This window comes from Nicotiana tomentosiformis, chromosome 11, assembly GCF_000390325.3.
Source record: "Nicotiana tomentosiformis chromosome 11, ASM39032v3, whole genome shotgun sequence".
Classification (NCBI taxonomy): domain Eukaryota; kingdom Viridiplantae; phylum Streptophyta; class Magnoliopsida; order Solanales; family Solanaceae; genus Nicotiana; species Nicotiana tomentosiformis.
The window spans coordinates 99,395,957-99,540,135 of record NC_090822.1 but is presented as its reverse complement, the minus strand read 5'-3'; positions in this window follow the sequence as shown (position 1 = coordinate 99,540,135).

Here is a 144,179-nt window from a genome sequence, read left to right as displayed (position 1 = left end):
GACCAAGAAGAAGGTGTTTCTCTTCCACAGTCCCCAGTTCATGGGAATTTGGGGCAAAATTATGCTGCCTTTTCTGAAGATCCACAAAAGAGGAGGAACGTTATTCTTTCGGTCTCTACCGGATGCAACTTGCTATCCCAGCCGGTAGAGATTGATAATTATCTGAAGCCTTTGGCTTCAGAAAAATACTGGGAAATAATTCAGGCACTCTCGGGAGAGTGCTTGTTGGACAATGCCATGTACAACGCCGCAACGGTACGTCCTTATCTTCCTTCATTACTTATTCTACTTTTGTATGAATGTATTCTAAGTTTTACTTCTTCTTGTCTTGTAGGCCAATTTTCTTGCTTTTGAGAGCCTTCAAAGGTTGATTCGTGAAAAGGAAGAACTTACTTCTGAGCAGAATCAGCTTTTGGCGGAACGAGACCAAACTATTCTCCGTCTCTCGGAACTGCAAACAAAAGCTACTGAGGTCGTTGTTTTGAAGGCTCGTTTGCATCAAAGTGAGTAAGAAGTGGTAACCCTTAGCCAAGAAATTGGGCCGCTGAGGGTTATATTTGATGAAGCCAAGGCCAAATGGGCTGAAGTCCAAGACGTCGTTCTTCCTGTAACCAAGCGTGAGGTTGCTGCTGCGGAAAAGGTAACCAACATAAAAGCAGCCTTGAACTCCAAAATCGAAGAGCTTGCTGGTGTGGGGAGAAACACGCCCAACTAGAAGAGAAGTACAGGAAACCTATCGAGCATAACAGGCTCTTTAGTTCAATTGTTCGTGACCTTGACGTCAGCCTCAAGTCTGCTAGGTCCGCCCGGCAAAGCCTTTCTACCGAGGTTCCCCAACTCAAAGAAGAACTTAAGCGCCGAGCGGCTTCCCTCGTTGTTGAAAAAACTTATGCCATGTACAACATGAGGAGAAAAACCTTGGAAGAGATCAAAGCTGGTATCATTGATTTTGATGCCGAAATTGATAAGACCGGAGAGCTTGAGTTGGCTGCTAAAAATGGACTCTCGGCGCAGTGTGATGCTCCTGGTTCTTCTGGTTGTGGTTCCGAATTTTTGGGAACTGAAGAGGGATTAGAAGGCGATGATGTTGAAAATCAAACTGGGGAAAATGTCGAGCCATCGGTGGACTCACCTACATTACCCGAGAATGGGGACACTTCTCTTCCCCTGGTTCGAGAGGCGCTGCAATTTAGCTTTTCTTTTCTTTTTCCCATTGTGTATTTTTACCATTTTGGAATATTCTTGTAAATAAAGACATATTTTTTGCTCAAGTATCGTTTGAGTCTTACTTTCATTTGAATATCCATGCAAGTTTTTAACCTTCGCACTTGCTTAAGAATTCTGCGCATATTTTTCTGTTCGCGCTTTACTATGTGTAGTCTCGGATGCCTTCTCCTTGAAGCATTTTGATTCTGAGTATTATCCCTTTTACGTGAGGGTTTCTATAAGTATTTGCGAAAGTTTACTTTTTGCGTCATTTTCATATGCAACTTCGGGTGTATTTTTACCCGATGGCTTTTTAGATTTCGGGCATAGATTTTTCCAGAACCAACCCTTTAACGTGAAGATTTTTATAAGAGAGGGTCCTCTTATGTTTACGGTGCTCTTGAAGAGGACGTCTCCTATTCATTACGACATTAATATTTGAAGTACTTGTTTTAACTTTCAAATGACAAAGTTTGCTCATCGTTCAGACAAGAAACAAGATAAAGAGCAAAATGATTTCATTTTATTCCTTCTATTTGTAAAAAATACATAAGCATTTTGCTATGTAAAAAATAAATTGACATTACTTGTGGATATATTGTACAACTTATTTCTACGGGGTTGGTTGCGCAGTCTCCGATCCCGATAATGCGTTTAGTTTCCGGATTTTCGTTCCCTGGTCTGCGTGGTAGTCATTGTTGTCGTATCCTCGTATCATTCCCCCTAGTGTTTGAATGCGAAGAGTGCGAATTGGAACACAGGAAGTCTTGTATCTTCAAAGATTCCACTAATGAATTGCTAGATAATCCTCAACTTGGAAACAAAACTTTACTTCCCCTCAGGAATTTATGCTATCGAGCGAAGGAATATCTAACAGCCCTCTAGTTGTTTGTGCTCGGGAACGGTTGGGTAACCTTTGTTCGGTAGCAAACTTAACTTCCTAGTGGGAATTTGCTATCGAACCAAAGATTATCTAACTGTCCCCGAGTGGAAGCTTGTTTGTTTGCCTTGTTATCAAAGGTCTTATTGTCGATGTCTTCGTAGTATGCTTTATGTTGTTGCCTCATTAAAAACCTAGCCAGAAAAACCCAATTGGGACAAAAAACTGAAAGAAGGGAAAAAGCGCAGCACATACTTTCCACTTAGTTAACGTTCATCAACAATAATATCTTTTGAGGTGTGCCACGTTCCAATTGCTAGGCAACTTGTCTCCATTCTGGTTCTCCAACTCGTATGAACCTTTCCCAGTGATAGCTGAAATCTGGTTGGGACCTTCCCACGTTGGACTTAGATTTCCTGCGTTGCGCTCCCGGGTATTTTGGGTTACTTTCCTCAGAACCAAGTCTCCTACTTTGAAATAACGGAAGTTGGCTCTTCGATTATAATATCACCCCATTCTATGCTTTTGAGCTACCATTCTTACATGCGCCAAGTCCCTGTGTTCTTCGAGCAGTTCCAAGTTGATTATCATTACTTCATTGTTCGATTCTTCATCTTCTCGAAAGTATCTCAAAGTGGGTTCACCAAATTCCACCGAGATTAAGGTCTCAGCACCGTACACAAGGGAAAAATGAGTTTCTCATGTACTCGATTTGGCCATTGTTCGGTAGGCCCATAGGACTCCAGGCAATTCTTTGGGCCATTTGCCTTTTGCTGCTTCCAAACTTTTCTTGAGGTTTTGAATAATCACTTTGTTTGTTGACTCCCCTTGACCGTTTATGCTTGGATAATAAGGAGAAGGTGTGATCCTCTTTATCTTCAAATATTCGAGGAATTTTATAACTTTTGCACCGATAAATTATGGCCAATTGTCGGATGCTATCTCTTTTGGTATTCCGATCCTGCAAATTATGTTTTCCCACAGAAAATCTACCACTTCGCGTTCTCTGATCTTCTGATAAGGACCTACCTATGCCCATTTAGAAAAATAGTCAGTGAAAATTAAAAGAAATCTTGCCTTTCCGGGAGCTAGTTGCAGCGTTCTGACGATGTATATCCCCCATTTCATGAACGTCCATAGGGACAGAACTAAATGTAAAGGTTCTGTCGGTTGATGTACTAATGGTGCGTAGCGTTGGCACTTATCACATTTTCGTATAAAGTCCTTAGCGTCTTGTTCCATGTGATGCTAGTAATATCCTGCTAGTACCAACTTTAGCACCAAAGAATCTGCGCCTGAGTGATTGCCGCATATCCCTTCGTGGACTTCCCTCATGACATAATTAGCTTCTGACGCTCCTAAGCACTGGGCCAACTGGCCTTGGAAGGATTTTCTATACAATTAGCCTCTCTTGAACCTATATTGTGCAGCTTTGGTGCATAATGCTCATGATGCTTTGGGGTCTTTAGGCAATTTCCCATGCTCGAGATAGTTAATAATTTCATTTCTCTAGTCCCACACCAGACTATTCAAATTTACCTCATAGTAACCATCCATATCCAGGACCGAGCTCATCAGTTGTACTACCGTCCTGGATTCCGATCCTTTTATTTCCGTCGATGATCCTAAGTTTGCTAATGCATCCGCTTCGACGTTATCCTCCCTCGGGATGTGAGTGATTGACCACTCTTGGAATCGCACCAAAAGAGCCTTGACCTTTACCACGTATTGTTGCATACATTCTTCTTTGGTATATAAGATCTGGTAGACCTGATTTACCACCAGCTGCGAGTCATATTTAATTTCAATAACCTCGAAATCAAGTCCCCGGGCCAATTCGAGCCCTGCAATCAAAGCTTCATACTCTGCTTTATTGTTAGTTAAAGGGATCGTTCTGATGGCTTGCCTTAGGGTTTCCCCCAAAAGGCGTGATTAAGACTATTCCGAGTCCAGACCCCTTTACGTTGGAAGATCCGTCCGTAGATAAGGTCCAGACCCCCGTTGTCGATTTTGACACATTACTGCCTCCTTGGTTGCTAGAGGTAGTAATCCTGGATTGAAATCAGCCACGAAGTCATCCAAGATTTGCGACTTAATTACAGTCCTTGGTTTATATTCTATGTCGAACTCACTCATTTTGACGGCCCATTATGGAGGATGTTCCGCAAAGGAAAAGTAGTCACCACGGCTATCGGGTGACATTGGAAGTAGGGCCTAAACTTTCGAGCGGTGACTACGAGAGCTAAGGCTAATTTTTCCAAATTTGGGTAGCGATTTTCTGCTCCCGCTAAAACTTTGCTAACGTAATAAATGGGAAATTGCGTACCTTCGTCCTTCCAGACTAAAACCGCATTTACCACAACTTCTGAAACTGCGAGGTAGACTAGCAGTGTTTCACCTTCTTTTGGTTTTGAGAGCAATGAGAGGGTTCCATAAGTACTTCTTCAGATCCCTCAGAGCCTGCTGGCACTCAGGTGTCCATTCGAAATTCTTCTTCTTTTTGAGCAGAATGAAGAAGCAATGACATTTTTTCGATGAACGGGAAATGAACATGCTCAAAGCTACTAATCTTCCTGTGAGCCTTTGGACTTCCTTTACGTTTGACAATTGATCCGGGATACCCTCTATGACCTTGATTTTATCGGGGTTTACCTCAATTCCCCTTTGTGAGACCAGAAATCCCAGAAATTTACCATAACTGACCATGAACGCGCACTTCTCGGGATTAAGTTTCATGTTATGCTTCCATAAGATGTCAAATGTTTCTTGCAAATGTTTAAGATGGTCAATTGCATTCAAAGACTTAACGAACATATCGTCTATATAAATTTTCATAGTCTTTCTATTTGCTTTTCGAACATCTTATTTACGAGTCGTTGATAAGTGGCTCCAGCGATTTTCAACCCGAAGGGCATTACATTGTAATAATATGTTCCGAAATTCGTTATGAACGAAGTTTTTTCTTGATCTTCCAGGTTCATCTTGATTTGGTTGTACCCGGAATAAGCATCAAGGAAACTCATCAACTCGTGCGTGACCGTGGCATCAATCATTTGATCGATATTTGGCAGTGAGAACGAGTCTTTCGGGTGCCCCTTATTAAGGTCTTTATAGTCTACACACATGCAAAATTTATTGTTCTTCTTAGGAACTACTACTACAATGGCTAGTCAGTCCGGATATCTTACCTCTCGGACCGAACCGATTTTAAACAAGCGAGTTACCTCTTCTTCGACGAATTTATTCCTGGCCTTGGCAATAGGACGTTTCTTATGCCTTACCGGAGGTATGTTGGGATCCAAACTCAGCTTGTGCATGGCTATTTCCTTCGGGATACCTGTCATATCGTTGTGCGGCTATGCAAAACAATCAGCATTAAATTTATGGAATTCAATAAAACCAGACCTGAGTTTCGAGTGCAGTCATGTCCCCAAATGGAATTTTCTTTCTAGGAATTCCTTGAATAGTGCAACTTGCTCCAGTTCCCTCGCCGTGGACTTCGTTGCGTCCATCTCTTCTAGAACTTGGAAATATCTTGGCACCTGATATTATTCTAATAACTCTGTTTCCGGGCTAACTCCTTCTAGTTCGCGAATAGGTGCTGGTTCCTGTAATTGCAATGCCATGCGATCCTTCACTTTGCTACTGGAAACTAAGATTGCATTCATCTTCCTTGCTGCCGGTTGATCACCTCTTATCTGCTTGATTCCTTCGGGATTGAAAACTTCAAAAAATTGGTTATATGTTGATGGTACAACTTTCATCTCATATAACCATGGCCTTCCCAGGATAATGTTATATCCCATGTCACCATCTACTACTTCGAAGAGAGTTGTTTTCGTTACTCCTTCAGCATTTGTGAGCAGCAAAATATTTCCCCGGGTCATCACACTTGCAAGGTTGAATCCAGCGATGAGCTTTGTTGCCGGAGTCTGCATCCTCCTCCGTGAAAGTGATATCGTCTTCCCGGAGTCATTTACTATAAGTTATCGATACTTTCGTCTTCTTCGTTGCCGAAAAGGTGACCCCGTTAATCTCAGTCCCCTCGAAGATCATATTGATCGTTTGGCGTATGGGTTCTTCTCCTGCTTTCGGAAGTTCTGTATTGTCTATGTTACGACCATAATTGTTCTTAGCTCGGTCAGTCAAGAATTCTCTGAGGTGACCATTCTTCAATAATGTTGCCACCTCCTCTCGGAGGTGTCGCCATTCCCCTGTCCGGTGACCGTTCGTCCCATGGTTCTTGCACCATAAGTTGGGATCCCTCTAGCTGGAATCTGATCTCATAGGTCTCGGGAGTAGCGCCTCTTTAATGTTTCTTATGGCTGACACCAGTTCCACTATGTTGGCATTGAAGTTGTATTCCGATAACTTGGGATAAGAAGGATCCCGAGACCCCGTCGTCTCTTTATCCTGGAGTGATTTGTTGTTTCGACCACGATCGGTTCCTCTGTCCCCTCAAAATCAGTCTGTCTACGTCGTAGTCATCCTTTGACTTTTCTCTACTCTTCTCCCGTCCTTTGGCCGATGATGTAGAATCGGCCTGGTCATACTCGATCCCTATCTTTGACTCGTACCGATTGTGAACATCTGCCCAAGTTGTTGCTTGAAACTCAAGCAGGCTCTCTTTCAGCTTCCGAGAAGCGTCTGAGCTTCTCGTGTTTAATCATTTGGTGAATGCTTCAGCTACCCATTCATCCGGGTTAGCCGAGAGCAACATTCTTTCTTTCTAGAATCGAGTAACGAACTCTCGTAATATTTCAAATTCTCCCTATGCGATCCTGAATATATTGTCCTTCTTAGATTGCACTTTTCTGGACCCGGCATGAGCCTTGATGAAAGAATCCGTGAGCATCTCAAAGGAATCTATGGAATGCTCGGGTAATAATGAATACCACATTAGGGCTCCCCTCGTGAGAGTTTCCCTAAATTTCGTTAGTAGCACAAATTCAATTTTTTGATGAGCTAGATCATTTCCTTTTACCGCCATTGTGTAGGTGGTAATATGCTCATGTGGGTCTGAAGGCCATTCATACTTTGGGATTTCAGGCATCTTGAACCGTTTCGGGATTAGTTATGGTGTCACACTCAGTTTTTACGGTAATTGAATATACTTCTTCGAGTCTGGGCCTTTAAATACAGGTGGCGCGCCCGGGATTTGGTCCATGCAGGCATTTACTTCCCTCATGAATCGTAAAAGTTCATTCTTGAACGGATCATTCTCGTTGTTGAGACCAAATTTGCTCTCCCCAGCCATGTCGGAGCTAACCTCGCCCCTGGGAATGTTGTTATTGATTCTCTGTGTTGTTTAGTTTGCGGGAACTCTGGGAAGAATTGGATCTCGTCTGTTTGCATTATTCGAAGCCCCCGACAACCCCTCCTTCAGTTCCGTCATAACCCGATCCTGCCGCGTGAGATGGCCTAGAATGATTGCCTGTTGCTCTTGCAGGATCCTCACCGCATCCACGACATGCTCCTCGTCAACATCATCAAGAGTTTTCTCTCAAACCTATCGAGGGTTCTACGTGTCGACCACCGATGTGGCGTCATGTCCCTCAGTGCGGGTGTCACTGATTGAATCCTCGAAATGAGGATGATCCCCTCGAATTTTTGAGTTGTACGTGTTATTAACAGTATTATCTACCATTTTTTGTGATTTGTTTTCTAAGACAAAAATAATCAAATTGCGTTAGTAAAAAAGATAAGGATCAATTTAATAACACGGTTGTCTAGGCCCCACGGTGGGCGCCAACCTGTTTACCCGTAAAATGGTACAGTTGAATTTATACATGGTTTCTATATAAGTGAACTAATTTAATCCTGAAGTAATTCAATAATTGAAGAAATGTATAATACTTAGCCTGAAAATGTGGACGAAACAGCAGAGATAACAATTCCGAGAACACAGTTTCCGGGCACATTAATGATGAGATCAAAAGGCAAGAAAATAAGATTGTATTAAGCTTTATATAGAATGTAATATAAGTTTTTCCAGAAAATTCATGTCCCCTACAATGATGACTGAGCTTACTATTTATAGCTATGTCTGTGGAAGGAGGTCCTAGGATCGTGTCCTCCTTTAATGTCAATTATGAGGGTCATTGATGAAGACGTAACGATGGACATAAATACCAAATTCTCTGTAACGGACCGTCCCTATTAAATTAAACCAGGCGCAGAGCATCTAACATACCTTTATGAACGTTATCCTTTCCGGTGACAAGTGGAATGACTGCGTTCGGTTAGGTCATTCCTATCTTGGGTTCCATGTGTCCTCCCTTTAGACAACCACGTGTCATATCATATTTGACCTTATACACCAACCATATTTGGTTTGGTTTGGTTTTAACTAAAAAAAGTCAAAGCGAAACCAAACTAACCCGATATTATATGTATAGAAGTTTTAAATATATTTAATACGTACAAATATTTATGGTAGTATAGTTTATAAATATTTCTTAAGCTTTTTCATATTTTTATCTTTTAACCTATTATTTCAAGCTTGGACTTATAATTTTTGGATGCTCCAATAAGTTTTATAGTCCATAAATGTTAGTAACTCAAATAAATCCTAAACCAAAATCAAATCAATACTAATGCTAATAAAAGACATTCAATTCAATTGTACTATGAATGAAAATAGTGTTGGATATCTATTTTTTAGTTTTTCCATGGTTTTGGATAAAATGTATAACTTATTTTTCTTTTAGTGGTTAGTCAAGTAAATATTAGTACTTATTAGTCATAATTTTAAATTATATTTGTTTTCATTATGGGTTATTAATAATATTTAATTTATGCGATTTTATTATCTTTATTGTTGAATATTTTAGTACAATGTCATGACTCATCTCATATTTATGTTATTTTATTGAAAAATATCTTATATAGTTATGTATTACTAGGATTAAAGAAATATTTGGAGCACAAAATTTACGTTTTGTGCTATGAAGACTTTATGAAAAAAAACCCGAAAATTCGAGAAAAACCGAGATTAAAAAACCCGACTTTTACTGGTTTGATTTCTTATTTAGATTTAATAACCCGATACAATTGGTTTGATTTGATAATTAGAAAATTCGAACCAACCCGACCCATGTACACCCTTAGTTCAAACTATTTTCCTAATATTTTCTACTGAATTCTTGGAAAGCTTATGAAAAGGGGACCTACCAATCAAGAATGCACTTAGATTCTACTCATTTAAAAAATAAGTAATTTTAGCATTCCTTGTATCCGGGGTGCGATCTAACTGTTAATACGAAAAATCATTAGAGACTAGTATTAAACTCCAAAGAAACAAAACACGTTTTAAGACCTTCTTCACATTTGAGTTATTGTTTACTGGTAGAGTTACTTGTTATTTATGTTAATGAGGATAACAAATACTGGATAGAATAGTGAGAGGTCCGCGTAAACTGGCCCCATTATTTTAAAAAATAATTTTTGCTTCCCCTTGCGTTTAACATGGGTGGGTAGGGTGTGGAGAGTAACGTAACTTCTTTCGAAACAAAATCAGAAGGTGCCCAAATTAAGAAACAGAAATTGAAATGAAAAGGAAAAGGGTTGATGCTACAGATGTCACGTCTGTTTACGTTTGTGTATTATTTTTCCTAATAGATTTTTTTTTTTTGACAAGTAGAATTTCCAAAGACGGATTAAAATTTCCGATTAGGATAGGTATAGGTCTGTACTATTTTATAAAGCAAAGAAGAACGTGACAATTTGCAAGAAGCATTTACTAAAAGGACGAAGACAAGGTTTCAATCAAAGAAATTGGTCCAAAGCTCTTTAAATATGACATGAAGGAAAAACTACTTCTTTGAAGAAAAGGTAATTAAGAGGCATCTCTTATTAATTAGTTAGTATAATAATTGATTGTTTGACCACAGGTACAGATGGAAGTGATAAATAGTATATTTATAGTTTGTTACAGGAAGGACAGTTCATTTAATCAACTTAAATATCAACACTTGCACCTAGTATATTTTATCACATTAGAGTTGAAGTAGGGATTAAGTTGCATCACTAAACTGCAGTATTTCAATCCTATCAAAGGTAAGAAGGTATCATTTTTCTCCCTTCTTTTTCTTGCAATTCAGAAGTCCAGCCCCAACCCTTGAATATTATGTAAAAATAAGAAGAGAAAAAAAAAGTGATATTAGAGCTCAAGTTCATCTCAAAGAAGTAAATCCGTATCACAAGTGGTGGGAAATTTTTAGGATAAATTATATATATTAAAAATCATATATATATATATATATATATATATATATATATATATATCGTATGCTGTCAATATTAGGGCGGAGTTATAGAAGCATCTCTATGTGTTCGGTCGAACTCATTAGCTTCCACTTAAACGGTATGTTTGTATTAGAATTTTTATTAGATATGTACAAATATTAAATCTAGAGTCCAGTTATTAATAATTAAAATCATCGTTATAAAATTCAGAACCCAAAAATTTGAAATCATAGTTCTACCTTTGGTTAATATCATACTTTAGTAAAAGTAGATAATCAATTTTAAAGTGGAGATGACATTAATTCTTTTATAGTAAGCTTTTGGTAAAAATTAAATAAAAAGATGACAAAAGTTACTCGTAAGAATTTGCGTCATGAACACCAATGACTTCATGTAAAGTGTACTATTTGGCCAATAATGTTTTGAAACCTAGACTTCACTGTCATTTTCCTTTGGTACGTCTTCCAAAAGATGACCAAAATTTTTATTATCCTCTGCTGATGGGATAATATATACCACACGTAATACTTTAGTTTGAGGACAAAATAGTGGGGAGGAATATGGAAATATAGAAAAATCCAAGTAGGTCGATGATCTTAAAGTTTTGTAATGCCAAGTGTGCCACCCCTTTAATTAATTCAGCATCAACGTCGCAATTATTGTCTTCATTTGCATCAAAATATCTCATTAATTGAACACCACTTTTTCCTAACATACTATTATATTATTTCCTTGATAATATTTTAAATGATTTTTCAAATTACATTAATAGTGCAATAAATATTTTATGTAATCGGCGTCATTTAACCTATTATAATAGATTACTAATTATTTATTTCAAATTATCAATCAATGTTATTAAATATAATTACTTATAATCATCTTTTAATAAACTGATTGTATAAATATATGTTTACACCTCCATATATAGAACTTAAACTCTTTAAAAAATGAATAAGATCATTGATTGAAAAGGATGATTTATATATTAATTTTCATGTATGTAGCACAAAAGCCTAGCAGTTCTTATTTTAGATGGCCATAATGGGCACAAGAACTTTGTTTTCTTTCTTGTTTTCTCTTCTTTCTTCTTTCTTTTCACTTTCACCTCGTACCTCTTTTTATCTTTCTTTTCTTCCTTCTTATATTTCCTCCTTAGAATTTTTAACTACTTTGTCAACATCAGCCGGCCGAACATGAGTCTTTCACTATCCTTTTTTTTTCCTTTTCTTCTTTTTTCTTGTGGGCATGTCAAACTTATAAGTTCTTGATTTGATTGGAGTTTAATATTTACTGCCAGAAATTGAAACAGACATGGATTTTAATTCCTACTCCTAGTAGTAGAAGTCACTATTGTTATTTCGCGTCAACTCATACATTTTTGTAGAGGTGGATCTAACATGTAATATATAAATTCACGTGAACTTAATAATTTTTGTTCATTATCTTTTATCTGAAATAAGAAATTTATTAAATATTTATAATATTTAACTAGATATAAATCTAATTAATTGTATATTAACATGAATTCACCGTAATTAGAATTTATAGACTTCAAATTCTAAATTCACCTTCGCATGTCGTTGGCTTGCTTGTTCCACCAACGAAGCAAGTACAAAAAATAAAAATCAAAACCTTATAACCTGAAGCCTTGGTCCTTTTCTAGGCTTGAGCTTTCTTAACCAATGCATCTAATAAAAATATTATTTGGATATAAAAGACATAAGTAAGAAGTAATATGCGTTAAGATCAAACCTCTCTTAGAATAATTGAATATCCACACTTACTGATACTTAGGATAAAATCTAAGAGCCACTTGTACTAGACTATAGCATCTCTTTAGGAACTTTCATTTCTAGAAAAACGAATTCGCAATTGATGTTTACCCCAAATAAATGAATATTTTTATTGTTTCCTTTATGTGATGCAATTACTATTTAGAAACCAAAAAAATGAATATTTTTTCAAATACATATTAATACTTTAAATAACTAATTAACAATTGTGACTTAAAGAATTTTATGTAATTTTAATATATAAATTTTATTTTAACTTTTCTAACGTAGTTATGGCTAATTAATTTATATTCCCCTTAATTAGTGTAAACACTAGTGTAATGGAAGTAGGACTGTTCAAAATCGAACCGTAATCGTTAATCGAATCGTAAAAGTAATTTAATGGCTTATTGGTATCGGGTTATCGGATTAACGGTTGGTGAGTGAATTGAAATTTTATAATTAACGGTTTATCGGTTCGGGGCGAGTTACTTAATTTTCTTATCGGATAAACCGTTAACCCGTTAAGAATTATTATATTTATATTTTTACCCATTATGCTGAAGCTAAATTGTATTCAGAATTTATGTTAACTGAACTTCTATTATTCGTTAAGGATCCTCAATTTGTATTTTAGCTTGTTTATTGTAAAAGAATTAAAGAAGAAGAAACTATCATTAACAATAAGAGCTTCATTAGCATAATGGAGTGTGATTGTGATTGGATCGCCTATCTATTGTTTAATGTCTTGCTGATTTATGTAATTTTTATTGTCTATTTGATTTGGCCGATAAATCGCCTAATAATCGTTAATCCTATACCAATTCATCAAATATCTTATCGAATGACTAACGGATTATTACATTTACAAGCCGATAATCAATAAGTTTGAACCATAAAATTTAAATATTCGTCCAATCCGGCCGCAGCCCTAAATGGAAGACGAGTAACAATCATATGGCCCATCCAATTGCCTAAACGTGAAAGGTGTAGACGTTGCAAAGCTTATTTACCCCCACAAAAAGCACAGTGCGTGTCACACCATGGGATGTTCTCCAAGCTAATCCATCCAAACATTAATCTAAAACTTTTGCAAAATGGTCAAAAATATCATAGTTAAAGTGGACCCCAAGAAAATTCGTGAAGTCAAGATATGAATAACACAGAGAGGCCCACCAAAAGGTTTAGCATTATTAATCACGTAAGTTGCTTTTGCACGTATCTAATCTCCTTTTGAAAGTGATGCGTTGGACCATAATTTACACTTAAAAAAAGAAAAAGAGAAATACTAGCAATTAGCATTGTCCCTCCCAAAACAGATGAGTTCACTGTTCACTGAGGCTGAGGTTCAAATTCCAGTTCGGTATGCATTCCTTTTTCTTTTTTTTCTCTTGTTTCTTCCTATCCACTTTTTTAGTATTTTTTATGATCCATAATATTTGATTATTTTCAGATATCAAGAAAATATTAATTTTTTTTTCCAAAATTGTCCTTGAATTAAAGAGTCTAGGAGTATTTAATTTGTTATCTTTCCAATGAACAAATTAAGGTTAATATGATCAATATCATTGTTAATTAATGCTAAAAGGTGGATTCCTTAATATGTATGAAAACAAAAAAAAAATCAATGAAAATGCACCGAAGGAAGTATTAATTTATAATTTGAGTCATATAAACTTACAGATTGTCTAGAAGAAAACTCTCTTTCCATATATTAAAAGAAAAAATTAATTAGTCACGCCTTTTACAACTTTTCTTTTTAATTAATTGGTTAACAAATTTAAAAGTCAATTATAAGTATGTAATTTTCTCTAGCAAATACGAACTAGTAACTGTAGCGGTGGCACGTCGATGGAGTCGGGTAAGGGCCTTTGAAGAAGAGGACGTTGGGTCAGGAATCCGGATTGAGGAAGCTTACCCAGTTGCTAGCTAACTATTATCTTTAATTAGAAGTTTTAGTTTTCATTTGATTGAAACTTAGGGTCCACCAAACTGTATAGAGAATCGTATTCTCTATCAGTTCCCACACAACACACACAAAGAGATAAGTAAATGACACAGGAGAGTTTTACGTGGAAAACTCCCAGTTCACGGGATTAAAAACCACGACCTACACTCGTAAGATTTCAACTTCACTAACCGAACAACTTTAGATTACAACCTATTGTAACCTAGGAATTAAACTCTTAATTCCTCACTCACTTGCAATAACTCTATTACAAACCCCTTTGTAATAACTCTATTACAAAGCTCACAACTCGACTAACTCTAACCAAAACACAAACACAAGGTTTATGATTTTACAATTGGTTTCCTACACAATACTTCTAGCTAAGCTAAGTAGGAATTACATGTAAATCACTCTAACAAAGGTGCAACATAACTAGGGACATATAATAACACAATAATAGAAACTAGTCCTTTGATGTGTTATTCTTTGTTCTTGAAGCCTGGAAGTCACTTGCAAGATGGCAACACACTTGAGATGAAACTTGATTAATTCTCACATGTACAAGTGCTTGTTTTCTTCATTGCTTCATTTTAATAATATCCAAGTGATGTAACTTGGATGATGCAAGCAATATCCGGTACAAGGCATGGCCTAGAAGGTGGTTGCTGCATTGGTCACACTGTTGCGTGTGTGCAGAGGAACAGTTGCAGCAACTTTACAACTGTGAACAATTGACTGGTACAATCAGCAAGGGAACTAATGTCCATCTGTTCCCTGTGTCGTCTCTTTGACTATGATTATTGGAACTTGTGCCCGACTTGAGACTTGTTGTTCTTGAGCACTTTGAGGATGTATAACAGGTTCCCTATCTGGTTCTTATCATTAAGTTTGTTAGATCATCAAAACATAATAGGGTACATAGCCTATCAATTTCCCTCTTTTCGATGATGACAAACTTGTAATTGAAGTTTTCCCTAAGAACCAGAGTACCATACATATTTCATGTATTCCCCCTAAACTTGTTCCTCCTGAAATAATCTTTCCCCTTGTGGCATCATAAAAAGATCAGTTACAAATAATAAGCAAAAAGAAGTCTAGCATGGTTAACTCATGCCACATGTGTGCACACAGACATGACTAAGAACAAAGCATAAGAGCAAAGCATGCATAGGAAAATGACGTAAAATTCATTAATTGGAAAATAAAAGGGAGTAGAATTAGTGTATCATTTGTTACATAACAATCCACAAAATGAAACAACGGAAAAAGTATGGGTCACTAAACACATCAAAACAAAAGGGCCACGTAACGACCCAGCCCGTCGTTTCGGGAGTAATAGCCCCGATCCCCTAGTTACTGCTTCTCCCATATCTTTTTCTGCTATTGTGACTTACCGGGAGGTTTCGTTTTAGTTTTTGGAGTAATTTGGGACACTTAGTCCCTAAACGAAAGCTTAAGTCTTAGGATTTTAATTATAGTCAGAACTGTGTGAAGACGACTCTAAAATGGAGTTTCGTCGGTTTCGTTAGCTCCGTTAGATAATTTTAGACTTAGGAGCGTATCCTAATTGTGTTTTGGAGGTCCGTAGCTTATTTAGGCTTGAAATGGCAAAAATTAAATTTTTGGAGATTTGGACCGGTAGTGAAAATTTTGATATCGGTGTCGGATTACGATTCTAAAAGTTGGAGTAGGTAATGTTTAATATTACTTGTATGAAAAATTTGGGGTCAATCGGACGTGGTTTGGTTGGTTTCGGCATCGGTTGTCGAATTTGGAAGTTTCAAGTTCTTTAAGTTTAAATCGGAGGATGAATTGTGATTTTAGCGTTGTTTGGTGTGGTTTAAAGGCTCGACTAAGTTTGTACGGTATTTTAGGACTTGTTGGTATGTTTGGTTCAGGTCCCGGGGGGCCTCGGGTGAGTTTCGGATGGTTATCGGATCATTTTTTGACTTGGAAGATTTTTCTGGTGCTGGTCCTGTTGTAATCGCACATGCGTAAAGCTTCCCACAGGTGCGAGCCCGTGGGTACGAGCAAATTAGCGCAGAAGCGGATTTGGGCAGCCTGAGCTAGGATGACAGGTGCGCAGAGAATTTCCGCAGGCGCGCACGCACATGTGCGGACCTTTATCGCAGTTGCGGAGGCAGGGGTAAGTGATTTGCGCAGATGCGCACATTTTCCGCACAAGCGCACCCACAGGTGCGTGCCTAGGCTCCGCAGGTGCGGAAATACCTGGGCAGTGGTTAAAATCGAAGGGCTTCGCGATTTTTGTCTTTTTGGACTTTGCAAACTCGATTTAGGGCGATTTTTGAGAGTATTTTCGAGAGATTTCTTGAGGTAAGTCCCTTGTGCTTATTTTGATCAATAATCTTGCTTCCCCATTTATTTTTCCACCTAGTTAGTGTGTATTTAAGGTGAAATTTGGGAGTTTGAGATTAGGGATTTGGAAAGCTTGAATTGTAGATTGGAAGGACCATTTGGTGTCGGATTTTAGTAAATTTGATATGGTTAGACTCGTGAGTGAATGGACTTTCGAATTTTTGTGCCTTTTACCTGATTCCGAGACGTGGGCCCAGGTCGACTTTTTAAGGCGAATTTCGGAATTTTTGTTAATGTATTGATTTAATTAATTAGATGAGTCTATTATGGTTGTATTTATGATATATAATTGATTTTGGCTAGATTTGGTCCATTTTGAGCCGGATATTCGTGGGAAAGGCATTCTTACCGATTGATTGAGCTTGGTTCAAGGTAAGTGGCTTATCTAACCTTGTGTGGGGGAGAGGGGAGGGGGGAGAGTCCCCGTAAGATTTGTACTGTTTTTGATATATGAGTGTCATGTACGTAAGGTGACGAGTACGACACAGGCTAATTGTGTAAAAACCCGATTTTCTACTAAGAAATAACCTGATTTCTTTCTTATTTGAGTTTCATCTGCATGTGCAGTATCCTGCTAGATTATAATAGTATGCTTACTTGCCTTAACCATTTACTTGAACTATGTGCAACATGTTTAGTAAATTTACCTGTCTTTCCTTAACTGGTACTTAGGTTGAACTGTAGAATTTTGTGCCGTAACTATTGAATTCTATTATTTTCGCTGCATATTTACTTTGGGACTACGGAACGGTATTATGGGAGATCCCCCTGTACTGCATATTTACTTTGGGACTACGGAACGGTATTCCGGGAGATCCTCCTGTACTGCATATTTACTTTGGGACTAGTGAACGATATTCCTGGAGATCCACCTGTACTGCATATTTACTTTGGGACTACAGAACGGTATTCTGGGAGATTTTCCTGTACCGCACATTTATGTTTGGGACTACGAGACGATATCTAGGGAGATCCCCCTTTGTGTTTCTGTGTACTGAGCTGTTACCTTATATGATTTCATTGTTGTTAAATTTCAGCCTTTATTTTATTGCGGTATTACACTCTATCTTGTTTTATTATATATTTACCAGTAGGGCCCTGACCTGACCTCGTCACTACTAGACCGAGGTTAGGCTTGGCACTTACTGGGTACCGATTATGGTGTACTCATGCTACTCTCTGCACATGTTTTTCGTGTGCAGATCCAGGAACTTCTTATCAGCCACACTATCAGTGAGTCGGGCTAGCTTTGGAGACTTCAAGGTATATCTGCCGCGTCCGCAGACCTCGGAGTCCCCTTCTACTCTTCCTCATGTCCATTATCTTCTATATTTTTCCTTTGTTAAACTCTGATGTATAGAGACACTAGATTCGCCTTATATAGTTTGTGATTCACGATATTTCGCGTTTTGGGATTATTGTGTATTTTTGAATAGTTGGTTAAATTTATATTTTTGTTTTATTATTTCACAAAATGTTAGGCTTAACTAGTTGTAGAGACTATGTGTCGTCACAACTTCACACGGAGGGAAAATTGGGTCATGACAAGTTGGTATCAGAGCTCTAGGTTCGTAGGTATTGTGAGTCACCAGTCGGTTTATTAGAGTCTCGCGGTTCGGTACGGAGACGTTTGTACTTATCTTCGGGAGGCTATGGAACTGTTAGAAAAAATTCAGTACTTTGATTCCTTATCATGTGAAAATTGTTGACTTCAAAAATTCTAAACTTCTGTATTCTATTCTCTCACAGATGGTGAGGACACGTACAAGCGGATCTGATGACCAGGCACCCGCGCCCCCTACTAGAGCCGCAAGAGGCCGAGGCCAGGGTAGAGGCCGAGGACGTCCCCAAGGTGCATCCAGAGCACCCGCACGAGCTGCTACAGAGGAGCCCCCAGTAGCTACAGCTGGAAGGCAGACACCTGAGGTATCTGTTTTTGCACCAGCCCTCCAGGAGACTCTAGACCAGTTTCTGAGCATGTTCAGCACCTTAGATCAGGCTGGATTGATTCCACTTGCTCCTGCCATATCTCAGGTCGGGGGAGGAGCACAGACTCTTGTCGCCGATACTCCAGAGCAGTGGGTTCAGGCCGACCATATTCCAGAGATTGTACCAATGCAGCCGGTAGCTCCAGCTCAGCTCGAGGTTAGGGCAGCAACTTCTGAGGTGGAGTAGCTCAAACTTGAGAGGTACAAGAAGTACCACCCACCTACCTTTAGCGGATTGGCTACAGATGATGCTTAGGGTTTTCTGGAGGAGTGTCATCGTATTCTCCGCACTATGGGCGTAGCAGATACGAGTGGGGTTTCTTTTACTACATTACAGCTTAGAGGAGCATCCTATCAGAGGTGGCGTGCTTATGAACTGAGTAGTCCGGATGAGGCAGTTTCGCTTACATGGACTTAGTTCTCGGACATGTTTTGAGAGAATATGTCCTTCAAAGTCTCAGGGACTCATGGCGCGCGGAGTTTGAGTAGCTGCGCCAGGGATCTATTATTGTGTCAGAGTATGTAGTCTGTTTCAGTGATTTGGCCCAACATGCACCAGCCTTGGTTGCCACAGTTCGAGAGAGAGCTCGACGGTTTATTAAGGGACTCCACCCCACCATCCGGATTAGTATGGCCAGGGAGTTAGAGATGGATATTTCTTATCAGCAAGTTGTGAGTATTGCCAGGAGATTGGAGGGCATGCTTGCCCAGGATAGAGAGGAGAGGGAGGCCAAGAGGTCTCGAGAGACTGGTTATTATTCTGGAGCTCGTGTCCCAGCAGCTCGCCATGGTAGGGGTTATGTGAGTCACCCCGTTCATTCAGCTCTTCCAGCCGCCAGTGGTGTTCTAGCTCCTTCTAGGCCCCAGGAGCCTTATTATGCACCGCCAGTATCTAGTGTGCCTCCTGCATGGGGTGTTCCTAGCAGCCAGTCCGGCAGACCTGGCCCGAGCCAGTCAAAGCAGCCACTCCTTCCCAGAGCTTGCTTTGAGTGTGGAGACACTTGCCATATGGTAAGGGATTGCCCCAGATTTAGGAGGGGTGCACCTTCACAGACTTCTCAGCGACATCGTGCTTCACCAGGTCCTCAGTCTATGATTACAGCACCAACTGCTACCCCACTTGCTCCAGCCAGTCCGAGGTGGGGGTCGGGGAGGTAGAGGTCACCCTATAGGGGGAGGTCAGGCCATATATTATGCCCTTCCTGCTCGTACAGAGGCAGTCACTTCTTATTCTATCATTACAAGTATCGTCTCGGTCTGTCATAGAGATGCGTCGGTATTATTTGACCCAGGCTCTACATATTCTTATGTGTCCTCTTATTTTGCCCCGTATTTGGGCGTATCTCGGGATTCTTTGAGTTCCCATGTTTACGTGTCTACCCCTGTAGGAGATTCTCTTATTGTGGACCGCATATATCGGTCGTGTTTGATTGCTCTTAGTGGTTTTGAGACTAGAGCTGATTTATTATTGCTCGGGATGGTGGACTTTGATATTATTTTGGGCATGGATTGGTTGTCTCCCATTATGCTATTCTTGTTTGTCACGCTAAGACCGTGACGCTGGCTATGCCAGGATTTCCGCGATTAGAGTGGAGAGGTACCTTAGAGTATACTCCCAGCAAAGTTATTTCATTTCTTAAAGCTCAACGAATGGTTGAGAAGGGGTGTGACGCATATCTAGCTTATGTGAGAGATGTCAGTATTGGTACCCCTACAGTTGAGTCAGTTCCAGTAGTGAGGGACTTTCCAGATGTGTTCCCAGCTAATCTTCCAGGCATGCCGCCCGACAGAGATATTGATTTTGGCATTGATTTGTTGCCGGACACTCAACCCATCTCTATTCCTCCATATTGTATGGCTCCTCCTGAAGTGAAGGAGTTGAAGGAGCAGTTACAGGAGTTGCTTGATAAGGGCTCCATTCGGCCAAGTATGTTACATTGCGGTGCTCCTGTCTTATTTGTGATGAAGAAGGATGGTTCTATGCGGATGTATATTGATTACCGTCAGTTGAACAAAGTCACAGTGAAGAACATGTATCCATTGCCTCGTATTGATGACTTATTTGATCAATTACAGGGTGCCAGAGTATTTCCCAAGATTGACTTACGTTCAGGTTATCATCAGTTGAAGATTCGGGAGCTAGATATCTCGAAGACTGCTTTCAGGACCAGATATGGTCACTATGAGTTTCTTGTTATGTCTTTTGGGCTGACCAATGCCCCAACAGCTTTTATGCATTTGATGCACAGTGTGTTCCGGCCTTATCTTGATTCATTCGTCATTGTGTTTATTGACGACATTCTGGTGTACTCCCAAAGTCGGGAGGATCATGAGCAACACCTGAGGACTGCACTTCAGACCTTGAGAGAAAAGAAGTTATATGCAAAATTTTCAAAGTATGAGTTTTGGCTAGACTCAGTGGCATTCTTGGGTCATATAGTATCGAGTGATGGGATCCAGGTGGATCCGAAGAAGATTGAAGCAGTGAAGAGTTGGCCCAGACCGGCCTGAGCTATAGAGATCCGGAGTTTTCTTGGTTTGGCGGGATATTACCATCGCTTTGTAGAAGGATTCTCATCTATTGCAGCACCTATGACCAGGCAGACCCAGAAGGGTGCTCCGTTCAGGTGGACAGAGAAATGTGAGGAGAGCTTTCATAAGCTCAAGACAGCTCTGACTACGGCCCCATTATTGGTATTTCCTACAGGTTCGGGGTCTTATACTGTATATTGTGATGCATCGCGGATTGGTCTCGACGCGGTGTTGATGCAGGATAGTAGGGTGATTGCCTACGCGTCCAGACAGTTGAAGGTGCATGAAAAGAACTACCTGTCCACGACCTTGAGTTAACAGCTATTGTTCATGCCTTGAAGATTTGGCAGCATTATTTGTACGGTGTTCCTTGTGAGATTTACACCGATCACCGGAGTTTGCAGCATCTGTTCAAGTAGAAGGATCTTAATTTGCGTCAAAGGAGGTGGTTGGAGCTACTTAAGGATTATGATATCACTATTTTGTACAACCCTTTGAAGGCCAATGTGGTGGCCGATGCTTTGAGTCGCCGGGCAGAGAGTTTGGGGAGCTTAGCATATCTACTAGCAGCAGAGAGGCCCATGGCGTTGGATGTTCAGGACTTAGCCAGCCAATTTGTGAGATTAGATATTTCTGAGCCGAGTCGAGTATTGGCTTGTGTGGTCTCTCAGTCTTCTCTTTATGATCGTATGAGGGAGCGTCAGTATGATGACTCCCCATCTGCTTGTCCTTAAGGACACGATCCAACATGGTGATGCTAAGGAGGCCACTATTGGAGATGATGGTGCATTGAGGATTCAGGGCATGCTATGTGTGCCCAATGTAGATGGTTTGCGTGAGTTGATTCGTCATGAGGCTCACAGTTCGCGGTACTCTATTCATCTGGGTGCCGCAAAGATGTATCAGGACTTGTGGCAGCATTACTGGTGGAAGAGGATGAAGAAGGACATAGTAGATTATGTGGCTCGATGTCTAAATTGTCAGCAGGTGAAGTATGATCATCAGCGGCCAGGTGGGTTGCTTCAGAAGTTGGAGATTCCGGGATGGAAATGGGAGCGGATCACTATGGTTTTCATTGTTGGACTCCCATGGACTCAGCGGAGGTTTGATGCAGTTTAGGTGATTGTGGATAGGCTGACAAAGTCGGCTCATTTCATTCCTATGATGACTACCTATTCTTCCGAGCAGCTAGCTCGAATCTACCTCTGTGAGATCGTCAGGCTTCATGGCGTACCGATATCTGTCATCTCTGACCGGGGTACGTAGTTTACATCATGGTTCTGAAGAGCTGTACAACATGAGTTGGGTACTCGGGTTGAGTTAAGCACAACATTTCACCCTCAGACGGACGGGCAGTCCGAGTGCACTATTAAGATATTAGAGGATATGCTCCGTGCGTGTGTGATATATTATAAGGGTGCTTGGGACCAGTTCTTGCCATTTGCGGAGTTTGCTTACAACAACAGTTATCAGTCCAGCATTCAGATGGCACCGTATGAGGCCCTATATGGTAGGCGGTGTCGGTCCCCAGTGGGTTGGTTCGAGCCCGGCGAGGCCAGATTATTGGTACGGACTTGGTTCAGGATGCCTTGGAAAAGGCTAAGGTGATTCAGGATAGACTTCGCATAGCCCAGTCCAGACAGAAGAGTTACGCGGATCGAAAGGTTCGCGATGTGGCATTCATGGTTGGAGGGCGAGTCTTGCTCCAGGTTTCGCCTATGAATGGCGTTATGAGGTTTGGAAAGAAGGGCAAGCTGATCTCAAGGTTCATTGGTCCATTTGAGGTGTTGCGGCGATTTGGGAAGGTTGGTTATGAGCTTGCCTTACCTCCAGTTTAGCAGGAGTTCATCCGGTATTCCATGTTTCTATGATCCCGAAGTATCATAACAATCCGTCTCATGTGTTGGATTTCAGCTCAGTCCAGTTGGACAAGGATCTATCTTTTGTTGAGGAGCTAGTGGCTATTTTAGACAGGCAGGTCAGAAAGCTAAGATCAAAGAACATTGCTTTCGTGAAGGTTCAGTGGAGGGAGCAGCCGATCGAGTAGGCGACTTGGGAGACCGAGCAGGATATGCGCAGCCATTATCCTCATCTTTTCACCACTTCAGGTATGTCTCTATGCTCATTCGAGGACGAACGATTGTTTTAAGAGAGGGAGGATGTAACGACCCGGCCCGTCGTTTTGAGAGTAATAGCCTCGATCCCCTAGTTACTACTTCTCCCATATCTTTTTCTGCTATTGTGACTTGCCGAGAGGTTTCATTTTGGTTTTTGGAGTAATAGCTAGATTTGGGCCATTCGGAGCCGGATATTCGTGGGAAAGGCATTCTTACCAATTGATTGAGCTTGGTTCGAGGTAAGTGGCTTGTCTAACCTTATGTTGGGGAACTCCCCGTAAGATTTGTATTGTTTTTGATATATGAGCGTCGTGTACGTGAGGTGACGAGTATGTACACGGGCTAATTATGTAAAAACCCTATTTTCTACTAAGAAATAACCTGATTTCTTTCTTATTTGAGTTTCATCAGCATGTGTAGTATCGTTTTAGTTTAGAATAGCATGCCTACTTGCTTTAACCATTTACTTGAACTACGTGCAACATGTTTAGTGAATTTACCTGTCTTTCCTTAACTGGTACTTAGGTTGAACTGTAGAATTTTGTGTCGTAACTATTGAATTCTACTGTTTTCTCTGCATATTTACTTTGGGACTACGGAACGGTATTCCGGGAGATCCCCCTGTTGGGACTACGGAACGGTATTTCGGGAGATCCTCATGTACTGCACATTTACTTTGGGACTATGGAACAGTATTCCAAGAGATCCCCCTGTACTGCATATTTACTTTGGGACTACAGAACGGTATTCCGGGAGATCCCCCTCTACTGCACATTTACGTTTGGGACTACGAGATGGTATCTCGGGAGATTCCCCTTTGTGTTTCTATGTACTGAGCTGTTACCTTCTATGATTTCATTGTTGTTAAATTTCAGACTTTATTTTATTGCGGTATTATACTCTATCTTGTTTTATTATATATTTACCAGTAGGGCCCTGACTTGACCTCATCACTACTTGACCGAGGTTAGGCTTGGCACTTACTGGGTACCGATTGTGGTGTACTCACGCTACTCTCTGCACATGTTTTTCTTGTGCAGATCCAGGTACTCCTTATCTGCCACACTATCAGTGAGTCGGGCCAGCTTTGAAGACTTCAAGGTATATCTGCTGCGTCCGCAGACCTCAGAGTCCCCTTTTACTCTTTCTCATGTCCATTATCTTCTGTATTTTTCCTTTTTTAGACTCTGATGTATATAGACACTAGATTCTCCTTCTGTAGTTTGTGATTCACGATATTTCGGGTTTTGGGATTGTTGTGTATTTTTGAATAGTTGGTTAAATTTATATTTTTATTTCATTATTCCACAAAATGTTAGGCTTATCTAGTTGTAGAGACTAGCTGCCGTCACAACTTCACACGGAGGGAAAATTAGGTCGTGACAGTCCAAATCAGAGGACAAACAACTTTGAACTAGACACTGGGAAATGGACGATTTTAAGGAGCACTGGAAGGGGGAGGCAGGGATGAAGAGGCAAGAGTTCGAAGGAGAATATCCATTTTGGCATTTGCAGACATTTGCTCGTTGAGCATCCGCTCCTTTAGGTCCTCCACCTGTTTCTTGAGATATGCATTTTCTTTAGACAAATGGGCAACCTCTGTGCCTTGTGCACTGTTGGAACCGGTGCTTCTTGAGCCTAACTAAGCTGTCTCTCAAGAATAATATTTCGTGCCTTCAATTTCCTTATCTCTTCATTGGAAACATTCTGAGCCTCAATCAGCTGAGAGATAGTGAATTGCTGCCGACCCTTCCTTTCTTATCAATGCACTCACACTCTTCTAAGGTGGTCTTGAAGAAGGTTTGCTTGCGACTACCTATTGTAGCTTTTCCCAAAGGGACTTTGAATAAGTTATATCCCTTAGTGAGTAAGACCCCGCAGGTCAACCCATGATTACCATCCTTAAAATCTGCCACTTTTTTCATGTGCTCAATCATGATATCCGGCAAATTGATAGTGGAGTAGGCATCCATTGCTTTCATGAGGAACATGTATGTTCAAGATGTAATGGAACACCTTTCTGCGCGCGGGAGCAAAACCTTGTTCACCATCTCAAACAATAGTTGGTACACTGGAAGGAGGGCCTTCTTGTGTACCCGTTCCCCTTGTTGTACTGCATCATCCTTCAAAATGACGTTTCTGAAGTTTGGAGAACAAGTCCCCTCAATGGATGATATTCCGCCAGTAGGCACTCCTAGAATTGCTCCCAACACAGCCTCATCCATCACAAAGTCAACACCATTCACCTTTAGGTAGATGTTGTCATCTTCTACCGTGAACATGTCTGCATAGAACTTGCACACCTCTGCCTCATACGCCTTAGGGCTGTCATTGGTGAACAAATGTGTCCACTGTTGAAATTCACAGATATTAACCTGGTGGTGCATCCCTGTCAGGTCAAGAATATCAGAAGCAAATGTTTTGCCCCACAACACCTTATGGTTTCTCAGGTTTTCTCTTTCTTCATCATTGGCCACACCCACCTTGGCCTTCTTGGAGGAACGTGGTTCCTCATTGACTCTAGCCTTCCTTTTCACAACTTTGTCACACTTTTCCCCTTCTCTGCGGATTTCTCAAATAATTTCTCAGACACTTTTTTACTAGACTTTTCAGACACCTTCTCACCAGTCTCTTCTACCTTAATATTGCTAACTTCCATTATCTTCACAGATGACTCTTTCCTAGGTCTTGGAACTGTAGGTTTCTTAGAGGACTTACGAATTAAGGAACCAGGTTCCTCATTCACCTCTTCATTAACATTAACAACAAGTACTGGAGGCACTTCTTCCTCATTCACCATCTTTCCCCCTTTCACCAACCTCCTCCTTTTTTTCGCTTCTTTGTTTTTCTTCAGAACAGTTTGAAGGGCCTCCTTCTTTTGCAACCTAGTAGTAGGTCTTTTAAGAGTAGGCACATTTGGAACTTCTTTTCCCCTACGAGCAGCAATGAAGCTTGCTACTTACATATTATCATAGTCATCCTCACTATTTTCCTTTTCAGATAAAGATCTCATTTCAGGGATGACAAAGTTTAATGTCTCAACATCAAAATGAGGAGAGGAAGCAGGATCAGTATTGACCTGGGGCTCTTTTGTAGAGCAGGGAGTTTCATCCCAAGTAAGAGTAGAGGGCTCCTCTTGGGCTGAGGAAACAGGTCCCTCATTTGTTTCCCTAGTAGTACTATCAGGTGCTAGACTTTCAAGAGGAGCAGTTCCCTACTCTCTTCCGGATGACCTTTACCTTCCCCCCCAGAGACCCAATAGTCTCATCAACATCCTCACAACCACCAACCAAAATTCTCTCAGCAGCGATTAACAACATATTCTCAATGGCTTCTTGTTCATTTACCCCCAAAGTAAATTCAGAAGACACGGGAGAAATATTACCTATGGAGTTGGTAACGTTCAAATTGAAGCTTAGAATGGTCACTGCTGAACCATCACTGCTAAGGACCACAGTCTGTTGGGCTTCAACACTCTCTTCAGCTATCATACTGGAAACTTCCTGACTTTTGTTACCATCTACTGTCTCTCCCTATTCCATTTTTCTGGCAAGATAGAAGGCGAGGTCTCAACAACAAACCTTTTAGGGTTTTGAGGCTTGCGACACCGGTGAGAACCAGAACTCGAATGGGTTAGAGAGGAAGTAAGTATGTGGTTGGGGGTCAGGTGTAGGGTTTTGACTTGGTGACAAAAGAGACTCAGACTCTTGGTTCTGTGCATCGTGAGATGGAGACACAGTGGATATTATACTGGAGACATTTGAAGCTTCTAGATTTTCAGACATGGTGAGGATCTACAGTTAAAGCAAGAGAGAAAAAGTGTTTGATTTTGAGAGAGAAAAAGGGAATGTTTGGCTTTGATATGAATAATGATGAAAAAGACTTCGTTTGGATTTATTTAAAGAGGGTGAGGGACCGGTTACAAACGGGTATGAATTTGCTGGGTAGACGGGTCGTTTAGTAACGGGTACGACGTTTGGGTTTTAAAGATGGGAGAAGGAGAAACTGACATTTTAATAACGTGGCACTTTCCCTGACAAGTTTTGTAAATGTGAGCCTCATCCTTTTACCAAAATGCAATACTACTAGCTTCTTATTTGCTCTGTAATTGCCATGCACTTCTACCTTTAACGGTATAGAAATGAGTTAGAACTTGACAAAAAATACTTTTTAGCTGTTTTACTTGTTCATTTCTTTCATAGTCAATCATTGAGGGACCAAGTGCTTATCTTGATTTTATCAACCCCAAAACAAATCGATTCTTTTCAAAGTTCTGTCTTATCAGTACTTTGGTGAAGATATCTGCAATTTAGTCTTCTGTGTTGCAAAACTCCATGCAGATAAGCCCTTTTTCAACATTATCTCTGAGAAAATGTTGTTCCACATCAATGTGCTTTGTTCTCTTATGCCGAACTGGGTTCTTTGCCATGTTGAGAGCACTGGTGTTATCACACAGTAATGGCACACAATGAGAAAATACACCAAAGTCTTCTAGTTGCTGCTTGATCCACAACAATTGAGCACAGCAAGATGCAGCAACCACATACTCAGCTTCTGTAGTTGAAAGGGCCACTGAATTTTTTTTCCTCATACCCCATGAAATGAGACACGATCCCAAAAAATGTGCCATGCCAGAAGTGTTTTCCACCGGATAACCAGCATAATCAGCGTCAGCATACCCAATCAAGTCGTAATTGTCTCCTGAAGGGTAGTAGAGAACCGGGTCCTCTGTTCCTTTGAGATACCTTAGAATTCTCTTAGCGGCCTTCAGATGAGATTCCTTTGGATTAGATTGAAACTTAGCACATAATCCTACAATGAATACGATATCCGGTCTCCTTATTGTGAGATACAAGAGTGACCCAGTGATACCTCTGTACATGGTCTCGTTCATAGGGGAACCAAATTCATCCCTGTCCAGACGAGTGGAAGTGGTAATAGGAGTATCAATGATCTTTGAACTTTCCATCTCAAATATCTTTAGAAGCTCTTTGATGTACTTTTGTTGATTTATCATTGTGCCCTTAGGAGTTTGCTTATCTTGCAGACCCAAGAAGAAATTCAATTTCTCCATCATGCTCATTTCAAACTCACTTCCCAAGAGCTTTGCGAACTCTTCACACAGAGAATCGTTTGTTGCACTAAATATGATGTCGTCAATATAGACTTGCACAATGAGCAGGTTCCTAAACATTTCTTCAAAAATAGGGTGTTGTCGATTTTTCCTCTTGTAAATCTATTTTCTAGGAGGAATTTGGACAACCTTTTATATCATGCACGAGGAGTCTGCTTCAGCCCGTATAAAGCCTTGTCAAGCTTGAATACATGCTCAGGATGCTCATCACATTCAAAGCCAGGTGGTTGTTTGACGAAGACTTCTTCTTTGAGATATCCATTCAGAAATGCACTTTTGACATCCATTTGGAACAATTTGAATTTCATATGAGATGCAAAGGCAATAAGGATTCTGATGGCTTCCATTCGAGCAACCAGAGCAAAAGTTTTATCATAGTTGATCCCTTCCTCTTGATTGTAGCCTTGAACTACTAACCTTGCCTTGTTCCTTGTTGTTTTTCCAAACGCATCAAGTTTGTTTCTGAATACCCACCTAGTTCCTATAACAGTTCTATCAGCAGGTCGAGGAGCCAGGTGACATACGATGTTCCTCTCAAATTGATGGAGTTCATCTTGCATAGCAGTAATCCAGTCATCATCTTTCAATGCTTCCTTGATATTTTTGTGCTACTTTTGAGAGAGAAGACTGAGAAGGCAAATGAGTTTCTTGACTTTAATCTAGTTTGAATCCCTAAGTCAAGAGGATTAATCACATTTTGAAGAGGGTGTGAACTTTTGTGCTTCCAGTTAGACACCTTAATCCAATTGTGAGAGGATCCGGGTTCTTCTGAATGTGATCCATTGTTGACATGAGTCCCGCTTCTCAGCTCAGTATTTGGGGTTCCTTGCATATCATCAACAACTCTATTATCAGCTTCAGTTGTTGTGATTGAGGAACCAGGTTCCTCTACATAAGTAGGAGATACAACTGCACCATCTTCATTTGATTCCTTGACATCACTCATCATGTCAGCCTTTCCATTTGCCATATCAATGACTTTACCAAGAACCGTTGACTGCTCTCTGTCTTGATCAATCTTATTCTGTGAATCTTTCCCACATGGGTGGTGTGATTCATCAAAGATCACATGTATTCTTTCCTCAACATATTGAGTTCTTTTGTTGTAGGCTTTGCTTTGTGATGAATAGCCAAGAAAGATTCCTTCATCACTTTTGGTATCAAATTTTCCAAGTGCTTCTTTACCATTGTTGAGGACAAAACATTTGCAGCCAAATATCCTTAAATGTGTTAGCTTGGGTTTCCTCCCGTTCAGCAGTTCATACGGGGTTTTGTTCAGGAGGGACCTGATCATGCACCTGTTCACCAAGTAGCATGCAGTGTTAACTACTTCTGCCTATAAACTTTTTGCAACTCCACTGTCAATCAGCATTGTCCTTGCCATGTCTTCAAGAGTCCTATTTTTCCTCTCCATAACACTATTTTGTTGAGGTGTTCTTGGAGTTGAAAAATTATTACTTATGCCATTTTCAGCATAGAATTCGTCGAATTTTGCATTATCGAACTCTTTGCCGCGATCAGATCTTATACACATAACATTATGGCTTATTTTTACTTGGATAATCTTCACAAAAGCAGCAAACACTGGAAAAGTTTCATCCTTGGTTCTAAGGAACAAGGTCCATGTGAATCTATAATAGTCGTCCACTATGACAAAAATGTACTTCTTTCCTCCTCTACTTAGCACCTTCATAGGTCCACACAGATCCATATGGAGGAGATCAAGTGGCCTAGAGGTGCTAACTTCTTTTTTGGGCTTGAAGGAGGACCTGACTTGCTTTCCTTTTACACATGCATCACACACCTTGTGATCATTGAAGCTTGACTTAGGCAGGCCACGAACCAGGTGCTTCTTGACCAATTTGTTCAGCAACGTAAACTTGCATGACCCAATCTTCTGTGTCATAGTTCAGCGTCATTATCAATAGCACCCAGACATGTGAGATCCCCATTTTGCAAGGACTCAAAATCAGCAACATAAATATTTTTATATCTTTTTGCCATCAGGACCACTTCACTAGTCACAAGATTTGTGACTGTGCAGATTGTTTACACAAATTCCACTTTTTTCCTTTGTCACAGATTTGGAAAACGCTCAATAGGATATATTTTAAGCCGTTCACATAATACACATATTTAATTGAGTGGGTGAGTTTCTTCCCAATTTTTCTTACTCTCAGAATGTATCTCTTTTTTCCATCTCCAGAGGACACACTCCCTTCTTGCAGGGCTTTGAGTGAAAGGAAATCATCGATGCTTCCAGTCATATACTTGGAGCAGCCACTATCCATATACCATTTTTGGCTGCTTCCTTATCACTGCTTCCTGCATAAGAGAATCAAGGATTAGATTTAGGAACCCAAACAAGTTTGGGTCCCTTGTAGTGAGGAAAAAGGTGAATTAAACTTCTTTTTGTCTAGACAAGCAATACACATTTTTTGACAGAGGGACCAGGTTCCTTAGCAATAGTTACCCTTTCCACAAACATCTTGTTTTTCTGGTGGGACTGAAATCTAGCCTTACAATTTTCCTTAAAGTGTCCAGTGTTGCCACAGTGAATGCAAAGCCAGTTCTCAGGGACAGTAACATACTTGCTATGTGGATTGTAGGGAATCTTTTCCTTTTGGAATCCAACTCCCTCCGTGTTCCCACCCTTGCTTGCATACATGTCAGTAATTGTATCAGAGGACCAGGTCCACTTTAGAGATTTCTCTAGGTCATTTTTAACTCTGTCTAGATCTTCTTGAAGTTGTCTGTTTCTTTCAAGTTTAGCACACAGACTAGATTTCACAGATTTGAGTTCATGTTCAATCTTAATGTGTGCCTCACTTGTAACTTCCTTTCCCTTTTGGATAATCCCAGAACTATTTCCTCTTTTTAATTCCTATATTGTTTATTTTAGGTCCATGACTACTATCAAAAAATTATCTCTCACATTTTCTACGTCTTCAATTTTATTAATCAGAACATTCTTTTCTTTAATTAGATCCCTGATGGTTTCTTTTAGGCCAGCCACTACGATTACCAGATCATCTCTCTCATTTTCTACCTCTCCTAGTTCCACAGTTAAAGTATTTTTATCATTTATAAGACTGTGATAAATATCAATTAAAACATTTGCCAAAGACATAAGCTTTTTTTGTTTAGAGTAAGATTTCAAATTTCTTTGAACGTCTAGAAAGTTTGCCTCATCATCATCATCATATTCATCATCGTTAGATTTTTCCATTAGGGCGAACATAGAGTCATATTGTCACGACCCAAAATCCCAACCTGTCGTGATGATACCTATCTCGATACTAGGCAAGCCGATAATCTCAATAAACCAAAACTTTTCTTTAAGTTTGAAAATATAATATTTAAATACAATACAAACACTCCCCAAAACCTAGTGTCATTGGGTACATGAGCATCTAATATGAATACAAGTCTGGAAAATATAGTTTATAATAGTCTGAGACCCAATACAGTAAACAAGAGATAGATAAGGAGAGATAAGGTCCGCGGAACACAGCAGCTACCCCAAAATCTCCTAAAAATCAACCGCGCGAAAGGATCAACCCCCGCTATGTCCGGGAACACCTGGATCTGCACACGAAGTGCAGGGTGTAGTATGAGTACAACCAACTCAGCAAGTAACAATAATAAATAAGGAACTGAAGATAGTAACGAGCTACACAGTTATGGTTCATTTTCAGTAATTCCAGTAAAGAATAGACATGCGATCAAATCTGGCAGTTTAATGACAAATCAATTTTTTTATACAGTTCCTGTTCATGTAATCCGTATATCAACAATCTTTTAGAGATTTCACAACAATGACAGATAGCAACTAAGTGCAACAACAAATGGAAATCAAGTACAGCCTCTTAGGACAACAATCACTCACTGGGCTCCCAGCCCTCATCACTCACTCTCAATAAGTACCGGCGCTCATTGGGGGTGTACAGACTCCGGAGTGGCTCCTACAGCCCAAGCGCTATAATCTGCACGGACAACTCACGTGCTTCACGGACATCTCATGTGCCATAATATAACTATCTGGATCCGCACGGCCAATTCACGTGCTGCACGGCTAACTCTCGTGCTATAGTATAATATAAGGATCCGCACGGCCAACTCACGTGCTATAGTATAATATAAGAATCTGCACGGCCAACTCACGTGCTGCACGGACAACTCACGTGCTATAGTATCAATATCTCACAATCAGGCCCTCGGCCTCACTCAGTCATAAATCTCTCCAGTCTCTCGGGCTCTTAATAATTATGAAATCAGCCCAAACAACAATGATATGATGTATCAATAATAACAACAGAGAATGAGATAAAATGTGCAAGTAAAAACTGAGACTGAGTACATATAGCATTTAGCAGGAAATTCAACAAGTATGCGACCTCTGTGGGTCCCAACAGTACTATCACATAGCCTAAGCATGATTTCTAACATGATTTACAGTCAAATTTTTATCAACACATAGAGAGCATATAACTAACAATAATTTATTCAACTTTACAGTTTCCTGGGACGGACCAAGTCACGATCCTCTCGGTGCACGCCCACACACCCGTCACCTAGCATGTGCGTCACCTCTAAAATAATCACATGATATCAAAATCCGGGGTTTAATACCCTCAAGACCAGATTTAAAATGGTTACTTACCTCAGAGCGTGAAATTCTTTACTCTGCTATGCCTTTGCCTCGCAAATCGGCCTCTGAATGCCTCGAATCTAGTCACAAATAATTTGTTTAAGTCAATAAAATTTATTGGAATTAACTTCATAAGAAAATACTAATTTTTCATAAATATCCGAATTTTAGTTCAAAAATCGCAAGTGGGGCCCACGTCTTAGAATTCGACAAAAGTTACAAAATCCGAAAGCCCATTCAACCATGAGTCTAACCATACCAACTTTATCAAAATCCGACCCAACTCGACCCTCAAATCTTCAATTTAAACTAAGAGGGTTTTCAAACTTTTCCAACTTAATTTGCCAATTAAATGATAAAAACAACCATGGATTCGGGTAATTTAACCAATATTGAGTTAAGAAAACTTACCCCGTTGTTTTTCTTGAAAAACTCCAAAATATTGCCTCTTCCCGGACTCAAATCCGTCAAAAAAACTGAAAATGGGACGAAGTCCCATTTTCAGAACTTAAACTCTCTGTACAGACCTCTCTTCTTCGTGAAGGCAACAGGTCCCTCACGTTCGCGAAGCACAACTCGACTGCCCACAAATTTAACCCTTCGTGAACGCGACTGTGACCTCGCGAACGCGTAGAACAAGGACCCAGAGGTCCCCAATAGCCTCACTCCTCTTCGCGAACGTGACACCTCTCATGCATTCGGGATGCACACATAGACCATACCTTTGCATTCACGTCCTCCCCTTCGCGGACGCGAAGAACAAAACCACACACTCAGAAAACACTTTTCGCAAACGCGTAAGAGAAAATGAGAAAAATGCAGCAGCAGATATCAACAATCTCACCAAGGCCAAAAATGATCCGTTAACCATCCAAAACTTACCCGAGCCCCTCGGGACCTCAACTAAATATACCAACAAGTCCTAAAACATCATATGGACTTAGTCGAACCCTCAAATCACCTCAAACAATGCTATAACCATGAATTACACCCCAATTCAAGCCTAATGAACTTTGAAATTTCTAATTTCTACAAACGACTCTGTAACCTACCAAATCACGTCCGATTTACCTCAAATTTTGCGCACAAGTCATAAATGACATAACTGAGGCACTCAAATTTTCAGAATCGAATTTCGACCCCGTTATCAAAACGTCAACCCCCAGGTCAAACTTCCCAAATATTCAACTTTCAGCATTTCAAGCCTAATTCCACTACGGACCTCCAAATAATATTTCGAACACGCTCCTAAGACCAAAATTACCATACGGAGCTATTGGAATCATCAAAATTCAAATCCAAGGTCGTTTACACATGGGTCCATATCCGGTCCACTTTTCTAACTTAAATTTTTAATTATAAGACTAAGTATCTCATTTCACTCCGAATTCCTTTCGGACCTGAACCCACTAACCTGGTAAGTCATAAAAAACTATAAAGCATAAATTGAACAGTAAATGGGGTAACTGGGTTATAATACTCAAAACGACCGGGCGGGTCGTTATATTCTCCCCCTCTTAAATAAATGTTCATCCTCGAACGGGTTTAGAGCAATACCTGGGGTCTCAAATAAGTGTGGATATTTGCTCCGCATCTCCTGCTCAATCTCCCAAGTAGCTTCTCCTACTGGCTGGCCTCTCCACTGCACCTTCACTGATTTTATGTTCTTTGACCTCAGCTTTCGAACCTGCCGGTCTAAAATAGCCACCGGCTCCACATCATAAGTCAAATTACCGTCCAATTGTACTGTACTAAAATCCAGAATGTGAGACGGATCCCCGACATACTTTCGGAGCATGGATACATGGAACACTAGATGAACACCTGATAGACTAGTTGGCAAAGCAAGTTCATAAGCCACATCCCCAATTTTCTTAAGTATCTCAAAAGGCCTAATATACCGAGGGCTCAACTTTCCCTTTTTCCCGAACCTCAACACACCCTTCATGGGTGAAATCTTGAGCAGAACCTTCTCCCCAACCATGTGAACAACATCACGAACCTTACTATTGGCATAACTCTTCTGTCTAGACTGTGTCGTGCGAAGCCGTTTCTGAATTACTTTGACCTTCTCTAAAGCATCCTGAGCTAAGTCAGTACCCAATAGTCTAACCTCACCAGGATCAAACCAACCCACCGGAGACCGACACCATCTCCCATATAAAGATTCATACGGAGCCATCTGAATGCTTGACTGGTAGCTATTATTGTAAGCAAACTCGGTGAGTGGCAGAAATTGATCCCAAGAACCCCCAAACCCAATGACACAAGTGCATAGCATATCCTCCAATATCTGAATAGTGCGCTAGGACTGTCCGTCCTTCTGAGGGTGAAATGTTGTACTCAACTGAACTTGTGTGCCCAATTCTCGATGCACTGCCCTCCAAAACTGTGAGGTAAATTACATACCCCGATCTGAAATAATGGACACCGGCACACCGTGTAGGCAAACAATCTCGCGAATATAAATCCCAGCCAACTGCTCCGAAGAATAATTAGTATCGACTGAAATAAAATGCGCATATTAGGTCAACCGATCTACTATCACCCAAACAGCATCAAACTTTCTCAAAGTCTGTGGGAGTCCAACTACGAAGTCCATGGTAATACGTTCCTACTTCCACTCCGAAATTTCAAGTCTCTGTAGCAATCCGCCCGGTCTCTGGTGCTCGTACTTTACCTGCTAATAATTTAAACACCGAGATACAAACCCAACTATATCTTATTTCATCCGCCTCCACCAATAGTGCTGTCTCAAATCCTTATACATCTTCGCGGCACCTGGATGAATAGAGTACCGCGAACTGTGAGCTTCCTAGAGAATCAGCTCACGCAAACCATCTACATTAGGTACACATAGCCTGCCCTGTATCCGTAATACACCGTCATATCCAATAGTGACTTCCTTGGCATCACCGTGCTGAACCGTGTCCTTAAGGGAAAGCAGATGTGGATCATCATATTGGCGCTCTCTGATGCAATCATATAAAGAAGACCGAGAAACCACACAGGCCAAAACTCGTTTCGGCTCGGAAATATCCAATCTAACAAACTGATTAGCCAAGGCTTGAACCTCCAAGGCTAAAGGCCTCTCAACTACCGGTAAATATGCTAAGCTGCCCAAACTCTCTGCCATACGACTCAAGGCATCGGCCACCACATTGGCCTTTCCGGGATGATAGAGAATGGTGATATCATAATCCTTTAGCAACTCCAACCACCTTCGCTACCGTAAGTTAAGATCCTTCTGTTTAAACAAATGTTGTAGACTTCGATGATCGGTATACACCTCACACTGGACAATGTATAAGTAATGCCGCCAAATTTTCAAGGCATGAACAATAGCTGCTAACTTAATATCGTGGACTGGATAATTCTTCTCATGTATCTTTAGCTGTCTGGACGCATAGGTAATCACCCTACCGTCTTGCATCAGCACTGTGCCGAGACCAATACGCAATGTGTCATAATACACAGTATAAGACTCTGAACCTATAGGCAACACCAATACTGGAGCTGTAGTCAAAGCTGTCTTGAGCTTCTGAAAGCTCTCTTCACATTCATTCGACCACCTGAACGGAGCACCTTTCTGGGTCAATTTAGTCATAGGCGATGCAATAAATGAGAAACCCTCCATGAAACGACGATAATAACCGGCCAAGCCGAGAAAACTCCTAATCTCAGTAACTAAGGATGGTTTGGGCCAGTTCTGAACTGCCTCTATTTTCTTCGGATCCACCTTAATACCTTCACTGGACACTATATGTCCCAAGAATACCACCAAACTGAGCCAGAACTCACACTTAGAGAATTTGGCATAAAGTTTCTCATCTCTCAGCCTTTGTAATACAATACCCAGTTTGTTGTGCATGCTCCTCTTGGCTACGTGAGTACACCAGAATATTATCAATGAATACCACGACAAATAAATCAAGATATAGCTGAAATACACTATTCATCAAATGCATAAATGTTGTTGGGGCATTGGTTAGCCCAAAAGACATCACAAGAAATTCATAGTGGCCATAACGTGTCCTGAATGTCGTCTTTAGAATATCCGAATCCCGAATTTTTAATTTGTGATACCCAGACCCCAAATCAATTTTGGAGAACACCCTCGCTCCATGAAGCTGGTCAAATAAATCATCAATACGCGGCAATGGATATTTATTCTTGATTGTAACTTTGTTCAACTTCCTATAATTAATGCACATCCGCATAGTACCATCTTTCTTTTTCACAAATAGAACCGGTACACCCCAAGGTGACACACTAGGCCTAATAAACCCCTTTTCAAGGAGTTCTTGAAGTTGCTTTTTCAATTCTTTTAACTCAGTTGGTGCCATACGATACAGAGGAATAGAAATAGGCTGAGTGCCCTGCACCAAGTCAATACTGAAATCAATATCCCTATCGGATGGCATACCCGGCAGGTCTGTAGGAAATACATCCGGAAAGTCTCGCACGACCGGTACTGAATCAATAATAGGAGCATTTGCATCAACATCTCTCACAAAGGCCAAATATGACAAGCATCTCTTTCCAACCATACGTTGGGCCTTCAAATAAGAAATTACCCTGCTAGGAACAAGATCTAGAGAACCCCTCCATTCAACCTTTGGCAACCCCGGCATCGTCAACGTCACGATTTTTGCTTGATAGTCCAGAATAGCATGACATGGAGACAACCAATCCATACCCAGGATTACATCGAAATCAACCATACTGAGTAATAAGAGATCAACTCTAGTCTCCAGTTCTCCAATAGTTACCACACACGACCGATACACACAATTCACAGTAATAATATCGCCCACCGGTGTAGATACACAAACAGGTGAAACTAAGGAGTCACAGGACATATCTAGATAATGAGCAAAATATGATTATACATATGAATAAGTGGAACCAGGGTCAAATAATATAAAAGCCTCTCTGTGGCACACTGAAACAATACATGTGATCACCATGTCTGAGGCAACAACATCTGTCCTGGCAGGAAAAGCATAGAATCGTGCCTGACTGCCTCTTGATCGGCCTCCCCCTCTTGGGTGACCCCTAGCTGCCTGGCCCCCACCCCGAGATGGCAAGGCGGGTGGTGTAACAGCTGGTGTTGGTGCCGGTGCCATCGGTAGAGAACTCTGCTGTGAAACCCCACTCAACAGTCTAGGACACTCTCTCTTGAAATGACCAAATTATCCGCACTCAAAATAACCCCTCCTCTGATGGAACTGTTGCTCCTGATAACCCGAGGAATGACCTGCAGAAGCCTGTGCGGACGAGGCATGATGAGAACTCTTACGCTAGTAGTACACTGAATGAAGACTGGCCTGAGTGAGCACTGTAAAAACCATGGCTAGCTGATGCACCACGATGAGCTGGATGACCCGTCTGAGCGTGTCTGTAAGAATGACCCCAACCACGGTGAAACTGGCCCCCTGAAGGAACACCGCTGTAATCACCCGGACCACAAGGCCTCTTAGCCTCTCTCTCTCTCGATGTTTCTGGCTACGAACCATCTTTATCTGTCGAGCAATGTCCATTACCTCATCAAAAGTAGCACCAGATACTCTCTCCCTAGTCATAAGTAACCGCAGCTGATATGTGAGGCCATCAATGAACCTCCTAATCCTCTCCCTATCAGTGGGAACCAACCAGACTGCGTGACGAGTCCAACTCAGAAAATCTCATCTCGTACCGCATCACAGACATATCACCCTAGCGAAGCTGCTCAAACTATCTGCGCAGCTCTTCTCTGCGGGACTGAGGTACGAACTTCTCCAAAAAGACCACGGAGAACTGATGCCAAGTAAGGGTGCTACGCCAATAGGCCTGCGCCTCTCGTAAGTCTCCCACCATCTGAGTGTAGACCCAGAAAACTGAAAAGTAGTGAATGAGACCCCACTGGTCTCCAGAATACCCGTTGTCCGAAGCATCCGTTGACACCTATCCAGAAAATCCTGAGCAACCTATGACTCAGTACCGCTAAATGGTGGAGGTAAAAGCCTCTCAAATCTCTCAAGTCTCCTCTGTTCATCATCTGCCATAACAGGAACTATCGGGGCCTGAGCAACTACAACCGGCTGGGCTGGTAGTGCCCCCGGTATCTGAAGTCCCTGTACTACCTGGTCTGGAGTATGGGCAACGGGGGTATGAGTACCTCCCCCAGCCTGAGAAGTGGCAGGTGCGACCTGAGCCGAAACCACCTGAGCAAGACTAGTGCAGGCTGCCAATATCTAGGCCAAAGTCTCCTGAATGCCTGCAATCTCAATGGGCACAACTGGTGCCTGAGCTGATCCCGCCGTCTTAACTATATTTGGAATCTGCTCCTGAGCTAGAACAACTGGTGGTACTACAGGTGCTATCCCAACTGTGGTACGAGCTACACCTCGACCTCTACCTCCGCCCCGGCCTCTACCACGGCCCCGGCCTCTCGCGACCCTAACTGGTGGCACTGCTGGCTGACCGTCCGATCCAGTAGTACGTGTTCTCACCATCTGTGAGAGAATAGAATAGCAGAAATTTAGTTTCCAGAATCAACAAATTCGCACTACAGAATACAAGAAAGTGAAATTTTCCTAAGGGTTCTGTAGTCTCTCGAAGATAAGTACAGACATCTCTGTACCGATCCATAAGACTCTACTAAACCTGCTAATTACTCGTAAGACCTATGTAACCTTGGCTCTGATACCAACTTGTCATGACCCAAAATCCCAACCTGTCGTGATGGCACCTATCTCGATACTAGGCAAGCCGATAATCTCAATAAACCAAAACTTCTCTTTAAGGTTGAATATATAATATTTAAATACAATACAAACACTCCCCAAAATTTGGTGTCACTGAGTACATGAGCATCTAATATGAATACAAGTCTGAAAAATATAGTCTATAATAGTCTGAGACCAATACAGTAAACAAGAGATAGAGAAGGAGAGACAAGGTCTGCGGAACACAGCAACTACCTCAAAATCTCCTGAAAAGCAACCGCGCAAAAGGATCAACACTCGCTATATCCGAGAATACCTCGATCTGCACACGAAGTGCAGGGTGTAGTATGAGTACAACTAACTCAGCAAGTAACAATAATAAATAAGGAACTGAAGATAGTAACGAGCTACACAGTTATGGTTCATTTCAGTAATTCCAGCAAAGAATAGACATGCTATCAAATCTGGCAGTTTAATGACAAAATAATTTTTTATACAGTTCCTGTTCATGTAATCCGTATATCAACAATCTTTCAGAGATTTCACAAAAATAACAGATAGCAACTAAGTGCAACAATAAATGGAAATCAAGTACAGCCTCTTAAGACAACAATCACTCACTGGGCACCCAGCCCTCATCACTCCATGGGCTCCCAACCCTCATCACTCACTCTCAATAGGTACCCGCGCTCATTGGGGGTGTACAGACTCCGGAGGGGCTCCTACATCCCAAGCGCTACAATCTGCACGGACAACTCACGTGCTGCACGGATAACTCATGTGCCATAATATAACGATCTGGATCTGCACGGCCAACTCACGTGCTGCACGGCAAACTCACGTGCTATAGTATAATATAAGGATCCGCACAGCCAACTCACGTGCTATAGTATAATATAAGAATCTACACGGCCAACTCACGTGCTTCACGGACAACTCACGTGCTATAGTATCAATATCTTACAATCAGGCCCTCGGCCTCACTCAGTCATAAATCTCTCCAGTCTCTCGGGCTCTTAATAATCATGAAATCAGCCCAAACAACAATGATATGATGTATCAATAATAACAACAAAGACTGAGATAAAATGTGCAAGTAAAAACTGAGACTGAGTACATATAGCATTTAGCAGGCAATTCAATAAGTACGCGACCTCTGTGGGTTCCAACAGTACTATCACATAGCCTAAGAATGATTTCTAATATGATTTACAGTCAAATTTTTATCAATACATAGAGAGCATATAGCTAACAATAATTTATTCAACTTTACAGTTTTCCGGGACGTACCAAGTCACAATCCTCTCGGTGCACGCCCACACGCCCGTCACCTAGCATGTGCGTCACCTCCAAAATAATCACATGATACCAAAATCCGGGGTTTAATACCCTCAGGACCAGATTTAAAACTGTTACTTACCTCAGAATGTGAAATTCTTTACTCTGCTATGCCTTTGTCTCGCAAATCGGCCTCTGAATGCCTCCAATCTAGTGACAAATAATTCGTTTCAGTCAATAAAATTTATTGGAATTTACTTCATAAGAAAATGCTAATTTTCCATAAAAATCCGAATTTTAGCTCAAACATCGCATGTGAGGCCCACGTCTCGGAACTCGACAAAAGTTATAAAATTCGAAAGTCCGTTCAACCACGAGTCTAACCATACCAATTTTATCAAAATCTGACCCCAACTCGACCCTCAAATCTTCAATTTAAACTAAGAGGGTTTTCAAACCTTTCCAACTTAATTCGCCAATTAAATGATAAAAATAACCATGGATTTGGATAATTTAACCAATATTGAGTTAAGAACACTTACTCCGTTGTTTTCCTTGAAAAACTCCCGAAAATTGCCTCTTCTCGAGCTCAAAACCGTCAAAAAACCCATTTTCAGAACTTAAACTCTCTATCCAGACCTCTCTTCTTCGCGAACGCGACAGGTCCCTCGCGTTCGCGAAGCACAACTCGACTGCCCACAAATTTAACCCTTTGCGAATGCAACTGTGACCTCGCGAATGCGTAGAACAAGGACCCGGGGGTCCCCAATAGCCTCACTCCTCTTCGCGAATGCGACACCTCTCACGCGTTCGCGATGCACACACAGACCATACCTTTGCATTCGCGTCCTCCCCTTCGCGAACGCAAAGAACAAAACCACACACTCAGAAAACACTTTTCGTGAACGCGAGGGCCCACTTGCGAACGCGAAAGAGAAAATCAGAAAAATGGAGCACCAGATATCAACAATCTCACCAAGGCCAAAAATGATCCGTTAACCATCCAAAACTTACCCGAGCCCCTCGGGACCTCAACCAAATATACCAACAAGTCCTAAAATATCATACGGACTTAGTCGAACCCTCAAATCACCTCAAACAACGCTACCATGAATTACACCCCAATTCAAGCCTAATGAACTTTGAAATTTTTAATTTATACAAACGACTCTGTAACCTACCAAATCACGTCCGATTTACCTCAAATTTTGCGCATAAGTCATAAATGACATAACGGAGGCACTCAAATTTTCAGAATCGGATTTCGACCCCGCTATCAAAAAGTCAACCCCCCGGTCAAACTTTTCAAATATTCAACTTTCGGCATTTCAAGCCTAATTCCACTATGGACCTCCAAATAATATTTTGGACACGCTTCTAAGCCCAAAATTACCATATGGAGCTATTGAAATTATCAAAATTCAAATCCAATATCGTTTACACATAGGTCCATATCCGGGTTTACTTTTCTAACTTAAATTTTCAATTATAAGACTAAGTGTCTCATTTCACTCCGAATTCCTTCCGGACCCGAACCCACTAACCCGGTAAGTCATAAAATAACTATAAAGCATAAATTGAGCAGTAAATGGGGGAACGGGGTTATAATACTCAAAACGATCGATCGGGTCATTACACATATTCAGTTGCTTCACTTTCAACTGCTATCATGGAGGTATCACCATGTGCATCATCCTTTCCAGATTTGCTGGAAGAATCTCCCCATTCGGTAAGATCTTATTTCACAACATTGTGAGTGGCTCCTTTTCTCTTGAATATTATGTCTGGAACCGGGTTCCTTGTGCTTGTACTGGTCTTGCTTGAGAAGAGGACAGACCTTGATGAAGTGTACTGGCTTTTCACATTTATGACATAAGTCATGCCCTCTTGGCTTGCTGGAGCTGCACCTTTTTGGAATGCCTCCATTCCTTTGAACCATTTTCTGAAATCGCTTTGTCAGGTAAGCCATATCAGCATCTTCACCACTTGAGTCATTATTGTCAGCCTTGAGGACCAGGTTCTTCTCCTTCTTGGGTTCTCTTCTTTCATGGTCCTTATTTTTCTTCATTTCATATGTCTTCAGATTTCCAATGAGTTCATCAATGGTTAGCTTTTGCAGATCCTTTGCTTCTATGATAGCACTGACCTTGCTTTCCCAGGAACCAAGTAGTATACTAAGTATTTTCTTGACAAGTTTGTTCCTTGGAATGATTTCTCCCAGAGAGTGAAGCTCATTGATGATGGAGGTGAATCAAGTGTGCATGTCTTGAATGGATTCATCATCCTTCATCCTGAAGAGTTCATACTCAGTGGTGAGCATGTCGATCTTTGACTGCTTGACTTGAGTTGTTCCTTCGAGTGCTATTTGGATAGCTTCCCAGATCTTCTTGGCTGATTGACAGGAAGAGATCCTGTTGAACTCATCTGGTCCAATACCACAGACGAGGATTATTTTTGCTCGAAAGTTCTTCTCTGTAGCTTTGCGGTCAGCATCGTTGTATTCCTTCCTTGTTTTGAGAACTATCACTGCTGGTTCGTCAGTGGTCTTCATATGGATGAAGGGTCTATTGTAGATAACATCCCAGAGCTCTAAATCCCCATCTATGATAAAGCCATGTATCATTGTCTTCTACCATCCGTTGTATTGGCCATTGAATCTTAGTGGTCTGTAGGTAGATTGACCTTTTTCAAAGTTTGGTGGAGCAGCCATAAGGATCCTTTCTAGGTGTTAGCTTGATAGAAAGAACCTTCTCTGATACCAATTGATAGAAACTTAGGGTCCACCAAACTGTATAGAGAATCGGGTTCTCTATTAGTTCCCACAGAATACACACAAAGAGATAAGTAAATGACACAGTAGAGTTTTACGTGAAAAACTCCCACCTCATGGGATTAAAAATCATGACCTACACTCGTAGGATTTCAACTTCACTAACCGAGCAACTTTAGATTACAACCTATTGTAACCTAGGAATTAAACTCTTAATTCCTCACTCACTTGTAATAACTCTATTACAAAGCTTACAACTCGACTAACTCTAGCTAAGACACAAACACAAGGTTTATGATTTTACAATTGGTTTCCTACACAATGCTTCTAGCTAAGCTAAGTAGGAATTACATGTAAATCACTCTAACAAAGGTGCAACATAACTAGGGACATATAAAAACACAATAATGGAAACTGGTCCTTCGTCGTATTGTTCTTTGTTCTTGAAGCCTGGAAGTCACTTGCAAGATGGCAATACACTTGAGATGAAACTTGATTAATTCTCGGATGTACAAGTGCTTGTTTTCTTCATTGCTTCATTTTAATAATATCCAAGTGATGTAACTTGGATGATGCAAGCAATATCTGATACAAGGCATGGCCTAGAAGGTGGTTGCTGCATTGGTCAAATTGTTGCGTGTGTGCAGAGGAACAGTTGCAGCAACTTTACAACTGTGAACAGTTGACTAGTACAGTCAGTAAGGGGAACTGATGTCCATCCGTACCCTCTGTTGTCTCTTTGACTCAGATTGTTGGAACTTGTGCCCGACTTGAGATTTGTTGTTCTTAAGCACTTTGAGAATGTATAACAGGTTCCCCATCTGGTTGCTATCATTAAATTTGTTAGATCATCAAAACATAATATGGCACATAACCTATCAGCATTTATCAGAAAGTTTTTCATCCGCCAATATGGGATTAATTGACGCGAATTCAAATTTATACGAATATTGAACAACGGTGAAACCGAAAAAATTGAGTATCACTAAGAATAACTAGCTCGGATCTCATATGTATCCACGACAGGAGGCAGCTAAGCCTAAGCTCCTACGACCAAAGGAGACATTTGTCACTTTTAAAAGTATGGGTATGTGGATACTGTCGTTTTGGCAAGCTCACTGTAAGACGCTTCTGTATCTACTCAACAGTCAATAAACCTATTAAATTCATGGTCGATGACTAGTTACATCATGTTTTTGTGGTTCTTGAGTGATGTACGTAGGTAGAGGCTCTTTTTGTTTGGAAAAAGTTCTAATTATTTCCGCGTACTATTCAAATTGCTCAATTTTATTCTTTTATTTCACTTTTGATCTAATCATACCTACCATTATTATTAGTAAATCTTTTCGTAGTTACCCTTGTATATCGAAGCTCTAATGTAAAATAAGTGGACACTGCTTGTTCAAATTCTACGAGAGAAAAGATTCAAGTTTACCCCTCAACTTTGAATTATATTTATAATTACCCTCCAGTTAAAGCTCTGTTAAGTGTCGAGGGCAAAAACAGTTTCTCAAGGGCATTTAAGAAAAGTCCAACGACAACCAAAATTGCTGGGTTTTCAACAGTATAGGGGAAAATTAATTTTGAACCATTTCCCTTCCTTTTTATTCCGCTTGGGGCTGCGCAGTTGGTGGTCATAAGGGTGGTCAGTTGACCATTCTTCGTAAAAAAATTACACTATATATATAAGTAAAATATTACTATATTTTAAAGGTATATAACACATATTGAATACTCTTTGTCGAATTTTTTTTATTTTTTTCAAATTTAAATACTCTCAAAGAAATTTCTAAATTCGTCACTAAATGCGGGGCAATATGATGAGATTCGTTTGAACAATTACGAAAAGCGTAACAAATTTAAAAGGAAGTAATAGGACAATAAACTTGCCTATTAAGCTTGATTTCAAATTCTCAATAGATTTACTATTAAATAAACTATTGAAAAAGATAATGCGTTGTACTATTTCTTGGTTTATGAAATATATGAATTTTTGAGAAAAGTAGACGTTATTTTTAGACAAATATGAGGATGAAAGGCGATTCTAAAGTAGAATGAATATATAACGTTAAATTTATGATAAATTAAATGTACGAATATATTATAAAAATAATAAATAAAATAATATTAAATTATTTTAATTATAAGTAAAATACTTAGGTAAAAATATATTATATATTATATAGTATATAATATAGAAATTACTACATAAATAGGAGGATTTATAATGTCAAAGATATAATAGACTTTTTGGATAAAAGTTTTATAAAATCTGGTCAAAGTGACTATTGTGATAGTTAGAGCATAATAAAATATTTTTTGTGTAACAAAAAAAAAGACAAGTCTTTTAGGTAACGAATATAAAGTTGAATGACTTTTACATAACAAAAACAAAGTGACTTTTGGATAATAAACACAAATGTGAATGACCACCCATAAAATTTACTCTAGTAACTAGCTTGGAATATTGAGGCGTGATAAACCTAGTGTCAACACATTTCTGATTGAGTTTTGAAGGAAAATAAAAAGATCAAGGAAAACTATGTCACATTAAGTAATCAAGGCTCTATTGCGATCACATATAGTAATATATTATGACTTACAATTTAGTTATATGGATGAAAGTTGGAGTTCAAATGTGACTTTAATTTGCACTCATTGGTGAAGTTATGTATTTTTCTATTTTAATGTGACTTTTTTCCAAGGTTTTAGTTGAAGTTGTCCTTGGTTACTTATACCCAACTATAAAATTTTAAGATGTTAATTCAATATAATTTTTGCATACCTCATTCCCACATCTTCGAAGCTAATGATTATCACATTAATTTTCTATCTTTTTTGGTCAAAGAACAAAGCATAACTTTTTGACATCTTGTGAAGCATGACCTGCTCTAAAAGATGTACTTACATTTATTTAAATTTATTTTGTCCATCATATTGCAAAATTAATGTGGACGTACAAACCTTCGATTCTCACTTGTATCTTTCACAGTCTATTCCCATTTTGTGTTATAATGAGGGCAAAGCAATGTCTTAAGAGAAACAAAGTAATTTTAGATGTGATTTACTTACCTTTCTCCTTGCTCAATGAAAAAGGAACGTTCAGAAACGGACTTTTATTGAAAATGAAAATCTCCTTTTTCCCTTGGAGCTTCGATAAAATCTCCTTTCTCCTTTTTCCCTAGAGGATGTTGCCTTAGACCCCAAAAATTTAAATACCTCAAATTTATTTTAAATTATTATTATTATTATTATTATTATATAATTTATATAAATAATTACTATAAAAAAAGTGTTACAGCATATTTTTTGTTATTTGATTGAGATTATTTTATACTAATAAGTTTATAAATTATGATAATTTTCTTCACTGATTAATTAGTATATTTGCTTTACTCTTCAATTTTAATTTTATCCCTTTTATATAGGAATTAAGTTATATATATCGACAACATAATGAATTTCTTTTATAATATTATCTAAAACTGCATGAACACAAAATTATTCATGTACCGGTTTTTTTTTAATGTAATTCGACATATTATATTAGGTTATTTACAATTTATTTTAGATATTCACCTATTAGTGCTACTTAATAGGAAGACCTACAATTATCGCTTAAATTGATTAGAATGAGTAAATATTTTAACATTTTTAATACTCAAAACTTAAGCTATTACGTTTATTTTTTTTTCTTGTTTGTGATGATAGCCAATTCAAAATTTGTGGACCTCAACATCGATAGTCCACCACTTTATTTTTTGTGCTCTTCTTCCAATTTTATTGTTTAGAAAGCAAATTTTATTATTAGTGTAAATATTTTATAAAATAAATTTAAGAGTCTCTCAATAAATTTGAGCCGGCCGTAATAATAACGATGCGACTTTTATGTCATATTTTAAAAATAAGTTACTGAAAATTTACTAAACCATATCAGTACCGAAGAAAAATTGAGGTATCTGATACGGTTCTGAAAATATAATGAATTTTAATTATAATGAATGTTTAAATAAATAAATAAGAAGAATTCCGTGTCTATAAAAAGTGGCCCCAGAAGTAAGTACGTAGGCACTGTGCTAGTGTCAACTTGCAAAAGCATTTACCGTCAGTGCGGGCCCACTTATCTCCAGATTCGACACGCTACTCTTGTGGGCCCACTGTCCACCAATCATCAGAAAGTTCCATTTTTAAAGGCTTTTCCCCTCCTCTTTTTTTCTTTCTCAATTTTGTTTTTTTGTCAGAGAAGTTTTTCCACGAATCAACAGACCCCACGTTTTGATTTATTCAATAGATTAACCAATCAGAAGAGAATTTCAATTGTCGGTAGCGAATACAACGTGTCAGCTGTTTTGTTGGTGGAGGGAGCCAATTTGCTGCTTTCTAGATTTTACCTCGTATTTTACATGCAGGGACATTTGCAAAAGAAAAAATAACAAAAAAACAAAATCCAACTAAGTTAAGGCCTATAAGTTTTGATAATGATACTATCTCCCATCCTTTTCTTATCCTTTTCCTTTCTACATAAACCACCGTATCTTTGTTAAACAAGAATTTAGTACGCAAATTTTGAAAAAGAAAAAGAAACTACTGGGTCAGTGGCAGCGCATTACGGTTTCATTGAACACATAACTTTTGAGGCGGAACATTGTGTACGAGTAAATCGGGGATAATGTCACCCCCGATTTTTCGGTAAAGAAATAAGAGGGAAGCATGATCTAACACAACCTCGAGTGAAGCCGAAGGGTTCCTCATTTCGGAACCCGGGGAGGACGAACGGTGCGTCCGGGATCGGACACGACTGAACATCGGATCCAGGCAGAGTAAATGTTCAAGACTAAGGAAAAAGAGAAACGGTTAAGCACGATAAGCGGGAAGCCGTAATATCCGCCTTCAACCGAATGTTACAGCTCAAATCCCGTCCAATATCAACTGCCGATCAACATTTACTTGGAAAAGAAGATTTTTACTTTATTTACACTTGTATTAGGATTGAAACGTCCCTATTATATAAAGATGAGAACTTTTTCATTTTAAGACCACTCTTTGCACGCATATCAAAGGAATAAAAGTACATTTTCGTTCTCTAGCTACTGTTCATTGTGTTCTTTAGCTGCTTAATTATTTGGTTGCAACTGGGTCAGTCTTGAGGGCTCGACCGAGGTTAATTTTCAGAGTTCATTTAAAAAGCCAGGCTTAGTTGTTCAACACATTTAGTTTGATTATTTTGCTTCTCTTTACTTTAATTAATTTATGTTCATAGATCATTTATGTTAAATTAAATCACGTATCCTTTAACCGCATACAAATTTAGTTATTACTCATTTTAAGGATAAACAGTTTGGCACCCACCCTGGGACTAAGGACAATAGTGGTGACATTATATGAATCTCCATAACACACCCTATTTTACACTTGCTCTTTGAAGTTTGATTTCAGATTAATCTAAGAATGTCAAATTCTCATTCCGCTCACTTGAACGTTAACGCCGAATCAGGACACCACGGTAAAAACAATAATGTGGTACCCAGCAATGACGTACCCCCTTATTGATCCCAACGGCTTCCCAATCGCTGACCCGATCGATGCTAACTCACAGGTTACCATCAACATCAACCTGCCAACCGACCCCGAAAATAGTATTCGCGGGGTACCCCGACCATCGGATCGAGAAGCACTCGAAGGGGAAGGTGATGGAGTTAGCTTGAAATTGATCTTCGAAATGTTACAAGCTCAGCAAGCGGCTATAGCGCATCTACAAACCTAAATTCACGCCCCTGACAGGATCGAGCCCGAGCGGGCCAGAGAAAACGCTCGAAGGGATGAACAAATTGACATGGAATCGGATGAATTCAGGCCTAGAGAAACTTCCGAAGTGATGAAAATGCTCGACGCACTAATAAAACGGGTGGAGTCTTGTGAGAAAAATATAGAGGCAAACGACAAGAAGGTGAAAACTTATAATTCGAGGATCGACTAGATCCCGGGAGCGCCTCTAATATTAAAAGAGTCGAATTCTAAGAAATTCATTCAGAAGCCTTTTCCCCATAGTGGGGCACTGAAGCCAATCCCGAAGAGATTTCGAACTCCCGACATTCCTAAGTATATTAGGACCATAGATCCAAACGAGCATGTAACCTCCTATACGTGCGCAATCAAAGGCAATAACCAAGAAGACGACGAGATTGAATCGGTGTTATTGAAGAAATTTTGGGAAACCTTGTCCAAATGAGCGATGATATGGTACCATAACTTGCCTCCGAATTCCATTGATTCATTTGTTATGCTTGCAAATACTTTCGTAAAAGCCCATGCTGGAGCCATCAAGGTTGAGACAAGGAAATCAGACCTTTTCAAAGTCAAGTAGAGAGATAACAAGATGCTTAGGGAGTTCGTATCGAGGTTCCAGATGGAGCAAATAGACCTCCCCCCGGTCGCGGATGATTGGTCCATACAAGCGTTCACTCAAGGGCTCAACCCCTGAAGTTCGGCTGATTCTCAACAATTAAAGCAAAACTTAGTGGAGTACCCGGCGGTTACTTGGGCCGACGTCCATAACAGGTATCAGTCGAAGATCGGAGTCAAGGACGACCAGTTGAGGGCCTCATCGGGAACTGTTTACCCCAACAGAGCGAATGACGGATCTAAAAGGATTATGGACTAGGATCCAAGACCGGTCCGAGATTGGTATGAGCCATACGACTTGGACAGAAGGGAAAACGGATTTGATCGCCACCCGACCAGGAACGATAGGAGAAGTGATCAAGGACTAAGAAACCGGGGTCTGATGAATAAGAGCAGTTTTGAAAGATCGCTCGGGGGTAAAAAAGCATCGAGATTATCGGAGTACAATTTCAACGTGGATGCTGCGAGTAAAGTGTCGACCATTGGTCGCATCAAGGAGACCAAGTGTCCTAGGCCACTTCAGTCCGATCCCGCATAGAGGGATCATAACTTGGTGTGTATGTACCATGGTACTCATGGTGATTGGACCGAAGATTATCGACAACTAAGGAAAGAGGTGGCTCGACTATTTAACAACGGGAAACTTAGGGAATTTCTAAGTGAACGGGCCAAAAATTATTTCAAAAACAAGGTCACCAACAAACAGATTGTACAAGAGGAGCCCCAAGACATGATCAGTATGATCATTGGGGGACTGGATGTCCCCCAACTGCCAATATTAAAACGCACAAAAGTTTCTATCACAAGGGAAAAACGCACCTGAGATTACGTCACGGAAGGGGCCATCTCGTTCATCGATGAGGATGTCGAGGGCATCATCTAGCCTCACAACGATGAACTATTATATCTGTACTTATCAATAAATTTTGAGTTAAACGTGTATTAATTGATCCAGGTAGCTTGGCCAATATAATCCGAGACGGCGAAGGGTACAACGCCTTGTTTGGAATTCCATGGGTTCACAACATAAGGACAGTGCCTTCAACCTTACATCAAGTGTTGAAAATTCCCACTCTGGGAAGAATCAAAATAGTCTACGGGGAACAACCGGCCGCAAAAGATATTTTGCTATCATGAAGTGATCTTGGTGCCTGTAGTTTTGTCATAAAAAAATATGGGACTGGTTAAAGAAAGGGAAACCAAATAGCAATCAATGATCCTAACCTTGATCGGGAAACATGAGGAGCACACAACAAATGAGGAGGATGATTACGGTGTCCCGAGATCTTTTAAAACACCTGATGACACCGATGCCACTAAATCGACAATCAAGGAATTGGAGCATGTTATATTGATCGAGCACCTACCGGATCGAAAGGCATGGGGTTAACTCCCGGGCTCAGGAAAAAGCTTATTGATTTCCTTAAAGCTAATGCCGATTGTTTTGCCTGGTCCCACTTAGATATGACATGGATCCCACCGGAGGTGACAACTCACAAATTGAGCCTGGATCCTAAGTTCCACCTGGTCAAACAAAAGAGGAGGCCGCAGTCAGAAATCAAACACACATTCATGAAAGACAAGGTATATAAACTTTTGAAAATAGTTTCCATCCGGAAAGTTAAGTACCCGAATTGGTTAGCTAACGTAGTAGTCGTACCTAAAAAAAGGAAACAAACTTAGAATGTGTGTAGATTATAAGGACCTAAACAAGGCATGTCCGAAGGATTCATTCCATTTGCCTAACATCGATCGAATGATCGATGCGAAGACTGGACACGAGATACTGAGTTTTCTCGATGCCTATTTCGGGTACAACCAAATTCAGATGGACCCAGGTGACTAAGAAAAGACTTCTTTCATAACTAAATTTGTCACCTGCTGTTATAACGTAATACCGTTTGAGCTAAAAAAAATATTTGTGCCACTTATCAACGCCTAGTTAATCGGATGTTTGAAGAACAAAATAGGGAGGTAAATGGATGTTTATATTAATGATCTGTTAGTTAATTCCCTACGAGCAGAGATCTATTTGAAGCATTTGCGGGAAATCTTCGACATATTGAGGAAATACAACATGAAGCTGAATCCGGAGAAGTGTGCTTTCATGGCCATCTCAGGCAAGTTCCTCTGGTTCATGGTATCCAACAAGGGAATAGAGATTAACTCGGACAAGATAAAAGCCATAGAAGATATCACCTTAGTTAACAATGTCAAGGCAGTACAAAGACTAACTAGGCGGATAGCCGCATTGGGATGGTAAATTTCGAGGTCGTCGGACAAGAGCCACCGATTTTTCTCATTACTAAAAAAGAAGAATGACTTCTCTATTACCCTGGAGTGACAACGAGCTTTAGAAGAACTCAAACGGTACTTGTCGAGCCCCCCCCCCCCCCCACCCTCCCTCCCCAAATTTCTTCACACTCTAAAGGCTAACAAATAGATGTACATCTACTTGGCAGTTTCTAACGTAGCGGTAAGTGGTGTCCTGGTTTAGGAAGAAGAAGGTACGTAATTTCCTATTTATTATGTTAGTAGAACCCTAGGGGATGCCCAAAAAGGTATCCACACTTAGAAAAATTAGCACTCACCTTATTGCGCACATCTAGGAAATTAAAAAAAATACTTTTAGTGTCACCCCATATGTATCGTGACCTCGTACCCGCTAAGGAATGTTATGCACAAACCCGAGCTCTCGGGACGGCTAGCCAAATGGGACGTAGAGATTAGCCAGTACGATATCGAGTACAAACCCATGACTTCCATAAATTCTCAGATTTTGGCGGACTTTGTGGCCGACTTTACACCGGCCTTAATCCCTAAGGTTGAGAAGGACTTACTGCTCACCTCGGGGACTAGCTCAGGTATCTGGACCCTGTTCATGGATGGTGCTTCCAACGCAAAGGGGTCTGGGTTGGGCATCATATTAAAACCACCTACGGGTAACATAATAAAGCTTTAGGGCCCCGAAAAATTCGCAAAGTAATTTAAGGTTCTGTGGTGCCGAGGTAGGCCCCGGAAAATTCGCTAAGTATTTTAAGTTATTCAACTTAAGGTTCTAGGGAGTAAAGGAAAACTTTCAGCAGATCACCGTAGACCTAATCAAGCGACCCCAGTTATAGAGCGTCAATTATGCGACCGATATGCGGGCCGCATAACGATTCTACCGTACGGTATGCGATCGCAGACCCGATTTAGGCAAGCTTAAGTTTTGGATATTTTACCCGATCCCATTTTTATAAAAAAGCATTGGGAGTCATATTTAAGGGCTATCTGATATTGTTAGAGAGAGGTGAGAGTATCTTAGAGAGAGAAAGAGAAGTCCTAGCCATTTGTTCATCAATTCTTGCTCAAGGCTTGAAAATTTTACAATTATCTTGCTAAGGCTTCAAAGAGGTAAGAATTTCTTCCCCCAATTCTTTAATTTTGAGTTTGGGTATGAGATGGGTAATTTGGGAGTATGATATTTGGGTATGAGAATTGTTATTTATCACATACATGAGCTAGTAGGGATTGTGGGGAAGTTGTTGAACAATCTTGGGTGGTTTTGGTGTTGAATTAGTTGTGGAATGAAGGAAATCTTGTAGAAGAACCCTGTAGCCAAATTTACACACCTAGTGTTTGATAAAGTGCTCAAATGAGCTGAAACCATGATTATCTTCCTAATTTGTGTTCAATTTTATTATGTCTCAAAATAGATTGGGATTGCTAGGATTTTCGAAACATTGTAGTAATTTAAGGAAAGCTTAAAGCGAGGTATGTTGGCTAAACTACTCTCCTAGAATTGAATTCCATGGTGTTCCCATAAGTTTCAAGTATGGTTGTCTCAAGTTCCTTATTCTATGTTCCGAGTTGTTCCCAATAAATTCAATTGTCCCGAATAAGCAAAGTGTCGAGAATTATGTATTCAAAACGTGTTTCGAATGTTCCTATCACATTATGTTATCCTTTGGGAATGTGTTCAAGAATGATATATGTATTAAAATACTATGTCTTTGAGTCGTGTTTCAAATGAAGGTTATGATGCCAAATTGTATGAGAAAATCTCAACATGCTTAAGACTCTTAATTACTCATATGTGTACCTAAAGTGAATTGATCATCTATAAAGATGGTTGAAAGTGAAATACGTGAATTGGGGATATAAAGTGTGGCCAACATGCCAAGAGTGAAAGTTATACTTGTGGCCAATGGTGCCAATGAAATGAGATGATGCGAGAAAGATTATGAAATGAGTTTTGATTCAACTGTTCCGAAATTGAATTCGAAAATAGAATTGCCTAAAAGTTTATGAACTCAAGTGATGCCCGTATGTGCCTCTTTCAACTAATGATATACTTTGTAAGTAGTTTTGATGTGTTTTGCGTTTTTACATATTCGTGAGTTGAAATTGTGTATTGCCCTTTTTGGGAAAAAGTATTTCAAGAATAAATGATGTGTTACTTGTTCATGATTTTAACTTGTGCTTCGATTGCCAATAATTTTACTCCATTTCTTGGAAAGAAATCCATTGTGTTTAAAGTCTTTATTACTAATGAACCTAAAGTTGTTATTTCCAGAATATTCTATTTATTAATATTTATAATGATGATCCATGAAAGGGAAGAAATAAAAGTGTGGAATATAAAATATGGCCATTGTGCCATGAATGAAGAACCATATGTATGGCAAAGAGAGCCAATGAAATAATGATGTTGAAAGTTGTTGAAAGTGCCAATGAGGCTATATACGGTATGAAAGGTTATGTGGTAAATGCATTTATACCTATGTTATCTTTGTGTGCAAAAATAAAATTAATATTTTTGGGAGTATCGATAGTCACTGAGGAAGGGTAGGTTGAAATAACCTAACCCCGAAACTACACGTGCCGGCGTATGAGTGGATGGTAATTATTTCCCTTATTTAGGATGAGATTGATGTGATAAAATTATCCCCTTAATTGGGATGAGATGATTGATAGAAATGGATGATGTCGATCCACACGACATTGTGGTAAAATGGCCTAGTCGATCGGGTCATGATCGGATACCATGTCGCACACATGGAGATGATTGTGCCGGAAATTATAATTGAAACTGTGATTGTGGTTGATGTCTCAGATGAGACGGCCTAGCCGATCGGGTCGTGATCGGACTCAGTTCTAAAAGTGCGTTGGTATTGGTATTATGAAGATTGGTATTGTGAACAATGGTATTATGAATAGTGGTATATCGGTACTAAAGATCTCCCAACCAAAATATATATTATTCTTCGTATTTTGAAAACTCGTATGTTTTAACTTAGAAATTGGACTCAGTTTACCCTTTTATGGTGACATTTGAAAGAGGACAATTAGGTTTACATACTAGTACTATTCCATATCTACTAATGCCTCTTTTGCCGGGGGTGTTGCATCTTCAATGGATGCAGGTGGTTCATCAACGGGCAGCTTTGGTCCTTGTTAGCGGTTACTCTCTATTCAGCAGGTTTTGGTGAAGCCTACTCTATTCCGGGCCTAATATCATTTGAATTGTACATTCTGTTTTAAGGAATAGCCGGGGCCTTGTTGCTGACACTTCCATACTACTCCTCTGTTGTACTTAGAGGCTCTGTAGACAGGTTGTGGGTGGTGTTTGATGTGGGGAATTGAACTATAAATGTTGGTATTTGGCAAGCATGTTTTTCATTATATCTATAAACTTGTAATATTTTGGAAATTATGAATGAATCTGCTAATGAAAAGAAAATGGGAATTGTTAATGAAATCCGTTCAGTGTTTGATTAATGGAGTACATCTCCTCTTTATTCATGGATGAGTTTGAGTAAAAGGAAATCTAACAGGCTTGCTCGACCGGGTTCACTCGGTTGAGCGCCGGCCGCGCTCCCCAATTTCGAGGCCTGACAAAAGCAGTCTATTACAAATATGAAATTGACTAACAACGCATTTGAATCTGAGGGCTATGATTGTAGGTCTAAGACTGGCTAATATCCTAGGGGTTGATGTGATCGAGGCCAAATGTGACTCCCTCCTTGTCGTCAACCAAGTCAATGAGATGTTTGAAGTAAAAGTGGAACGTATGCGGAGATACTTGGATAAGTTATAAGTAACTTTACACCAATTCAAGGAATGGACTTTAAAACACGTAAATCGAGATCAAAATAACGAGGCCGATGTATTGGGTAATTTAGGGTCATCAGTTGACTCCGATGAATTCGACTCCAGAGAAGTAGTGCAATTGATGAACTCGGTGATAGAAGAAGGTCATAACAAGGTGAACTCAACAAGCTTGACTTGGGACCGGAGAAACAAATACATAGACTACCTTCAGAAAGGGAAATTATCGTCGGATCCCAAGGAATCAAGTTCCTGCGTACTAAAGCTGATAGGTTCAGTTTGGTCGGTGGAAAATTATACATAAGATCATTTTCGGGCACTTGCTAGGTGCTTAGGTCCGGGGGAGACCGACTATACAATGAGGGAAGTACACGAGAGTACTTGCGGAAACAATCCAGAAGTGGAATCCTTAGTTTGGAAATTGATTATAGTCGGTTATTACTTTAACGAAATGGAGAAGGATGTGAAAGACTTTGTTTGAAAGTGTAGCGAATACCAGAGGCACGCCCCGATGATTTATCAACCGGGGGAAATACTTTGCTCGGTCCTATGCCCATGGCCGTTTATGAAATGGGAGATGGACATCGGTGGTCCCTTGCCTTGATCACCCGGCAAAGCCCAATACATATTGCTCATGACCGATTATTTTTCCAAGTGGGTCGAAGCACAGACGTTCGAGAATATTCAGGAAAAAGAGGTTATCGACTTCATCTGGGATCATATAATAGGCCGGTTTGGGATACCGGCCAAGATCGCTTGCGATAACGAGTAGCAGTTTATCGGTGGCAAGGTAAGTAAGCTTCTCGAAGACCATAAAATTTAAAAGCTCCTGTCAACACCCTACCACCCTAGTGGGAACAGTCAAGCAGAATCAACAAATAAGACTATACTCCAAAACATGAAGAAGAGATTGACCGATTCGATGGGAAAGTGGAAAGAAATTATACCGAGGTCTTGTGGGCATACCAAATGATTTCGAAGTCAAGCAACAGTGCAACTTCGTTCACTTTAGTCTATGGTGCGGAAGCTTTGATCCTGGTCGAAGTAGGAGAACCGAGCCTAATATTCCAGTGCACTACCGAGATATCGAATGACGAGGCCATGGCCACAAGCTTAGACTTATCGGACGAAAGGCAAGAAGTTGTCCTAGTCTGGTTAGCAACCCCAAAGCACTGAATGGGGAGATACTACAACAAAAGGGCTAACCTTCGACACTTCAAAGTCGGGGACTAGGTATTAAGGAAAGTTACACTACATACCAAGAACCCAAACGACGTGAAACTAGGCCCGAACTGGGAAGGTACATACAGAGTTACCGGTATAACCGAAAAGGCTCATATAAGCTCGAGTCATGAAACGGTGTACAGCTACCAAACAACTGGAATGTGAAACACCGAAAGCGAAACTACTGCTAAGGTACGAACACAATTTCCCTTGAAGTTTATTATGCTTTGTACTAACCCATGCAGGTATTTGGTCAAGGTTAAATTTAGGATTAGGTCTGAAAGTATGTGTTGCACTCTTTTTCCCTTGGAACGGTTTTTTTCCGAAGTGGATTTTACGGCAAGATTTTTAATGATGCAACAGTAAAATGTGCTACCCTAGTTTTCGGGGATGGGATTGCTGATCACCAGTATCAGATCGATAGTATTCGAGCCCTCACGAGCTCTGTCTTGAATAATGGGGGGAGGGGGGCATTACACCCTAAGTCAGGATACTTAGAAGGCATTTTTTATTTGATATTAAAAGCCAAGGCTTGAATATTAGAACTAATTGTAAGGGTCAAACAAACTGTGCCTGTGTAGCTCTTTCTTGCCATGGAAGAAAGCTTTTGTGCCTTCGATCATGTACTCTACATTCAAAGTAAAAAAAGAAGCATGCCTTCTATATTTCATATGTTCACATTTGCACCACCGTTACTATCGTCAAGTTACTTAGAATAAATAGTGGGTCCAAAACCTTAGAGCCTACAGGCCTCTCGAATCGGGGACTGCTATTCGATAATAAGATTGTACAACTCAGGCTACCGAGTCCCGGAGGAACCAAGCCTATTAGGCAGGGCCCAAACATCAAAGGCTACGACCAACTTAAAACGGCTTGGAGACGTCCGAGTCCGTACGTAGAAAGTAAGGTCCTTACACATGGTTAAAACCTATGTCCTTACATATGATATTCTGAATTCAAAGCAACTCGGAGTTGTTACTTAAACCGGGCCTTATTCGGTCTCTAGGGGAACGAACACTCTAAATTATGACAGATTCTATGCTAAGGTATTCATGGAATATTTTAAATAAAAAGTTATAAGCAAATACTGAAAAGTAAAGGACACAATATAGCCGAAGGAATTGTTTTTATAAATATCAAAAGTATTTATAGAGACACTATGAGACGGCCCCAAGATAATAAAGAAAAAAATATACAAAGGGAAACAAAACCTAAACTAAGGCATTTTTGCCTAGTCTTCTCTAGAGCCCGACTCGCTTCCCGAGCCCTCGGGCTCGTATATCTCTTTGGCTTCAGCCTCGAGCCTCTTCGATCTCGGCCGTTAGATCGAACCCCTAGGCATGGATCTCCTAGAGCTTCTCTCTTCAGGATAGCCACTTCATGTATTCGGCCTTTGTTATTATACGGGCCTCGGCTACCTACACGTTATTCTTATATTGGGCCAGCATTTCTTGGACCTCGGATGACTCGTTTGAAGCCGTCTCTAGCTTGGACTTCAGTGCAGTTTACTCCCGGTCGAGGGACTTCTATTCTGAGACGGCCAAGTCTAGTTGTGCTCGGAGCTCATCATTCATCCGAGACCATTTGTCGGCTTTATCTTTCAGTACCCGGAGCTGGTCCTTAGCCGATGCCAGATCCTCTTTGGTGGCCTCCTTTTCCGAGGATAGGAGATCCATCTTTCTCCTCAACACTTCGACCGAGGCTTTGAACTCGTTCATTTCGACCCGGAGCTGGTCGATAAGGTCTATCTTCTCTTGGACCTTTGAGGTTGTGACGTTAGTAGTTGCGCTGAGCCTTTCATTACAAATCTCAAATACCCTTACCTTTTTGACCAGAACGGCATGCTCCCGTTTCACCGACAAGGCCACCTTTTGAGCTTTTTCTAGCTCGGCTTGGAGGATGGGGAGTTCCTTGAGGGCCTTATCTCTTTGCTCACTAAGAGCTTTGAACATGTCCTTCTATCGGACCAGCTCCTAGAGCTCAAGCTCGAGATGGCTCACCTCTAACCGAAATCGATAGAAGCTCTCATGGTGAAGCATCGAGTCCTGAGAAACAAAATAATGAAATCATAAAAATATGCTAAGGTTATATGAACCCTTTAAGGGATACAAGGAAAGAAAAGCATACCATGTCCAGTGCTGGTTGTGCCTCGTTGAAAAGGCTCGGTGCATCCACTTCATTCAACTTCGATTGGTTCTCTTCGGTCACCACACGAAGGTAGCTGGCAATGCCAACCTATTTGGACAACACCCGATTATCCTCCGAGATTGTAAACATGACCGTTCTATTACTGTTGGGATCTACGTCAGGACAGGGAACTGCTTCACCAGCTTTGGGCTGGAGCTCGGCCCGCATGACTCCGAAAATATGTCCTTTTTTGGGATCTCCAGGTGTCCCGACCCGAAGTAGTTCTGCAGCACCCCGATGTCCACGCCTTCAAAGAACAAGTTAAGGGCCTCAACTCCGGACCATGATGTCTCGGTTGGATTTTCTTTGATGGCATGAGCCTCTACAAATAGAGACTCTGTGTGAGATGGAGACTCCGGAATGTTAATGACATCGTCGGCTTCTCTCAGAGCAGGAGTAGCTTCTCTAGAGGCCGTAGCCATAGGATTTCCCTCGGGCTCCCGAGCTGAAGAGAATTCGGCCTCCCGGTAGCTTCCCTTCGGTGCTGCTCGCTCTTATGCAATAATGGCCGGCTCATGGGCAACGAACTCCAAGTCATCATCTTCAGGGTAGTCCATGAGCCGGTAAAGGTATCCGAGGTCCGGTACCCTAGACTGAGTGCTCTTCTTGTTGCTCTTTCGGACCCTAACCACGACCCTCTTTTTCCTGGCCTCGGCGTCCGCATCTGGGTAATAAAAAGACCCCCACTTTCTTCTCTTTTTCTCCCCTTCTACATAGGATCCTGGACAGTAGGCTTTCCCGAAGAGGGAGGTTTAGCAGGTGAGGATAGAGCCTCATCCTCGTCCACTACCCGAAACTCAATAGTCTTAGGAAAACCTGTGGAAGAAACAAAGGGACTTAGTAAAAATGATAGTTGAATAAAAGAGGAAACTCAATTGGGGGAGGACACTCACCATGGGAACGAGCCTCCCACTTGCCCTTTGAGAGTTTGCGCCATTCGCGCTTGGAATAGGATAGATATTTGTAGATCCCCTCGACCTACACTTTGAAATGAGGAACTTTGCCTGGGACTCGTCATCAGGGCCAGTGCCAGGGATGTCCTCATCGGGGCCATGGACGACCACTTCCTTGCCCTCCCACTTGCAATCCTCCCGAACTGTCGGTAGCGTGTCCTCGGTGATGGAGCATATGTACCTCCACACCTCCCCACCTCTATCCCCTTGTTTAGAGGCTTTTTCGACCTTAAAGTCGTTGTCTATAGAGCAGCCTCCAGGGATAAAATTCTTTAGAGGAGGTTCCAGGGCTGCTTCAGATAGGACCACCTCGACATCCGCGACCGGGTTAAAAGTTGATGAGGCGGTTTGTTGGGGCACACATTTTGAAGTTTTCGCTATCGAATTCTGGGAATATGAATATTTGAATATGGGAAGATGAGGATATTGTTTTATGAAGAACAATATATAAAGATTTGAACAAATTATGAGCAAGTAAAAAGTTTGGGGATAGCTTAAGAAGGTTTGAAATAGGAAAGTAAAAAAGTAAAAAATAAACTGAAGCTTTTACAGGAGGGAGGTAATTAATGCGTGACATTTCACATTCGAGGATGGTCAACCGGTGGCTAACACGTGTCCGAAGTCATAACTACACGACTGATAAGACGTTTCATTGACTTATTGTGATGACCCAAAAGGTTATCTTATATTTTAGAACTCGAATCTGGGCTCTTAAGCCTTAAAAATCTCATTTTTTTACCCTACTCGATTTGCGTGTGCAGTCCGAGCATGTTTCCGGAAAGCTTTTATGTTAAAAATTGATGAAAAATAAGAATTTATGCCTTAAAAGTTGATTTTTATTGACTTCGGTCAACATTATTGGTAAATAGGCACGGATCAGTGGTTTGACGGTCTCAGTGGGTCCGTATTAAATTATGGGACCTGGGCGTATACCCGGAATCGAATTCGAAGGTCCCTAGCTCAAGTTATGAATTTTTGATGAAAATTAAAAGTCTGAAAATTAATTGTTTTTAAGAATTGATTGATGTTTGGCATTGTTAGTGCCGGGTCCGTATTCTGGTTCCAGAGCTCAGTACAGGTTGATCATGATATTTAAGACTTGTCTGTGGAATTTGGTGAGAAACGGAGTTGATTTGACGTGATTCGGACATCCTGTTGAGAAGATATGAACTTTAAAGTATTCTTGAGAATTTCATTTGATTTGGTGCTAAATTTAGAGTTCTAGGTGTTATTTTGGCAATTTGATCATGCGAGCATGTTCGTACGATGTTTTTAGACATGTGTGCATGTTTGGTTTGTTACCGCGAGGGCTCGGATGAGTTTCGGATAGGCCACGGGATGTTTTGGACTTTGAAAATTTGGTATTTTGCTGCAGCATGTGTTCTGGCATGTCCTTCTTCGCGTTCGCGAAGGTACTCTCACGAACGCGAAGAGTAAACTGGGCAGCTGAAGTTTTCTTCTTCGCGAACACGAAGGCTTCGTCGCGAACGCGAAGCGATGGGGGCGTTACCCTTCACGAATGCGACCATCTCCTCACGAACGCGTAGTGTTAGGCACACCTGGGGGAGGGTTGTCCGTTCCTTCATCGCAAACGCGAGCATTACCTCGCGAACGCGAAGGCCACGGGGGAGTAGCCATCGTGACCACGACAGTGGTCTCGTGAACGCGATGCACACTGTCGCCCAGTGTATAAAACAGAATCAAACATGGGTTTAAGCCATTTCTTCAACATTTTTCAAGAACCAAACGGGTAGAGGCGATTTTCAGCAGTCATTTTCTTCCCCAAAGTGTTGGTAAGTGATTCTAAACCATTTTCTTTCAATTACCCACTACATTTCTTGAATTATCAACCTAAACTCTAGAGTTTTCGTGGTAGAATTAAGGGTTAGGGTAGAAACTAGGAATTTTAAAAATTTGGGGATTTAGACCTCAATTTGAGGTCGGATTCCAAAACCAATTATATATTCGGGCTTGGGGGTGAATGGGTAAATGGATTTTGGTTCGAACCTCTAGTTTTGACCAAGCGGGCCCGGAGTCGATTTTTCGACTTTTTGGAGGAAAATTTGAGAAATTTAATTTATGCAATATAATTGATTCCTTTAGAAGTATTTGATATTATTGAGTCATTTTTGAATAGATACGAGTGGTTTGGAGGTTAATTCCATAGGAAAAGCTGTGATTGAGAATTAAGTGGCCTTCGGAGCGAGGTAAGTGTTGTGTCTAACCCTGACTTGAGGGAATTAGGAACCTTAGATTACTTGCTAAGTGAAATTCATGTGAGCGGCGTTTATGTAAGGTGACGAGTACTTATGCGCCGCCAATTTATCTGTTTTTCATGTATCTCTGTTTTTCTTATATTGTCGCATTCCTATGCCTAAGTGCTACGTGTTATACTAGTGTTGTTCAATTTATCGTTCTTATCATGTTTACGGATTTTCTGGTGATAATTGAGTTTTTATTTCAAAGTTGAGATTGATATTATGGAACCAAATGTTGAAGTTAGTTTTGTACTTGTTATTCTATCTCCCTGTTATTATTTATGCATTGCATTATGGTAAGGGAGAGTGTTAATGCACGAAGGGTGATGCCGTGCCATATTGTGAGTGTTAATGCACGAAGGGTGATGCCGTGCCATGATATGAGAGTTAATGCACGAAGGGTGATGTCATGCCATATTGTGAGTGTTAATGCACGAAGGGTGATGTCGTGCCATGATATGAGAGTGTTAATGCACGAAGGGTAATGTCATTCCATGATATGAGAGTTAATGCACGAAGGGTGATGCCGTGCCGTTTCTATTAATTTTATGGTGAGATTGAGAGAAAAAGCATGAAGGGTGATGCCGTGCATTTTTCCTTACTGTATTCACTATTCCTGTTGATTCATGGTATATTGACTGCTTCAGTGATCATTCTATTGTAGTTCTTTATCTTGTATTCCCCTCAGTATGTTCCCCTCCCGACATTTCTTGTTTAGTTCTTCATTTCTGTTATGTGTATATACACTGTTAAATTGTACAGGTTGACTTGTAGGTGCCTTGCCTTAGCCTCGTCACTACTTCGCCGAGGTTAGGCTCAATACTTACCAGTACATGGGGTCGGTTGTACTGATACTGCACTCTGCACTTTATGTGCAGATTTTGATACCGGCACGGGTTGATCGAGATTTTGCTATTAGTCCGCTGTCCGGAGACTCAAGGTAGATCTGTCGGCGTTCACAGACCTTGAAGTCCCAGTCTATCTTTTCTGTTCTACTGTTTCTTTCATTCAGACAGTTGTATTTCTTTCAGACTATTATTTGTAGCAAATTCTAGAATGCTCGTGAATTGTGGCTCTAGATCCGGGTGGTAGTAATTAATACAGTTTTTATGATATTCCGCACTTATTATATTTCATCTTAGTTAATTATTGTTAATTACTGAATAAAAATAAAGAATTGGTTTAATGATTCTCTAACGTTGGCTTGCCTAGCAAGTGAAATGTTAGGTGCCATCACGTCCCGTCGGTGGAAAATTTCGGGTTGTGACAGTTGGTATCAGAGCACTAGATTGCCTAGGTCTCACGATTCACGAGCAAGCTTAGTAGAGTCTGGAGGATCATTACGGAGACGTCTGTTCTTATGTTCCAGAGGCTATGAAGTTTAGGAAAGGGTTTCACTTCTATTCTTCTTTGTCGTGCGATTTTTGCTTTCTCAATACTGATTGAACTCTTCTACTCTTATTCTCTCGCAGATGGCGAGAACACGTACCGATTCCTCAGCTGAGCATCAACCAGAGCCTCCAGTGGCAGCTACTACGTGGGGCAGAGGTCGAGGCCGAGGCCGTGCCAGAGATCGAGGCTGAGGTCATGCCAGAGGCCAAGGCAGGGGCAGGGGCAGGGCTCAGCCCAGAGCCCGAGCAGCAGTCCCAATAGGGGAGCCTCATATAGAGCTTGACGAGGAGGTTCCAGCCCAGACTGTTCCTACCGGACCAGCTCAGATTCCGGAGGTGTTCATTGCCACCCCAGTACTTCAGGACGCTTTGGTCCGTTTGGTGGGCCTTATGGAGAGTGTGGCCCAGACTGGCGCATTTCCCATGGCACCATCAGTCTCTCAGGCTGGAAAAGGAGCCCAGACTCCTACCACTCCCACTCTGGAGCAGATAGCTCCCCAGTATCAAGCTCCAGCAGCTCAGCCAGTCGGATTAGTTCAGCCGGTTATTGCGGCACAGGTCGGAGATGGGCCAGCTATGTCTTCTGAGGCTTTATGGAGATTGGACAGGTTTACCAAGCTCTTTCCTGTTCACTTCAGTGGTGCTCTTTCAGAGGACCCCCAGGAATATCCTGACTGTTGTCACGAGGTTCTATGAAACATAGGTATAGTGGAGACCAATAGGGTCGATTTTGCTTCATTTTAGATGACTGGTTCTGCCAAGAAGTGGTGGAGAGATTACTTGTTGACCAGACCAGCTGGGTCGCCTGCTCTTACTTGGGACCAGTTCTCTCAGCTCTTCATAGAGAAGTTTCTGCCTATCACATTGAGAGAGGAGCGTTGTCGTCAGTTTGAGCGTCTCCAGTAGGGCAGTATGACTGTTACTTAGTATGAGACCCGTTTTGTGGATTTGGCCCGTCATGCTATTCTTCTGCTTCCCACTGAGAGAGAGAGAGAGAGAGAGAGAGAGGGTGAGGAGGTTTATTGATGGACTTGCTCAGCCTATCAGATTGCAGATGGCTAAGGAGACTGGGAGTGAGATTTCTTTCAGGCGGCTGCTAATGTCACCAGACGAGTCGAAATGGTTCTTACTCAGGGAGGTCAGGGGTCTGACAAGAGACCTCGTCATTCCAGTGAGTTCAGCGGTGCCTCATCTAGAGGCAGGAGTACTTTTGGTAGAGGCCATCCTCCTAGACCGTTTCATTCAGTGCTCCAGGCATCCCATGGTGCCTTAGGTGGTCGTGGCCCTCAGATGCATTATTCCGACCAGCTAGCCTACAATGCACCACCAGCTCCTATTAGTGCACCTCCACTCCAGAGTTATCAGGGTGGTTATTTAGGTCGACAGGGTCAGTTTCAGGGTTATCAGTCACATAAGTTGAGGTTATGTTATACTTGTGGTGATCCGAGGCACATTGCTAGATTTTTCCCTCAGGCAACGGGCAGCTCACAGCATAAGAGTTCTCGTGCCATAGTTCCGGTACCAATTCTTGTGCCACTTGCTCAGCCAGCCAGAAGCAGGGGTCAGGGAGCCAGAGGTAGAGGCCAGACTGTTAAAGGTGGAGGTCAAGCCGTTAGAGGTGGAGACCAGCCAGTTAGAGGACGTCCCAGGGACGTAGTTTAGGGTGGTGGGGCCCAACCCCGGTGTTATGCTTTCCCAGCCAGGCCTGAGGTTGAGTCATCTGACGCTGTTATCACAGGTACTGTTTCAGTTTGCAGTAGAGATGCTTCAGTTCTATTTGATCCGGGATCTACTTACTCTTATATGTCATCCTATTTTTCTTCCTATTTGGTTGTGCCCCGTGATTCTTTGAGTGCTATTGTGTATGTGTCCACAACAGTGGGAGATGCTATTGTTGTAGATCGTGTTTATCGTTCATGTGTGGTTACCATTGGGAGTCTTGAGACTCATGTAGATCTTCTACTTCTCGACATGGTTGATTTTGATGTCATACTGGGTATGGATTGGCTATCACCTTATTATGTTATATTAGATTGTCACGACAAGATGGTGACCTTAGCCTTGCAGGGGTTATCTCAATTAGAGTGGAGAGGAAATCTTGGCCATTCAGCCAGCAGGGTTATCTCTTATATGAAGGCTCGACATATGGTCGAGAAGGGGTGTCTAGCTTATTTGTCTTATGTCCGCAATTCTAGTGCGAAGGTTTCTTCCATAGATTCGGTACCAGTTGCTCGTGAGTTTCCAGAGGTATTTCCTGCAGATCTGTCGGGGATGCCACCCGACAGGGATATTGATTTCTGCATTGATTTGGCTTCGGGGACTTAGCCTATTTCCATTCCACCATATCGTATGGCCCGCCAGAGTTAAAACAATTGAAGGAGCAGTTGCAAGATTTGCTTGATAAGGGCTTCATTAGGCCTAGTATCTCGCCCTGGGTGCACCTGTGTTGTTTGTGAATAAGAAAGATGGATCGATGAGGATATGTATAGATTATCGGCATTTGAACAAAGCCACTATCAAGAACAAATATCCATTACCGAGGATTGATGATTTATTTGATCAGCTTCAGGGTGCCAAGGTGTTTTCATAGATTGATTTGAGATCTGGCTACCATCAGTTGAGGATTAGGGCATCTGATGTTCCTAAGATAGCTTTTCGGACTCGGTATGTGCATTATGAGTTTCTAGTGATATCATTTGGGCTGACAAATGCCCCAGCAGCATTCATGGATTTGATGAACCGGGTGTTCAAACCCAACTTGGATTCCTTCGTGGTTGTGTTTATTGATGATATCTTGATCTACTCCCACGGTTGAGAAGAGCATGAGCAGCACCTTCAGATCATTCTTCAGACTATGAAAGACAGTCAGTTATATGCTAAGTTCTCAAAATACGAGTTTTGGTTGAGTTCAGTTGCTTTCTTGGGTCGCGTGGTATCAGCAGAGGGTATTCAGGTGGATCCTAAGAAGATTGAGGCAGTTCAGAACTGGCCTAGACCCACATCAGCTACATAGATTCGTAGTTTCCTGGGTTTGGCGGGCTATTACCGTCGATTTGTGGAGGGGTTTTCATCCATAACAGCCCCGTTCACCAGATTGACCCAGAAGGGTGCCCTGTTCAGGTGGTCAGACGAGTGTGAAGTGAGCTTTCAGAAGCTCAAGACAGTTTTGACTACGACATCGGTATTGGTGTTACCCACAGGTTCAGGATCTTATACAGTATATTGTGACGCATCTTGTATTGGTCTGGGTGCGGTGTTGATGCAGGGTGGCAAGGTTATTGCATATGCTTCGTGATAACTGAAGGTTCACGAGAAGAATTACCCTGTTCATGATTTAGAGCTGGTAGCCATTGTTCACGCACTGAAGATTTGGAGGCACTATCTTTACGGCGTGCCATGTGAGGTATTCACTGATCATCAGAACTTGTAGTATTTGTTCAAGAACAAGGAACTAAATTTGAGGCAGAGGAGGTGGCTGGAGCTATTGAAAGACTATGATATCACTATATTGTACTATCCGGGAAAGGCCAATGTGGTGGCCGATGCATTGAGTAGAAAAGCAGTGAGTATGGGCAACCTTGCTTATATTCCAGTTTGTGAGAGACCACTAGCATTGGAGGTTCATTCCCTGGCCAACCAATTCATGAGGTTAGATGTTTCTGAGCCCAGTCGTGTTCTAGCTTGTACAGTTACTCGGACTTCTTTGTTTGAGCACATCAGAGATCGGCAGGATAATGATCCTCATTTACTTGTCCTTAGAGACACAATGCGGCATGATGGTGACAAGCAGGTTATTGTTGGAGATGACGGAGTTTTGAGGATGCAGGGTCGTATTTGTGTGCCTAATATGGATGGACTTCGTGAGTTGATCCTTGAGGAGTCCCATAGTTCCTGGTATTTTATTCATCCGGGCACCGCCAAAATGTATTAGGACTTGAGTTAGCATTATTGGTGGAGGCGAATGAAGAAGGACATAGTTGCATATGTAGCTCGGTGCTTAAATTGCCAGCAGGTAAAGTGTGAGCATCAGAGACCTGGTGGTTTACTTCAGAGGTTAGAAATTCCTGAGTGAAAGTGGGAGCGTATCACTATGGATTTTGTTGTTGGATTCCCACAGACTCAGAAGAAGTTCGATGTAGTTTGAGTCATTGTGGACAGGCTGACCAAGTCAGCGCACTTCATTCCTATGGCAGTTACCTATTCCTCGGAGTGGTTGGAGGAGATTTACATCCGAGAGATCGTCCGTCTTCACGGCGTGCCCGTGTCTATTATATCTGATCGAGGTACGCAGTTCACCTCGCACTTCTAGAGGGCAGTACAGCGTGAATTGGGTACGCGGGTTGAGTTGAGCACAACATTCCATCCTCAGATGGACGGGCAGTCCGAGCGCAGTATTTAGATCTTAGAGGATATGCTTCGCGCTTGTGTCATAGACTTTGGAGGTTCTTGGGATCAGTTCTTGTCCCTTGCAGAGTTCGCCTACAATAACAGCTACCAGTCGAGCATTCGGATGGCTCCCTATGAGGCATTATATGGTAGGCGGTGTCGGTTGCCAGTAGGGTGGTTCGAGCCGGGAGAGGATCGGTTGTTGGGCACAGACTTAGTACAGGATGCCTTGGATAAGGTCAAGATTATTCAGGATCTACTTTGCACAACTCAGTCCAGGAAGAAGAGTTATGCCGACCGTAGAGTTCATGATGTTGCATTCATGGTCGGAGAGAGAGTGTTACTTCGGGTATCACACATGAAGGGTGTAATGAGGTTCGGAAAGAAGGGCAAGTTAGCCCTAGGTATATCCGACCTTTTGAGATTCTGGAGAGAGTGGGAGAGGTAGCTTACAGGCTTGCGTTGCCACCTAGTTTAGCAGTTGTTCACCCGATATTCCATGTGTCCATGCTTCGAAAGTATCACTGTGATCCGTCCCATGTGTTAGATTTCAGCTCTGTCCAGTTGGACAAGGATTTGACTTACGAAGAGGAGCCGGTGGCAATTCTAGCCCAGCAAGTTCGCTAGTTAAGATCAAAGAGTTACCCTTTAGTTCGAGTCCAGTGGAGAGGTTAGCCTATTGAGGCAGCTACTTGGGAGTCCGAGTCCGACATGCGGAGTAGATATCCCCACCTTTTTACCAGCCCAGGTACTTTTCTATGTCCGTTCGAGGACGAACGGTTATTTTAGAGGTGAAGAATGTGATGACCCAAAAGGTCATCTTATGTTTTAGAACTCGAATCTGCGTTTTTAGGCCTTAAAAATGTCATGTTATTTTTACCCTCTTCTATTTGCATGCGCAGTCCGGGCATGTTTCCGGAAAGCTTTTATGTTGAAAATTGATGAAAATAAGAATTTATGCCTTAAAAGTTGATTTTAGTTAACTTTGGTCAACATTATTGGTAAACGGGCCCGGATCTAGGTTTTGATGGTTCCGATGGATCGGTATCGAATTATAGGACCTGGGCGTATGCCCGAAATCGAATTCGGAGGTCCCTAGCTCAAGTTATGAATTTTTGATGAAAATTAAAAGTTAGAAAATTAATTATTTTTAAGAATTGATTGATGTTTGGCATTGTTAGTGCCGGGTCCGTATTCTGGTTTCGGAGCTCAGTACAGGTTGATCATGATATTTAAGACTTGTCTGTGAAATTTGGTGAGAAACGGAGTTGATTTGACGTGATTCGGACATCCTGTTGAGAAGATATGAACTTTAAAGTGTTCTTGAGAATTTCATTTGATTTGGTGCTAAATTTAGAGTTCTAGGTGTTATTTTGGCAATTTGATCATGCGAGCAAGTTCGTACAATATTTTTAGACATGTATTCATGTTTGGTTTGGAGCCGCGAGGGCTCGGGTGAGTTTCGGACTTTGAAAATCTCGTATTTTGCTGCAGCATGTGTTCTGGCATGTCCTTCGCGTTCGCGAAGGTACTCTCGCGAACGCGAGCAAGATCTTGCGAACGCCAAGGATTGGCAGCCAGTAGCCTTCGCAAACGCAACAGTGGCCTCGCGAACGCGATGCACACTGTTGCCCAGTGCATAAAACAGAATCAAACACGGGTTTAAGCCATTTCTTCAATATTTTTCAAGAACCAAACTGGTAGAGGCGATTTTTAGGAGTCATTTTCTTCTCCAAAGTGCTGGTAAATGATTCTAAGCCATTTTCTTTCAATTACCCATTACATTTCTTGACGTATCAACCTAAAATCTAGAGTTTTCATAGTAGAATTAGGGGTTAGGTTAGAAACTAAGAATTTCGAAAATTTGGGGATTTAGACCTCAATTTGAGGTCGGATTCCAAAACCAATTATATATTCAGGCTCGGGGGTGAATGGGTAAAAAGATTTTGGCCCGAATCTCGAGTTTTGACCAAGCGGGCCCGGGGTCGATTTTTTAACTTTTTGGAGGAAAATTTGGAAAATTTAATTTATGCAATATAATTGATTCCTTTAGCAGTATTTGATATTATTGAGTTATTTTTTAATATATACGAGTGGTTTGGAGGTGAATTCCATAGAAAAAGTTGTGATTGAGAATTAAGTGGCCTTCAAAGCGAGGTAAGTGTTGTGTCTAACCCTGACTTGAACGAATTAGAAAACTTAGATTACTTGCTAAGTGAAATTCATGTGAGCGGTGTATATGTAAGGTGACGAGTACTTATGCGCCGCCAATTTACCTGTTTTTCATGTATCTCTATTTTTCTTATATTGTCGCATTCCTATGCCTAATTGTTACGTGTTATACTAGTGTTGTTCAATTTATCGTTCTTATCATGTTTACGGATTTTCTGGTGATAATTGAGTTTTTATTTCAAAGTTGAGATTGATATTATGGAACCAAATGTTGAAGTAAGGTTTGTACTTGTTATTCTATCTCCCTGTTATTATTTCTGCATTGCATTATGGTAAGGAAGGGTGTTAATATACGAAGGGTGATGTCGTGCCATATTGTGAGTGTTAATGCACGAAGGGTGATGTCGTGCCATGATATGAGAGTTAATGCACGAAGGGTGATGCCATGCCATATTGTGAGTGCTAATGCACGAAGGGTGATGCCGTGCCATGATATGAGAGTGTTAATGCACGAAGGGTGATGTCATGCCATGATATGAGAGTTAATGCATGAAGGGTGATGTCGTGCCGTTTCTATTAATTTTATGGTGAGATTGAGAGTAAAAGCACGAAGGGCGATGCCGTGCATTTTTCCTTACTGTATTCACTAGTCCTATTGATTCATGGTATATTGACTGCTCCGGTGATCATTCTGTTGTAGTTCTTTACCTTGTATTCCCCTCAGTATGCTCCCCTTCCGATATTTCCTGTTTAGTTCTTCAATTCTGTTATGTGTATATACACTATTAAATTGTACAGGTTGATTTGTAGGTGCCTTGCCTTAGCCTCGTTACTACTTCGTCGAGGTTAGGCTCGACATTTACCAGTACATGGGGTCGGTTGTACTGATACTGCATTCTGCACTTTCTGTGCAGATTTTGATACCGGCTCGAGTTGATCGAGATTTTGCTATTGGTCCGCTGTCCGGAGACTCAAGGTAGATCTGTCGGCATTCACAAACCTTGAAGTCCCCGTCTATCTTTTCTGTTCTACTGTTTCTTTTATTCAGACAGTTGTATTTCTTTCAGACTATTACTTGTAGCAAATTCTAGAATGCTCGTGAATTGTGACTCTAGTTCCGGGTGGTAGTAATTAATACAGTTTTTATGATATTCCGCACTTATTATATTTTATCTTAGTTATTTATTGTTAATTACTGAATGGAAATAAGGAATTGGTTTAATGATTTTCTAACGTTGGCTTGCCTAACAAGTGAAATGTTAGGCGCCATCACGGTCCCGTCGGTGGGAAATTTTGGGTCGTGACACTTATCGACCTGATTATAACGTACGAAGGAAGGAACCGGGATCAATTAATCACTTACCGTCGCTTCGATAAATCTGCTCTCTAAAAAGTGAGGGGACTATCTATGTACGGGTAAAATTGAGGATAATGTCATCCCCCATTTTTCGGTAAAGAAACGAGAGGAAAATATGATCTGACACAACCTCGAGTGAAGTCGAAGGGTTCCTCGTTTTGGAGCCCGGGGAGGACGAACGGTGCATCCGGGATCGAACACGGCTGAACATCGGTTACAGTTAGAGTAAAGGTTTGAGACTAAGGAAAAAGAAAAACGGTTAAGCACGATAAGCGGGAAGCCATAATATCCACCTTCAACCGGATGTTACGGTGCAAATCCCGCCCAATAAAGGAATCATTAGTGGTATTGACTCTTACCAACCATTGTTTGCACGCATATCAAAGGAATAAAAGTTCATTTTCTTTCTCTAGCTACTATTCATTGTGTTCTTTAGCTACTTAATTATTCGGTTGCAACCGGGTCAGTCTCGAGGGCTCGACCGAGGTCAATTTTTAGAGTTCATCTAAAAAGACAAGCTTAGTTCTTCATCACGTTTAGCTTGATTATTTTGCTTCTATTTACTTTAATTAATTTCTGTTCGTAGATCATTCTTGTTAAATTAAATCACGAATCCTTTAACCGCATACAAATTTAATTGTTACTCATTTTAAGGGTAAACAAACATAAATTTATTTCTAAAAATTTATTAAAATTATAAGAAATACTAATAGATATGAACTCGTAATTTTTAGAATATGATGGATTCAATACTAAGAACCTTAATTATTGAATTCATACAATTTAATTCCTGAATTCGCCTCTAATTAAGATCCTTCATATTATGTTGGTTGCAGTGAAATTATATATTCGTACTTTAGTGCTTAATTATTATTTGTATTAAATTTCCATTATATTATACTCCTAGTCCTAGAGCTAATCTAATTAAAATGCAGGATAAACATAGGATGTATTCAATACTATTAATGCTAGGGGTGTGCATAATTTTGTATCTTTTCAATTATCAAACTGAAATTAAAGAAACATTTAGTGTGTAAAAGGTTGTCGTGAAATTGAGGTGTGTTAAAAGGGCATACAAGCTAGGGGAGGTGGGGGAAAGTATGTATTACTAAGCCTAAGACTTCAATTTTAAACTTATAATTTTAAACATGCTGCAATATTTGTGTGGTTGTAAGTTTGTCACTAGAGTATTATAAGAAGTTTAATTAAGATAAATTATTTTTGAATTTTAAAAAATAATATTTCTTTTTAAACGAGCTGGTAAGAAAATAGTGTCATGTAAAATAGAATGTAGGGAGTACTAACATGCACGATTTAGAAAACAATAGTGTGTTATGGGATGTGAAATATAATATTGACCTTTCAGTTATTGTTATTTAAAATTTGTATTTCAAATCAATTTTTGTTTGTAGTGGTTGAGCTGAGTCCTCTTCATGCCTGTCACAACCCAAAATCCCACTAGTCATGATGGCACCTAACCCAACCCGTTAGGTAAGCCAATTTTCAACTATCCAATTCCAATAAAATTAATTAAAAGAAATTATCTAAAACTGATACATCTCCCCAAGAACTGGTAGTACAAATCATGAGCTTCTAAGAATAGAGTATACAAAGCGGAAATGAAATAAATACATAGTCTGTTTGAATAATATATAAACAGAGCTTTTATAAATCTAAAGCTACCCTGAACAAGAGGCAGCTACAACAGGAACGCATGTACATCTTCAAGCCCCGCAACCAGCGAGCACAACAACAACAGCAGCCAACATCTGCACACAATGTGCAAAAGTGTAGTATCAGTACAACCGACCCCATGTACTGAGTAAGTAACAAACCTAGCCGTAGGTTGAAAGTATTGACGGGCTTCTACCAAGGTCGGGTTCACAACCAATAGTACACAACAATCAATAATAACATAAAGTAAATAATACCAGAAATAACTCAGGGATAAAATACTCAGGCAAATAATGATTTCAAAAATTATAGTTCTTCCTTTCAAATATCTCAGTGAAAACCCAAATCGTTTGCCGAAGTTTTCAATAATATAAATAGTTTGAAAACATTAAATTTCTTCCAAAACCTTGTCAATAATAAATAAGATGTTTCATTTTCCTTCCGGATAACCCGTGTAAAACAAATGCATCACTATGCCCATCTGTCAAACATGTGTGAGAAATCATGAATGGTGTGATGTTGTACAGCATGAGGAAAAAAATACATCTCTATGCTTGTATGCCATGTGTGCATGCCAATGCGATGCAATTCATTGATAAAATCATAAACAGCCTCTCGGGCAGAACATCACTCATATACAGCCCCTCGGGCAAACCTCACAGTCACTCGTGCTACTCGGGCATACCTCACAATCACTCTTGCTACTCGGGCATACCTCACAATCACTCTTGCTACTCGGGCATACCTCACAATCACTCTTGCCACTCGGGCATACCTCACAATCACTCATGCCTCCCAGTCACTCAACACTCAGCACTCGGCATTCGGCACTCGCACTCAGTAGGTACCTGCGCTCATTGGGGGTGTGTACAGACTCCGGAGGGGATCCTTCATCCCAAGCACTATAATCTGCACGGACAACTCACGTGCGATAATAATAAAGTATGCTGCAGGCGGGCAGCCCCGATCCACACTCATCCTCACAATTCAGGCCCTCGGCCTCACTCAGGTATGCTGCAGGCGGGCAGCCCCGATCCACACTCATCCTCACAAATCAGGCCTTCGGCCTTACTCAGTCATAAACCTCTCAAGCCACTTGGGCATTTCAGTAAAACGGGGCATTCGGCCCAAAATATTTTTATGCATCAAAATAGAGTCATAAAACTGAGTTATGATATGCAATGAAATGAATATGACTGAGTATGACTTTTCAATTTAACACAATAATTCACAGCAATATGACCTCTGTGGGTCCCAATAATACTGGCACATAGCCTCAACAAGATTTGTAATATGCTTTTCAGCTCAATTTCTTTAACACATAAAACCGCATGGAAAATACCAAGGTTATTTAACTATAACATTCCATATAAATAATTATGTCACAATTTCTATAGTGCACGCCTACACGCCCGTCACCTAGCATGTGCGTCACCTCCCAACAATTCACAAAATACATATATTCAGGGTTCATACCCTCAACTCCAAGATTAGAAGAGTTACTTACCTCAATCCAAGCAAATTCTTTAATCCAATAAAACTTTTCCTCGTGATTCGGTCTCCGAACGCCTCGAATCTTAGTCAAAATAATTTGATACAATCAACACGAGGTATAGAAATCAATTCCATATGAAAATGCTAATTTTCCATAAAATTCCGAAATTTAGTTCAAAAATTGCCCATGGGGCCCATGTCTCGGAACCCGATAAAAGTTACAAAATCCGAACACCCGTTCCGATACGAGTCCAACCATATAAAAATTATCAAATTCCGACATCGGATTGACCTTCAAATCTTTATTTTACATTTTTGGAAGATTTTATAAAAATCTGATTTTTCTTCCATAAATTCATGGATTCATGATGTAAATGAGTATGAAATCATGAAATATAATCAATATAGGATAAGGAACACTTACCCCAATATTTTTCCGTGAAAATCACCCAACAATCGCATAAACCGAGCTCCATAAACTCAAAAATGAGTAAAAATGGCAAGAACCCCATTTTATAGACCCTCAGTTGTTTCGGGCGTCACAGGTAGCGTGGGGCGCTGCGTGTGGCGTAGTTTCCAGCATCCCAAAATTCCCAGCGCCAGGGCTAGCACCCCACGCTACCCTGGGCGCTCGCGGCGACGAAAAAATTATTCCCGACACGAAAATAGGCATAACTCTCTCATACGATATCCGAATTCAACGATTCTTTTTGCTATGGCTCCGTAATTTCAATACGGATCTAATACTTCAATCAAAACTGAATTTGGAGCTCATTTGCTTGATGTGATACCACATATTCTTGAAGAATCGACATCGAATATTCTAGGTTCGATGCCGAAACATAACAAATCAATCCGGAATGAACTCACATTTTGCGTACAAGTCATAAATGGAATAACAAAGCTGTTCCAATTTCAAAAATATGATTCCGACCTCGATATCAAAAAGTGAAACCCCGGTCAACCTTCCCAAAAATTCAACTTTCGGCATTTCAAGCCTAATTCCATTACGGACCTCCAAATAATTTTTCGGACACGCTCCTAAGTCCAAAATCACCATACGGAGCTATTGGAATCATCAAAATTCGAATCCGAGGTCGTTTACACATAAGTCAACATCCGGTCATTATTTTTAACTTAAGCTTTAAACCTTGGAACTAGATGTTCCAATTCATTCCAAAATCTCACTGGACCCGAACCAATTGCCCCGACAAGTCACACGACAACTGTAAAGCCCAATTTTAGCAGTAATGGGGGAAGCAAGGTTGTAATACTCAAAATGACCTGTCGGGTCATTACATTCTCCCCCACTTAAACATACGTTCGTCCTCGAACGTGCCAAGAGTTGTTTCCAAGCTATCAAATCACCGTTCCATCTTACCACACACGTACCCGGGGGTGAACCCACGTCACCCTATTCCATATAGGCTTGACAACACAATCCAACTGAATTCATTAATTTAACTCTAGCCCATAAACCTTGGAGTTTAATTTTCAACCTTTAGAATTTCTTTCAAGACACGAATCTTACATTTACACACTTTATGAGTTTGAACAAGCTGTGTCAAGCCATAACTATAACCACTGATATAATCACCCAGCATATTACATAACTCGCATGCTCGTAGCACTATTGTCGATCACAGTAATTACTCCAAACCAACCAAGTACTAGTATAAAACCTCATATCAAGCCAAACCTTATCCCAAAACCTTCGTACACTGCTGATAATAAAAGAAACACGCGAAATAAACAAGTCACAAAGCTTTCTCGCCCCAACCAAAACCATAATTGCTTTTTGAGCCGACTTTCAATATTATCCTCTCTAACATACCGTAATCAAATATGATAGTACCTATTCGAGGTCCAATGACCTTATATTACTAAACACAACTATTTCCACAGACATGCCGCACCAATATAACTCAGAGCCACAACCCGTGCCATCTGTACACCAATACGCAACAATTCAAATGTACTCAGTCATGAAAAATGACTCAAATGAGAGAACTGCCCCGCAATATTAATAAGTACCGCCACAATGAAATGCTGAAAATTCATCATATCCCGTAGAACCATCACCTGATTCTAACACAAGGTTCATACCTTAGCATAGCTCCGCTGCAATGTGTGTCCCATCCAATCGTTGGTCCTTATAATATACCCCAAGCCACCCTGCTCAAAATCAATAACCACGGAGAGGCAAATGACAAAAATGCCACACAAAACCTGAAAGAACATAACCATTACGCAATCGATCATGCAATACCCAAATACTCATCACGCTCAAATTCCACTATAAAACTCAAATAGGACCGCACCATCTGTGCACATAACCAATGAATCACAACTCCTCGTAGCATGAAGGAGCAACTCACAGATCATCTGGCTAGCTCCGGCCACAACTTCACAGTCCATAACCATGAAACAATCCGCTCTTGAGAACTCCCAATCTCCAAATCCATAGAACACACGAATCACCATATTTGATTCCATCTCCACCGCCCGAATGTCTAACACCTCTCTAATACAAGATCATCCCACGAGACATACTTTAAAAATTCTTTCGTGCCACTTGTCAAAATTTGAATATCAGCATTCTATCAACAGTGTGAGTACCGCAATACCAATTTATACATCTGTAAGTTAAAATACAGTGCACCTTCTGAAGTCCGCCCCCTTCTCATACAACACCAAGTAGTAATAGTATTAATCTAGACATCGAAAACTGTTCATGCCTCTAAGAATTTATGACCTCCCTTTCAAGGCTAAACCGTGACCTTGCACACGCCAACCTTAATCCCACACAACTCACCGCATCTATTATGCCATCATGTGACAAGCACAAGAATCCTATTATCAACTTTGAGTCACCAATAATTTACATACCCTTTTAGTTATAAACCTTTCTCTTGCTTCTTTCCAGGAGGAAATCACAATACATAACACGTTCTCCACACCGATAGAAACCATCAAGAATACTTTGGAATCCATTTGCACATAATCAAGCCCTTAAAACTAAATTCCTCTAACTCGACCAAGCCACGCAGGTCTCCAAGTCCAGGTGTATTGCCACAAAGCACCTGTAGAAAACCCCCATATCATATGCACCCAAAGAACCGATCTTATCCATTACCATACTGATCCAACCTACTACCCAGTTGTCCTATTTTTCTCCGAGTCCCTTCCGAATTTATCTTTAGATTGATACTTCTTCTTGCTAAAATACCACGATCTTTAACAACAACTCACCCTACAAACCTTAGCATAGAACGACAATGCCCTACGACCCATAAGCAACTGTATTCTTCTTAAGCACCTTCAAAAATACCACAACTATAACACTCACTTTGAGAATACCTTATGTGAATTTGAAATTGTTCTTCTTACCTTCCTTATACAAAAATGTAAAATCCTTAGTCATATAGAATTTTCGCAAGTCCAGGCACCATCAAACGCAAATCTCGGATTTTATCCATACACAAGTCCGGAAATATTCTCAATTACTATATATAATTCTCAAACCCACTGGAATTTTCTCGGGAGTCACCCACTTTGCTCAAATTTAATTGCACCGCCCAAATGGGTCGAAAGACACGTGCCCCATTAGCAACACAACACTCAAAGAAGTAACTCTACTTTAACACCACCTATCAAATCCATACTCTGTGTGCACTACATCATTCACCCATAACAACTCACTCATCCCACAAATTTCATTTACTCATACATGCAATATAATCCTTAACCAGGAATTTCCTTATTCGAGTCATCGTCGATCTCAACTTTTGCAAGTCATAGCTAACCCACAAGTATGCCTCAGACCAAAATTAAAATTTAACACCTAACCATGAAATCAAATTGTCAATAGCAGACTCCCCCACTTGGCTCAAAGCCATAGATTAAAACATTCCATAAATCACAATACCAATACTCTCTTACTGCCATAATGCCACAGTCAGTCCAATGAAACTTCTTCCCAAGTTCATACAACGCCAACCAAAAAAAATACCTTAATCATCCGCTAAGCTTGTATTCATCCTCTTAACACACAAGTCAACTTTCTCAATCAGATTCAGATTCAAATCTCCACTCATACACCCCGTTGGTAGAAAAGAAACTCTCTACTCACATCATAAGGAATACTCCTACGTAGATTACTCCGCAGGGGATAATCCACCTACTTAGCCTCACTCTGGTATCTTGTTATACCCTTTCACATTCACAATTACTATGTAATCACTTAGTCTATCTGAGTCCAAACTCATTAACCAGACGTGAGAATTTAGTTTTACCCCAAAGTTTAACAATGTGAAATATCCATCAAAACATTCATACTAGAGACGCCACATCAATTCTGAAATCAAGCACCCAATGACCTTTCCTTTACATTTCAAGGAAACACTTCTCATCATATTCAAATCATCTTAACACACCCCGCATTTACATCATCTTTATCACAAAGCCATTTCGCCGCTCATCAAGCCACAACTTTTACTCATAGGGATATTACCGGACATATGAGTCCAAATGTACAGGTTACAACTGAAGCTACCGAGCCTAAGCTACGGTCTAAACCTGGCCTCAAGTCCTCCAGACTGGCCCATCACCAAAACACAAAATACACACCTCGAACCTCATTCATAGAATCACAAGCCGACGATGCACAGCTGATACCGAGCGCTCATGTGCGCATACGAATACGTGGAAGGAATTCAAAGAGTTATATTTCAAGCTGAATCAATTTCGCACGATAAGGAAAGAAAGATGGGAAATTATCCTAAATGCCTTGTAGCCTCTCGAAGATAAGTATGGACGTCATCATACTAATCCGCAAGACTCTACTAGATACTTGCACGTGACTTGTAGAACCTATGAACCTAGAGCTCTGATACCAAATTGTCACGACCCAAAATCCCACTAGTCGTGATGGCACCTAACCCAATCTGTTAGGTAAGCCAATTTTCAACTATCCAATTCCAATGAAATTAATTAAAAGAAATTATCTAAAACTGATACATCTCCCCAAGAACTGGTAGTACAAATCATGAGCTTCTAAGAATAGATTATACAAAGCGGAAATGAAATAAATACATAGTCTGTTTGAATAATACATAAACAAAGCTTTTATAAATCTAAGGCTACCCTGAATAAGAGGCTGCTACAACAGGAACGCATGTACATCTTCAAGTCCCGCAACCAGCGAGCACAGCAACAACAGCAGCCAACATCAGCACGCAATATGCAGAAGTGTAGTATCAGTACAACCAACCCCATGTACTGAGTAAGTAACAAACCTAGCCGTAGGTTGAAAGTAGTGACGAGCTTCTACCAAGGTCGGGTCCACAACCAATAGTACACAACAATCCATAACAACATAAAACAAATAATACCAGAAATAACTCAGGGATAAAATACTCAGGCAAATAATGATTTCAAAAATTATAGTTCTTCCTTTCAAATATCTCAGTGAAAACCCAAATCGTTTGCCGAAGTTTTCAATAATATAAATAGTTTGAAAACATTAAATTTCTCCCAAAACCTTGTCAATAATAAATAAGGTGTTTTATTTTCCTTCCGGATAACCCGTGTAAAACAAATGCATCACTACGCCCATCTGTCAAAAATGTATGAGAAATCATGAATGATGTGATGTTGTACAGCATGATGAAAAAAATACATCTCTATGCTTGTATGTCATGTGTGCATGCCAATGCAATGCAATTCATTGATAAAATCATAAACAGCCCCTCGGGCAGAACATCACTCATATACAGCCCCTCGGGCAAACCTCACAGTCACACGTGCCACTCGGGCATACCTCACAATCACTCTTGCCACTCAGGCATATCTCACAATTACTCTTGCCATTCGTGCATACCTCACAATCACTCTTGCCACTCGGGCATACCTCATAATCACTCATGCCTCCCAGTCACTCAACACTCGACACTCGGCACTCGGCACTCGCACTCAGTAGGTACCTGCGCTCACTGGGAGTGTGTACAGACTCCAGAGGGATCCTCCATCCCAAGCGCTATAATCTGCACGGACAACTCACGTGCGATAATAATAAAGTATGTTGCAGGCGGGCAGCCCCGATCCACACTCATCCTCACAATTCAGGCCCTCGGCCTCACTCAGGTATGCTGCAGGCGGGCAGCCCCGATCCACACTCATCCTCACAAATCAGGCCTTCGGCCTCACTCAGTCATAAACCTCTCAAGCCACTTGGGCATTTCAGTAAAATGGGGCATTCGGCCCAAAATATTTTTATGCATCAAAATAGAGTCATAAAACTGAGTTATGATATTCAATGAAATGAATATGACTGAGTATGACTTTTCAATTTAACACAATAATTCACAGCAATATGACCTCTGTGGGTCCCAATAATACTGGCACATAGCCTCAACATGATTTGTAATATGCTTTTCAGCTTAATTTCTTTAACACATAAAACCGCATGGAAAATACCAAGGTTATTTAACTATAACATTCCACATAAGCAATTATGTCACAATTTCTATAGTGCACGCCCACACGCCCGTCACTAGTATGTGCGTCACCTCCCAACAATTCACAAAATACATATATTCAGGGTTCATACCCTCAACTCCAAGATTAGAAGAGTTACTTACCTCAATCCAAGCAAATTCTTTAATCCAATAAACCTTTTCTTCGTGATTCGGCCTCCGAACGCCTCGAATCTTAGTTAAAATAATTTGATACAATCAACACGAGGTATAGAAATCAATTCCATATGAAAATGCTAATTTTTCATAAAAATCCGAAATTTAGTTCAAAAATTGCCCATGGGGCCCATGTCTCGGAACCCGACAAAAATTACAAAATCCGAACACCCGTTCCGATACGAGTCCAACCATACAAAAATTATTAAATTCCGACATCGGATTGACCTTCAAATCTTTATTTTATATTTTTGAAAGATTTTATAAAAATCTGATTTTTCTTCCATAAATTCATGGATTCATGATGTAAATGAGTATGGAATCATGAAATATAATCAATATAGGATAAGGAACACTTACCCCAATGTTTTTCCGTGAAAATCGCCCAAAAATCGCAAGAACCCCGTTTTATAGACCCTCAGTTGTTTCGGGCGTCACAAGTAGCGTGGGGCGCTGCCTGTGGCGTAGTTTCCAGCATCCCAAAATTCCCAGCGCTAGGGCTAGCGCCCCACGCTACCCTGGGCGCTCGCGGCGACGAAAAAATTATTCCCGACACGGAAATAGGCATAACTCTCTCATACGATGTCCGAATTCAATGATTCTTTTTGCTATGGCTCCGTAATTTCAATACGGATCTAATACTTCAATCAAAACTAAATTTGGAGCTCATTTGCTTGATGTGATACCACATATTCTTGAAGAATCGACATCGAATATTCTAGATTCGATGCCGAAACATAACAAATCAATCCGGAATGAACTCACATTTTGCGTACAAGTCATAAATGGAATAACAAAGCTGTTCCAATTTCAAAAATATGTTTCCGACCTCGATATCAAAAAGTGAAACCCCGGTCAACCTTCCCAAAAATTCAACTTTCGGCATTTCAAGCCTAATTCCATTACGGACCTCCAAATAATTTTCCAGACACGCTCCTAAGTCCAAAATCACCATACGGAGCTATTGGAATCATCAAAATTCGAATCCGAGGTCGTTTACACATAAGTCAACATCCAGTCATTATTTTTAACTTAAGCTTTAAACCTTGGAACTAGATATTCCAATTTATTTTAAAATCTCACTGGACCTGAACCAATTGCCCCGACAAGTCACACAACAACTGTAAAGCCCAATTTTAGCAGTAATAGGGGAAGCAAGGTTGTAATACTCAAAATGACTGGTCGGGTCGTTACAATGCCACTAGAACAAGAGTTTGAGACTAGCAAATAGGAAAAAAAAAAGATGGTCATTTGCAGACAGAGGCAATGTCGGCTGAAGGGTGAGGCAGCCAAAGCAATGGTTTTATCCATTAAGATTTGATTAATTCGAAACGTGTGAAAATATTTTTGATTTTCTATTTTGTGAGAAAAAAATTTGAGATCACTAGAAGTTATGAATCTAAAAATGCCTCAACCTCGATAAAAACATAATAGTCACCCTGATATCGATAGTTTAAACTTAATTTTCCAATTAAAAGTGTTAAAAAAAATACTACAAGTAGAAAACAATACTCTAATCAATATACTCGATCAGAAAACATGACCTGATTTTCTCAAATACCTATATTACTCATAGAATAATATTCCTATAACATATATCTGCAGAAATTTTTTTGTCTAAATTAAACTTGATAAAATTATATCTAGAATTAACGTCTTAGTGGAGATTAAAAGGATTAGTGGTATGATCAGTTGAAAAAGAACTAATAGAATAAGTTACTAATAAAATTATTAGAAACTCCGCATTTCAAGAAGTTAGGAAAATAGATTTCAAATGAAAATATAAAGAAAATATCTATATTATTATAAAAGTATGAATACAATGTCAGTTTACAAAAATAACCTTATAATATTAAGCATAATGACTCATAATAAAAGGACATAACCAGAATTTTAGATATTAGCCTTATAATCCTATTAGTTTTAGTACATAATACTACAGGCTATGAATCATATTGTCACGACCCGAAATTCCCACCGTCGGGACCGTGATGGCGTCTAATATTCCACTTGCTAGGCAAGCCGACGTTAGAGAATTATTAAGCCAATCCTTATTCAATTCAGTAAATAACAACATATAAGCTAAAATAAAATGCAGCGAGTGCGGAATAATATAAAAAACTTTATTAATTACTACCACCCGGACTTGGAGTCATAATTCACGAACTTCTAGGATTTACTACAAGTAAAAGTCTTAAATAAATACAACTGTTTGAATGAAAAAAATCAGTAAAAGAAAAGAACTAAAAAGATAGACGGGGACTTCAAGGTCTGCGAGCGCCAACAGATCTACCTTGAGTCTCTGATGAACCAGTCTGAGCTGTTATGCCTCTCAATCAACTGGGACCAATACCAAAATCTGCACAGAAAGTGCAAAGTGCAGTATCAGTACAACCGACCCCATATACTGGTAAGTGTCGAGCCTAACCTCGACGAAGTAGTGACGAGGTTATGACAAGATACCTACATAACAAACATGTGCAATTTAACAGTATGTGTACAAATAACAGCTAAACATGTACTATTGGGAGGGGGAATATGCTGAGGGGAATACGAGATAGAGAACTACAACAGAATGGTAACTTGAACAGCCAATATACTATGAACCAATAAGAACAAGTAAACACAGTAAAGGAAAAATGCATGACATCACCCTTCATACTTTTACTCTCAACCTCACCATAAGATCAATAGAAATGACATGACATCACCCTTCGTGCATTAACTCTCATAACATGGCACGGCATCACCCTTCGTGTATTAACACTCACAATATGGCACGTCATCATCCTTCGTGCATTAACACTCACAATATGGAACGACATCACCCTTCGTGTATTAACACTGTCCCTTACCATAATGCAATGAACAAATAACAACAGGGAGATAGAATAACAAGTACAAGCCTTACTTCAATATTTGGTTCCACAATATCAACCTCAACTTCGGAATCAATACTCAATTATCACTAGAAGATCCATAAACATGATAAGAACGATCAATTTAACAATACTAGTCTAAACATGGATAACATGAACAAAGGAAGCCATAATTGCAAGAAACCAAGCCCTACCTGCAAGCTTTAACTCGACTACAACGTATAAGTACTCGTCACCTCACATATACGTTGTTCCCCAAAACATTTAAACATATAGCAAATAGAAAACAAGTCATATTCCCTCAAGTCAAGATTAACCACGATACGTACCTCGCTCCAAAGGCCACTCAATGCTCAAATACCGCTTTTCCTCTAGAATCCACCTCCAAACCACTCGTATCTATCCACAAATGACTCAATAATATCAAATATTTCTAAACAAATCAATTACAATGCATAAATTTAGATTCCCCAAACTTTTTCCCAAAAAGTCAAAAATCAACCCCGGGCCCACTTGATTAAAACCCAAGGTTCGGATCAAAATCTATTCACCCTCGAGCCCGATTATGTAATTAGTTTTGGAATCCGACCCCAAATTTAAGTCTAAATCCCCAATTCTTCCTAAATCCCTAGTTTTCTACTATGAAAGAACAAAGATTAGGGGTAAGAATTTAATAGGTGATGATAGAAATGGAAGAAAATGAGTTAAAGAGTACAAACCTATGAATTGATCTTTTCTCTTCAAAATCTCACCTAGGCCGAGCTCTAATGGAGAGTTTCTGAAAAATGGGTAAAATCCCGTTTTTGAAATGTTTTAAGGTCTGGGCGTCAGGCCATCTTCGCGTTCGAGAAGGGTCTGCCGCGTTCGCTATGTGCAGCAGCCTAAATGGCTTTCGCGTTCGCAAATTCCTCTTCGCGTTCGCGAAGGCTGTTCCCCCTGACCTTCGTGTTCACGAGCCAATGCTCGCGTTCGCGTAGAAGAATGACTGGCCCCTCCCCCAGGTCCCTAAAGCTTCGCGTTCGCGAGAAGCTGGCCGCGTTCGCGAAGGGTAAGGACCACATTACCTCGCGTTCGTGACCTAGCTACCGCGTTCGCGATGAAGAAAAAATCACCCTGCCCCAGTTTACTCTTTGCGTTCGCGAGAGTACCTTCGCGAACGCGAAGAAGAACACACCAGATAACAGCTGAAGCCAAAAACCAGATTTTTCTAAGTTTCAAAACACCCGTAGCCTATCCGAAACTCACCCGAGCCCTCGGGGATCCAAACCAAACATGATCACAAGTCCAAAAACATCATACGAACTCGCTCGCATGACTAAAATACAAAATAGCGCCTAGAACTACGATTCGGACACAAAATCAAATGAAATTTTCAAGAAGACTTTAAAACTTCTATTTTCACAACCGAACGTCTGAATCACGTCAAATCAACTCCGTTTCTCACCAAATTCGACAGACAAGTCATAAATATAATAATGGACCTGTACCGGGCTCTGGAACCAAAATACGGATCCTGTATCAACAAGACCAAACATCAATCAATTCTAAAAATCTTTAAACTTTCAAACTTTTATATTTTCATCAAAACTCCATATCTCGAGCAATGGACCTCAGAATTCAATTTCGGACATACGCTCAGGTCCCAAATTATGATACGGACTTACCAGGACCGTCAAAATACAGATCCGGGTCCGTTTGCTCAAAAACGTTCACCGAAGTCAACTTAAATGAATTTCTAAAGAAAAGCTCTTATTTTTATCAGTTTTTAACATATAAGCCTTCCGGAAGAACACTCGGACTGTGCATGCAAATCGAGAAAAGCTAAAATGAGGTTTTTGAGACCTCGAAATACAGAATTAGGTTCTAAAATATAAGATGACCTATCGGGTCATCATACCTACATGATTAGCTTTAGGAATCCTATTAGTATAATTACTTTGGGCTGTCTAATTTATATAAAATTGAACAAGTAAATATCTTTAGTCATGTAATCCTATTACTTCATATTACTAATTTAATTTAAAAACATATTATAATGTCATATTACTAATTTATTTTCAGAATATACTATATTGTCCAAATCCATTTAGAAAAATAAGAGCCTATAATATTATAAAAGCATAAATACAATATTAATATATCAAAATAGACCTAAAATACTAAACGGAAGAACTCATAAGAAAAAGACATAACTGCAATAACCTATTTTTTGGACTGAAATACCTTCTATTCTAATTTTTAATATTTTAAAATTAATAAAATTTTGTCTATTAAATTCTTATTAAAAATATGTAGGAAGGTTTAATAAAATTAATTTCATAAGAATCCTCCGTATTGGTATTATATTACCACTCCATAATGTCCAATACAAAGAAAACAAATATTAAATGGACTGCATAAAGAGTTAAAATTGAGAAAAAAATACCCCCACGATAATAGATTTTTATATTATATTTGAACTATTTTTCTACTCAAATAATTATTTTTATATCAATTTTTCGTCTAATATTGAAAAATACCCAATTATTACACAAAAACTAAGAAAATATTTAAGAATATAAATGTGAGAAAGAGAAAACAATGGTTGGTAAGAGTCAATACCACTAATGGTTCTACAGTATAAAGATCTAAAGTGAAATGTCATATCAATCTTTTACTCTTTGAAAAAAATATTATGATGGATAAAATTATAATTAAGTATAAATATTCGAAACAAGAGATGAACTAATATTAAGATCTGAATCACATAAAATAAATTATTTTTTATGTTAAAACCAAATAATTAAATCTTTTAATTAATTATTTAGCAAGAGAAACCAATTCAATTATATTTTAAATTCATCATATGAGTAAAATTCTTATTCAAGTTAAAAAAATATTTAGGGTACATAAATTTATTGCATAAAAAGAGCGTTAGAACACAAAGTAAAAATTTTAGTATATTATTAAGAATCAAAATGTCATACAAGTGTTAGAGTAAGCACAATCAAAGCTAAATCTTAAACAAGAATAATCTTTCAAGACTATATTATAAAGAGTCGACTCTGGTATAACGGGATTATTCTTTGTAGATGCCTCCGGCGGAATCGAAATAATATTTCTATGCCATGCATTACTTGCATATACCATATCAAAAGGCATGACACTGTTAGCAATAATAGCAAGTGGTGTACCAATAACGATTTTATTGTGAGACCGCTCACTTTAGATTTGATGTACCTCTCAAACAACTTAAATAACCATCACAAATATATCAAAACAAAACAATGGTGCTAAATTTATAAGAAAAAAAATTGATAATATGGGATAAAGCGCTTATGGCTAAGTGTCAAACGATCGAAATAATTGCCCGAAGTTCTAGAGATATATTGGATATTAATGAACCATTTGGTGAAAAATTAATGGTTTGGGAGGTGATTGTCAAGTACTACCAGTAGTTCCAAAATCGACAAAAGCAGAGACTGTAAAAGCTAGCTTGCCAAAGTTATACTTCTGGCCTCAAACGAAAAAGATTCAACTGACAAGAAATATAAAGTAAGAACAGATCCAGTATTCAGTGTCTTCTTGCTTCATGTGGGAAACGAAGAAGAGCACCCAATAAAAGATGATTTGGTTCTTCCTGAACACTTGGTTATCAATCTCAATGGTAATAGTAGTGCATTTAATAAGAGAAATATTTCTATCATTAAATTAAAACGCAATATGTGCAACGCATGATAGAATTAAAAAGATATCTTAGCTAGCATAAATGAATATGTTGATCAACTAAATAAAATATTGATTGCAGAATTTTATAGTAAAAATAAAATATTTTTCAGTTTTTGACTCAGCAGAAAATAATACCAATAATTACTACCAAAAAGAATAATTAAATACTTTAATGCCAAATGGCTTTCTACCATACATGTTTGTTGTCAAGTTTCTTATTTCTTACATATGTTAGTGTCACCGTATATATAATAGACTAAGTTAAAATTGATCTTCCACTGTATATAGGTTAATTTTGAAGATAAATATGTTTGCCATGCTACTGAAAAACTTAGAAACGCCGAATAGCTTATGTAATTGCACACAGATGATATATAGAAATTTTGACAATAATGTCATACACGCAAAAATTATCATACTGGTTAAAGTGCTTCTAAATATATTCTTATCCCTGAATTCAACTTTCGTCTTCCGAAACTAAGGAATATCAATTTGAGTGAAAATAATTTTTAGTATGTTTATGTTTTGCAAATATAATAAATAAAGTATAAGGACAAACATCCTAAATATTAGACTATATTTATCGCAATATATTTATTTGCATGAACAACTGTATGTTGCACTTTCAAGAGGGATACAAGATCGACAACAAGAATTCTGGTTAAGACAGAGCAACCAACGTATTAGGAGGAAACATACACAAAAAAATATTGTCCATAAAGAAGTGTTCGTTAAGATATCATCACATTAATTACTTTTAAACTATAATATATAATTATCTAATTAACATGACAAAATTGATCATTTGTGTAAGTTTTGATGATGATCTTTTATTTTAACTTCATGTATTATGTTAATGTAATAATATTTTTCGGCATTTAGATTATTGTTGTATTATTATTCATAAAATTTCTCTCATTAATTAAATTTTATTTTTCCTTCATATAAATAAATATTTAAATCATCATGTGTCATTAATAACGTGCAACGCACGTTCATAAATACTAATTTTAGTAAAAAAAGAATTAAGGCTCTCATCAAAATTTGATTTTAGGTCATCGGCCATATTGAGCCGCCCCTCCAGAGAGGTACATATATAGTGATAAAGATTAATAATTCATTAATGTCATTCTAGTGCACTTTCTCATAATCTTAGCAACCACTGCCAAACTTTTTTTGACAATTGCCCGCTATTAAAAAGAGTAGCATTATATTGTGACACACAAAGAGGGGAAAAGTAAATGCTTTTTATCAGCAGACAGATGGATTAATTAGTTTAAGGGTTAGGTCCCCTTTTTAAACTATGATTAAATTGTGAACTAATCTTTAGTTTAAAAAATGACATATATACACGTGTGATTTTCCTTTGAGAAAAAAGAGAGGGGGTGAGTTAGTTCCCAATTCCCATTAAGCTCCTTATTAATGGAATCTAAGAAAAGTTGTTGAAGTAGTTCTATTTCTCCTAAGGACCCCATTGATTATAATATCATGCTATTAATTATTGCTTTCATGAATCATGATTAAGGTCCCTTGAGGCATCTTTTAATCTTGATTAGGTGGTGTTGGCAAAATCCACGGCAAGAATTTTGAAGCCCTAAACAATATTAACATATCACATCATCTAATTAAACTTTTCACCACTATGTTGAGGCCCAATCATCATCCTCCTTACCCACACAAAACAAAATTAAAACCAAAGAGCTTACTGGAGAAATTAAGCTAGCGTTTGGACATAGATTTGATTAAAATTTAAAAAATAAATTTTTAAAAATGAGATGAAAAGTAATTTTTGAAAGTTGAATTGTGTTTGGACATGTATTTTACTTGAAAAGAATTTGAAGTTTTGTGAGTAGAAAACTTCAAAAACTATTTGGGATTTAAAGATTTTATTTTTAAAATATACCAACAAAATAATTAAAATCTATAAACAAGCATGTATTTAAAAATAAAATTTGAAAAAAAAACTCCCAAATTCCATGGCCAAACGGGAGTTAAATGTCAGGATTGAGATATGTCCAACGTAAAATGTGGGGAAAAAAAAAAGATTATTAAGCTTGTTATCTTTTACACTCAAAAAGGAAATAAAGTGTGGGGTCATTGGGTTAAGATAATTATTTGTCTTTTTATGCTAAAGAATTATCCTGCAATATTTTGTTGAACAACAGGTGCTATGGATTGTTCGGCAAATACATCTAACGGACAATAGGAAGCATCACACATTAAATTAATTTACCAAAAGATAACAAACCATTGTAAGAAATGTTTCGCTAAATCTCTCCTATAATTATTTCCTTATATTTGTCTCTTACATTACATATTATGGGAAATGTTTTTAATGGTTAATACTTTTGTGTGGCTTTCAGATTATTAATTCCAATTCAGTGATGAGTTCAACCAAAGTCATAAGAAAAAAACCACATTCTGGAATTAAATGAATGCCTTCCAATTTTATGTTATGGTACGTAGTCTATCTGCCTTCACAAGATAAGGGTAAGGTCTGCATATACATTATTTTTTCTGACCCTACTTATGGCAGAGGCGGATCTAGTATTTTTATAACATGGGTGCACCATTAAAAAAAGGAGAAAAAAAGAAGTATTAAGTGGGATTTGATCCTTAGTCCTCTAGGTGAATAACTCAACATTCAACCAAGTGCAACATTCAGCCCCTTTGGAATATGGGTGCTAGCAGATAATACTAAATCAATTCTAAAATATTTGTACATAAAATACCTAGTTTGACGAAACGACCATGGGTTCACGTGCCCCATATTTGCTATATATCCGCCCCTGCTTATGAAATTATACTGAGTTTTGTTATTGTTGTTGGCTTCCGGCTTTATGTTGTTTATTATTGTCTCTCTAATATATATGTATATACTTATACTGTTAATTTTTAGTCCTTGTATCATGAAGATTTTGAATTTTCTATCTAGGGCCATAAAGGAATAAACGTTTCAGAAAGTGAAGACAGGTCAGAGTTCCAGCAAGTATGGATGTTTTATTTTATTATATATTTCTATCCGTCCCTAAAAAAAAAAAGATATCGTTCTTTTCATATTATATAGTTTAGTAGACATCATGATAAAAAAGATTGCTAAATAATAAAAAAAGGTAAAGCACTTATCTTCATGCGCGAAAACATTAGTAAGCAAAATAGCCTTTTCGCCATGCAAATTAAATAAATCACCCATTAATGGATTGCCATGCAAACTCTACTTTAATTATGCTAATTATTGTAGCTTATCATCACTTCTAAGCTTTAAATAGAGTGACTCATTATTATTACTATCAGAACTAAACCCTGATTTTAAGTGAAACTAGGAGAAGGAAAGAAAGCATAAATCCGCAAAAATGATGCTTAGGTTGACCCCCTTTTTAAGATATAAAAATTATAGAATTACACGACTCTCATTAGTAATAGAATGAGATTTATAATGTAGCAAATAAGAGAGAAAACCAACTATTAGTCTTTGATTTTAGCTTATACAAAAATGCATGTGATAGTTATATATAGGTAATTCGACAATCTGGTACTATTCTGATCAGGGGCATTTACTTATCTTATGTAGCTCTTACGATTTGGATGTCTTTCTTTTTTTCGTTTTATCTATTTATTTACTTTTTTTTTTCAATTAGACTTTGATAGGTTATTTCAGCAAGCAAACAGGGAGGAGAGTTGTTCAATTAACTGAAGTAGTGTACCAAAAAGATTATGCTGGTGTTTGGTTTGAAATTTTGGAAAAGAGCTTTAGTAACAAAAAAAATAAAACGAATTAGCTTTTGAAAAAGTTATCTCTTAGCGGTTGGATAAAAACATTTTTTGCGAAAGATTATAAAATTCACGTTACATTTAAACATTAGTTGTATCGCAGTTTTTCACTTTGGCATGTTCCTCAGTACATAAGATGACATTTTATTTTCAAAATGATGAAATATCAAACCTTTGGACTTCACTTGGGGCATTTGCATCTTTACCCGGTTTTGAGGTCACATTTGAAGTTATACTCATTTTGCACAAAAATTTGCAAGCCTACCCACTTTGGGATCAACTTCAGACTTATCGGATCTGATATTAAAAAAAAAATTAATCTGAAGTGCAATACACTTGAGGCCAATTAAGCGCAGTGTAAAAACTGCACTTAAGATGCACTTAGATCTGAAGTACAACTAATATTTTCGTATACTTAACGCCAAATAGGTCTCAAGTAATGTGATGACCGGATAGGTCATTTATAGTTTTAACCTTCATTTCTGTGTTCCGAAACCTCAAAGCTCCGTTTAGTCTTCCTTGAGTTGCGTGCGTAGTCCGTGTCTTTTTCCGGAAGGTTTTTATGTGAAAAATTGACGAAAATATAAAATCGTGCCTTAAAACTCATTTGAGTTGACTTTGATCAACGTTTTGAGCAAACGAATCCGGATCAGTATTTTGACGGTCCCGGTGGGTTCGTATCGTGATTTGAGACTTGGGCGTATGCCCGGAATCGAATTCGGAAGTCCCTAACTTGATTTATCATAATTTGTTGAAAACTAGAAGTTTAAAGGTTTAAAGAAATTTCAAATTTGATCGTAATTTGACTTTATTGTTACCGGATCCGTATTTTAGTTCCGAAACTTGATATGAGTTCATTACAGTACTTATGACTTGTATGCAAAATTTGGTGCAAAACGGAATTGATTTGACGTGATTCGGACGTCCGGCTAAGAAATTGCATGTTCTTAAGTTTCATTAAAAATTTCATATGTTTTGGTATCCGATTCAAAGTTCTAGATATTATGTTGGTGTTTTGATCGTGCAAGCGAGTTAGTATGGTGTTATTACACTTGTGTGTATGTTTGGTTTGGAGCCCGAGGGGCTCGGGCGGGTTCCGGATAGGCTACGGAGTGGTTTTTAACTTAGAGTAATAGCCGATGCATTTTGTTTCTGGTGCTAGGCTGCAGATCTCGCATTGGTGAGGTCTGGCTCGCAAATGCGAGCCTCTTTTGCGATCACATCATTGCATTTACGAGCATGGGCGGGGGACTAGGGTTCTCGCATTTGCGATAGTGCCAGGTTCGCATGTACGATGGCAGCAGAGGTGTGAATTCTTCGCATTTGCGAGGACTTTTGTATTTACGAGGTTCGCAGTTGCGAACCCCAGGTCGCACCCCTGGGCCTGATTTTATGCTTTCCCAGCTAGGCCTGAGGCCGAGTCATCTGACGTCGTTATCACAGGTATTGTTCCCGTTTGCCATGGAGATGTTTCAATTCTATTTGATTCGTGGTCTACTTATTCCTACGTTTTATCCTATTTTGCTTCATATCTGGTTGTGCCTTGTGATTCTTTGAGTGCTCCTATGTATATGTCCATGCCTGTGGGAGATTCTATTATTGTAGATCGTGTTTATTTCTCGTGTGTGGTTACTATTGGAAGTCTTGAGACTAGAGTACATCTCCCACTCCTTGATATGGTAGATTTTGATGTCATCTTAGGTATGGATTGGCTGTCACTTTATCATGCTATATTGGACTATCACGCCAAGACGGTGACCTTAGCCATACCGGAGTTGCATCTATTAGAGTGGAGAGGGACTCCTGGCCACTCTACCAGCAGAGTTATTTCTTATGTGAAGGCTCAACGTATGGTCGAGAAGGGGTGTCTAGCTTATTTGGCCTATGTCCGTGATTCTAGTGCGGAGGTTCCATCCATGGATTCAGTACCAGTTGTTCATGAGTTTCCCGAGGTGTTTCCTGCAGATCTGTCGGGGATGCCACTTGACAGAGATATTGATTTTTGTATTGATTTGGCTCCGGCCACTCAGCCCATTTCTATTCCGCCATACCGTATGTCCACGCCGGAGTTGAAGGAGTTGAAGGAGAAGTTGCAAGACTTTCTTGATAAGGGCTTCATTAGACCAAGTGTCTCACCTTGGGGTGCGCCCATGTTGTTCGTGAAGAAGGAGGATGGATCGATGAGGATGTGTATAGACTATCGGCAGTTGAACAAAGTCACTATCAAGAACAAGTATCTGTTGCCGAGGATTGATGACTTATGTTATCAGCTTCAGGGTGCCAAAGTGTTTTCGAAGATTGATTTGAGGTCTGGCTACCATCAGTTGAAGATTAGCGCATTTGATGTCCCTAAGACGGCTTTTCGGACTCGGTATGGGCATTATGAGTTTCTAGTGATGTCATTTAGGTTGAAAAATGCCCCAGCAGCATTTATTAATTTGATGAACCGGGTGCTCAAGCCCTACTTGGATTCTTTTGTGATTGTATTCATTGATGATATCTTGATCTACTCCCGCAGTCGAGAGGAGAATGAGCAGCATCTTTGAATTATACTCCAGACTTTGAAGGATAGCCAGTAATATGCCAAGTTTTCAAAGTGTGGTTAAACTTAGTCGCATTTTGGGGCATGTTGTATCGCCAAAGGGCATAAAGGTGGATCCTAAGAAGATTGAGGCGGTTCAGAACTGGCCTAGATCTACTTCAGCTACAGAGACCCGGAGCTTCCTAGGTTTGGCGGGTTATTATCGCCGGTTCATGGAGGGGTTTTTATCTATTATAACCCTATTAATCAGTCCCATAAGGGTGCCCCATTCAGATGGTCGGACGAGTGTGAGTTGAGCTTTCAGAAACTCAAGACTGTTGTTACTATGGTGCCAGTGTTGGTGTTGCCCACAGGCTCAGGATCCTACACGGTGTATTGTGATGTATCTCGTATTGGGCTCGGTGCAGTATTGATGCAAGATGATAGGGTGATTGCATACGCGTCACGGCAGTTGAAGGTTCATAAGACGAATTACCATGTTCATGACTTAGGGTCGGCAGTTATTGTTCATGCGTTGAAGATTTGGAGGCATTATCTATACGGCATGTCATGCAAGGTATTCACGGATCATCGAAGTCTACAGTATTTATTCAGACAGAAGGATCTCAGTTTGAGGCAGAGGAGGTGGTTGGTGTTGTTAAAAGACAATGATATCGCCATTTTGTATCATCCTGGAAAGGCCAATGTGGTTGCTGGTGCCTTGAGTAGAAAAGTTGTGAGTATGGGCAGCCTTGCGTATATTCCAGTTGGTGAGAGGCCGCTTGCTGCTGATGTTCTGGCTTTGGAAAATCAGTTCGTGAGGTTAGATGTTTCAGAGCCCAGTCATGTTTTAGCTTGCACAGTCGCCCGGTCTTCCTTGTATGAGCGCATCAGAGAGCGTCAGTATGATGATCCCATTTTCTTGTCCTTAGGGACACGGTGCGGCATAGTGGTGTCAAGCAGGTTACTATTGGAGATGATGGGGTTTTGAGGATGCAGGGTTGTATTTGTGTGCCCAATGTGGACAGGCTTGGTGAGTTGATTCTTGAGAAGGCCCACAGTTCCCGGTATTCTATTCATCCGGGTGCCGCCAAAATGTATCAGGACTTGCGGAAATATTATTGATGGAGGAGGATGAAGAAGGATATAGTTGCATATATAGCTCGATGTCTAAATTGTCAGCAAGTAAAGTACAAGCTTCAGAGGCCTGGTGGTTTGCTTCAGAGGTTAGAGATTCCTGAGTGGAAGTAGGAGTATATCACTATGGATTTTGTTGTTTGACTCCCACTGACTCTGAAGAAGCTCGACGCGGTATGAGTCATTATGGACAGGTTGACCAAGTCGGCACATTTCATTCCAGTGGCAGTTACCTATTCTTCAGAGCAATTTGCTAAGATCTACATCCTCAAGATCGTTCGTCTTCATGGTGTGCCCGTGTCTATTATTTCTGATCGAGGTATGCAGTTCACCTCTCACTTCTAGAGTGTTGTACAGCGTGAGTTGGGCACGCAAGTTGAGTTAAGCACAATAATTCATTCCCAGACAGACGGACAGTCCGAGCGCACTATTCAGATATTAGAGAATATGTATCGCGCTTGCGTTATGGATTTCGGGGGTTCTTGGGATCAGTTCTTGCCACTTGCGGAGTTTGCCTATAATAATAGCTACTGGTCGAGCATTCAGATGGCTCCCTATGAGGCATTATATGGGAGGTGGTACCGTTCGCTAGTTGGATGGTTCGAGCCGGGGAAGGCATAGTTGTTGGGTACAGATTTGGTATGGGATGCCTTGGATAAGGTCAAGATTATTCAGGATCGACTTCACATCAGTCTAGGCAGAAGAGTTATGTCAACCGTAGAGTTTGTGATGTTGCATTCATGGTTGGAGAGAGAGTATTGCTCCGGGTTTCACCCATGAAGGGTGTGATGAGGTTCAGAAAGAACGGCAAGTTGAGCCCTAGGTACATCGGACCCTTTAAGATTCTTGAGAAAGTGGGTGAAGTGGCATACAATCTCGCATTGCCACCCAATTTATCAGCAGTTCATCCGGTGCTCCATATGTCTATGCTCCGAAAGTATCACGGTGATCCATCTCATGTGTTAGATTTCAGTTTAGTCCAATTGGATAAGGATTTGACTTATGAGGAGGAGTCGTTGGCTATTCTAGCCCGGCAGGTCCGACAGTTGAGGCCTAAGAATTATCCTTCAGTTCGATTGCAGTAGAGAGGTCAGCCGATCGAGGCAGCCACGTTGGAGTCCTAATCGGACATGCAGAGTAGATATCCACACCTTTTCACCAGTCTAGGTACTTTTCTATGTCCGCTCGAGGACGAGCGTTTGTTTTTGAGGTGGAGAATGTGATGACCCGATAGGTCATTTATAGTTTTAACCTTCATTTAAGTGTTTGAAACCTCGATTAGCTCTGTTTATCCTTCCTCGATTTGCATGCACAGTTTGTGTCTTTTTCTGGAAGGTTTTTATGTGAAAAATTGACGAAAATGTGAAATCATACCATAAAACTCATTTGAGTTGATTTCGATCAATGTTTTAAGCAAACGGACCCGGATCAGTATTGTGGGTCCGTATCATGATTTGGGACTTGGGTGTATGCCCGGAATCGAATTAGGAAGTCCCTAACTTGATTTATCATAATTGAAAACTAGAAGTTTAAAGGTTTAAAGAAATTTCAAGTTTGACCTTAATTTGACTTTATTGCTACCGGATTTTGGTTCCGGAACTTGGTATGAGTAAATTACAGTACTTATGACTTGTCTGCAAAATTTGGTGCAAAACGGAGTTGATTTGACGTGATTCGGATATCTGGTTGAGAAATTGCATGTTCTTAAGTTTCATTGAAAATTTCATTTATTTTGGTGTCCGATTCATAGATCTAGGCGTTATTTTGGTGTTTTGATAGCGCGAGCGAGTTCGTATGGTGTTATTACACTTGTGTGCATGTTTAGTTTGGAGTCCACGGGCTCGGGTAGGTTCCGGATAAGCTACGGAGTGGTTTTTGACTTAGAGTAATAGCTTATGCATTTTGTTTCTGGTGCTGAGCTGTCGCAAATGCGAGCCTCGCTTTTGCGATCACTATCATCGCATTTGCGAGCATGGGCTGGGGACTGGGGTTCTCGCATTTGCGATACTGCCGGATTTGCATTTGCGAACAAATTGTTCGCATTTGCGATGGCAGCAGAGGTGTGAATTCTTCGCATTTGCGAGGACTTTTTCGCATTTGCGGGGTTCGCAATTGCGAACCCAGGTCGCAATTGCGACATATGCACCTGGTCAAAAGCTAAGAAAGTAGGAATTAGCTCATCTCTTTTCAAATACCTATTACATTTCATAAGTTTTCAACATTACATCTAGGATTTTCATGATAGAAATTAAGGACTTGGGTAGAATTACGGATTTTTATAAATTTGGAATTTAGACCTCGAATTGAGGTCGGATTTTGAAACAAATCACTTAATCGGGCTCGGGGGTGAATGGGTGATCGGGTTTTGGTCCGAATCTCGGGTTTTGATCAAGCAAGCCCGGGATTTACTTTTGTTGACTTTTTCAATAATGACCTAAATTGAACCTCATTCATTCGTGAGTAGTTTCAAAGCTTATTTTGAATCGTTTGGTCAATAAATTGCTAGATTTGGTTGGTTTGGAGGCTTGTTCGAAAGGCAAGGCCGTGGTTGAACCTTGAGTTGATTGCAGAATGAGGTAAACGTTGGGTCTAACCTTGATTGAGTGAATAGGAACCCTTGAGCTATGTGCTATGTGAGTTTCATGTGTAGCGGCATATATGCGAGGTTTAAATTAAGTTCGTATGATGTTTTAGGACTGGTTGGTATATTTGGTTAAGATCCCGGGGGCCTCGGGTGGATTCTGGATGGTTAACGGATCAAATTTGGACTTGAAGCATTTGTTGGGATTCTGGCTTCTGGTGCATTCGCACTTGCGGAAATTTGTCCGCAGGTGCGAGCTCGCAGAAGCGAGTGAGCACAGAAGTAGGGCTGAAGAGGGTGGCCAGTGATCGCAGATGCGACGAGGAGCTCGCAAAAGCGGACAAGAGCTTAAGAGGCCGATCCGCAGAAGCGGACGAGTTTGCGTAGATGCGGGATTTGCGATCGCATAAGCAGTTGGTCAGTGTCAGTGACTTTTCGCAGATGCGGTTGGCTAACCGCAAAAGCGGCATCGCGGAAGCGGCTAAATGAACCGCAGAAGCGGTTTAACTGGGTAGAAAAGGAGATTTTTGAGGGTTTGATTTCATTATCCATTTTTGGACCTAGAGAGCTCATTTTGTGGTGATAGTTTGAGAGATTTTCAGAGGAAATATTTGGGTAAGGATTTTACACTCATTTTTGATTAATATCCACTAATCTATCATTAATTTCTTCATTTAATTAAGGATTTGGGTTGAGAAATTTGGAGAAAAAATGGTGAAAGTTCTTAGATCGAATTTTTGGGATTTGAAAGGCGATTTGAGGTCTAATTTGAGTAATTCTTATATGATTGTACTCGTTATCGAAAGGATGTTCGAATTTTATAATTTTGGTTGGGTTCCGAGACGTGGGCCCGGGTCGACGTTTTGGAGCGATTTTTCAGTTCTTTGCTAAAGTAGTATATTTTTTATTTAAATTAGTTTTTTATAGTTATATTTATAGTATGTAATTATTTTGGCTAGATTCGAGCCGATCGGAGTTGGAAAGTCGAGGGAAAGACATTCTTATTGATTAATTGAGCGAGATTTGAGGTAAGTGACTTATCTAACCTTTTGTGGGGGAAACTCCCCTTAGGTTTGGTACTCTTATGTTATTTGAAATACGTGAAGGCCGTGTACGCAAGGTGACGAGTGCGTACTCGGGTTAAATATTAAAAATATAATTCTTGCTAAGTGGTTTCTTTTCTAATTCCTTAACTGAGTTACTCTAGCATGTGTAGTCATCATGTTTAGCCTAATGTCGCATGTCTACGTATCTTATCTCTTACTTGCAATTTGTGCAATATGCTTAGTTGGATTTCCTGCTTTCTTGATCTTGTATTCAGTCTTTAACTGTAGGATTCCTTGCTATAATTTCAGTGTCCCATCGGTTATCTGTTGCATATTTATTTTGGGACTACGAGGCGGTACTTCAGAAGTGCCTCTGTTGTGTATTTACTTCTTGGACTACGAGGCGGTATCTCAGGAGTGCCCCTATTGTGTATTTACTTTTGGGACTACGAGGCGGTACCTCGGGAGCGCCCCTATTGTGTATTTACTTTTGGGACTACGAGACGGTACCTCGGGAGCGCCCCTGTTATATATTTACTTTTGGGACTACGAGGAGGTACCTCGGGAGTGCCCCTGTTGTGTATTTACTTTTGGGAGTACGAGGCGGTATCTCGGGAGCGCTCCTATTGTGTATTTACTTTTAGGACTACGAGGCGCTACCTCGGGAGCGCCCCTTTTGCATATTTACTTTGGGACTACGAGGCGGTATCTCGGGAGTGCTCCTGTTGTTTACCTCTATTTGATGTGTTGTTATCTTTCTATAATTTCTCATTGTTCACTTCTCAGTCATTTTATTATATTATTATACCTTCTGCCTTGTTTCCTATTATCTCATGTAGGGCCCTGACCTGATCTCGTCACTACTCTACTAAGATTAGGCTTGGCACTTACTGGGTACTGTTATGGTGTACTCATACTACGCTTCTGCACATGTCTTTGTACAGATCTAGGTGCATCTTACCAGCCCTGATATTAGTACGTTGTGTTGCTTCTTGGAGATTTCAAGGTACACTTGCCCGCGATTGCAGGCCTCAGAGTCCCTTTCTATTCTGTTCTTCTCTTATTTCTTTATATTTTGATAGACAGTGATGTATAGGATCACGGCGCGCTGAGTTTGAGAAGTGCGCTAGGTTTCTATGACTGTGTCAGAGTATCCGGTCCGGTTCAGTGATTTGGCCAGGCATGCACCAGTCTTGGTTACTACTGTTCGGGAGCAGGTTCGTCAATTTATTGAGGGGCTCTGCCCCAGTATCATATTTAGCATTACCCAAGAGTTGGAGATGGACATCGCATACCAGCAGGTAGTGGGGATTGCTAGGAAATTGAAGGGTATGTTAAATCAGGAGAGGGAGGAGAGAGAGGCCAAGAGGTCTAGAGAGTCTGGCACATATAGTGGTACTCGTGCCCCAGCTGCAGCTCGTCAGGGTAGGGGCTATATGGGTCGCCCTGTTCATTTAGCACTTCCAGCCGCCATCGGTGCTCCGGCCACTCCTAGGCCCCAGGCTCCTTATTATGCACTGCCATTGTCTAGTGCACCTCCTGCATGGGGTGCTTTTAGCGGTCAGTCCAGCCGATCAGGCCTGAGCCAGCCACATCAGCCACGTCCCCCGATAGCTTGTTTTGAGTGTGGTGACACTCTTAATGTGGTGAGGGATTTCCCCAGACTCAGGAGGGGTACACCTCCACAGACCACTCAGGCATTGCGTGCTCCACCGGGTCTTCAGGCTATGGTTATCGCACCAGCTACCACTCCACCTACACAGCCAGCTAGAGGTGGAGGTCGGACAGGTAGAGGTCACCCTAGAAGGGGAGGCTAGGCCAAATATTATGCCCTTCCTGCTAGGACGGAGGCAGTTGCATCCGATTATATCATCACAGGAATTGTTCCTGTCTGTCATAGAGATGCATCAGTCTTATTTGATCGAGGCTCCACTTATTCCTATGTGTCATATTATTTTTTGGGTGTATCCCGTGATTCTCTGAGTTCTCCTGTCCATTCGTTTACACCCGTGGGTGATTCTATTATTGTTGACCGTGTGTATCGATCGTGTTCGATTGTTCTTAATGGTTTTGAGACTAGAGCCGATTTATTATTACTCAGTATGGTGGATTTCGATGTTATTTTATGCATGGACTGGTTGTCTCCCTATCACGCTATCTTTGATGTCACTCCAAGACGATGACGTTGGCTATGCCAGGTCTACCGTGGCTAGAGTGGAAAGGTACCTTAGATCATGTTCCTAACAAGGTTGTCTCATTTCTAAAGGATTAGAGGATAGTTGAGAAGGGGTGTGATGCATATCTGGCATATGTTAGGGATGTTAGTCCTAACACTCCTACCGTCGAGTCAGTTCTGGTAGTGAGGGATTATTCAGACGTATTTCTAGCGGATCTTCCGGGCATGCCGCCCGACAGAGATATAGACTTTGGTATTAATTTGTTACCGGGCACACTGCCCATTTCTATTCCACCCTATCGTATGGCCCTAGCAAAGTTGAAAGAGTTAAAGGAACAGTTGCAAGAGTTGCTTGATAAGGGATTCATTCGGCCTAGTGTATCGCCTTGGGGTGCTCCAGTCTTATTTGTAAAGAAGAATGACGTTTTATGCGGATGTGTATTGATTATCGCCATTTGAACAAGGTTACAGTGAAGAACAGATATCCATTACCACGTATTGATGACCTATTTGATCAGCTTCAGGGTGCCAGAGTGTTCTCTAAGATCGACTTGCATTCAGGCTATCATCAGTTGAAGATTCGGGAGCCAGATATCCCGAAGATTGCCTTCAGGACTCGGTATGGTCATTACGAGTTCCTTGTAATGTCTTTTGGGCTGACCAACACCCTAGAATCATTCATGCACTTGAGGAACAATGTATTTCAGCCCTATCTTGACTCGTTCGTCATTGTGTTTATTGACGACATTTTGGTGTACTCCCGAAGCCGGAAGGATCATGAGCAGCACCTGAGGACTGTGCTTCAGACCTTGAGAGAAAAGAAGTTATATGCAAAATTTTTGAAGTGTGAATTCTGGCTAGAATTAGTGGCATTTTTGGGTCATGTAGTATTGAGTGAGGGGATCAATGTAGATCCGAAGAATATTAAAGGAGTTCAAAGTTGGCCCAGACCATCCTTAGCTACGGAGATTCGGAGTTTTTTTTGCTTGGCGGGGTATTACCATCGATTTGTAGAAGGTTTCTCGTCTATTGCATCACCTATGACCAGATTGACCCAGAAGGGTTCTCCGTTCAGGTGGATCGAGGAGTGTGAGGAGTGTTTTCAAAATCTCAAGTCTGCTTTGACTACAGCCCCAGTGTTGGTGTTGCCTACTGGATCGGGGTCCTATATGGTGTATTATGACGTGTCATGCATTGGCCTCGGCATGGTGTTGATGCGGGATGGTAGGGTGATTGCCTACACGTCTAGACAGCTGAAGGTGCATGAGAAGAACTATCATGTCCATGACCTCGAGTTAGCAGCTATTGTTCATGCCTTGAAGATCTGGCGGCACTATTTGTATGGTGTCCCTTGTGAGATCTACACCAATCATCGGAGTTTACAGCATCTGTTTAAACAGAAGGATATTAACTTGCAGCAGCGGAGATGGTTGGAGCTACTTAAGTATTATGACATCACCATTCTTTATCATCCCGAGAAGGCCAATGTGGTGGCCGATACCTTGAGTCGCAAGGCGGAGAGTTTGGGTAGTTTAGCATATCTACAAATAGCAGAGAGGCCTTTAGCCTTCGATGTTCAGGCCTTGGACAACCAGTTTGTCAGATTGGATATTTTCGAGCCGAGCAGGGTTTTGGCTTATGTGGTTTCTCAGTCTTATCTTTATGATCGTATCAGAGAGCGACAGTATGATGACCTCCATCTGCTTGTCCTTAATGATACAGTTCAATACGGTAATGCCAAGGAAGTCACTATTGGAGATAACAGTGTATTACGGATGCAGGGCAGGCTATGTGTGCCCAATATAGATGGTTTACGTGAGTTGATTCTCCAGGAGGCCCAAAGTTCAACGTACTTCATTCATCCAGGTGCCACTAAGATGTATCAGGACTTGAGGCAGCACTATTGGTGGAGGCAGATGAAGAAAGACATAGTGGAGTATGTAGCTCGGTGTCTACATTGTCAGCAGGTGAAGTATGAGCATCAACAGCCAAGTAGACTGCTTCAGAAGCTAGAGATTACAGAGTGGAAATGGGAGCGAATTGATCTCGTCCAAGTCACACCTCTATTCGGGGTTGTGAAACGGTCGATTGCAATAATAATACTCAACAAAGAGTCGGGATCGAATCCACAGGGAGCTGAGATGGGATTAGTGGTATATATTTGGATAAAGCACGTGAAGTATTTTGGTTGCACTTCCACAAATATGGTTTTGTTTTTACTTCTAAAATTACATTAAGGATTATAATTCTAAAGATATAAAACTAGAGAATATTGTTTTTGGATGGTTTTCAAATATATAAAAAGTCCTAAGGGTATGACCTTCACCTAAGTATTTGCCTAACGGGTTGTAATTTTAGAGCTTATTTTGTTGGTCGGGGTATATTATAGCAATCAACACTCAAATACCCACTCAATACCTCTCAGTAAGAGAGTGATTTTGCCCAATTTAGCTTTCTCAAGTCCAAATAGGTATTGAACAAAACAGTTGATAAAATGCTCAAGTCGGGTTTTACTATCTCTAGGTTCAACCCTTTAATTGGGACTATCAATCTCTTGATTTTATCCCAAATTCTTATTAGCCAAGTTTTTCTAGACTAAGTCTCTCTTTCTCAAGTAGAGACCAAGTCAAATAGGCATAAACTAATATTTGCAACCATTAATTCTACAATTAAAGGCAAGAACAAGGCTAAATAATAAACACCCAATCATAAACAAGTCATAAATCAAACACCCATTAGGTTAACACACTATGGTTGGGTCACAACTCTAGCTAAAAATCTAGCTACTCATAATGGGTATAGAGGAAAATAGAGAAGAAAATATGATAAAATTTATATTGCAAGATTAAAAGATAACAATCCAATGTTAAATCACCAAAGTAAGCTAAAGTTGCCTAAAGGATAAAGAAAAATGGCTACAGGACTTTCAATATTCCAAACTTGACCTAATTTCGTGAAAGTAGTCTATTTATACAAAGGTGGAATTTTAGGAGAAAATTGCCTTTTCGGAGGTTCTGCGGCTGCATAATTATATGTGCGGTCCGCACTTCTCTTCAGATCTTGACAGGAGTTGACTCTGCACCTGCACAATTTTGGATTGCGGCCGCATCTCTCATGTTCTGTGGTCCGCACAATTCTGGGTGCGGCCGCATTGGAAATGTACGGTCGCATAGCTGTTTCTGCGGCCGTATAATTATTGTGCGGTCCGCATTTCTTCTTGATCTTGAAATGAAACTTTCTGAACTTTGGCTCTTACGTAGCTTCTGCGGCTGCACAATAATTGTGCGGTCCGCACTTTGCACTGGGGCTCTATTGATTTTCCTTCACATTCTGCGGCCGCAGAGAGAAATCTGCGGTCCTCACTTGAGCTTTTGTGCCTGATTTTTGTCCTTTTTCAGATTACTCCTCCTTGAGTTGGATTTCATCGTAGTGGCTCATTTTCCAATACTCCTGCAGGTAAGCATATTTTATTAGTTTTCGGGAATACAATTAGACACTTTTGGAATAAAACGAAAGCTAAAAGGCACTAATAAGTAGTCAAAATTTCCACTTATCAACTCCCCCAAACTTAAGCTTTTGCTTGTCCTCAAGCAAATAAGGTAATTTTCACCTCTACAAGGTAAGAGCTATTCCAGCTAATCTAAGGTAAATCAAACACACATCAATTGGAATCAACAATTACCCACAACACTTATGAATTATCAACAAGGTAATGATTTGAAGTTTTAAGCACAAATAGTTCTAGTGTGACACTAGATGATCCCAAACTCCTCCTCCTCTACTCTCCGTTAGCATATCTCACTTAAGAATGTAGCACTCACTTCAAGGATTTGTGAAAAGTTCTCTCATCTCTCTTAAAAGAATGTCACAAGTAAGGCTCTAAGTACCATAAGCTTGCCCCTCATGTAAATCACCACTAATGTAAGTTCACTCGGCTTGAAATCACGTAGTGCTTTTTCGGAATGTAATGAAGGCTTTTGGACTAATGTAGGAAATGTTGGAATAGAACGGGTTCATCTTTCCTTAAGCACTCTATTTTTTCTTTTTGGCCCATGCTTTGCCAACTCTTTGAGTCATTTTCTTTTCTTTGAATCCCTTCAACTCTTCAACTTATTCACTTTCTTTTTGCATTTTTTTCTTTTGTTCTTTCCTTCTTTTTCTTTGCCTTTCCTTTTCTTCATTTCTTTTCTCTTTTTGTACCATGATACCACTTTCAAATTTCTTGTCTCTCCTCCAAACTTATGTTTTAACGAATTATTTCTCAAGAGTGCTAAGGAAAGCTCGAGTGCCAAGAGTGGATCACTATAAAATGGGTAAACGCTTGTAACATAATTATCAAATGAGAAAGGTTATAGGCTCAAAAGGGATGACTAGGCATAACAACATTGGTGGGTCATGAAAAATTTCAAAACGGGTCAAGGAGAGCCTACAATCACTTCTCAAGCCAAGCAAAACTTAGAATTTCGCCTAGAAACACATTCGGGGCAAGTTCTAGACCATTCGCACGGGTACTTGGACTTGAAACAAAATATCTCACCTCTCACACAGCTGGATTATTCAAGAGGATAGAGTCGATGGCCCACAACAACATATTCGAGATTGAAAATCACTAATGGTTCAACTAAACCACTCGATGATTGCTTAAGTCAACACAAGAGCCAAAAGGTCACTAACTAGAGCTATTTCTTTCCAAGAACTTATTTTTAATCATAAGCATGTAGTTAAGTGTGTTGGTACCAAGTGAAGCATGCTTGACTCTTCTAGTTCGACTCAATTAGGTCCTCTTATTCATTATTACTACTGTTCTTATCTAAACATCAAAAACGAACTCAATCTCATAAGAAGGTTGTCACACCATCCATCGTTGGGAAGAGTCATCCGGTTCACACAAAAATCACCTTTGAAAAGAACCGTGGCATTAAGAAAACCAAAGGCTTATTGATCACTTAAACATGAAAAGAAACTTCTAAAGTAAAAAGAAGCTATTAAAGTAAATAAGAAGCTATTAGACTAAACATTGACTACTGAGAAAATAAAATAAAGAAGCTATGAAGTAAACTGATGAAAGCATAAAATAATATACAAACTAAGAAAGGGAAAGAGAATATATACATCAATAGAGAGAATAGAATATGTACATAATGAAAGTAAAAATAAAAAGAGAATGTTATCAGTTATTACAGGCCAATGTCAAATGTCAAATCAAAATAGGCTCCACCCCCTGTATAAAAATAACCATTGTTCTCAATGCTTAACAAAATAAAAACAAGGAAGGGAAAGAGTAGAGAGGACTCCCTATGTGGTCTCAGTATCCATAGCGGCATCACCTCCCTCAGGCTCCTCCAACTGGATCTCATCATCATCTGCTCGGGGAGTAGTTGGGTTGGTGAACATCTGTAGCACTGCCTCAGCAGTGTGGGCAGTGAGGTCTGGCTCCTCAGACTGGCCAGCCGGTACCATTGGTGCTGATGGTACTGCTGGGTCTGCTGGTACGAATGGATCTGTCTCCATCAGTAAGTCAAATGGAAGATCTACAGCGGCTACTATCTTGGTCACCTCTCGTCTCAATTTGTCAACTGATTTCCTCGAAGCCTGAGATTTCCTCATCTTTTTCACCTGCTTCCCAAGCTCCTCAATTGCTCCCCCAGGTGCCACCAAGGTGTCCATAATGGTCTTATGATTCTCCAATATTTTCTTCAAAGTTTCCTCTACTGACGAAGGAATCTGGGGTGTTGGGGTAGAAGTCTGAGCTGCAATAGCACTGGATAGGTCAGACACCTTTGCAGTAGCTGTCTGCATCTAGTTGCTGAGACTCGCTAATGTCTAGGAGACTCGCAGCGCAGAGAGTGGATAAGTAGGGGAGGAAGGCACTGATATTGATAGCCCTAAAGATTGAGGTAGAGGTATGGCAGTTGTATTGGTGGAAGGTCCGACTGTTGTGGAAGCATGGCTACTGTAGAAGGCATGGCAGCTAAATCTGCAACTACCATTGACGACTCATCAGACTGGCCTACGGTAGTAGTCGACTTACCCTTGTTCTTCGGTTCCTTGGGTCCTTCAGAGAGTACTAGGAGAAGGGCTTCTTAGCCCTAACCTTCGTATCAAAGCTCTTGGGCTCCACCCCCGCATCTGTGAGATACTTCGTGATAGTGTTGGGATACGGATAGGAGCTTTCACCCTGCCTGACAACTAGAGACATGTTGGCCGACATGATGGCACCCACATTGATTGGGTATCTGGCCATAATGGAAGCAACTAGGACTGCCCGAGGTATTGGGAGTTTGTTTTCATTCTGGCTTGGGTCTATGCGACTGCACACAAATGTTTGCCACCCTTTTGCTTCAAAGTTGAGGGTGTTCCGCTGAATGGGAACCCCTGCTGTGATCCATGGTGGCCTGGATCTGCTAGTATCTCAGGTAGCCAAGGGCGAGTTGCATCACCTATTGAGAACTTCTCTAAATACTGCATCGAATCCATATCCTCGAGCCCCAAATAAGTGTTCAAGGTGCTCTGATCAAATCGTACTTTCAAGTTCCTCAACTTAGTCACCTTAGTCCCCTTCTTGATGTGCACCACATTGGCGTAGAACTCCCGGACTAAGTGCTCTTTGGCATCCACCACCCTTTTAGTTAACCATATCCACCCTTTTCTCTCCCGAAACTGTTTTTCCATATTTGGATTGTACCTATCCAAGTCTTTCAAAAGAAACTGACGCTCAAGTGTGAGCGATCTCTGAGGCCACCACTCTCAGAACCTGGTGAAAGCGTTCAGGATCACGAATCTGTCATCCCAAATTTTCTTCTTTTTGGACCTCTCGAGGCCAGTAACTCTGGTATCACCCCCTCGACCGCTATCCAAAATATCATCATCATCATCATCAACTGTGACTGATGCGGCGGGGGCATGAGTAGATGAGGGTTCTGAACCCTGACTGTCATTATCCAAACCCTCAGAAGTGCTTGCTAAGGTGGAAGGCTCATCTCGGATCTAGTATCTCCTTAGAAATTGTTGCAGCTGAGATTGGGTATCAGGTCGTTCTTCCACAGAGTCGCCCTCTGATGCTTCCCTATACGGGATGTATGAACTTGACTCAGAGGGCTTTGCAGCCCTACCTTGCCCTGCAGCTGCCTTTTTACATATAACTTTTTGCACGGAGAGTGGTAGGGTACCCTTGCCTCGGCCTCGGGAGGGTTCACCCTCCTTTTGGATGTATCACCTTGTCCCTGTGATCTAACCATCGTCTACAATACATAGTAACAGGAATCAGTTATAGTTCAAATCCAAAGTATCAGACAGTTGTAGACAAACAGTATGCAGGTTTGGGGAAGTGCGGTCCACACATTTTTGGGTGCGGCCGCAGATAGGCTTGTGTAGACTGCATAATTTTGGAAGTACGACCGCACTGATGGTTCTGCGGTTCGCACAATTTTGGAAGTGCGGCACACAATTGAAGTGCGGTCCGCACAATCTTGAGTGCGGCCAAACAATTGCAAGCTACAAAATGATAACTTTCTGAAGTCAGAGAATTGATCGATCTGCGGCTGCACACACTTTTCTGTGGCCGCAGTTAAATTTCTACGGACCGCATAATTTTGAGTGTGGTTCGCACAATCGTTGCACAATATTTTCCCTAGCCTAATGATCTGCGGACCGCACAATTCAAAAACAAATAGCAATCACTTATTTGTTTTTCAATTCATGCACAATTTAGACACGGTATTGGCAATTTAGACATGATACACAGTTTACCCATCCCCTAATTAGCAAATAGGAAGTTACCCATACAATTTTAAGCTCACATGATGATGAATTTTGACATTAGGGCTAAAAATAACTAAACTAATTATGAACAAAATTAAGCAAATTGAAAAATGTAATGATGAATTGAACATACCAGTAATGTAGTGATGCAAGAAAGAATCAAAGATGATGAAATGAGAGTGAGATGGTTGAATCAATTGAGTGCACTGTGCTTTCCCTAGTGTCAAATGTTTAGTGTTTGTAAAGTTCGAACAGTGGTGAGGAAGAACTATTTATAGTTGGCCGGTTAGGGCAAGGACTTAAGAGCTGAATGCGGCCGCACAATTTTGTGTGTGGTCTGCACTCATTTACCTGTTACAAATTACCCTTTTGATGATTTGTGATCCGCACATTTTTTAGTGCGGCCGCACATTTTTGTGCGGGCCGCACATTTCCTTGTACGGCCGCACTTTGGCCATTTCTCTGACATGCACAACTTCATAGAGTTTGCAATTTCTGATCTCCAGTTGTGCGACCGCAACAAGAATTGTCCGGCCGCAGATCCCTTTTTGTTGTGGCCTTCAAAATTATGCAGTCCACACTTTTTTCACACTTAGCCACTTTTCCTGAGCACCATTCCTGCAATGCACACTCATTCCTACAACACACTTCAAAACCAGTTAGCACAAAACAAGACCTATCTAAAGAAGAAGAAAAAGGAAAAGAAAAAGAAACATGGGTTGCCTCCCAAGAAGCGCCTGATTTAACGTTGCGGCACGACGCAGATTACCATCAATCACTTGAAATGAATCACTGCCACTACGTGGCCATTACCAATTTTTCCCAGATAGGGCTACACCCGGTGACCATTGACTCTAAACACTTCATTATTTTTATTCTTCAAGTCCAATGCACCAAAGGGTGTCACACTCACAACTTCAAATGGGGCACTCAATTTAGACTTCAACTTTCCCGAAAACATCTGTAACCGAGAATTAAATAATAACACAAGATCACCTTCTTTAAACTCCTTGTTCCGAATGTACTTATCATGGAGATACTTCATCTTCTCCTTGTATAAGGATGAACTTGTATATGTATGGTACAGAAATTCATCTAGCTCATTCAATTGTGCCACCCTTAAGTTGGAAGTGACATCCCACTCAAGATTTAGCTTCTTCAAAGCCCACATGGCCTTGTGCTCAAGTTCCACCGGAAGGTGACAAGCTTTCCCAAACACTAACCGGTATGGTGACATCCTAATCGGTATTTTGTAAGCCGTCCTATAAGCCCATAAAGCATCATCAAGTTTCTTTGACCAATCCATCCGGTTGGCATTTACTGTTTTTGATAAAATACTCTTGATCTCCCGGTTGGAGACTTCCACTTGTCCGTTTGCTTGAGGGTGATAGGGGGTCATGACTTTGTGAGTGACATCATACCTTCTAAGCAAGGTATCAAAAGCTTTGCTACAAAAATGTGACCCCCCCCCCCATCACTTATAATGGCCAGCGGAATACCAAACCTTGTAAAGATGTTCTTTTTCAAAAGTGCCACCACAGTTCTAGCTTCGTTGTTGGGTAGAGCAACAGCCTCAAACCATTTTGACACATAATCCATAGCTACCAAAATGTAGGTATTCTCACAAGAGCTTACAAACGTTCCCATGAAATCAATACCCCACACATCAAAATAATCAATTTCCAAGATAGTGGTGAGGGGCATCTCATTTTTCTTTGAAATTCCACTAGCCCTTTGACATTCATCACAACGCTTCACTAGATCACTTGCGTTCTTGTAGAGAGTAGGCCAATAGAATCCACAACTCAACACTTTAGCCGCCATTCTTGCTCCCCCATGGTGACCACCGTAGGGTGAAGAATGACAAGCCCCAAGAATTTTAACTTGTTCTTTCTCCGGCATACATCTTCTAATCACGCCATCGGTACAAATTTGAAAGTGGTACGGTTTATCCCAATAATAGTCTAGGCAATCCCGTTTGAGCTTCTTCCTTTGGTTTGAAGAGAAATCATCCGGTACAATATCACTCATAAGATAATTTGCTAAATCAACGAACCATGGCATCTCGGTCATTGAAATGGCTAGAAGTTGCTCGTCGGGGAAGGAGTCATTGATTTCAAGGCCGTCATGTGGCCTCCCCTCCTCCTCCAAGCGAGACAAGTGGTCCGCCACTTGGTTTTTACTGCCTTTGCAGTCTTGGATGTCTAGATCAAACTCTTGCAATAAAAGCACCCATATCATTAACCGAGCCTTTGAATCTTTCTAGATTATAAGGTACCGAAGTGCCGCATGATCCGTGTGGACAATCACCTTTGTACCCATCAGGTACGGGCGGAACTTCTCCACAGCAAAAATAATTGCAAGGAGCTTTTTTTCGGTCACAGTGTAATTGACTTGGGCATCATTCATTGTCTTACTAGCATAGTAGACTGGATGAAAGATCTTATTAATACGTTGCCCCAAAACTGCTCCACCACCACATCACTAGCATCACACATGAGCTCAAAAGGAATGCTCCAATTCGGGGCGGTGATAATGGGAGTAGTTGTCAACTTGAACTTGAGCAATTCGAATGCTCTCATCCAATCATCATCGAAGTGAAATTTAGCATCTTTCTCCAAAGGCTTGCACAATGGGTTCACCACCTTGGAAAAGTCCTTTATGAAACGCCGGTAGAACCCCGCATGACCCAAAAAACTTCTCACGCCCTTCACGGATGTTGGAGGTGGAAGTTTAGAAATCACCTCTATTTTCGCCTTGTCAACCTCAATCCCCTCGACCATGAAATGGAGTTTCTCCCAATTCAACACCAAGTTCGTTTCTTCACATCTTGCCAAGACCTTATCCAAATTTGCCAACTAATCATCAAAGGAATCCCTGGCTACCGAGAAGTCATCCATGAAGACTTTAAGGTAATCCTATACCATATCCGGAAAGATCGCCATCATACACCGTTGGAAAGTTGCCGGTGCATTGCATAAGCCAAATGGCATCCGCTTGAAAGCGAAAGTGCCATAGGGACAAGTGAAGGTTGTTTTCTATTGATCTTCCGGGGCAATAAGGATTTGATTGAAGCCTGAATATCCATCTAGAAAGTAATAGAACGCCCGGCCGGCCAACCGATCAAGAATTTGGTCAAGAAAGGGTAGTGGGAAATGGTCTTTCCTAGTGACTTTATTTTGCTTTCGATAGTCCATGCACACTCTCCATCTGGTCACCGTTCTTGTTAGAATCAACTCGTTCTTATCATTGGTGACCACAGTTATGACCCCTTCTTCGGAACACATTGCACCGGAGAAGTCCATGGATTGTCAGAAATGGGGTAGACAACCCCGTCATCCAACCACTTTATGATCTCCTTTTTGACCACTTCTTGCATTACTTCATTGAGTCTCCTTTGATGTTCAATGGAGGGTTTGGCATCTTCCTCCAAATTAATCTTGTGCATGCAAAATGAGAGGTTTATTCTCCGAATATCCGCCAAAGTCCACCCAATAGCTTTCTTCCTCTTGTGGAGCACCGCCAATGTAGAGTCAAACTGCACGTTAGTCAAACAAGAGGAAAGAATAACCGGTAAAGTAGAATAAGGGCCAAGGAATTCATACTTAAGATGCGGAGGCAATGGCTTTAACTCCAAAGTGGGAGGCTCCTCGATTGAGGGATTTATTGGAGGAGTCTTTCGATTTTCAAGATCCAAGGATAATTTGCGGGGTTCATAAGTGTACGACCTCATTCCTTGTAATGAGTTCACGCATTCTACATAGCCATCCATCTCGTCATCATCAAGGTTAAGCAAAACGGCCTCCAAAGTATCATCAACATTCATCGTGGTACTAATATCATCAATAATCATATTGGTCACCAAGTCCATAAAAGAACACACTTCATTGCTATTCGTTTGCCTCATAGATTTGCATACGTGGAACACTGCCTTTTCATCACCCACCCGAAAAGTGAGTTCATCGGCCTCTACATCAATAAGAGTCTTCCCCGTAGCAAGGAATGTTCTACCCAGAATAATTAGTACCTCATAGTCTACTTCACAATCAAGAATCACAAAATGCACCGGGAGAATAAATTTATCAACACGGAGCAACACATCATCAATGATAACCAACGGTCTCTTCATGGTACGATCCACCATTTGTAATCTCTTAGATGTGGGTCTTGGTTGCCCAATTCCCAAAGTTTTGAAAACCGAATAGGGAATCAAATTGATACTTTCCCCAAGATCACAAAGATCTTTAGCAAAGTCGGCACTTCCAATGGTACAAGGGATTGTGAAAGCGTCGGGATCTTCCAATTTAGGAGCCATTGAGTGTACAATTGCACTCACTTGATGAGTCATCTTTATAGTTTCAAAATTCATCGACCTCTTCTTTGTCACAAAGTCCTTCATGAACTTTGAATAACTGGTCATTTGCTCCAAAGCCTCAACCAATGGCACATTAATAGATAGACTCTTCATCATATCAATGAACTTTTTGAATTGATTCTCGACATTTTTCTTGGCAAGCCTTTGAGGATATGGAGGAGGAGGCCTTGGCATTGGTGTCTTAGCCTTTGGCACTACCAGTTCCGGTATGTCAATAATGTGCTCCCTAGATGGGTTCACTTCCTCTTGATTCTCCTCCACATTGTCATCAATATCAATTCTTACTTCATCATTTGCTTGCACCACATTGTTCGGCATCTCATCTTCTTGTACCACTTGCTCATCATCCACAATTTTCCATTGACTTGAGGTAGGTGCATCCCCACCTTTTCCACTTATTGTAGTAACAGCCATGGCATGTCCCGTGTTGTTCCCACCCTTTGGGTTTACATCGTGTCACTTGGTAGTGCCCTCTTAGGATGAGTGTTTAAAGCTTGTGAGATTTTCCCCAATTGAACTTCCAAATTGCGAATTGAAGTATTGTGAGAGGCTAGTTGGGCATCGGAGTTGGTATTCTTCTCCATTATTTGTTTGAACATGTTCTCAATTCGTCCCATCTCACTGTTGGAAGAGCTTGGACCATTGGAAGGATAAGGAGGCAGGTTGCTCGGTTGTTGATACATCGGGGGCCTTTGAAAACCTGACCCCCGATTTACTTGGTTGTTGTTCCACCCCCCTGGTTGTTGTCTCCCCAATATCCTTGACTATTGCTACTCCAATTGCCTTGGTTATTTTGACCATTCCAATTTCCTTGATTGTTTTGATTGTTCCAATTCCCTTGATTACCATGAGGTCGCCATTGTTGTTGATTCGGGCCTTGAGAGTTGTTTCTTTGCCCTTGGAAGTTGTTTACATATTGTACTTCCTCCTCTTGGTCAATTTATCTTGATCAAACCCACTATCTTCTTGCACATAATGTTCCGTACGATTTTGCACTTGAGGACCCTTTTTCCTTCTCCTGTTTATGATCATATTAACTCCCTTCATTGCATTGACTTGCTTAGGACCTTGCACTTGTTGAAGTTGAGCCTTGGCTAATTGATTTGCTGTGGTGGTCAACTCAGCAATTTTTTGCCCATGATCATGCAATTCTTTATGTAGGTGAATCACGTTTGGATCACCTTGAGGAACATTTGCTCTACTTTGCCATGCCGATGAAGTATCCGCCATTTCATCTAAGATCTCACAAGCTTCCGCATATGGCATTTCTATGAAATTTTCACTGGCAAGTTGGTTGACCACGCATTGATTGGTTGTATTAATCCCCCTGTAGAAAGTTTGTTGAATCATAGCCTCCGTGTTACACCATATGCATCCCAAGGTGACGTATAATTAATATGAAACTTGTTAATCATAATTTAAATACATTTAAAGTCACAATATTACTATATATTATGTTGGTATAGAAAATATAAAGTTTGGGAAAAGTCGGATTTAAGTTACAGAAAAACCAACAAAGGATTTGCCTTGTAACGGAGATTTTTTGAGCAATACATTTCGTGTGCTATATGGGGTCTCTTTTGGTACATATTATATACCTAATTGAAGGTCTTGGAATTTATTTTTCAACTCTCTTAACCGTTTGTTCATACGACATTCGTATAAAAAGATATATGCATCGAAAAATGGGCCAATAAGAGGGTGCCAAGCTAGCACCTCTTTGACTTTTCCAAACATGATATATATAGGTCTTAGGCCGTGTTTATCTTCATTTTACCATAGAACATGGCATTAGAACATCCATAAACATATCCATAAGCTCTATTCTAGGGTTTCAAAGGATATTAACATCCCGGGTACGAAATCAAGAAGCGATAACATTAGAACGATCCCTACGACGTAAGTATTGCTATATCGCCTCTCTTTTTCTTTGTAGTTTGAGTTTTGGAAGGTACTTCATAGTTAGGAAAACGTATACTTTCTGTATTTAAGCTTTTATATATCAAATAAGGTTTATAAATTCATTTCCTAATAGTTAGAACTCACTGGACGGTGATCGGAAGCCGTGAGTTCGATTTATTTCACTTTTAGTGGTCTATTTTGTAGTCCTCTCGTGTTGGCCTATTGTGCTACAGATTTATGGAGTTTGGAAGGATGAAGGGCGTGGAAAAATGCCACATATGGTAGGGTAGTAGGCTGCTCACTCGTCGTTACAATTTCAGGTTAATTGATAACTTATTGATTGGGTGTGTTATGGTATATTTGGGGTTTTTGTTGTATTGAAGGTCCCAAATTATAGTTGGATTATTTTTGAGTTGCTGATTGTATTGTGTTTGTATCTCGCCTATAGTACGCTTGAGGGAGCAGTGAAACCAGGGGAAATACTGCCCGTTTTATTTTAGAATCGGGTTATCATTTGAGATACGTGATATACCACCGCCATCTAAGTTGTACACGTATTTCTTTGTTATAGGGTTGGCGCTAGTTGTCATAAGCATCTTATTGAGTTGCATTGACGACTTGAGGTATGTCAAGGTTATCCCTTCTTTCTTTTTGGCATGATCCATATGATACAACGAAATGAGCAAGCACGCAACTTTCATAAATTATTCTATTCTTAGAAGTACTAGGGTTGCCTATGTTCTTGATTCCCCATGTGTCCTACTATTATATCGTCTGTTCATGGGTCTCAAGACATTCCGAGAGATATTATTGACTTACTTAATTAGCATTGCATTTATTTATACATGTATATTGATCCAAAACCAGATGGTGTTATATATGCGTATAGTATATAAATATGGGATATGGGAAAAGGTTACGACGTTATATACGCACCACCACCTGATCAGCTGATATACGTTGATGATTTTGCCCACAGTGGCTGTAATGATATGATGGGATGCCTTCAGAGGCTTGATGATGTCATGTACGCATATACCTATGTATGGTATGACATTTATATGCACATGCATGACATTATAAATTTTCATGATTCACAAAGCTATTTAGAATTACATGTTGAGTTCTTTACTCCATGTTTCTTTCATGTCTTTTATATACTACTTTCATACCTTACATACTCGGTACTTTATTTGTACTGACGTCCATTTTTCCTGGGGACGCTGCGTTTCATGCCCGCAGGTCCCGATAGATAGATTGAGAGTTCTCCTAGAAGGCTATCAGTTCAACGGGAGGTGTTTGTGCACTCCACTTGCTCTGAAGTTGCCTATTTGGTCAGTATGATTTGAATATGTATTGATTGGTATGGCGAGGCCCTGTCCCAACCTTTATGATATTTATGTACTTTTAGAGGCTTGTAGACAAATGTCATGTATATGGATACTTGTATGGCCTTATCGGCCTATGTTTTGAGTATACAAATGATCATGTCGGCCTTATAGGCCCGTATGTCACATGTATAAGTTTTTATATCATGTTGGGTCGTCCTATATCTAGTATTCCCTTATGTTTTATTCCCGTTATCTCATGACGGCCCTTATGGCCCACTTACCCATGACGGTATGATAAGAAAGATATGTTACGTTGGTACTCGGTTGTGTAAGGCACAGGGTGCCCGTCACGGCCCTGCAGTTTGGGTCGTGACAAAAGTGGTATCAAAGCAGTTCTGTCCTAGGGAGTCTACAAGTTGTGTCTAGTAGAGTCTTGTTTATGGGTGTGTTGTGCACCACACTTATAAGCAGGAGGATACATGGCGTTTAGGATCGTCACTCTTTCTTCTTACTCTAGATCGTGTGGTAGAATTCAATTGTAAGAATTCAAACTCCTAAATTTTATTTTATTCGTTATACAACGACATCTACATCCAGAAAGACAGTTGGTAAGAGATTGAATATGGTTGTGGAAGAGTTGAGTCAGAGGAACTCGATTTTATGTCATGCTTATGATGAATAAATGTAAGGTCTTCAGTAGATCATGTGTGTACTAAGACCTGTAAGCTTCTTGATACGGATCCCTAAGGCATGAATATATATCCACTCATATGGTAAAACGCAACAAGAGAATCAGAAGGTAGATACAAGTTTCAACAGGTAAAAGAAGCAAGGTAAAAAAGGGTACGAGGTACCCAGTTAGTGAAGATTATCAGTATTTACAATTCAAGCAGAGAAATATAAGCATTCTGAGTTACTTTCAATAGTAATAGAGATATATACACTTGACAACACCTATCTCAGTTATGCCCGACGGGGGATAACAGATATAGTTTAAGAGAAAGATGGGATATCAGGATCCAGCTGGGGTTAGAGTGACCCAAAATTGTGGATGAATTGTTATCATTAGCCCACATTTCTGAAGGATATTGCAAACGTGGTAATAGTTCTCCTTATAAGACACCCACATGGTGCACTCTAGAGTATTACAATCAGATATGAATATTAGAACGTTCAGAAATTTCAGAAGATAGGCAATGGAATCCTAGAAGGGATAAATATTTACCTTAGTATGACTCCCGTCCCTAGAAAAAAAAGGTAGAGAGAATCTTAGGCATCCCGAAGAGCCAGTAAGATGAAGCAAGGGGAGTTAAAAGTAAAAGAATATTTTGTTAAAGTTTTCAGAATAAAGTGATAGATAGAAATATTAGCTGGAGAATAAGAAGAGAGTAAATGAAGTATTATGAGTAAGATATGATAAATGGGTGATAAAGGTAAATCAAAATATGACAAAATGACAGAGTCTATAGTCAAGTGAAGGAAAAAACAATAGAAGACATGCCTTGAGTCAATAAAAGAGTATAAGCCATAAAGTCATATCCCCATTTCGAGAAATGAGTTGGTGACTCGTACGTGATTACCAGAAGGAAAAGTTAGACCCACGGAGAAATAGAAATCAGTATGGGCTAGTGAACAAGATAAAAAGAACATGAATTAGGGATCTGAAGATTTGATAATAGTCGGCATCGTGAGAATTTTAGAGATCATGTTCCAACAATAGTAGAATAGAAAACAGAAGAATAACCTTTAAAGGTCATTCGGGAAGATGCTTCCCTAAAACAAGCGTTGTGAGCAGAGTTAAGCTTAAGGGACTAAGTGTGCCAGTTACACTAGGCGTCACCTTCGTGCGTAAGAAATTAAATTATCCCTGATACAGAAGGGTCACCGCAAGGCAAGTAAGAGTCCATGAAGATGTGAAAAGACGCCATATATGTAGAGGTGAAATATTTATAGGTAAATATTCATAGCATTAAATGTTAGTGCTCCCCAAAAGGGGGAAGATGGTGTGATATGGTATTAAGTTGGAGTTATGTGGTTTAGATAACTATGGAATAGTAAAGGAAGAATGTGGTAGAAAGGCGAAAGGAATGAGATTGCATTTATTCAAATCCTATGGATATGATACGACTCCAAAACATTATGTAAGCATGATAACGGAGAGAGGCAGTAAGGGTTCCATCACTAGATGTTATTGATAAATAAGTGCAAATGAACACTGGATATATAAGGAGCCAGTGTGCGGGGTAAGTTAAGACAAAGGATATAACCCAAGAGAGATTACGCAGAATATAGATATGAGAATGGACTAACGAGTAGTTAGTAGTTGATTCAGGAAGAGCCTAGACATGGCTAAACAAGAGGATACAGACAAATCAGTAGATTGTGCAAGATAAACATAGTGAAACCCAACATAGGGAATTCAGTCTCACAAATATGATGACATCGTAATCCTTGAGAAATATTCATATAGGAGTTGGGGTTGTTAAAGATACTATATAAGTGTTACGAAAATTAAAAAACGGTGCCACTGAGAAGGCAGTTAAAAATTTCAGTTCAGAATCAACCTTACGAGCATAAGGGCATGGAGATAAGTAATTAAGGATAATTATAGGTGAGTAAGAACATTAAAAATTCTTTCGGGTATACGATGTAATAAGCTCGCGGCTTTACAGGAGTCAAATGGTCTCTCTTAAGTACTTCAAAGAAAGACTAGCTGGGAGAATAAGGAAGAAGGCTTCAACTTAAGCATAGTAACATAAAAAAAAGGTCTTGTAACAACAGTCTCACAACAACACTGTATGCTCTCCATAAGAAAGTGGCACATATCGTGGCTAATGAACGAAAAGAAAAAAAATCAAAAGATGATATTTGAGATCATATGAGTTACAGGAAATTTCAGTGTTTGTGGGAAATGAGATAAGCCATGTATTCATGCAATAAATGGTAGAACGGCCATGAAAAGTAATTGCTTATGTTTAAAGACAACTAAGAAAGCACGAGAAGAATTACCCGACCCACGATTTAGAGTTAGCTGCGGTGATTCATGCATTAAAGATGTGGAGGCACTATTTGTATAGCATTCATGTTGATATCTATACGGATCATAGGAGCCTTCAATATATCTTCAAGAAAAAGGAATTGAATTTACACCAAAGGAGATGTTTGGAGCTACTGAAAGACTATGACGTTGATATTTTATACCATCCGGGGAAGGTGAATGTAGCAGCCGATGCCCTCAGCCGTAGATCTATTGGTAGCCTGTCATATTTACAGCCAGAGAAGAGTGGGATAGCCCATGAGATTCATCAGCTAGCTAGTCTTTAAGTTTGATTACTGGACTCAGGTGATACTGGAGTTACTATTCAAGACACGACAACATCCTCTTTAGTAACTGAAGTGAAAGAACGCCAGTATGAGGATCCTATGCTAGCTTATTACAGAGATACATCCCCTCAAAAGGAGAATACATCATTTGAGATTACAGGAGATGGAGTCCTCAGATATCGAGGTCGATTATGTGTTCCTAATGTGGTAGGGTTGCACCAGCAGGTTATGGGAGAAGCTCACTATTCTCGCTATACTATTCATCCAGGAGCGACAAAGATGTATCATGATATAAGGGGAATATACTGGTGGAACGGAATGAAGAAGGATATAGTTGAGTTTGTTTCTCAATGCCCTAATTGTCAGTAGGTTAAGATTGAGCATCAGAACCCCGGTGGATTATTGTAGGCTATAGAGTTTCCGACTTGGAAATGGGAAGTGATTAATATGGATTTCATCATAGGTTTACCTCGTACCAAAAATAATTTCGATTCTATATGGGTTATTGTTGATAGACTTACAAAATTAGCCCATTTTCTGCCTGTCAGAACTATGTATTCAGCAGAGGATTATGCAAGGGTTTACATTAAGGAGATAATATGACTTCATGGTGTCCCTATATCTATTATCTTAGATAGAGGTGCTCAGTTTACAACTAATTTCTGGAGGTCCTTCCAAAAAGGATTGGGGACTCAAGTAAGTCTTAGCATAACATTTCATCCCCAGACAAATGGTCAGGCAGAGCATACTATTCAGACACTAGAGGATATGCTACGGGCTTGTGTGATAGACTTCAGGGGTAGCTGGGATGATTATCTTCCACTTATTGAGTTCGCATATAATAATAGCTATCATTCAAGCATCCAGTTAGCTCCATATGAAGCTCTTTACGGACAAAAGTGTAGGTCACCTATCGGATGGTTCGAGGTTGGGGAAGCTAAGTTTGTAGGACCAGAGTTGGTACAACGGGCAGTTGAGAAGATTAAACTTATACAGGAAAGGCTATTAGCAGCTCAGAGTCGTCATAAGTCCTATGCAGATAATCAACGACGAGACTTGGAGTTTCAGATAGATGACTGGGTATTCCTAAAGGTATCACCGATGAAAGGCGTTATGAGATTCGGTAAGAAAGGAAAGCTTAGCCCTCGGTACATTGGACCTTATAAGATCATACGCAGAGTAGGCCAGGTAGCATATGAGTTAACTTGCCTTCAGTACATCTAGTTTTTCATATGTCTATGCTCCGCAAGTATATTGGAGATCCTTCTAGAGTCGTTCCAGTTAAGGATGTTTAGGTCACAAAGCAGTTATCATATGAGGAAGCTCCCATTGTTATACTAGATAAACAAGTTTGAAGATTGAGAACTAAGGACGTAGCTTCAGTTAAGGTACTTTGGAGGAACAAGAATATGGAGGAGATGACTTGGGAAGCTGGAGAAGACATGAAGTCTAGGTATCCTCTCTTTTTTCTGCTTCCGTAGGAGGATCGGACAGAGACATCACAGCCTTTAGGTACGTATATGGTACTTGATTCTTATGTTAGTTATTGTCATTGGTTGTGTGAGGCCATTGGTGTTATTGATGATTGCGGCCCTGTGTGGCTTTGGGTTGTTGGGTTTTTTGTCTGACAAGTTGGTAGTAGTACCGTTATAGAGGAGACTCGGCCAAAATTTTTATAGATCTCTGGGAGTTTAACATTCGAGGATGAATGTTTCTAAAGGGGGGAGATTGTTACACTCTGTGCGTCCCAATGTGACGTATAATAAATATGAGACTTGTTAATCATAATTTAAATAGGTTTAAAGTCATAATATTACTATATATGATGTTGGGATAGAAAATATAAAGTTTGGAAAAAGTCGGATTTAAGTTGCGGAAAAACCGACAAAGAATTTGCCTTGTAACGAAGCTTTTTGAGAAATACATTTTGTGTGCTATATGGGGTCTATTTTGGGACATATTATATACCAATTTAAGGTCTTTTAATTTAGTTTCCAATGATCTTAACCGTTCATTCATACAACATCCGGATAAAAAGATATAAGCGTTAGAAGATAGGCCAATGAGAGGGTGCCAAGCTAGCACCTCATTGACTTTTCCAAACTTGATATATATAGGTCTTAGGCCGTGTTTATCTTCATTTTACCTTAGAACATCCATAAACATATCAATAAGCTCTATTTTAGGGTTTCAAAGGATACTAACTTCCCGGGTACGAAATCAAGAAGCGATAACATTAGAACGATCCCTACGAAGTAAGTATCGCTATATCGCCTCTCTTTTTTTTTTGTAGTTTGAGTGTTGGAAGGTAATTCATAGTTAGGAAAACGTATACTTTCTGTATTTAAGCTTTTATATATCAACGAAGGTTGATAAATTTGTTTCCTAATAGTTAGAACTCATGGGACGGTGATTGGAAGCCGTGAGTTCGATTTATTTCACTTTTAGTGGACTATTTTGTAGTCCACTCGTGTTGGCCTATTGTGCTATAGATTTATGGAGTTTGAAAGGATGAAGGGCGTGGAGAAATGCCACATGTGGTAGGGTAGTAGGCTGGTCACTCGTCGTTGCAATTTCAGGTTAATTGATAACTTATTGATTGGGTGTGTTATGGTATATTTGGGGGATTTGTTGAATTGAAGGTCCCGAATTGTAGTTGGGTTATTTTGAGTTGCTGATTGTATTGTGTTTGTATCTCGCCTATAGTAGGCTTTAGGGAGCAATGAAATCAGGGGAAATGCTCCCCGTTTTATTTTAGAATCGAGTTATCATTTGAAATACGTGATATACCACCGCCATATAAGTTATACACGTATTTCTTTATTATAGGGTTGGCGCGCTAGTTGTCATAAGCTTGTTGTTGAGCTGCATTGACGACTTGAGATATGTTAAGGCTATCCCTTTTTTTCTTTTTGGCATGATCCATATGATACAATGAAACGAGCAAGCACGCAACTTTCATAAATTATTCTATTCTTAGAAGTACTAGGGTTGCCTATGTTCTTGATTCCCCATGTGTCCTACTATCATATCGTCTGTTCATGGGTCTCATGACATTCCGAAAGATCTTATTGACTTACTTCATTATGCATTGCAGTCATTTATACATGTATATTGACCCAAGTCAGATGGCGTTATATACGCGTATAGTATATGTATATGGGGTATGGGAAAAGGTTATGGCGTTATATATGCACCACGACCTGATCAGCTGGTATACATTGATGATTTCGCCCACAGTGGCTGAGATGATATGATAGGATGCCCTCAGACGCTTGATAATGTCATGTATACATATACCTATGCATGGTATGATATTTATACGCACATGCATGACATTATAAATTTTTCATGATTCATAGAGCTATTCAGAATTACAGGTTGAGTTCTTTACTCCATGTTTCTTTCATGTCTTTTATATACTACTTTCATACCTTACATACTCGGTACTTTATTTGTACTGACGTCCCTTTTACCTGGGGATGCTGCGTTTCATGCCTGCAGGTCCCGATAGACAGGTTGAGAGTTCTCCTAGTAGGCTATCAGCTCGGCGGAAGGTGTTTATGCACTCCACTTGCTCCGGAGTTGCCTATTTGGTCAGTATGATTTGAATATGTATTGATTTGTATGGCGAGACCCTGTCCCGACCTTTATGACATTTATATACTCTTAGAGGCTTGTAGATAAATGTCATATATATGGATACTTGTATGGCCTTATCGGCCTATGTTTTGAGTATACAAATGATCACGTCAGCCTTATAGGCCCGTATGTCACATGTATAAGTTTCTATATTATGTTGGATCATCCTATGTCTAGTATTCCCTTATGTTTTATTCCCTTTATCTCATGACGTCCCTTCTAGCCCACTTACCCATAATGGTATGATAAGAAAGATATGTTACGTTGGTACTCAGTTGTGTAAGGCACCGGGTGCCAGTCGCGACCCTGCAGTTTGGGTCGTGACACTTTTTATGTCATTGTTTGGGTACTCTTTCACCATAGTTTGGTACCTCTCCCATATTTCATGCAATGGCTTATTGGGTTCTTGTTTGAATGCTAGAATCTCGTCTCTAAGTGTAGCCATATGCCCGGGAGAAAAGAACTTGGAAATAAATTTCTCTGCCAATTTATCCCATGTATGGATGGAATGGTTTGGCAACCTTTCTAACCAATCCAAGGCTTTCCTCCATAGAGAGAAAGGAAATAGCCTCAACCTTAAAGCATCCTCGGAAACGTTTGTCTGTTTACTCCCCCAGCAAGTATCCACAAACCCTTTCAACTATTTGTACACATTTTGATTCGGAGCCCCGGTGAAGAATCCCCTTTGCTCTAGCAATGTGAGCATAACATTTGTGATTTGAAAGTTGCCCATCCTAATGCGGGGTGGTACTATGGCACTTGCATACCCTTGATTCGGCAACACCCGGTGTGGATCCACTCTTGGTGGATTTATGGGTGGAACAGGAATGTTGTCTTGAGGCAGTCGGCCTCGTCTATTTGCTTGAGGTTCAAGAGGAACCTCTTCACCTTGGTCATCTTCCACATCCATATCCCCCAAAGGCATGTTTCCGAGAGGATAATTGTTGTTGAGAGCCATTGTTTCACCTATAATTGTTTCACCAAAAAGATTAGTAACACGGAAGGAAAAGAAGACAATTCACACCCAAAACCAAATTTATAGCTAAATCCGTTTTTATGCTCCCTGGCAACGGTGCCAAAAATTGATCTCGTCAAAGTCACACCTCTATTCGGGGTTGTGAAAAGGTCGATTACAATATTAATACCCAACAAGGAGTCGGGATCGAATCCACAGAGAGCTGAGATGGGATTAGTGGTATATATTTGGATAAAGCACGTGAAGTATCTTGGTTGCACTTCCACAAATATGATTTTGTGTTTACTTCTAAAATTACGTTAAGGATTACAATTCTAAAGATATAAAACTAGAGAATATTATTTTTTGGATGGTTTTCAAATATATAAAAAGTCCTAGGGTTATGACCTTCACCTAGGTGTTTGCCTAACGGGTTGTAAACTTTAAAGATTATTTTATGGGTCGGGTGTATTATAGCAATCAACATTCAAATACCCACTCAATATCTCTCGGTAAGAGAGTGATTTTGCTCAATTTGGCTTTCTCAAGTCCAAATGGGTATTGAACGAAATAGTTGATAAAATGCTCAAGTAGGGTTTTACTATCTCTAGGTTCAACCCTTTAATTGGGACTATCAGTCTCTTGATTTTATCCCAAATTCTTGTTAGCCAAGTTTTCCTAGACTAAGTCTCTCTTTCTCAAGTAGAGACCAAGTCAAATAGGCATAAACTAATATTTGTAACCATTAATTCTATAATTAAATGCAAGAACAAGGCTAAATAATAAACACCCAACCATAAACAAGCCATAAATCAAAAATCCATTAGGTTCACACACTAGGGTTGGGTCACAACCCTAGCTAAAAATCTAGCTACTCGTAATGGGTATAGAGGAAAATAGAGAAGAAAAGAGGATAAAACTCATATTGCAAGATTAAAAGATAAAAATCCAATGTTAATTCACCAAAGTAAGCTAAAGTTGCCTAAATGGGTAAAGAAAAATGGCTACACGACTTTCAATATTCCAAACTTGACCTAATTTCATGAAAGTAGTCTATTTATACAAAGCTAGAATTTTCGGACAAAATTACCCTTTCGGAGGTTCTGCGGCCGCACAATTATATGTGTGGTCCGCACTTCTCTTCAGATCTTGACAGGAGTTTACTCTGCGGCCGCACAATTCTGTATTGCGGCCGCATCTCTCATGTTCAGAGGTCCGCACAATTCTGGGTGCGGCCGCACTGGGCTTTTCTACGGACCACACATTTTCTGAGTGCGGTCGCATAGCTGTTTCTGCGGCCGCACAATTATTGTGCGGTCCGCATTCTTCTTGATCTTGAAATGAAACTCTCTAAACTTTGGCTCTTACGTAGCTTCTGTGGCCGCACAATAATTGTGCGGTCCGTACTTTGCATTGGGGCTCTGTTGATTTTCCTTCACATTCTGCGGCCGCAGATAGAAATCTGCGGTCCGCACTTGAGCTTTTGTGCCTGATGTTTGTCCTTATTCAGATCACTCCTCCTTGAGTTGGATTTCATCGTAATGGCTCATTTTCCAATACTCCTGCATGTAAGCATATTTTATTAGATTTCGGGAATACAACTAGACACTTTTGGACTAAAACGAAAGCTAAAAGGCGCTAATAAGTAGTCAAAATTCTCACTTATCATGGATCACTGTGGATTTTGTTGTTGGGATGCCACGGACTCAGAGGAATTTCGATGCAATTTGGGTGATTGTGGATAGACTGACCAAGTCAGCTCATTTCATTCTGATGGTTACTACTTACTCTTCGGAGCAGTTGGCTCAGGTTTACATTCGCGAGATTGTCAGGCTTCATGGCATACTAGTATTTATCATCTCTAACTAGGGTACGCAGTTTACATCACGGTTTTGGAGAGCCGTACAGCATGAGTTGGGTACTCGGGTGGAGTTGAGTACAGCATTTCACCCTCAGACGGACGGACAGTCCGAGTGCACTATTCAGATATTGGAGGATATTCTTTGTGCGTGTGTGATGGATTTTGTGAGTTCTTGGGATCAGTTCTTGCCATTTGTAGAGTTTGCCTATAACAACAGTTATCAGGCGAGCATTCAGATGGCCCCGTATGAGGCTTTGTATGGTAGACGGTGTTGGTCTCCATTGGGTTGGTTTGAGCTGGATGAGGCTAGGCTATTGGGTATAGATTTGGTTCAGCATGCTTTGGAAAAGATTAAATTAATTCAGGATCGACTTCGTACATCCTAATCCAGGCAGAAGAGTTATGCGGATTGGAAGGTTTGCGACGTTGCATTCATGGTTGAGGAGCGAGTCTTGCTCCGGGTTTCGTCCATGAAGGGTGATATGAGGTTCGGGAGGAAGGGTAAGTTGAGCCCTAGATATATTGGGCCTTTTGAGATTCTTGAGAGGGTTGGAGAGACGGCTTACAAACTTGCACTACCACCTAGTCTCTCTGCAGTTCATCCAGTATTCCATGTTTCCATGCTTCGGAAAACCCACGGCGATCAGTCTCATGTGTTAGACTTTAGCTCAGTCCAGTTGGACAAGGATGCTGATGGCCATTTTGGACAAGCAGGTTCGAAAATTGAGGTCAAAGAACATCGATTCAGTGAAGGTTCAGTGGAGGGGTCATCCGGTCGAAGAGGCGACTTAGGAGACCGAGCATGATATGCGCAGCCGTTATCCTCATCTTTTCACCACTTCAGATATGTCTCTATACTCATTCGAGGATGAACATTTCTTTTAAGGGGGGGATGATGTAACGACCCGACCGGTTATTTTGAGAGTATTAGCCCAGAACCCCTATTTACTCCTCCCTCTATTTCATTTTGTGGTTACGTAACTTTCCGGAAGGTTTGGTTTTTGGTTTCGGAGTGAAATGGACACATAGTCCCTAAAATGGAAGTTTTAAGTCGTAGGAATTGACCGTAGTTTGATTCATGTGAAGACAACTCCGGAATAGAGTTTTGACGGTTCCAATAGCTCCGTAAGGTCATTTTTGTCTTAGGAGAGTGTCTGGATGTTGATTCGGAGGTCCGTAGGTCATTTCGGCGTTAATTGGCGAAGGTTGGAAAAATTTAATGATTTTTGAAAAGTTTGACTGGGAGTAGACTTTTTGATATCGGGGTCGGATTCGGATTCCGGAAGTTGGAGTAGGTCCATAATGTCAATTATGACTTGTGTGCAAAATTTGAGGTCAATAGAACTTGATTTGATCGGTTTCGGCATCGAATGTAGAAGTTAGAAGTTCTAAAGTTCATTAGGCTTGAATCGATGCGCAATTCGTGTTTTGGGCATTGTTTAATGTGATTTGAGGGCTCGACTAAGTTCATATGATATTTTAGGACTGGTTAGTATATTTGATTGAGGTCTCGGGGCCTTGGGTGGATTCCGAATGGTTAACAGATCAAATTTGGACTTGAAGCATTTGTTGGGATTATGACTTCTGGTGCATTCGCACCTGCGAAAATTTGCCTGCAGGTGCGATCTCGCAGAAGCGAGCGAGCGAGCGCAGAAGCGGGGTTGAAGAGCATGGCCAGTGGTCACAGGTGCGACGAGGAGCTCGCAAAAGCGGTGTCGCTTCTGCGGAAGGATGATCGCAGAAGCGGACGAGAGCTTGGGAGGCCGGTCCGCAGAAGCGGACGAGTTTACGCAGATGTGCACCCGCAGAAGCGGGATTTGCGACCGCAAAAGCGGTTGGTCAGCGTTAGTGACTTTCCGCAGATGCAGTTGGCTGACCATAAAAGCGGTGCCGCGGAAGTGGCTAAATGAATCGCATAAGCGGTTTAACTGGGGAGAAAAGGAGATTTTCGAGGGTTTGATTTCATTATCCATTTTTGGACCTAGAGAGCTCGGTTTATGGAGAATTTTTGAAAGATTTTCAGAGAAAATATTTGGGTAAAGATTCTACACTAATTTTTGATTAATATCCAATAATCTATTATTAATTTCTTCATTTAATTAAGGATTTGTATTGAGAAATTTTGGGGGAAATGGTGAAAATTCTTAGTCCAAATTTTTGGGATTTGAAAAGCAATTTGAGGTCAAATTTGAGTAATTCTTGTATAGTTGGACTCTTTATCGAATGGGTATTCGGATTTTATAATTTTGGTTGGGTTCCGAGACATGGGCCCGTGTCGACTTTTTGGAGCGATTTTTTAATTCTTTGCTAAAGTCGTAGATTTATTATTTAAATTAGTTTCTTATAGTTATATTTATAGTATGTAATTTTTTTGGCTAGATTCGAGCCGATCGGAGTTGGAAAGTCAAGGTAAAGGCATTCTTATTGATTGATTGAGCGAGATTTGAAGTAGGTGACGTATCTAACCTTATGTGGGGGAAACTCCCCTTAGGTTTGGTACTGTTATGGTATTTGCAATACGTGAAGGCCGTGTACGCGAGGTGACGAGTACGTACTCGGGTTAAATATTAAAAATCTTATTCTTGCTAAGTGGTTTCCTTTCTAATTCCTTAACTGAGTTACTCTAGCATGTGTAGTCATCAGGTTTAGCCTAATATCGCATGTCTACGTGTCTTATCTCTTACTTGCAATTTGTGCAACATGCTTAGTTGGATTTTCTGCTTCCTTGATCTTGTATTTAGTCTTTAACTGTAGGATTCCTTTCTATAATTTCAGTGTCCCATCGGTTATCTGTTACATAATTATTTTGGGACTACGAGGCGGTACCTCGGGAGCGCCCTTGTTGTGTATTTACTTTTGGGACTACGAGGCGGTACCTCGGGAGCGTCCTTGTTATGTATTTACTTTTGGGACTACGAGATTGTACCTCGGGAGCATCCCGGTTGTGTATTTACTTTTGGAACTACGAGGTGGTACCTCGGGAGCGCCCATGTTGTGTATTTACTTTTAGGACTACGAGGCGCTACCTCGGGAGCGCCGCTGTTACATATTTATTTTGGGACTATGAGGCGGTACCTCGGGAGTGCCCCTGTTATGCATTTACTTTTGGGATTACGAGGCGGTACCTCGGGAGCGCCCCCGTTACTTACCTCTATTTGTTGTGTTGTTATCTTTCTGTAATTTTTCATTGTTCACTTCTCAACCATTTCATTATATTATTATATCTTCTTCCTTGTTTCCTATTATCTCCAGTAGGACCCTGACCTGACCTCGTCTCTACTCTATTGAAGTTAAGCTTGGCACTTAATAGGTACCGTTGTGGTGTACTCATACTACGCTTCTACACATGTCTGTGTGCAGATCCAGTGCATCTTACCAACCCCGATATTAGTACACTGCGTTGCTGCTTGGAGACTTTAAGGTACACCTACCCGCGACCACAGGCCTCGGAATCCCCTTCTATTCCGTTCTTCTCTTATTTCTTTATATTTTGATAGACAGTGATGTATAGGATTATTCGGTATTGTACTTAAAGCTTGTGACTTATATCTCACTACGTTTTGGGATTTTATGTTTTGAGATTTGGTAGATTCCTTTTATGAAATTGTTGGGATGTTCAAGTTTTAATCTCTTATTTAATATTTCCGCGTATTGTTTAGGCTTACCTCGTCTTAGAGACTAGGTGCCATCATAATATCCCACGGAGGAAAATTGAGGTTGTGACACTTACAGAGTACATGAGGTCTGTTGTATTCACACTACACCCTGCACTTCTTGTGCAGTTGGAGTAAGTCCCAGCAGCAGTCAGTAGATTGCTCGGGTTGACTATTGTACGGAGACTTGAGGTACAGTTGCTCGACGTTCGCAGCCCTGAAGTTCCCTTCTACTTTAGATTAGTTGTGTATTTTCTTTCAGACAACTTTACTTTCATTGAGACCTTTATTTGTATTATTCTAGTAGCTTGCGCACTTGTGACACCAGATCCGGGGTTGTATTTAGATATTTCGGGTTTTATGACTTCTCGCACTTTATTCTAGTTCTATTACAGTTATTTCAGTTTAAATGGCATTTGTTAATTTGATTTGATAAAAATGGCTTAAAACTATTCTAATGTTGGCTTGCCTAGCAAGTGAAATGTTAGGTGCCATCACGGTCCCAAGGATGAAATTTCGGGTCGTGACAAGTAAAAAGTTTGCACTTGAGATGCACTTAAGGCCAAATAGGTCTGAAGTGCAACCAATGTTTTCATGCACTTAAGGCCAAATAGGTATGATGTGAAAAAATTACACTTCAGATGCACTTAAGGCCAAATAGTTTTGAAGTGCAATCAATGTTTTCATGCACTTAAAATCAAATAGGGTTGAAGTGCAAATTGCCAAGAAATAGAAACTTATTCTTCGAATTTTAACAATCTAATACACGATTTAACACTTAAATCTACTCCAAATGAGCCCAAATTTGAAACATAACTTTCAAATATCATCAAAACAAATTTCAATCATTAATTTGTCAAAACAAAAATAAATCTAACAAACCCATTATGCAATTAAGAAGAAAAAGAAACCTTAAGTAATAGTAAAAAATAAAGTGTCACAGCAGCTCGCCATTGTAAAACACCATAAATCACCTTAAAACATGCTCACAAACACCATATAAATCCACCATCACCTTTATTTTCACAACGAAGAAGAAGGAGGAGGAGAAAAAGGCATGAAGTTGTCTATACTTTGAGTACTAGTTAAAATAATTTTAGAAATAGGGTATAGGTTAAATGGGGACAACCAAATAGGGCGCCTTATGAAATTTTTAGGGATCTTTACACAAATAGCCAGTTATATTCATTATTTACTTTTTCTAGACATACATAGATTATACACACATAATACATAAATTATGTATATATTATACCACAATCGGTTATTTTCAGTTTAAGTGGTTGGGTGGACGGCTATTTGGGTTAATTCTTCACTTTTCTACACTTCACTTTATAGTGATTATGCTCTAAAAGTTTTTGGGCTTTAGGCGATTCCAATGGGCCATCTGGAGGCAGAGCCATTACGTATTAGCCTACTGGATGGCTAGAAAAGAGAAGGGTAAAATCAGGGGCGGCTCAAGCGTATGTGGGGCCTAAGGCAAAAGTTTAATATGGGGCATAAGTATTTATAAGAACGTTATAATATATATTTTTATTTAAAATCTATTCTTCTAGCTTTTTGAGATGCAAAGTTGTTAATATTTTTTTTTATAATCTATTCTTCTAATTGTTTTATAATGGATTGTTATTAAATTTTTAACTTTTCTTTTCTTTTGAATTTTTGAATAACCAGATGCATATTTTCTTGTTTTCATATTTATATTCTAAAAATATTAAACAATATGTATGGAGTAAAATTAATAAAATAAAAAATAATAAATAAAAATAATACTAGAAAGTTAGAATGATATTACTCAATGTCTGATTCAAGAAGTTTGAAGACTTTGATTCCAAAATATCTAGTTGTTGGCGTAGGAGAAAGAAAGAAATTTAGTAGAATTGTAGAAAGAAGATGAGCATGAATAAAGAGGAAGGAAGAAGGTATGTCTCATATATGGAATATCAAATATGAGGAGTGAAATGAAATTGTAATGTTGGGATTTACTTGGGAAGAGTAAAAAAATAGAATTGTCAAATCAAATCAAATTAAAAATTATATATATATTATTCCTAAAAAATAGGGCCCTCCAAAATTGGGGGCCTAAGGCACTTGCCTTACCCCATATACTGTTAGAGCCGGCCCTGGGTAAAATACAAAATTAGCCTGTCAGTCTAAACTAATTACATTCGCTAGTCCAAATGTATATTTTATATATATAATACACACACACACACATCTAAACTAATTACATTCGCTAGTCCAAATGTATATTTTATATATATAATACACACACACACACACACACATATATATATATTATTTTTAGGAACGGCTAAAAATATACATTTCTCAAAAGAGGATCTTCTGATCTTGACCATTGAGGCCCAACAAAAAAGTAAGAGAAAACTACCCTCTATAGCCCCTCAAAATTTTAATAGCCCATATTTTTTCTCACTTATACAAAATAGCCCTTCGGCCCAAACATATTACATCTAATAGCCCGAAATATCTATTTTATATATTTTTTGTATAGTGACAGTCTATTTTGTATATATTTTGTATAGTGACAGTCTATTTAATATATTTTTTATATAGTGAAAGTCTATTGTATATAAATTATACAGTGACAGTCTATTTTGTATATTTTTTATATAGTGACAGCCTTTCTTGTATATATTTTGTATTGCAACATCTATTTTGTATATTTTTTTGTATAGTGGCAGTCTATTTGTATATTTTTGTATATAGTGACAGTCTTTTTGTATGTTGAATGACTACACATTTGTAAAACCAGTCATTACAAAATTGATGTGATGCATCTTACAGTGATTTTTAATTATTATGCCATTATATGATTAAAACATGTCCAGATGGTGCTTCTTTGAATTTCTTCTGTTCATATCATGTGGCGGCTATGAAGGTAATTAACGATATGTTTTGATTGACAAAGAAAAAAACCTTACGCTTATTCTATTTAACATCTCTCGGGAAATAAAAGTAGCAAGAAGCGGTACCACTTGTAAATTGGATCTTGAGTGGGTAAAAGAAAGATTTAGCTTTGTGTTTATCAACATATATGGCAAAATTGATTTCTACATCTTCGTTGCAAACCGAGTTAATAATTCATGTAGGTTCTGTATTTGGTGTTGAACTCAGGAATGTTAACATTATCTTAGTTAATTTCATCCACTAACTTGTTAGTTAAGTATTCAATGTCGTTCTCGATTTTGGGAAGGGCTAGACTTCCAGATATAAGCGATGAATGGTAAAGATGCCGACCTTTAAGTTTTTGGCTAGCTATAATAATTAGTTTTTGACTTCAAATTGCATAATAGATTTTTGGGCTAGAGTTTGTCAAAAGCTTCAGCCTAACGGCTAAAAGCGAAATTGTCTCAAAAATTAAAGATAACACGGGCTTGCTACACCAGAATAGCCCATTAATTACCCCAAATGACTTTGTTAAAAGATAAAAAGATGGGGCTAACATTGAATTTATCCTTATCATGTCTGAGTCGAAATGTTGTAAGATTTGAGATTGCTAAACCCTATTTTGTACCTTTGAGAACAAAAACTCTATTTTGTACCTTGTTTAATGTTTATTTGGGTAAAACCAGTGAACAATAAATTTGGATAAAAGAAACTCTATTATGACACAAATTTGTATTAAAGTCCTGATGATCTGTCAAGACTTGTGGCAAGGCAAGTCTTTGCCTGTCTACGTGAATTTTTCTGTTGATTTGCCAGGACTTGTAGTCAAGTTCTGACCCCAAGCTTCAAATTCTGACCAGCAAGTTTTTTTTTGCAAAACTTATTTAAATGGGATCAAAACATAAATAGTGATAATGAAATATTCTATTTGTGCAAATCGCCAAATCACCTCAAATTTACTTATACATTTTTGGGAAAACTACCCTATATACCTACATAATCAAAAATAATTATCCGTATTTATCTATTTTAAAAATAATTACATAAAATACCTATTTATTCTATTATAACTAATTACCCGCCCAACCTAATACATAATTAGCTTTCCTTTCTATCATGTTATCAAGGAGAAGCAGAAAATACTTTTAAGAAGTTTCAAAATTGATTTTCCTTTTTTACTCCATAAATATCATAAATTTTTAAATTTGAAGTTCAATCACAAAAGAGATAGTATTTGTCTGTTGTTTGTATTGTATCTTTTTCTTGCTGGCATCATCCACTTTTTTTATTTATGCTCCATAATTCATTTTATCTTCTAAAAGTAAAACAAAAAATAATATGTTCTATCTAACTAAGATTTGAATTTTGATGTGTGTTTGAAGTGTTTGCTGTTAAAATTTATTGGGTATTATTCTTTGATGTGTATATTATGATTTTAATGCTAATTTTTGAAGATTTTATTATGAGAAAATTAAATCCATCATTGAAGGATCTTAGAGCTTGAAACTCATTAATTGAGTTTGTTGAGTTTGTAATTATTTATATCCAATTGTGATTGGAGTGTGCTTGAATATTGATTGGAGGTTGTGGTTGTATTTTGAGTCAATTTGGTGGAGATTTTAGAGTAGATTTTAGAATTTTAGGTTGAAATTGAGTTGAACTAGCGAAAAAGACGAGTTTATACTGTATAACAAAATGGCATAATGTATACCATTTTGGTATAAGTAATTACAATAATACAATGCTACAGTATATATTGTAATATAATAGTATATTGTTGATACATTCTATACTATTTTGGTATATAATATATACTTTAACAGTATACAATTTACTGCAATAATATATTATTATAGCACACAATATAGTGTAATAATATACTGTTATAATTGGATCATTTTTTAATTTCAAAATTTTTAACTGGATCCTTTTTAAATATTTTAACAAAGTTCTCATGTTTTTTACTAAAAACTATTCTTAAAAGAGATGTTTGATGGAGTTCCATAGAGATATTATTCACTGTATTAGAAGTATATGTAGAAACAAACATAAAGTAGTAATATGCCTAGTTGGTATATTTATATACCTTGCTAGTATACTATTGTGCAAAATATTTTACAGTAACATTAGACACTAATATGTGAACCGATCATCTATGATACCCTGTCAGTATATGATATATACTACGTTGGTATCATGGAGGATTGAAGGTTGTAACTAAATATTGTGCGAATTTAGTAGAGATTTTGCAATAATTTTCTTAAATTTGAGTTAAAGCGGAGTTGAACTGGCAAAGAAGAATTTATACTCTATACCTAAATGATATACTATATACTATTGTGGTATACAGTTCTTACGTATTGTGGGCCGAAGAAATGAACCTATTTGAAGTGGCCCATTTCGTACCAGAGAAGCCTATGTATGAACAAGGATTAATTTTACTTCCTCACCTAGCTACTCTAGGTTGGCAGATAGGCCCTGGGAGAGAAGTTATAGACATGTTTCCATACTTTGTATCTGGAGTACTTCATTTAATTTTTTTTGCAGTATTGGGCTTTGGCGGTATTTATCATGCACTTATGTTACTGTTACAGTATATTATATACTATTATAGTATACTACATAGCGTAGCAATATACTATTACAATTTTATCCTTTTAGATTTTTTGAAAATTTCATTGAGTTCTTTTTTAACTTTTCAACAGAGTTCTCATGTTTCTTGATTCTTTTTTTCTTAAACTAAAATATTTAATTTGAAATATTTGATTGGAGGTTGTGGCTAAAGTTTGAGTCAATTTAGTAAAATTTCTGGAGTAATTATTTTAAATATAGGTTGAAATTGAATTGAACTAGCGAAAAAGATTAATTTGTACTGTATATTAAATTAACATATTATATACTATTTTGATATATAATATTTAATTTAAAAATATATAATTTATTGCAACCGTATACTATAATAGTATATGGTATAATGTAACAATATAGTTAAATTTGGTATTTTTTTAATTTCTTAAAAAAATTCATTGGGTCCTATTTCAATTTTCTAAATGAGTTCTCGATATCATATATCCTGTCAGTATATGATATATAGCATGTGGGTAACATAGTATACTGCAATAATATAATTCAACAGTATATTACAATAATATAATTCAACTATTACTAATATATTATTTTTTATATAATACAAGCTAAAGCAAGTTATTTTCTAATAACTAATATAAAAACAAAACAAAATAAATAAAAAGAAAAAAATAAAAGAGCACAAAATGTGTGTAGAAAAAGATTATGAAAAATAAAAATAAAAATGATTTGAAATAATAATAAATGAAATTAAAAAAAAATAAAAATCAAAGAAGAGAAGAGAAAACAATTATAATGTATAAGTTGTTCTAATAATTGAATTTAAAAAAAGATAAAATATATATTATACCAGTTATATTTAAAACAAATAAACAAATATTTACTATGTCAATTATCCTTTCTTATTGTGTAAAAAAATAAATAATAATTTATTTATTTTTAAGTAAATAAAATTAGATTATGAAGAGAAAAAGAAAATAAAATAAAAAAGGAATGAAATGAAATTAGAAAAGGAACAAGAAAGGAAAAAAATAAAAAGAAAAAAAATAAAGAAGGAGCCAAAATTAAGTGTGAAATTAAATTATGATAAAAATAATTATAATGTGATTTGGGCAAAAAATTAAATGAACCAAAAAGGAGAAAAAAGAAGAAGAAAAAATAAGAAGAAGAAAATGAGAAAAATGAAAAGGAGAAAAGAAAGAAAAGAAGGAAAAAAGAAAAGAAAGAGAAATAAAAAAGAAAAGGAATAAAAAAAAGAAAATTATCCACAAAAGCTGTCATGAGTAGGAAATGTAATTAGTTTGATGGGTAAAAAATAAAATAAATAGACAAGGATAAATAGTTTTATTTTTGTGGTTAATTGTGTCGTTCACCCTACATTTTTTGCTCTTGGCCCATAATAAAGATCCAACCCAAGTGTTATCCGAAGTACAGTGAGGGGCTAAGTTGGCCCATTTTAAAAAATTCAATATCTACACATTAGGGAAAGGAAAAATGACATTGTATAGCCGCTGTAAAAATAATAGCCGAAATAATATATAAAATTTATATTATATATATATATTTTATATATATATATATACACACACACACACACACACACACACACACACATTATGTATGTTGTATACAAAAATTATATAAATTTTATATACTTTTTCGACTACCAGATGTAAATAGTTTTTGGGGAAATATTTTGGCCCAAACTCTTTCTACACAAGCAAGTTTTGTTTATTTATTCTTTTTTTAATTAGATAAAATATTCTAGTAATTGTCTCTCTTGGAAACCAATTATCATATTTGGGGAATGTATCTATTTTATTCGAGCAAAGAAAGAGAATTGGATAATTTTACAACTACACGAAAAATGTTGTACACTATCTAAATGTATAAATAATGTGTATGCGATGATTTTTAGTCTTTCGTAAGGTTGGCATGTGGACAGGGCCCGGTCCTAAGTGGGCTTCGTGGGCTGGTCCTAAGTGGGCCCGGTCTCAACGTAAATGGGCCTATGTGGGCTCGGACTTCGCGAGCTTTTTGTTGGAACTGGTCCGGGACCAGACTAAGTGAACCTAAGTGGGCCCAATAAATACTTTCTTTTTTTAAAAAAAATTATAGAAGTAAGAGGAAAAAAATGGTAATAAAAACATCTAAGGCAATTCCTTATAAATTATATTATAGAATTGTGACCTAAATTTTTTAATTCAAATTTAAAGACAAAAATATTGTAAAGAGATATTCAATGCAATGCGTAAGGCTGGCATGTGCGTCGGGCCCAGTCCTAAGTGGGCTTCATGGATCGGTCCTAAGTGGGTCTGGTCCCAACTTAAACGGGGCCTATGTGGGCCCGAGCTTCGCGGGCTTTTTGTTGGAACCGGCCCGAGACCGGGCCCACGAACTAATGGTCCCAGGCAAAATGGGTCGGTCCCGAGCCTAAGTGTGCCCAACAGATACTTTCTATATTTTAAATTTTTTTTTATAGAAGTTAGAAAAAAAATGGTAATAAAAATATATAAGGCAATTCCTTGTAAATTATATTATAATTTTGGTTGGGTTCCGAGACATGGGTCCGTGTCGACTTTTTGGAGCGATTTTTCAATTCTTTGCTAAAGTCATAGATTTATTATTTAAATTAGTTTCTTATAGTTATATTTATAGTATGTAATTCTTTTGACCAGATTCGAGCCGATCGGAGTTGGAAAGTCAAGGTAAAGGCATTCTTATTGATTGATTGAATGAGATTTGAAGTAGGTGACTTATCTAACCTTATGTGGGGGAAACTTCCCTTAGGTTTGGTTCTGTTATGGTATTTGTAATACGTGAAGGCCGTGTACGCGAGGTGACGAGTGCGTACTCGGGTTAAATATTAAAAATCTTATTCTTGCTAAGTGGTTTCCTTTCTAATTCCTTAACTGAGTTACTCTAGCATGTGTAGTCATCATGTTTAGCCTAATGTCGCATGTCTACGTGTCTTATCTCTTACTTGCAATTTGTGCAACATACTTAGTTAGATTTTTTGTTTCCTTGATCTTGTATTTAGTCTTTAACTGTAGGATTCCTTTCTGTAATTTCAGTGTCCCATCGGTTATCTGTTGCATATTTATTTTGGGATTACGAGGCGGTATCTCGGGAGCGCCCCTGTTGTGTATTTACTTTTGGGATTACGAGGCGGTACCTCGGGAGCGCCCTTGTTGTGTATTTACTTTTGGGACTACGAGATTGTACCTCGGGAGCATCCCGGTTATGTATTTACTTTTGGGACTACGAGATGGTACCTCGGGAGCGCCCCTGTTGTGTATTTACTTTTAGGACTACGAGGCGCTACCTCGGGAGCGCCCCTGTTACATATTTACTTTGGGACTATAAGGCGGTACCTCAGGAGTGCCCCTGTTGTGCATTTACTTTTGGGACTACGAGGCGGTACCTCGGGAGCGCCCCCGTTGTTTACCTCTATTTGTTGTGTTGTTATCTTTCTGTAATTTTTCATTGTTCACTTCTCAACCATTTCATTATATTATTATATCTTCTTCCTTGTTTCCTATTATCTCCAGTAGGACCCTGACCTAACCTCGTCTCTACTCTACTGAAGTTAAGCTTGGCACTTAATGGGTACCGTTGTGGTATACTCATACTACGCTTCTACACATGTCTGTATGCAGATCCAGTGCATCTTACCAGCCCCGATATTAGTACGCTGCGTTGCTGCTTGGAGACTTTAAGGTACACTACCCGCGACCACAGGCCTCGGAATCCCCTTCTATTCCGTTCTTCTCTTATTTCTTTATATTTTGATAGACAGTGATGTATAGGATTATTCGGTATTGTACTTAAAGCTTGTGACTTATATCTCACTACGTTTTGGGATTTTATGTTTTGAGATTTGGTAGATTCCTTTTATGAAATTGTTGGGATGTTCAAGTTTTAATCTCTTATTTAATGTTTCCGCGTATTGTTTAGGCTTACCTAGTCTTAGAGACTAGGTGCCGTCACAATATCCCACGGAGAAAAATTGGGGTTGTGACACTTGCAGAGTACATGAGGTCGGTTGTATTCACACTACACTCTGCACTTCTTGTGCAGTTGGAGTAAGTCCCAGCAGCAGTCAGTAGATTGCTCGGGTTGACTATTGTATGGAGACTTGAGGTACAGTTGCTCGACGTTCGCAGCCCTGAAGTTCCCTTCTACTTTAGCTTAGTTGTGTATTTTCTTTTAGACAACTTTACTTTTATTGAGACCTTTATCTGTATTATTCTAGTAGCTTGCGCACTTGTGACACCAGATCCGGGGTTGTATTTAGATATTTCGGGTTTTATGACTTCTCGCACTTTATTCTAGTTCTATTACAGTTATTTCAGTTTAAATGGCATTTGTTAATTTGATTTGATAAAAATGGCTTAAAACTATTCTAATGTTGGCTTGCCTAGCAAGTGAAATGTTAGGTGCCATCACAGTCCCAAGGGTGGAATTTCGGGTCGTGACAAGTAAAAAGTTTGCACTTGAGATGCACTTAAGGCCAAATAGGTCTGAAGTGCAACCAATGTTTTCATGCACTTAAGGCCAAATAGGTATGATGTGAAAAAATTACACTTCAGATGCACTTAAGGCCAAATAGTTCTGAAGTGCAATCAATGTTTTCATGCACTTAAAATCAAATAGGGTTGAAGTGCAAATTGCCAAGAAATAGAAACTTATTCTTCGAATTTTAACAATCAAATACATGATTTAACACTTAAATCTACTCCAAATGAGCCCAAATTAGAAACATAACTTTCAAATATCATCAAAATAAATTTCAATCATTAATTTGTCAAAACAAAAATAAATCTAACAAACCCATTTTGCAATTAAGAAGAAAAAGAAACCTTAACTAATAGTAAAAAATAAAGTGTCACAGCAGCTCACCATTGTAAAACACCATAAATCACCTTAAAACATGCTCACAAATACCATATAAATCCACCATCACCTTTATTTTCACAACGAAGAAGAAGGAGGAGGAAAAAAAGGCATGAAGTTGTTTATACTTTGAGTACTAGTTAAAATAATTTTAGAAATAGGGTACAGGTTAAATGAGGATGACCAAATAGGGCGCCTTATGAAATTTTTAGGGATCTTTACACAAATAGCCAGTCATATTCATTGTTTACTTTTTCTAGCCATACATAGATTATACACACATAATACATAAATTATGCATATATTATACCTCAATCGGTTATTTTCAGTTTAAGTGGTTGGGTGGACGGCTATTTGGGTTAATTCTTCACTTTTTTACACTTCACTTTACAGTGATTATGCTCTAAAAAATTTTGGGCTTTAGGCGATTCCAATGGGCCATCTGGAGGCAGAGCCATTACGTATTTGCCTACTGGATGGCTAGAAAAGAGAAGGGTAAAATCAGGGGCGGCTCAAGCGTATGTGGGGCCTAAGGCAAAAGTTTAATATGGGGCATAAGTATTTATAAAAACGTTATAATATATATTTTTATTTAAAATCTATTCTTCTAGCTTTTTGAGATGCAAAGTTGTTAATATTTTTTTTTATAATCTATTCTTCTAATTGTTTTATAATCGATTGTTATTAAATTTTCAACTTTTCTTTTCTTTTGGATTTTTGAATAACCAGATGCATATTTTCTTGTTTCCATATTTATATTCTAAAAATATTAAACAATATGTATGGAGTAAAATTAATAAAATAAAAAATAATAAATGAAAATAATACTAGAAAGTTAGAATGATATTACTCAATGTCTGATTCAAGAAGTTTGAAGATTTTGATTCCAAAATATCTAGTTGTTGGCGTAGGAGAAAGAAAGAAATCTAGTAGAATTGTAGAAAGAAGATGAGCATGAATAAAGAGGAAGGAAGAAGGTATGTCTCATATATGGAATATCAAATATGAGGAGTGAAATGAAATTGTAATGTTGGGATTTACTTGGGAAGAGTAAAAAATAGAATTGTCAAATCAAATCAAATTGAAAATTATATATATTATTCCTAAAAAATGGGGCCCTCCAAAATTGGGGGCCTAAGGCACTTGCCTTACCCCATGTACTGTTAGAGTCGGCCCTGGGTAAAATACAAAATTAGTCTGTCAATCTAAACTAATTACATTCGCTAGTCCAAATGTATATTTTATATATATAATACACACACACACACACACACATATATATATATTATTTTTAGGAACGGCTAAAAATATACATTTCTCAAAAGAGGATCTTCTGATCTTGACCATTGAGGCCCAACAAAAAAGTAAGAGAAAACTACCCTCTATAGCCCCTCAAAATTTTAATAGCCCATATTTTTTCTCACTTACACGAAATAGCCCTTCGACCCAAACATATTACATCTAATAGCCCGAAATATCTATTTTATATATTTTTTATATAGTGACGATCTATTTTGTATATATTTTGTATAGTGACAGTCTATTTAATATATTTTTTATATAGTGAAAGTCTATTGTATATAAATTGTACAGTGACAGTCTATTTTCTATATTTTTTGTATAGTGACAGTCTTTCTTGTATATATTTTGTATTGCAACATCTATTTTGTATATTTTTTTGTATAGTGGCAGTCTATTTGTATATTTTTGTATATAGTGACAGTCTTTTTGTATGTTGAATGACTACACATTTGTAAAACCAGTCATTACATAATTGATGTGATGCATCTTACAGTGATTTTTAATTATTATGCCATTATATGATTAAAACATGTCCAGATGGTGCTTCTTTGAATTTCTTCTGTTCATATCATGTGGCGGCTATGAAGGTAATTAACGACATGTTTTGATTGACAAAGAAAAAAACCTTACGCTTATTCTGTTTAACATCTCTCGGGAAACAAAAGTAGCAAGAAGCGGCACCACTTGTAAATTGGATCTTGAGTGGGTAAAAGAAAGATTTAGCTTTGTGTTTATCAACATATATGGCAAAATTGATTTCTACATCTTCGTTGCAAACCGAGTTAATAATTCATGTAGGTTCTGTATTTGGTGTTGAACTCGGGAATGTTAACATTATCTTAGTTAATTTCATCCACTAACTTGTTAGTTAAGTATTCAATGTCGTTCTCGATTTTGGGAAGGGCTAGACTTCCAGATATAAGCGATGAATGGTAAAGATGCCGACCTTTAAGTTTTTGGCTAGCTATAATAATTAGTTTTTGACTTCAAATTGCATAATAGATTTTTGGGCTAGAGTTTGTCAAAAGTTTCAGCCTAACGGCTAAAAGCGAAATTGTCTCAAAAATTAAAGATATCTCACAGGCTTGCTACACCAGAATAGCCCATTAATTATCCCAAATGACTTTGTTAAAAGATAAAAAGATGGGGCTAACATTGAATTTATCCTTATCATGTCTGAGTCGAAATGTTGTAAGATTTGAGATTGCTAAACCCTATTTTGTACCTTTGAGAACAAAAACTCTATTTTGTACCTTGTTTAATGTTTATTTGGGTAAAACCAGTGAACAATAAATTTGGGTAAAAGAAACTCTATTATGACACAAATTTGTATTAAAGTCCTGACGATCTGTCAAGACTTTGGCAAGGCAAGTCTTTGCCCGTCTACGTGAATTTTTCTGTTGATTTGCCAGAACTTGTAGTCAAGTTCTGACCCCAAGCTCCAAATTCTGACCAATAAGTTTTTTTTTGCAAAACTTATTTAAATGGGATCAAAACATAAACAGTGATAATGAAATATTCTATTTGTGCAAATCGCTAAATCACCTCAAATTTACTCATACATTTTTGGGAAAACTACCCTATATACCTACATAATCAAAAATAATTATCCGTATTTATCTATTTTAAAAGTAATTACATAAAATACCTATTTATTCTATTACAACTAATTACCTGTCCAACCTAACACATAATTAGCTTTCCTTTCTATCATGTTATCAAGGAGAAGCAGAAAATACTTTTAAGAAGTTTTAAAATTGATTTTCCTTTTTTACTCCATAAATATCATAAATTTTCAAATTTGAAGTTCAATCACAAAAGAGATAGTAGTTGTCTGTAGTTTGTATTATATCTTTTTCTTGCTGGCATCATCCACTTTTTTTATTTATGCTCCATAATTCATTTTATCTTCTAAAAGTAAAACAAAAAATAATATGTTCTATCTAACTAAGATTTGAATTTTG